At 37.4% G+C, this 144,179-nt stretch overlaps 1 protein-coding gene and 1 long non-coding RNA gene across 6 annotated transcripts; one reads left to right on the forward strand and one right to left on the reverse strand.

Annotated features, from left to right (window-relative positions):
- Positions 1-12,595: 12,595 nt before the first annotated feature.
- Positions 12,596-34,299, reverse strand: GORAB (golgin, RAB6 interacting). Of its 4 annotated transcripts, none has more exons than XR_008676741.2 (5): positions 34,138-34,299; positions 26,846-27,203; positions 23,813-23,914; positions 21,490-21,697; positions 12,596-14,478 (listed from the first exon to the last, which is right to left on the reverse strand). XR_008676741.2 is itself a non-coding variant. In XM_031005509.3 (5 exons), exons 1-5 carry the CDS (start codon positions 34,196-34,198, stop codon positions 13,966-13,968), a joined length of 1,110 nt encoding a protein of 369 aa, XP_030861369.3. In that variant the 5' UTR covers positions 34,199-34,299; the 3' UTR covers positions 12,596-13,965. The 4 variants fall into 4 exon arrangements, 3 of the variants coding, with proteins under 3 accessions (XP_030861369.3, XP_030861378.3, XP_030861375.3); XM_031005509.3 differs by having other exon boundaries at positions 12,596-14,413; positions 21,557-21,697; XM_031005518.3 differs by lacking the exon at positions 34,138-34,299 and adding an exon at positions 30,000-30,200 and having other exon boundaries at positions 12,596-14,413; positions 21,557-21,697.
- Positions 34,300-34,396: 97 nt separating this feature from the next.
- On the forward strand, positions 34,397-106,328 carry LOC129531525 (uncharacterized). Of its 2 annotated transcripts, none has more exons than XR_010135436.1 (4): positions 34,397-34,538; positions 48,713-48,822; positions 54,879-55,084; positions 104,372-106,328. It is a non-coding gene; the product is annotated as an uncharacterized lncRNA (long non-coding RNA). The 2 variants fall into 2 exon arrangements; XR_008676745.2 differs by lacking the exon at positions 104,372-106,328 and adding an exon at positions 56,050-57,374.
- Positions 106,329-144,179: the final 37,851 nt, after the last annotated feature.

The following is a 144,179-nucleotide window of genomic DNA, read 5'->3' on the forward strand; positions in this document are numbered from 1 at the left end:
TTATTATTATTCTCAGTTTAAACATGAGAAAACAAAACTGCAGATAGGTTAAATTACCAGTTTGTTAGGGAGAGAGCCTGGATTTCAAGCTAAATCTGCCTGACTTTAAAGCCTACATGCTTTCTATTATACCACATGGTCGTTAGAGATTAATGAAATCCTAAGAGATACCTATAGGGCAAGACAGAGTAGGGTAATTGCCAGTTGAGAAGAATCCAGATAAGTGATGCCTGGCAAAGGGCTGAGGTAGCCCAGGAGAATTTCTTGGAGGCCCTGAGTCTGAAGGATAGATGGAGCTTTGGCAAGAGAAGAGATAAAACAGGGCATACAAAGGTGCACAGACAGGTATGTCCATGGCTCATTTAGGAACAATGAGTAGAAATAGCTTAAATGAAAAGACATGGTCTCACAGGGGAGAATAGGGAGACAGAGAGAAGGGTCTGGGACAAATTGTGGTGTGTCTTAAACACTAGGGTTTGTACGGCATCCTGGGGCAGTAGATAAGGTGGAAGATGGGACTTAGACATTACGACAGTAAATGTCCTACTGCTTTATTACTACTAAAAGATGTTCCTCTTTCAAAGTTATCATTTACTTATTTGTGAAAGAGGATAATCTTGGACATATTTTTAGATGACTTCAAAAATAACTAATAAAAACATTTGTAAATTTATGGACAAAGGACCAGCATATTATTAAATTTTCATGCTGGATATATTCTTTAATATCGATCAGATTCTTTTTTGGGCTGGCTTACTGTTCATACAACTGGATACATGAGTATGAAGCCAATAAAACGGGTTGAAGAATGTGAGAAATTTATCTACTACATGAAGTCATTGTTTCATATTTTTCTAAGGCTCCCAGTGGACTCTGAACACCAGATTTTTGTTACTCTCTGCTTTCCACATTGTACTTTCCCATGAGGAGATTCTTTTGATATCAGCATGGGGTGTATGGAATTCTTTGGGGGTGAAAGGTGTACTTTCTATTATAGTAACTTTCAATTTAACTAGTGCATTTCCATGCAAAAAGAACTGCTATCAATGCAATAAAATTTGAAGGGACACACCGGATCTGTGTTTTAATTTTCTTCTGGTGGGGTAAAGTTGCTGAGTAAATTTGTTGAGCAGCTGGAATTATTAAAGTCACACTAACATTGAAAAAAGAAGGTCCTGACATCAACATACTCGAAGATCTGAATAATTTTGGTCAGACTCCAGTTTTGAAATCCTTTGCTCTGACTTGTTCCTTCCTTCCTTTCCTTCTTTCTCTACCTTTTCTTTTTCTCTCTTTCTTCCTTTCTTACATTTTCTTTCTTTCTCTCTTTTCTTTTTCTTTTTCTTTCTCTCTCTCTTTCTTCCTCTTTCTTTCTTTCTTCTCCTTCTTTCTTTTCTTTCTCTCTCTTCTTTCCTTCCTTCCTTCCTTATTCTCTTCTCTTTCTTTCTTTCTATCTCTCTCCCACACTGATTTGGTTTCTGGCTTTTCTCCTTTTTCTAATGAACCCAGTTCTATGTGGATTTTTAAATTTTGCCTGCTATAGTGCAAACAGTTCCTGTGGTATAACCTTTAGGTCAACTCTTCAAGTATTATTTGCTTGGTCTGTTCAGGAAAAATAAAATCGCTTTCTTCTGCCCAGATCCTATGTAATTGCATGAATGCTCTGATTTAGTTGGCTCTGCAAATTTATCCCAAGGTGCTTTGACTGCAAAGATGGAAGAGAATTCATTATACATTCCTTGCTGAAATAGTGACCTGCAAATAATGATGGGGAATCAACCTTGATCGCTACACTTTTCCTTTAGTCTAATTTCTTCTGAACTTTAGACTGTAACTTTTTTTGACTGGATAGCCTAAGGACATACTGGAGTCTGACCAAGGGGGTGCACAGACCTGGATTTTCACACCATGAAGCTGGTAACAGTTTTGACTTCAATACCTTGAAAAGTAGGTGATTTCAATTGCCCTGTTTCCTTTCAGGGGAAAACGCTCTCTTTGCACCTAAACAGTCTTCCGGTGCTTTTGACTGACAAGCATATTGTTATGATTATGACTGGACTTCTTGACTCCTGCAGGGATAGCATTTAAAACTGCCTGAGACTGGCACAAATCAAAATATTCATCAACTTAAACTATGTCAGCTAAAATGGGAAAGCCAAAATTGTAGTGTTTTATATCATGTCAGAAGTCCATGAACACAGTGCAAAACCTCTTAACTGTTTCCTTGCCAAGAGAAAAGCCTTAGTACGCTGCATAATCGAACTTATTTGGATTTTTTTTTTTCAAAATTACACCTGTCATGAAAATGCCTTGTGTTTCCCCTTTCATAGTGCCCATCAGTTGTTTGGGTTTGTTAACTCTTCCTTCCCATTCATTGATTCATTTGATCATTCAATGCACGCTTTTGAATGTCTATTGTGTGCAGGGCACTGTGTTTGCCTTTGTGGAGAAAGGGAACTAAGTCCTTGCACACTATTTACTGGTGGTCTGCTACAAGGTAGAGATATATCCATAAATGGCTACAAAATAAGCAGTATAAAAAGCAGTATAAAATGTGGTATGTATAGATAAGCTGCCAGGATAGTTCAATAAATATGAAATCACTTCTACCCAGGCAATGGAAAGCTGAATATTGAAGGGATTGTCTGCCCAGCCTCCACTTTTTCTTTCCTCCATCAGTGGTGGGTACTTCATAGCCATTTTATAAAATGAGATCCTATCCTTCCCTTCAAGGGGTCTCTCAGCTACAGTTAATTGATTATTGACCCTGTTGGCCCAATCAGAAGATCCATTAGAATCCAAATATCAGAACAAGAGATTTCAGTCTCAGCATGGCAGGAGGAGGAGCATAAATTTAGGCCCTGTCTGCAGAGGGGAAGAGAAAAGCCATGAAGAGAATGAACAAAGCCAACACGCAAAGAACAGAAACCAGAGGAAGCATGGTTCTGATAGAAATCCACAGCTTTGGTGCTTTCATGAAGCATGATCACATTTCTGTCTTAGACTCCAGTCCTTCCCGCTCCTTCTAGCACCTGCATTATATTTTCTCTGAGGGAAGCGGTGGGCAAAAATGAGTTGATTTCTATTACTCACATCCCAAAGAACCCTATCTAATGTGGAAGGCTTTGTAAGAAAGGAGGAAGACGAGTTCATCTCAATTTTACAGAGAATAAAAAAGAGAATAGAAATCCTAGTGTAATAGGATAATATTTTGATGTATTAACCAATGTGTTTTCCCCGTGATTTCCTGTTACCCCTGACCCTCCCCCATCCCGGCAGCTAGACCATGAGTCATTCCTTGCCTCAAGGGAGGGTGGTCACAGCAGAACCAGAGAACAAAAGAGACAAATTCTTGGCTTTCAAGTTTAAAAAGCTGAGCTTCAGGCTTCAGACAGAAAAGATTTGAAAGAAGAAGATTTGATTAATTTGAGCCAATTTTTTTTCCCCTGCCCTCGTATGATAAAAATTCCCCTGGCTGGGATACAAGAGGCGATTCTAAGGCAAAGCAAGATGGTTAGATGCCGCTGAGTTCCTGGGAAGGGGCTCCTGCACTCTTCTGCTGCCCCTCCCCTTGCTGAGCCCTGGCCTGTGTGTGGGTTTTTCAGGTTCTGAGAATCAGGAGACCTGTGGCTTATTTCCTTGTTGGAATCTAGGAGATGGCAAACCTCAGAGAAATCCTCTATACTCAGCATTGGATCAGAGGAGCTGCCTGGTACATCTAGAGCAGAAGCGTCTAGGGTTTCCTCAGAGAGTTTTCTGTAATCTCAGAGTGGTAAGGGAGGTGAGCCTATTATTTTCTGGGACCTTGAGATGAGTGTAGAAGTGGCTGAGAGAGACCCAGACCTAGAAGAATCCTGCAGTCTGGTCTAAGGGATAATGAAGATGTAATCCACATGGGAATGTACTGAGTACTGGGTACCAGTGGTACCATCTACAGCTTAAAGGATGCAAGCCTGGAAAGATAACAACCAACAACCAAACCTGAGACACACCAAGGACCTTGAGTCATTCTGGGAAAGCAGCTTGGATACCCTCCGGGTAGCAATCTGAGCATGTTAGACCACAGCTCTCTACTCTTTGCACTGAATACTTCCCCAAATGGAGACTCTGATTAGATAGTTTAGACATCATTTAGATATGGCACACACCTCTACGGGGCAGAGTTCCTGCTAATCACTCTAAGGATGGCTGGCCTCCCTTTTGGGTCAGCCTATATTTCACTGCCTGAAAGAACTTGCTGGAGTTCCTGATTCAACCCACATATCAGTTTTTTTTTTTCTTTTAATTTTTTTTTTGAGTCAGAGTCTCTCTCTGTCACCCAGGCTGGAGTGCAGTGGCACAATCTGGGTTTACTGCAACCTCCGCCTCTAGGGCTTAAGAAATTCTTGTGTCTCAGCCTTCTGAGTAGCTGGGATTACAGAGGCACACCACCACACTTGGCTAAATTTTTTGTGTTTTTAGTAGAGACAGGGTTTCACCATGTTGGCCAGGCTGGTCTCGAACTCCTGACCTCAGGTGATCTGCCTGCCTCGGCCTCCCAAAGTGCTGGGACTATAGGCATGAACAACTGTGACCGCCCAGCATGTCAGTTATTTATTGCTGCATTGAAAAACACCCAAGACTTAATGTCTTTAAACAACAACCATTTTATTTGCTTCTGATCGTGGGGATAGAACAAAAGAACTGCCCATTTGATCCTAGCCCAATTCGCTGACGCACAGAATGGTGAGAAAATAAGATGGTTGTTGTTTTAAGCAACTCTTTTTCCTCAAAGTCATGCTGAGACATGGTTTTTATAGAGTGAAGTCATGCTTTTTAGGTGTATAGTTTTATGTAAGCCATTGAGTTTTGGGGAAGAAGTGGTACCTAGAACTGAGATGCTGTTGTAATAAAAATCTAAAACATATGTCTTTGGCTTTGGGACCAGGTAGCAGATAGAGGCTGCAAAAGCTGTGGGGAAACTGCTTACGGAAAGATGGAAAGTGGGCAGCCCATATTATCCAATGGTGGAACAACTGGCAAAAAATAACGCCCATGATAACTCAGAAAATAGAAAATGTGCCTAATGAATTTCTGGCAAAGGAGATTTCTAGACGGAATATTGATCATTTGAGTGCTTCTAGATGCATATAAGGTACCATGAGAGAGATACTACAAAAACAGACAAAAATATTTCAGTTTGCAAGCAGAATTTAAAGAAAATAGAGAGGGCTAAGACTTACTGGGTTGGAAAATAAAACTGTTTCTCATCCTTAGCCTTGCCAGCTGCCAGAAGATTGTGAAAGTAAGAAATAGGCTCAGGGTAAATTATACCAAGGGTGTGACTATAAGATCTTTTGTTAAGACCTCAAAAATATTTAAGGTGGTGATGCCTTGAACTTCTCAGCCAGACAAAAGGGCTTCTAAGAAGCTTAGTGGCTATATTAGTCAGCTTAGGCTACCATAATAAAATACCATAGGCTGGGTGGCTTAAACAACACAGCCACCCAGTGCTGGAGGCTAGAAAAATCTAAGATCAAGGTTCTGGCCAATTTGATTTCTGTTGAGGGCCCTCTTCCTGGCTTGCAGATGGCCACCCTTTCACTGTGTCCTCATGTGGGGAGGTGTGTGTGAGCTCTCTGGTGTCTCTTTTTATAAGGATACTAATCCTATAGATCAACACCCAGCCCTTATGACTGCATTTAAACTTAGTTACCTCCTTACAGGCCCTATCTCCAAATACAGTCACACTGGGGATTAGGGATTCAACATGTGAATTTTGGTGGAACACAGCTCAGTCCACAGTGGAGGTATTGTTTCACAGCTGCCTAAAATAAATATGTCTTTGGGGTTATGAATGTACCCCACCAAGACTCTGTATTAGTCCATTTTCTTTTCTTTTCTTTTCTTTTCTTTTTTATTTAAGATGAAGTCTCACTCTGTCGGCCAGGTTGGAGTGCAGTGGCGCAATCTCGGTTCACTGCAAACTCCGTCTCCTGGGTTCAAGTGATTCCCTTGCCTCAGCCTCCTGAGTAGCTGGGATTACAGGCATGTGCCACCACGCCCAACTAATTTTTGTATTTTTAGTAGAGATGGGGTTTCATCATGGTGGTCAGGCTAGTCTCGAACTCCTGACCTCGTGATCCGCCTGCCTTGGCCTCCCAAAGTGCTGGGATTACAGGTGTGAGACACCGTACCCAGCCATAATCTGTTCACATACTACTATAAAGAACTGACCAAGACTGGGTAATTTATAAAGGAAAGAGGTTTAATTGACTCACAATTCAGCATGGTTGGGGAGGCCTCAGGAAACTGACAATCATGGCAGAAGGTAAAGGGGAAGCAAGGCACCTTCTTCACAAGGCAGCAGGAAGGAGATGTGCCAAGTGAAAGGGGAAGAGCCCCTTATAAAACCATCAGATCTCATGAGAACTCACTCACTGTCACAAGAATGGTATGGGAGGAACTGCCCCCATGATCCAATTACCGCCAACTGGTCTCTCCCTTGACACATGGGAAAATAAGGATTATAATTCAAGATGAGATTTGGATGGAGACATAATGCCTAACCATATCAGATTCAAAGACAATCTACCAAATTTTAAAATAGTTGTATTGACAAAGCACCACCTGCTTGAACTAAAAGAGGAGACTTTACAAAATGAAAAGAGGCCTCAGGACCATCAGAAGTTTTTATGGTCAGGAAGCTGGCTGAGAAAGCTACTAAGTTGCAAACACGGATCATTCCTCGAGGAAAAAACAAAAACAAAAACAAAAAATAGATATCTCAGAGTGCAGAGCCAAGAATTGTGGAAAACATAGAACTAGATAACCACTCCCAGAAAGCAGAATTAAACCCAAATTGCACACTCACTGTCTCCAGAAAAGAGAGTCCTGACAATATGTCCCAGGCTAGATTTCAGGATGCTTCCCATTTGCTTCCTGTTCCTCTTCTTCTTTTTGTTGTTGCTATTTTATTTTTTCAGACTGCATCTTAGTCTGTTGCCCAGGCTGGAGTGCAGTGGTGCAATCATAGCTCACTGCAACCTTAAATTATGGGCTCAAGCAATACTCTTGCTTCAGCCTCTTGAATATCTAGGACTACGTGTGTGCCACTATGCACGGATAGTTTTATTATTTTAAAAACTTTCTGTAGAGATGAGTTCTCACTATGTTGCCCAGGCAAATTCATGGCCCCAAGTAATTCTTCTGCCTCAGCCTCCCAAAGTGCAAGTAATACAAGTGTGAGCCACCATGCCCAACTACCTTTCCTTTTAAAAAGGGACTGTCTCCTGAAGCTATCCTATTCCCCTCACCCCTGTATATTGAAGTGTGGTGAGGACAGGTAAATTTTCATTTTAGTTCACAAGTTTTTAGACTAAGAGGAGTCATGTTGGCAGTTCAAAACCTGAGGTGCCTCATTCACATCTGGACTTGCTTAGATGATGAAATCCTGGACTCCACATCTGAAACCAGAATGGGATGGATGAGACTTTTTGGGCAGGCGGTGAATACATTTTTGTATTTGTAATAGATGTAAATGATTGTAACAAGGCAGCCGACTGTGGTAAATTGTTTGCAAAGATCACAACAATCCCTCTCATTCCTGTATGAAAGCCCCTTTGCAATGTGACTTTCCTACTCCTCCCATCAAGTTGTCAAGACTGTTTGTTCACCACTTGAATCTTGGCCAGTCCTATGACTTGCTTTCATCAGTGGACTGCAGCAAGTAATGTGATATGACTTCAAGAAGCCCTGCATCTCCTACTGTTGCCATCTTGGAACCCTGGGACCTCCATGAATAGAAGCCTGAGCTAGCTCCTTGAGACTGAGAGACTAAATGGAAAAAAAGATCTAGGTGACAGGCATCACCAACAGCCAGAATGTGAATGAGGCTGCCTTGGATCATCCAGCCCTAGGAAAGCCACCTGACTACTGCAATCACATGAGTGATCCCCAGCAAGATCAGCAGAACTTTCCAGCTGAATCTAGACCAAATTGCTGACCCACAGAACCATGAGCAAATAAAAGTGGTTATTGTGTCAAGACACTAAGTTATGCAGTGGTTTGTTATGCAGCCATAAACAACAGATATATGTGGCTAGAATGGCATAGTTGGTTTCCCTTCTCTAACAGCATGTTGCACCAGCAATAGGAACAGGACAGGTTGGGATAATTTTCCTCAAATAGAGAATATCATGGTATAGGCAAAGGCTTCAGGAACTCATTTCTCAGCTCATGCACTAGGATATGATTTCAGGATGTCCTCAAGTCCTCTCCAGGCACACCATTCCCCAGTTCTCACCTGCTCTCTGATGCTTGGCATTTCTTTAGCTAGGGGCTAAAAGTTATACTACACAAATTAAAATACATTACTTTAAAATATTCCATTACATTAAAATGCAAACACTCTTGGGAGAAGTGATCTACTAACTTAAAATTTCCCCAAGATTCAAGTAACTGTCTTCAGATCTTCTCCAAAGAGCATATTTTGAAAGAAAGAGCACTGGCGCCCTGAAAGAGGACTTAGGCTAAGAGAAGCCATTGTTTGCCTAGACTTTTGTCTAGAATACAGACCTGTCTTGTGCCATGGGAGACTAGTAGGACCACAGGAGACCCTGCCCTCTTCATTTCGTATCTTCTGAAGTGGTCAGACAGAAACATGGAGAGGAATACAGCAATAAGACACCTGCTTCTATCTGCAGGGCTTTCCAGTGTCTCTGTCAGAGGTGGGTACTTCTTGCTCCATCTTATGGCTACTGGGCATCTCATTTTTCATCCTGTTGAAACACCTGGCACCACCATAGTGTGCAGTTTAGTTGATCACTAGTTCTAGGGTCCTCCCTCTCTTCCACCAACAGCATAGTGGTAGGGAAGGAAAAGCTCAGACTAAAAAGTTCGAGATGCTTCTGGCTGTGACACTGGAGCCATGCCTACTGGTAATTTCTGAGGGAAATGCACATGAGGTGAATGAACCACAGTATGGGAAATGACCCAACATGCTTCAGGGCTAGGCAACTGTAATCATAATTCTACCAGACTGTACTTCCATATTTATGGCTACTGATTTTTCAAGTTTGTGTCTCAACTGCCTGGTTTTTGCTTGGTTACAGATATGAGATAGTTAATTCTGCAGTTTTAAATTTAGTGAAAGCTCTGGCATAAATACACAGCTTCAGAATGCTGGATACAACTAATGGCCACATGTACTATACACATGGTAATATTACCCAACAACTGAAATAATGGCTCATGAAATGACTCTTCTAACTCCAATTGTTCATTTCCTTCTCATTCTCCCTCTAACAGCAGTGACACTATACATTGCAGGGTTATTTCACTCCTCAGCTGAACCTTTGGCCTAGTGACTTATCCCTTGAGGCATGCTATAATCACTAAGAAATGTTATCCCTGTCATATCTTATTGCTTAATTATGGTTCTATTTTAGGCTCATGGAATCATTTGGCTTGGAAAGACCTCCCTTGTATGTGATCTTTGAACAAGCCTCCATGTTGAGTTATCCTTGAGCTCACATTGTCTGTTCCATTTACATCTTGTTCTGACTTAAGCAATACTTACTGCCCCTTGGTTCCACAACATCCTGAAAAATTGTAATGAGTGCTAATATTTATGCTGTTTTTCATCTAAAGAGATACCATCAACCCTCAGTCAGAAAGGTCTGTTCTTAAAGTAATTTTTCCCAATACTTGATGGAGTTTTGCACTGATGAATCCCAATGGGTCCCCTATTTTAAATCAGTGACAGTCAAAAACCTTCCCTCTTTCCAATTCACTCTTGTCCTGGGGACTGCACTTTTCAAACTCAAAATCTGCACATATTGTCTTTTTTTTTCTTTTTTTGACAGGGTCTCACTGTGTTGCCCAGGCTGGAGTGCAGTGGCATGATTTTGGCTCACTGCAAGCTCTGCCTCCCAGGCTCAATTGATCCTCTACCCCAGCCTCCCAAGTAGCCGGGACCACAAGTACACACCATCATGTTTGGCTAATTTTTTGTATTTTTGGTAGAGATGGGGTTTTGCCACATTGTCCAGGCTGGTCTTGACCTCCTGAGCTCAAGTCATTCACCCACTTCAGCCTCCCAAAGCGCTGGGATTACATACACTGTGTTAACATAGATATTTTTGTTTTTTCTTTTGGTTGTATATGTGTTGCTCCATAGTACTAAAGGCGAACTGAAAGATATGGTAGGTCCTAGGCACATGCATAGATTGCAAAACTGGATAGAATAAAATTATGAGTGTTTTACAAATTTGGGACTTCTGGAGGATACATCCATGTTCAATGTTCTAATCACTTAGTTTGCTTTCCATTAAGACATTGTTTCATATCAACCTGTTTTATGAGTGTAAATCCTATTGCTTCAATTAAAGTATAAGCTTCTGAAGAACAAAAGGCAGAGATCATATGCCTCTTACATAGCTCTGTCCCTATAGCTAGCTATACTCAGTTGTTTGATCAATTGCATAAATAAATGATATTGTATTTTCAAGACAGCTGTTTGGCTTTAGAAGCTTGCACAAATAGCCTGACATTAAGATAAAGCCAGATTGGAGAACAGTGTCCTGCTTCATCCCACCAGAGAATAGTTCAAATCAGGCCTAGGATAGATCTATGTTGAGAAAGGGTATAATTACCCTGATCCAGAGTGGCCCCAGGTCTTGCCTGGCAGACTGAGTTACATCTATCAGGGCCTTTTAAAAGGCTGACTTGGTTCCTTAGAAATATAAAACTCAAAACATCATTTATAAAGGTCACTGGGAATGGCCTGGGTCAGAATAACTTGAGTTCATTTTGTGCCAATGCCATGAAGAGGAAGTTGCTGAATATTTAGATAAGTTCCTTGAGAGTACTATGTTGCTAAATGCAAACAAAGAACGATAAGTTTATAGCTGAATTTTTACTCTATAATTCAAATGCCAATCCAGCAATGAAATATGCTGTAGGAATTCCAGTAAGAGATTATCATCTGACTTGGAAACCAGCTGTCCTCAGTGAGTACAAAGATTTACCACCTGCAAGTGCTGTAATTCAGCAGAACTATGCGGAGGTGAAAAACTCAAGTTTTTATTTAAGTGCAATGAGGACTGTGCTTTAAGAAATTTTGCTTCTCTGAAACCCCCCAAAAATGGCCCTAAAAAAAGGAATAGAAAATCAAAGTATAAAAACCCTTCTATTCAGGAATTTAAGTTTACCCAAGTAAGTGTATACTTTAAGTGAGAATTACTACAATTTGGTAAAGATTATCTTTTAAATAGAACAAGTGAGATAACACAAAGGAGGTGGCCCCTAGGTTACTTTTCACATCATTAGGAATCCTGATACACCTTTGCTCTAACAATTTGAGAAGTGGAAGCAAGGAGAGTAGTTTAACCCGAGGAGGGACAGCTCTATAAAATGCTGCAATAAACTCATGGCAGTAATTTTGAACCAGTAATTTCCTTCACAGAAATTAACAATTATTGTGTATTTGTGAATTTATATATCAAAGCCCTTCAAATGTACTGTATTTTATTTTAAATATGTCTGTGTCAGGGCGATCCTGGAAAAGCCAGTGCATATGGTCTTCATACCAATGAACCCTCACTTCTCATTCATTTGCTCTTGTTCCTCCCACAGATGGGATACAGCTGCCTTTGTATAAAACTGATGCAATATGATTTTGTCACTTATATCATCACCTGAGCACTCTGATACCACCCTAGGAAAGCCAAGCAAGATAACATTTTCTCAAAATAATGCGTTCAGTGGACCTTTTACAGCCACATTTGAAAGCACTTTTCTCTCCCTCTCCCTCTCTCACACACACACACACACACACTCTTCCTCAACGGGTTATAGAGCAAAGTTTGCAAGTGGAGGGATGCAGTGCAGTGAACTTCACAGCCTGAAATATGTAAGTGACACATCTGGAATATGGAACTGCAACTTTACTAGCACTTTAAATTTCAAATGAGCCAGCTGGCCAAGCTGCTACTGAAATCTTTGGCTCTCAAATTCTTCACTATAAAATAAAACGAGGCTGGGCGAGGGGGCTCACGCCTGTAATCCCAGCATTTTGGGATGCTGAGGAGGATCACCTGAGGTCAGGAGTTTGAGACCAGCCTCGCCAACACAGTGAAGCCTCGTCTCTACTAAAAATAGAAAAATTAGCCAGGTGTGGTGGCAGGCACATGTAATCCCAGTTACTTGGGAGGCTGAGGCAGAAGAATTGCTTGAACCTGGGAGGCGGAAGTTGCGGTGAGCCGAGATCGTGCCACTGCACTCCAACCTGGGCGGCAGAGTGAGACTCCATCTCAAAAAAATAAAAGATTAAATTAGATTATCTCTGAGGTCTCATCTAACTTATATTTTTTTCATGGTTCTCATTTCTTCATATATCTTTGAAGGGTTTAGACTGAGAATTAAGATTGCACATGCCTGCATTTAACCAATATTATAAAACCTCACTGATAATGAATTTTCCTTAACAGAGGCTTAATAAAAGTAAATAACTGTATGTACCACAAGGAGATCCAAGATGCATTATTGTCACACAATGCTTAATACATACTAAACTGTTTGAAATTTTTTTAAGGTAAATGAAAGACACTATAAGTACATCAAACTTGTTTATTCCTTAGAAAAAGAAGTGTGTTAGACAATGAAACTTTTGGCTTTTATTTATTTCATAAATAAAAGCACAACTATCTATAGAAATGCTCCTGTTTAGAGAAGTCAGTAGTAAAATGTTATACTTTCAACTCAAATTACATAATATAAAAATATAAAGCTCATCTATATTAACAGAAGATAATACCCTCAAACAAACCCATTTAAAAACACGATGTCCCTAAGTTTTTCAGAAACTTTTATGGATACAATCTTATACTTGTGCTTATGTTCTCTGATAATAATTCTTTTTTTTTAAAAAAAAAGTCCTCAAAGGTAATATTTTTACTTTTTGGAATTTCTGATAAATAAATCATAGTGTGATATTCACAGACTTTGTGAGAAAATTACAATATTTATTTACACATTTACATATAGCACAATGTATTTGTCAAGTACTAGTAACAGGCAATTAACAAACTAATAAGAAAATCAGCATTTTAACAATTTAAATGCTTCATAACAGGGTAATTCATGTCCAACATATCAAACACATATTTATAGATAACTTTAGAAAGAAAATACATATTTTTTGATAATCACAAGTAGCAATGAGATTTTCTATATTATTTTCAGCCTCACTTTAGAAATGTTTTAATTGTCTAAATTTAATCAATTCATCGATTAAAGGAAAGACAATAAAATAGTAAAATTACATGTGTTTATATATACTTGTGTGTGTGTTTCAAATAACAAAACGCAGGTTGTAAACTAAAATCATTGGAAGGCAAATTGAAGACAAAAGTGATGCTGGTTTAAGTTGTCTGGTTCTTCACATAAATTCCAATTTCCAAGTTGTGTTTTACAACTCTAGTAATATCCAGATAGATAATTCAACCTGCAACTTTTTTCTTCTATTCCTGTTTTTCTCTTGTTCACACTGTAATTTTTGTCTTTTTACTGATACTGATTAAATAAAATAGGACTTCCAGTCTTAATACGTCTCCCAGAAGTGAAATGAGTTTAACTAGGTATTGAGTATCATTTTCCATTTTACTTTTCTATATTTATCTGATCTAAAAACACTCCAACCATGTAGTTTTTCTTCCATCCTTTTGAGTCACTTAGTTTCAGTAAAAAGGGTAAACGGAACACTGAAAGAACTGGGCCAAAATCAAGGTGAAACATACCCCTAGAAATATAGTTATCATAATTTTGGATTTTAGAATGGCCAAACATATTAATTTACTAAAACTAATCATGAATTCAAAAATCAGCATTGTTTTAAAGAGGTTTTTATTGGAGGTCAGGGCATGATCTAACCGCAAAAAGTATACTTTACTCAATACCATATTAGCTCAAAAGAATACCAGAACTTCATGTGGCCAAAGCAGCTGAAATGTCATTACCTTCTTGATTTGGGCAGTGTGGACTAAGAAAGGGGATGCTACTGGAATTTCCACACTGTTCATCTACCTTTGGGGAAACAGCTTGTTCTTGACACTTTTTGTTCTCTTTAGCACATTCTAATGTCACACTCTCCTCCGCAGGCTGAAATGGCCTCTCTAAACGAACCACTGGTCTCCTTGATTCTACTTCTTGTTCGTGTAGCAATCTCTCGACCTCCACCTCAAGCTCCAAAGTCTCTTCATCGGCTTCCACATCTAGTTGTTGCATCAACTCCTCCAACTTCTTGGCCTTTCGGAGCTCATTTTGCTGTATGATCGTACAAAGGTGTTCAGTGAGTTGCTCTTTTATCTCAGTCTTGCGCTGTATATCTAGCTTTGCTGCAATGTACTCTGCTTCAGCCCTGTCAAACCGCTTCCTGTAAGGATGTGTATAAAGATAGGTCCATCAGTTTTCCATTGAAGAAGATATTCAAAAGAGGATCTAGAAACAATAACTCAACTCCAAAATTGGGAAAAAATATATAATGAAGATACGGATATTACTACTTTACAAACACTTGTCTACATGTTGGCCAGACTAGGCTATGGCTGCTGAAACTTTCACAGTATCCTTACTTGAATTCACCTAATGAAAACATGTTATTCTGCACAAATGTTTTCTTTACAAAGCTGTTTTTGAGTGAAGTCAGGCTAAAAGGTTAATTCAGTGGTATGCTAGTTCTGGGGCGGGAGGATGGGGAGCCCTGATTTGTAGCGTTTACATTTCCATGGGATAATTACTACCACCCTGTCCAATTTCAAGCCACCAACGTGATATTACTGAATGCAGAACTGGGAAGAGATACACAAAATCCACATGAACCAGGGTAAGCTAGCTTCAGCACACAGCTGGTTAAATTTATGAGAAGACAGACAAGAGATGGAGAAAGTGGAAAATTGTTCTCTTGATTAATAAATCAGAAAAAAAGAAAAATTCTGATGGAGAAAGATACGGACAGTGGTCGGGAGATGAATATAAATGGAACAGAGCACACTCAGCAAAATGATACTGGGTGAGGGCAAGAAGTAAACATCAAGTAGAAAACCTCAGGACAGCTACATGCAGGATTTCTCAACCTTGGTGCTACTGACAATTTGGGCCATATAATTATTTGTTGTGAGAAGCTGTCCTGCACTGCAAGACGCTAAACAGCATCACTGGCTTCTACCCATTAGTTGCCAGTAATTCCCAAAAGTTATGACAACCAAAAGTGTCCCCAGGCATTGCCAAATGTCCCTTATTGGACAAAAATGCTCCCAGTTGAGAATCCTTGGGTTAAGTTGTTCTCACTCTCTCCACTACTCCTCTTACACTCTTACTAGGAAATTTTACATAGTTACACATGTATAAACTCTGTTGACAGGTAATCTTATGTGAAGTCTTATGTGAAGTAGGGCAATTCTACTGGAGAAGTCACCTTGCAGTCTCACTTTTTTTCTTCTGCATTAGGTCAGTACAAAAAGAAGAGTTATCGTGTCTTAATTTATTGTCTTTTGCCTTTTCTATAAAATTTGCTGCTTTTCTTTTTGCAACAAGAGGGTCCTTCCTCTCTTGCAAGAAAAAAGATTGATTTCCAACTAGTTCTTTAATTTCATTACCATTAGCAGTTGTGAAGGCCATGCTGCTTTACCTGTTATGAGTGCCCACATCAACTTAGTGTAATAAGTAGCTTCTAGTACAAGAGTTATAGCAAAAAAGAAACAGGTATATCTCCTAATTTAGGATTCTCTGTCTTGGAAGAAAATACAGTGAAAATAATAAATGGCTTTCATTTTAGAAAACCCAGGGTTCAAAACCTTCCTGACATTTACCATGTGCACCCGTTTCGGTCAAGGCTTCTTGTGGATACAAATAACAGATATCCAGTCAAACTAGCTCAGGTAAAAATTGGGTTTTATTGTAGGATACACGAGGCAATTTCATAGTCATGTCATCAGAATCAAAGGCTATTCTTTTCAATGCTTAGAAGCGACACATTTTCTCTCATTTCAGCTTTCCTATCATACTCACAGGCCAATATGGTCACCACCTGCACTCTGTATCAAATTCACTCCACCCAATCTCTCAGTGATCCAATTCCACACTCTCAGAGGAGAACATAGGTTTGCCCGGCTCATCTCAGTTTAAACAGAACTCTTAGTGTCAGGCCATGCCATGAACCACTATTTAGCCTATGGATTAAATGTACTGGAGTTGGTAGCCCATCACTATTCTAATTAGGTATGCCCCAGGTCAGCATCCAGAGTCCAAAACACAGCCAGGTTCCTCTGGAAGGGGTTGGGGAAGAGGCACGCAATAACTGAAAATTCCAGTACAGTGACTCTGAGCAGTTACTTAAGCTGAGTCTTGGTCTACCTGTAAAACAATGATGATAATAATACCTCATAGGAGTTTTGAGGATTAAACAGTATAAATGGGGCAAGCTTCCAGTTTTGTGCCTGGTAGGTGCTCAAGAAACAGAACTTCTCATTTAGAACACCAGAATCAAAAAGTACTGTTAATATATTAGTAAGCATGAATCTAAAATTAAGATTATGGAAAATTTAGGGACCTGGTATTTATACTTGAAAACTCATTTACATAATGTTAATTTATCCTATTTCCTTTTTTTAACTGTAAATATAGTAAATGTAAAAATGAGAGCACCCATTATCTTTCAATAACCCTCTATGTTAAAAGAATTGTTCTAAAGGAACTCTACTGGATACCTAGTTCCCTTATCTCCATACTTTATAACATACCCTGTTCATGTAATGTTCTTGCAACAAGACAAGAGTTCTGACATTCTCTATAGGTGTATGAATACCCTGCCCTGACCCTGCCTCAAACCTCCCTTTTCTGCAAGTCTGTGGTCTCCTTCAGCCAGTCAAAGTCAATCAGTAGAGATTTACAGTCTGGATTCATGAATACTGAATTGAAATTAACATTTGCAAACAGGTCCCTTGGTTTCCATTGATCTATCACCCTGGATACATCACTGAAGATTTTGTATTTTGTTTATTTATTTAAAGTCCTTCTGGCCAGAAATACGAATATATATTCTCCTACAGAGTGATTTAATGTTTAAAATATTGATTAGTTTCACAAACTGCACTACCAGCCTATGGTCAGGTGGGTAATACCAAATTAGTGTATGATGACATTCTGGAACAAAATAATAAGAGCATTATACATAACACAGTAAGACAGAGTGAACTGGAAATGTAATTATAGAACTGTTTTGTTATTTTAAAGGGGGATGGAATGAATTAATGAATGTTATTTTTAAAGGATTCTAGAAATTGTCTCTTTGTTTTGGTATCCCCTGAAATGTTTAAAAACTCAACCATTAACCCTCAGTATACCACTGGGTTCCACGGGTCCACTTTTAGTTTTTCAGTTCCTTTTCTGAGCAGTTCTCACTATTTGTATAAATTAGCATTTCATAATTTTTATCTTTTCTTAAGTCTTTCAAATAATGAGAAAATTTACTTATTTAAAAAAACAGAATAAAATAAATTATATTTTGCAATTACCAGAGGTCCAAAGAACCCTTTCATAAATCTAAGATATATTATAGGATTATTGCAGTATTTTTATATTTCCTGTATCTTGAAACATTTTGCCATTTCATCATCCTAGGAATTATTTCATCATTGCTTATCAATTACTCCCTTTTGTAATAAAAAGAAATTAAAATAAGAAAACGATCTAAAAGGATGATGCAATAACTTATCATTGTTGAGCTTCTTTACTGTGCTGTACAAAGTATCATGTCACCTCCAGAAAGTATAAAAGAAGACTGAAAACACCATTTTTGTAACCTGTTTTTAGTTTTCATTTTCTGCCTATCCAGTATTTGCAAAGTAGAGACAACTGACAGAGGAAGACATTTTGCCACTGTTACAGAAATCAAAAGATGAATAGTGTGGTAGGCTAAAAAATGGCCTCCCAAAGATATTCACTTCCTAATTCCTGGGACCTGTGTATATTACTTTCTATGACAAATAAGTGAAAATTACCTTATATGGAAAAAGATCTGATTAAGATAAAGGTTTTGAGAGGAGTTTATTCCAGATTATCCAGTTGGACCCTAAGTGTAATCACATGCATCTTTTTAAGAGAAAGGCAGAGGAAGTTTAGAGAGAGAAGAAAAAGCAATATAACTATGGAGGCACAGAATGGAGTGGCGTGGCCACAAGCCAAGGGATGCCCACAGCCACCAGAAGCTGGAAGAAGCAAGAAATGGATACCTAGAGTCTCTGAAGAAATCAGAAATCTGACACCTTGATTTTGGATATGTGGCCTCCAGAAATGAAAGAGAAGTAATTTCTGTTGTTTTAAGTCACCCAGTTTGGATTACTTGTTATGGTAGTCCTAGGAAACTAATACAAATGCAGAGACACATTCTAGAGTCTAGATGATAAAATCGATCATATGTGAAATCTCAGATGAGTCTTCAGCAAAACATATCCTAGGTGAATTTTCTCAAACTTAAGAATCAGTGAGTAAAAAATATATTTCTAAGCATAGAAAGGAAAAATGATTTTATCATAGAGTTAATCATTTCAGGAAGGAGAACATACACCCAATATTTTACAAGTATCTAGACTATACTACATTGCTACAAGGATGTAACTATACTCTCTCAGCTTTTCATGTTTGTGAGTCAAACATTACTTGATACAAAGATGGTTACACCATGCTTACATTCTTATTAAAATTTTAAAACAAAGTTGTTTTACACAATCCCTTTTAATCTTACTTTTAAAAATTACTCATGAAGTGATTTAAAAATATTTGTCTGTGGGTGTATGTTTGCATGTATGAGGGTGTTTATGAAACCTAGATGGTCAATAGTGATTTAAAAAAATGTTCTACGTGCAGCCACTCTGGATTTTATAAACTGGTCTGCACAGCATACGGCAACATTGTAATCCCAGTGGTGAACAGTAGCAGTAGCAGCAGTAGCAGCAGCAGCAGCAGCAGCAGCAACTCTCTCAAATTGGCTCAAAGTGCTAGTCTTCTCAGAGGTGTCTATCCAAACACTGCTCTACAGAAGCCAATTTTAAAGCAAGTTCTGGCCTATTCACTATCCAAGAACCTTTTGTGGACATAGCACTGTACCAAATACTATAGAACTAAGATATCATTTTTATTTAAAAAAAGAAAAAACAAGGAAATCTCCCATAAAAACTGACTGTCCTAGGGATTATCTTTCACTTCAAATCTGGACCATAATATTATTTTACCAATCTGTAATTTCTCAATAACCACAAATGCAAGTTTAGAAAATAATACCTTAATCTTACGCATGAACAAGACACACTACGGTTCTAGTCACCAAAGTTTTTGTTTCCCTTTGACTCAACGCAAGAGCTTCGGCTTTTGAAAATAGCAGCACATGGCCAGGCGTGGTGGCTCACACCTGTAATCCCAGAACTTTGGGAGGCGGAGGCAGGCGGATCACCTGAGGTCAAGAGTTCGAGACCAGCCTGGCCAACATGGTGAAACCCCGTCTCTATTAAAAATACAAAAAATTAGCCAGGTGTGGTGGCGGGCACCTATAGTTGGGCTACTCAGGAGGCTGAGGCAGGAGGATCGCTTGAATCTGGGAGGCGGAGGTTGCAGTGAGCCAAAATCGCACCACTGCACTCCAGCCTGGGCAATAAGAGTGATACTCCGTCTCAAAAACCTAAAAATAAAAACAAAAATAGTGGCACACAACATCTACTTACATTCAACTACATCAATATTAGTACCATGAGAAACTGTCATCTGTAACTTACTAAAGATTTAAAAATTTACTAAAATTTCATTTAGGATACTTATAGACTATAGGATGTTTTTTCCTTTAGTAATCCCACCTTCTTTGTTGTGGTTCTTAGAAGGCTAAAACTATGACATTTCTTATATAATACTGAATATGAAAAGGCGTCTTTCTCCAGTTTCCACTAGGACAAAATTAAAATCAAATTACTTTTTTTTTTTTTTTGAGACGGGAGTCTCGCTCTGTTGCCCAGGCTGAAGTGCAGTGGCGCAATCTCGGCTCACTGCAAGATCCGCCTCCCAGGTTCACGCCATTCTCCTGCCTCAGCCTCCTGAGTAGCTGGGACTATATGCGCCCACCACCATGCCCAGCTAATTTTTTGTATTTTTAGTAGAGATGAAGTTTCACCGTGTTAGCCAGGATGGTCTTGAACTCCTGACCTCGTGATCCGCCTGCCTTGGCCTCCCAAAATGCTGAGATTACAGGTGTGAGCCACCGTGCCCGGCCTCAAATTTCAACTGAGGTACCTAGTACTTCTCCCTTATAATATGAATTATTCATATAAAAGGCTACAAAGGCATAAAAATGTTCCTCTGGCAAACTTATGTTACAGAGAATAAAATGTGCTACAAATCAAGGCTTAGTTTAATCTTAAATAAAATCTCTGTTACCTCCCTTAATGACCTTATTAATGGAAACCCGGAACCTCTGGTTATCAGCTACTGACAGCATTCTTTTAAGTAGTTAATTAATAAAGACAACTCTAAGTCTAATAGCATATGGTCCAGCAACAATTACAAAAGTCACAAGGACAACCACAAGACTCTTTCTTAAACACTCAACAGTTTATTAAAAACCACAATCAAGCATTTCCGCTTTAATAAATTGTTATATAAACATTCTGATGTTGTGGTTTACCCTGGCCTAATGAGGCATTCTGATTGATTTCTAGTGTAACAGAGAAAGATAGAAAACTGAGTCATTAACACAGCATTCCCTTGTGAAAAAAGACAAACCAGGATGATTAAAGCAATGTTGAAAGGGCTGAAAACCCTGAAATTGGACATATTTTTTTGCCCTTTTATCTGTCTGCAAAGTCCATGTAATTCATTACATGTGTTAGTTCATTTTAAAAATACTCCATGGTATTTTTTCTCTTTTAAAAAATGCCAGTGGTTGAAACCAAGGAAACATATATTAAACCATTTCATACAGAGTATAATTGAAAAGAAAAAAAAAGAGAAAATATTTCAAATTTCCAAGACAGAGGATATGCTTAAAATATTCATAAGCTTTTAAAAACTAAACTAGATCCTCTTACTCTGATGAAAGCTAAAGTGAGGACTAGACTTCAATCCTATAGGACCATATCAGATATCAAAAATTTTAATGGAAAGAACACAGACTTGGTGTCAGAGTAACAGTTTTGGGCAAATCACTCAGATATTTACTTTGCTAGATGCTGAAAGAGGAGCAAAAACACTTCCAAACATTAAATAGCTGAGGGTTTCGCAGCAAAGACTAAAACGTAAATAAATAATGCAAGAACTGCTCTAATGGCACACGAACAAGGTTAACTAGTAGGGCAGAGTTAAGGAAGACTTCACTGAAGAGGAGACACTTGAATTAGCACAAAAGAGGAATAAATACAGCACTGAATGGGGTTGTTTTGAGGCTTCAATGATGATATACATAAAAGCCACTGGAACAGCTGGCAATAAACATTAATTAAATCATACTCCTTGTTCAGATTCAATTTCCCCAACTCACCGAGCGTATGAATAGTCTAAGCTGGCCTGATCAATCCGGTTCCTGAGAATTCCAATGTCAGCTGACACCATGTCATCTAAAGCCTGCAACTCCTTCTGGATCCGCTTTAGTTTCATGGTCTCTGCCTGAGTTCTTTTGGATCTAGAAAATCAGGTATGTGAGTGGGAAAATAAGAACATTTTAAAACCATGTGTCCATATACAATGTAAGTGAAAAAGCAAGATACTGCATATACATTTATAATTTATATTTTAAAAGTTAGAAAAAAATCAGAAAAATTGAAATAAAGTAAAAGCTGGTTAACATTTGAGTTTTTGAAATTTTATATTTGCATGTTTCATAAAGTAACAAATAAGTCTAAAAAAACTCAGCAAATAGTTCATTTTAGATTGATATTCATTCTGTAAAGAGAACAAACACTAAAAGAATATTATCTGTATTCCCTTTACATTGAAACATTCAACAGAGCTTTCCAAATTTCTAGTCTTTAATTTTTCTTCTTGCTAAGCCCATTTTCATTTGTCTGATACTTACCTGACGTTAAGAACAGATAGATGTCTATACTAAACCACACCTCTTTATATATCTGAGAACATCCACTTAGTTTTAACTTTCTTGGGACCCATTTCCCCAAACTTTTATTGCTTTGATTCTTGTTCTCTAGGAAAACTACTAGTTACCAAAATTCTTTATGGAGCTGAACATCAAAACACTCATTTTCCTTATTTAAAAGCACATCCAACCTCATCATTTCTCAATCCCCTCTCCCAAGTACAATATATACTTAAGAAAGGGAACAAGCAAATAAAAAAGCAACCCTTTAATCATGATTTCACTCATTTCAAATTTTCACACACATTGTGAAGGAAGAAGAAAAATCCCCACATAAATCCACCATGTTACATAGCATATTCTCTTGATTTCTACTCCTAGGCATTTACCCTTCCTGCCTACAAAACTTCACTTAACAGTATGATTCTTTTATGTCAAGTACTTCATTGTCCATTTATTAATAGTTCAAACATGTTGTATTTCCTTACACTTCTGTTTATACTGGTGCTGTCTAAAATCAAAAGCACTTATGAGAAGAACTGCTGAGCCTGTACATCTTTTTGTAAAACCACAGAAAACAGCCTTCCCATCTCTTAGAAATTGAAGACTACTAAAATGCTTTAATTATTTTTAAATAATCACTTACCAAAAAAAAAAAAAAGAGGGAACTACTCTTTTATCTGCTGGTTTTTTCCTTTGAAACATAGTAACTCAGTGAGTTGCATTATTTCCTATGCTTCAAGAAAGATCAAGGTGTACCAGTAGTAGAAAAAGAAAAATCACCATTTCTCAACTACACTCACTCCTCTGGCAGACAAAATTCTGAACTACTCTTATACCCATCACCTTCTTCCCTCTTCTCCTGCCCCTACACATACTCTAGCTTCAAGCAGTAACAGTTTGACAGACTTTTCTGGAAGTCTAAAAAGAAAATGTACTTCCTTGCATTTAGTTTTCACTATTCACAACCATTGATTTATTGACTAAGTTTAGTTTCCTAAGGCCACAGGAGATTAGACAGAAACTACAAACTCAGCAAGAGTGGTGGGGGATGGGAAGAATGATTCCAGCGGGAATGTTGTTGTGTGGGGCTGGTACAATGCAGTAAATGTGAAGGGGCTGCTGATAGACACTGGAAGGTGAAAGAAAAATTGAATCTCACACAGTGCTCATAATAATGACCCTGAGTCATCAATAAAAAGTTAAACTATATCATGTGTCTTCTACTTGTGGAGGCGGGGCAAATTATTTAAGAAAAATGCCCATAGGAAATACAATTAAGATTCATGGGAGTATGTCACTTATGTAGAAAACCTTATTCCTCTACACATCAAATGATTAAGGCCTCCCCACATAAAAATTAAAACTTGCATTTGTTGCTAATTTACATATACTGATAGCTATTTACTGCTTCCCTTATGAATGTGTAGATGGTTAAAACTGGGAGCACTAACGAAGGTCTTTAAGTTTTAACTGCAACTATATTTACAAATTTAATATGCTCTATGCTTAAAAAGTTCTCTTTAATAAATTATAACTAGTATTTCAGTATCACTTATAAAACATAATTTGTTTAGTTAGTCTTAAAAGTAATGGTTGAAGAAAAAATATCAGTTTATTAAAAGAGACATGGGAAAATAAATATAACACATGACACAACTGGTTACAGGTTACAAACAGCCTCTCCTGGTTCAGGTGCCTCACCTTTCTGCAATAGCTTTAGCCAAAAGAGCTTTTTTACGTTTATTTTTCTCTTCCATTAGCCGTTGTTCTTGTTGGAGGACTTCCCAACGAGATTTTTCTTGCCTAGGGGGCAAAAAAAAGCATAAAAATGAGTTTATGAAAGAAAAAGAAATTGCTACCCTATCCAACACCTTACCAGTCTCAGTCCTCTAAGTATAAAGTTTAATCAAGAAGATTTATGTATATGTTCTTTCAAAAGTCCTCTTAAAAGAAACCCATCTGCAGTTCATTATTTTGCTCTAATGGGAACAAAGACTACGATCTAAAGGAAAGAGGCTTACATAAATTGGACCTCTGAAATCCATTATATATATAATCTAGGAAGCCACAAACTGGAAGCCAGAATACTGTGGCATGTGTTTAGGAGTACAAAGAAATTTGTGTAAGTTAATTATGTATTATATGCAGAATGGAGATTAATAAAAATTGGTCTGTAGCTGATGTCATATTATTTATATCTTTTAGAGTTTTCTATAAAGTCTCCACCACCTTAACATGTTTCAGACAATAACCAATGTTTATTTCATATATTAATATTTTCTTTCAATTTGCTCACTTTTTCCCAACTCTTAAGACTTTTTTTTTTGTCTTTCTTTTTTCCTTTTTTGTGGAGAACAGGGTGTTGCTATATTACCCAGTCAGGTCTCAAACTCCTAGGCTCAAGCTATCCTCCCACCTCTGCCTCCCTAAGTGCTGGGATTACAGGTGTGAGCCACTGTGCCCAGCCCAACTTAGACATTTTTAAACAAAGTAAAACACTAAGAGCTAAGACTGGAATGCTGGGCTAAAGAAAAAAATTCAAAGATGTGAAAACATGTATTGTCTTACAATCTGTCCAATTCTAAAATAAATACATTAAAATTTCCCATAAAGTCATGAGCTTGATGACAACTCAAATTAAGGTATTGGCAAAGCTATTTATTCCTATTACTGTCACTTCTTACAGCCATTATATCACATACCTCTATTCCCAAATCTAGTAGCCACTTCCAAAATTGTCCTTCTCTCTCCATTTCTACACCTTCCACCTTAGTGCTGGGACTGGTCATTTCTCACTTTTACTATTGCAGGCATCTCCTCACCAGGCGCCTTAGTTCCACAGCTCACCCTGTACTCTCTCGCATATGATCTACAATATTGACACCTGGGATTTCTCTAACCTTTATTTTGATTGCGGCCTTTAGCCCTCAGAGAGCTTCATGGTAACTTGCTGCATTAGTGAACTTGCTAGGAAGGAAGGCATCCCCTGCTTCCGATCCTTTCTCATTTCTTTAATTCTCTACTTATTCATCCCCTGCTTCTGCTTCTGATCCTTCCTCAGTTCTGCTTTTTTTTTTTTTTTTTTTTTTTTTTTTTGGGACAGAATCTTGCTCTGTTGCCCAGGCTGGAATGCAGTGGCATGATCTTGGCTCACTGCAACGTCCACCTCCCAGGTTCAAGCAATTCTTGTGCCTCAGTCTCCCAAGTAGCTGGGGCTACAGGCATGCACCACCACACCCAGCTAATTTTTTTGTATTTTTGGTAGAGACAGGGTTTCCCCATGTTGGCCAAGCTGGTTTCAACTCTTGGCCTCAAGTGATGTGCCTGCCTCAGCCTCCCAAAGTGCTGGGATTATAGGTGTGGGCCACCGCGCCTGTCCTCCTTCCTCATTTCTTTAATTCTCTACTGTTCTCTGGCTTATCCTTTGCCACCTCTCCCAGAGAAATGAGGTATCATCTCTGAACATTCTCTAGGACACAGCTTTCCTTTCTCCTCCTTAAAACCTCAAAATTTCTCCTTTACGTGAATGGTTTGAGGTTACAGGTCTTTTATGAAAATTCTTCCAAGTATCCAAAAAAAGAATAAGTTTCCCTATAACATCCAATCCAAATTGTCCAGCTCAATGTAAACTTACCTCCTATTTGTCTCAGGCCTTTGTTAGTAAACTACACTTAGAGACACTTTAATGTATGCACTTGTTCAATATAGGTTTCATAATTCATGTGGTTTTATAACTCTTGTCAAAATGATTTCTTAGTTGTAAACCCCTAGTGGACAGGAAACATTTTAAATTCACAGGATAGAATCTGGATCAGCAGAGATTAAAAAGATGTCAGAGATTAGAAAAAAAAAAAAGGATACTTTGAAAAGAACTCAGAAAAGAGAAAACAGAGACAAATGTCATTCCTTCTCTGTGAGTGATAAATCAGGAGCAAACAAAGAAATAAGAGTATATATTAAAACACAAGCTATCAAATAAAAAATTCTAAGAATTTGCAAATCAAAAAATGGCATCTTCCACAAGAACAGTGTAGCTAAATTGTGAAGGTTGTTTCTAATACAAAGACAGTAAAGAATAAATAAAAAGAAATCTAATGATGAACTGAGTTATATCATTAGTCCCCTAAATTTCCTACACTCTCTCCTTTGACCATCCCTTCACGTCTCTCCACAAGTTCCAATTTCTGGGCCAATGGAAGTAGTCTGGAAGTTGAAAAAAGGGGTCAATTTGGGGAGAGGCACTATGCATATAAGAACTGCTTCTGAGCTGTGACTGCGCCACTGCACTCCAGCCTGGGCAACAGAGCGAGACTCCATCTCAAAAAAAAAAAAAAAAAAAAAGAACTGCTTCTGCTCAGTGTAAAAGGCATAAACTTTGGATCCAGACAGACTTATATGTAAATCTCAACTCTACTATTTACTAGCAGTGTATTAGCTTTAGGAAGGTATCATCTTTTCTGAGTCCCAGATACCTCATGTATAAAGTTTAAATAATAAACATGCATTGTAAGGCTGTTTTGAAGACTAAAGAACATAAAACATACAGAATGCCTGTGTCCAGCTTATATTTAGGCGGTAGCTATTTTTCAATAGTTTATACATCACATTCCTATGATTGAATGAATATAAAAGAGAGAAAATGTTAAAATAAACAAATTATATTTCCTTAAAGCCCATCAGGAAAAAACGGGTTAAATGAAAAGTCTCATGGACTTTTCATATAGACTTACTAACAATTCCACTTTCTTTTTCTCCAATTTGCAATCTGGCTTTGGAGGTAGAATCTCAACATTGTTGTGACCATCATGGGAATTCTCAAGTCCCAGTTCCTTTGGCTGACTTTCAATGCCCTGTGGTTGTCCATCACCAACAGGGGAGGTGAGAGTGAAATGACTTGGAAGAGGAGGGGAAGAAAAAGGTGGTTTTTGAATGTTAACTCTCTGTTTTGGTGCTGAAAGCAGCTGCTCTGGAAGTAATGAGGTTGATCCATCTTGAAGCCCAAGTTTTTGGCTTTGCTCTACAAGGGCTTTTTCTCGCTGAAGTTGTTGTCGACTTTTCTTCACGGGGAGACGTCGCTGTGGTTCAAATGGATCTATGTAAAAGAAAATAGAGGAAAATTCCTTTGTGTGGGCAGCAAATAATTATAATTGCTCTAGGAAAATAAAAAATTAACATTAAACTTTGATAATTCTAGTGGTTCTCCTACCCCATTCTCTATCTTGAAAGTCTAGGGGAAAAACAGCCATCTTCCTGTAGAGTTTCAATAGTTTTCAGATCATAATGTTAATATTTAACAGAAACTGCCCCATCTCTTAATTTATCTTCAGAGAAAGTCCATCAGTGAGTTAGGCCTTAGGTCACAAAGTGAAGTTTCTTTTTCAACTTGATTTCATAGTTGTCAAAAGAAAGCAACTAATTTTGACCAAATCAGGGAGATGACTGAATTATCTGGTTTTAAATTTGATTTATGGTTCTGTCTGCTCTCCTGAAACAAAATGGTGGTTGCATTTTCAAATGGGATTACCCTCTCTTAAATTTTAACAGCTTTTAGGGCAATTTGGTACATATGTGATACATATTCAGATGCTATAACAGGCATGTAATTGAGTGAAGTCTCTTATTTCTAGGAATGCTAGTTAACCTTAAATTGTTGTCTTTCATCCTACAGAACAATCCAAGGTTGTACTCCCCGAAGCCTAGTCAAGCTCTAATCAGTGCATTCAAACTGATTTTAATAGTAGCCTCAGTAAAGCAATAGAAGATAAAACAACTGAGGGGAAATATCTTTAAAGTTATAAATAATAACACTTCTATTATACTTTTTGGACTGTCCACGCCAGTGTTAACATCTTAGGGCAGACAATTGGAGAATCTGACTCACATTCATGCTATATTTAATAAGATCTATAAATAGCATTCTCTCTTAAATGCCTGGGAAGTGAAGTTATGAGTTCTTGTAAACGAACAACTCAAATGGGACTTTCAAATTTGGCATATTGACTTTTGAAGCAAAACAAGTTTATTATTTGAATTTCCCAAAGTATAGTTAAAAGCTCTAGAGTCACAATTCCAGCTTTGCTTCTGCCCAGCTCAGTGACCTCAGGTAAGTCAATTATTTATTCAATACCTTAGTTTCCTCATCTATCAAGCTGGTTGAAAATTAACCTGCTCTACTTAATGCATGAAGTTGGTGTAAGAATTAAATGAGATATGTACAGAAAATATTTTTTAAAAGACTGAAGTACTATCAAAAGCAAATGTTATTGTTGACTTTAGCCAGAAACACAAAGTATCCTGTATCTTGCAACAGGAACACATTCTTGGCTCTGATCTTTATTCACACCATCAAAAAATGTCACTTAGCCTGCTTATCTCCCTGTTGAACTCATTAGCTGAATTATTAATAGTTCCTCTGAAATTCAGGTAGTAACTTCTATTTTATTTTGCATTTTTACAGAACCTACCTATAAGACTGAAAATGCTAATTTTAAACAATAAACAATAAGCAAATCAGGCCACTTAAACACAGAACATACTGCTTCCCACACTCTGTATTAGGGGCTGCAAATATCAAGGAGACCGTGGTGAACTGAGAAGCGTAAGTCTAGTGTAAAGGGGGCAAATTCCGAGTCACCTTTAGTCAGTTGCTATCATTAAAAAATTTAGGTCACCATACATAGCCAGATATTTTGATTTTTATGATTACAATTTAGACTTCTATGTAAAATATCTTGATTTTTAAATGTAGGGAACTGTATCAATCAGGAAAATCTAGATTACGCTGTAGGGGCAAATCTTAGTGGTTTTAAACCACAAAGGTTTATTTTTCATTAATGTCATGTGCCAACTAAAGGCTAACAGGGAGGTTCTGCTGATTAGTCTCTCAAGGCTCTAGGCTGACTGTACAGTCAGTATTCAGTGTTGCTGGCCACCACAACACAGGGAGAAGAGAGAGGTCAGGAAGGTCTTGCTACAGCAATTAACTGCTGACCCAGTAGTGACATAACACTTCTGCTCACAATGCAATGGCTCACCTAGTACATGGACCTACCCCCAAACAAAGGCAACAGGTATAGCTGGCTTAGCAAATAACACAATGATTATCACCATTATTAACTAAAAGAAATGTAAAGATTGGATAAAAGAAAGAGAGACAAAGAAGAAAGAAAGGAATGAAAGAGGGAGGGAGGGAAGAAGGGAAAGAAAGGAAGGCAGGCAGGAAGAAAGGAGGGAAAAAAGAAAGAAGGGGAAAGGAAGGAGGCAAAGCTGAAAAGCCACATACATTTTTGGGTTAAATTAAGCTAATGGGCTACCAGTTTGTGATATATACTCCATATCCTTTATTTAAGCCCTGCTCCCTCGACCTCAGAAAACTATCATTTGAATCATATGTTGATTATTCTCTTCCTTCTCTAATAGTCATATTGCATCTACAAATATTTTTAAAAAGTATTTACTTAGTTGTTTAACTTTATAAAAAGGGTTTTGTGCTGTACGTCTGTTTTACTTAATATTACACTGTCAATAGTCACTCATATAGTCCATGTTGCAGTAGTCATTCATTTTGTTGTATAACATTTCATTGTGTGAATAAACCGGAGTCTATTGATCTTCTTCCACTGATAGACATTTAGGTTGGTTACATTTAGGTTTTTGCTTTTGTAAATTTCAATACTGTGTCTCTTATTTTACATGTACAAGAATTTGCTTTGGATATTATCTAAGAACTACTGAGTCACTAAATATAACTTTAGAAGACATGTGAAAATGCTTTCCAAAGTGTGCTCCCTCTAGTAATGTATAAGATCCTGTGGATGCACTTTCTCTTCAATATACGATACTGTCAGATGTTTTAATTTTTGTCAATCAAATGGGTGTAAAATAGTACCTCACTGTATTCTTGATTTGTAATTCTCTGCTCCTTGGTGGTGATGAGCATCTCTTCATATTTCCTTTTCTAGGAAATATCTATTCATGTCTTTTGTTGACTTTTCTTTTGGCTTGTATTTTTTATATATCAGCAGAAAACAATTAGAAAATACAATTAAAGAGAATATATTTCAATACCAGAAATTATTACTTATCTAGGAACAAATCTAACAAAAAGATGTTTAGTACTTCTATAAGGAAAACTCTAAAATTTTATTGAGAATTTAAACAAGTACTAAATAAATGGAGACATATACCATGTTAGTGGCAATGTTAATAATATGAAGATGAAATTGATCTAAAGATTCAATGCAATTACAATCAAAATTCCTAATGGGTTTTCCATTAAATTTGGTAAAATTATTAAAATTTTTATATGAAAAGATAGAAGGTCAAGAATACTGGCTGGGTGCAGTGGCTCACACCTGTAACTACTATACTAAATATAGTAAGAAACTAATTTCTTAAGACGTGGAAATGTTGGCTATTAAAAAAAGGTTGACATATTTGAATAAATTAAAATTAAGGCCTGGAGTGGTGGCTCATGCCTGTAATCTCAGCACTTTGGGAGGCTGAGGGACAATTTCTTGAACCCAGGAGTTTGAGACCAACCTAGGCAAAATAGCAAGATCCTATCCCTACAGAAAAAAAAAGAAGAAAGAAAGAAAGAAAACTAGCGTCGTGTAATGGCACACAGCTGTAATCCCAGCTACTTGGGAGGCTGAGGCAGGAGGATCGCTTGAGCCCAGGAGTTCAAGGTTATAGTGAGCTATGATCGTGCTACTGCACTTCAGCCTGGGCAACAGAGTGAAAGCCAGTCTCAAAAAATAAAATCCTTTGTTCATCAAAAAGATAAAAGTGAAAAGATAACTTAAAAACTGGGAGAAGATATTCATAATGTAACTGGCAAAGAATCAGTATGAAGAATAACTCTTCTGAATAAATAATTTAATTAAAAATTGACAGCATGTGGCTGTACTGTTTTCTTCCAATTTTTCATTATGAAATAGACCATACATCAAAGATATGCATGTGTTACACTCATAAACACACACACTCAGTCTTCCAACCTATATGATTAAAAAAAAAGTTTAAGAAATAAAATATGACCGTAGTAGAAGTAACTACTCTTTAGGGATAGACATAATCCTCCTTTTAGAAGAGAGAAATTTATTTCCTGTCTCCCAAGTTATATGACTTGCTTTTGGTAAATAAAAGCAGGAGTGTCACATGTCATTTACTGGTGAAAGGATTTAATTGCCAATGTTCAATTTTCAATCTTCTTTTCTTCCTACCATGGTAAACTCCTACAAGACAGCACCAAAAGACGGAGTGACTGTGCAACACAGTCACCTGCCAAACCCACGTTAAACATGAAACTAGAGTGAAAACCAAATCTTTATTTTAAACAATTGACTTATTAGGGCTATTTGTTACTTTAGCTTAACTTGCCTTAATCTGATTTCATAAATACCAATACCTCTGAAATTCCCTCTCCTTGATCACATTCCCACGCCTCCCCACTATATACAATCATACGTCACTTAACAAAGGGATACATTCTAAGAAATGTGTTGTAAGGCAATTTTGTCCTTGTGCAAACATCAGAGAGTGTATTTACACAAACCTAGATGGTACAGCCTACTATATACTTAGGCTATATGGTACAGCCTTTTGCTCCTAAGCTCCAAACCTGTACAGTATGTCACTATACTGAAGACTGTAGGCAACTGTAACAATGGTATTTGTGTATCTAAACATAGAAAAAGCATAGTAAAAACAGGGTATTATAATATTACCAGACCATCACCATATATGTGGTCCACTGCTAACTGAAATACTGTTACTGAGTGCGTGACTGTATATATTATATATACAGCTAGCTGATCCTTGGTATATGAGGATAATTGGTTCCGGGATCCCCATGTATACCAAAATCTGTGCATACTCAAGTCCCACAGTTGGCGCTGTGAAGACCACATACACCAAAAGTTGGCCCTCCATATACTCAGGTTTCGCATCCCCCAAATACTGTATTTTTTAAATGCACATTTGTGTATAAGTGAACCATCACAGTTCAAACTTGTGTTGTTCAAGGGCCAAGTGTAATTACATATATTGTATTAACAAACATTTTAATGCATGTGGCTACAGTTAATACTAATATATTCCCACCAGCTGTACAGTAGCCCGCTAGATGAGTATACCACAATTCATTTATCCATTCCCTTGTTAATGGACACTTTGGTTGTTTCCAACTTCTTAATATTATAAACAAGACTATTAACAACGTTCTTGACCATGTTCCTCAATGCCCATACAGGGGTCTCCAGAGTACTACTGTCCTTATTTTTCCTGGCAAGCAACTCCATCTTCCTAAATTATTCAATAAATTTTTAAGGATAGAGAACAGCTAGAAATGGCTTTAAAATTAAAGGGCCAAATCCTCTAATTTTACAAATAAGGAATCCAAGGAGAAAAGATTTAGAGGAAGAGCTGGAAGTTCTATATGCCAATCACTGTGTTTAGCTACGGGTATACAAGGAGGTTAAGATATTTTCCGTTCTCGAGGTGGTCACGGACTAGCAATTTGGTTTCCACACTACAGTGGGCCTTGAAGTTCAGGTCCTTACCATCCTCTATCTACCCCCAGTTGCAAAGATATTTCAAAATATACTTCTACATAATGAATATGTTGTTTAATTTAGATTTTTATATTAAGTCGTCTTTACCCTGGAAAATGCGCCTCTGCTAACACACAACCTTTGTGAAATCTTCCCAAGCTCCATCCAATCCCCGGCAGAGTGAGGTTCCTCTTGTCTCTGAAGCAAGTTCTTGCAATATCTACTATCACATAACTTTGTGGTTTGTCTCCTCATGAGTCTACTGGAGTCAGACCAGAGGCCAGGGCACTTGTACCCTGTATATCAAAGTATGTGAATGGATGTTGAAAACACAGAGCAAAAGAATTTGAGTATATCAAATAACACAGAGGCAGTTAACCACACAGCGTAGCATAACCTTTATTATAGAGTTCTTAAAGTCCCCTGGACCAGTCAAAATGTCCCCAATCGATATAATCTACATTGGCCTTATCTTACTAATTTACTTCTTTTCCCACTTGTCTGCCCTAGATTATTCTCATATTTATGCTAAAAATGCACAAGCTACCAGAGCAACATCCAATTTCCCCACAAACGCTAATAAAAGGTTTACTTCATTTGCTACCAAAATAAAGTATTTGAATTAAGGTACCAAGAGTGATGTACACTTCTTACAGAAATTGTGTGTACTACCACGATAACCATACAGATCACTGCGAAATTTCAACCACAAGCAAAGTGCAATTAATATTACTAAGTTTTCCACCAACAATCAGCAAACTTAATTCCTTCAACAAAAAAAAAATTGTACAAGCCCATTCAATGATTACTCTATAAAGCCAGAGAGAGAAGCACAAGGTTAGCTTACTCCAAAGTCAGTAAGACTGTATGTATATAAACATATAAAGTCTTCACATCTACCCTCTCAAAGACCCTTTTGGTTTGCTGATTCTCAAAAATTGGGAAATACTGCAAAAAATCATCTGGCAACCAGAAGTGAATGCAACGCTCCAGATGAATTGTGAAAAGTACCGAATTTTTGCCTTTATTCAGACGCCTGTGCTCCTTTTTTCCAACCATCTGCTTCTATAAATTCATCACAATTCTAATACGGTGTGCGCCCCTCCTCCTTCCCTTACCCTGACCCTAACCTTCCAACCGTTGATTCCTGCAGCAATCTTCCCTAAGGGAGACACCCCGGCTGTAGGCTCACTTCCTCTCCCAAGTCCCATTCCTTTCACAACAGTCAAATCCCTACAGTGGATTCCTGGACCGTTTTTTCTAAAAGAAGATCCCAGTCCTCTGGCTTGCCCCTCCCATCGTGACTCCCAATAAGTCCTCCTCTGAAACCCCCTAATCCAGTCCACGTACTTACAGCGCCTTCAGCTAACACAAACGTAGCCGCTTCCACGCCCCCTTCCCCCGCCAAAGCTGCATCCCCGCCTCTTCCCCTTAAGACCCAAGAATTAAACCACTGTAAACCCATCTTGTTACCTTTAGTCTGCTTTAGTCTCCTCAGTTCCTCCTCAGAGAAGCCTGCCCAACCTTGCGCCATCGGCCCGGGCCACCGGCACCCCCAAAAGTGCCCAAATCTCGCAGCCGCGACTGCCAACTCTGCTGCCCAGCGTATCCGGGTTTTTCCCCGGCCGCGGCCAATCAGTGCATCGGGCTGCAAACACAAGGCCCTCTCTCCCCGGCCTCAGGGTCCGGCTTCCTTCCAGGCTGCCTTCAGCAGTGCCTGACAAACTGCCTAAGGAAACCTTGCCACGCAGACATTCGTTTCGTCTGGCTTGCCTCTACTCTCTCTCCCTCTCATTGTTTCTCACTGTTGCTGGTTAATCGCTTCAGGATCTAAGGGGGGAAATGGCGATGGGGATAAGGGTGGAGATAAACAGGTATTTGGGAAGGAGCTACAAGTCGGTGGCGGAAACGGGAGATCTAAGTGCCTTTGGGGTCCTGTACCTGTGGGGCGGGAGCGGTGCTCTCTGTGGCTCTTAGTGTGCCCTAAAATCCTTGTGTTTTGCTGGGAGTGTGCACAGCGCTGGAGGCCTCCTTCAGATTAACTCAGGAAATGATCAGATTTAGGATTTTGATGATGAAGAAACATTTAAAAGGGGTGGGGTATAATTGATGAAAAGGGAACAGGCAAAACCAGGTCTCTCGCAGGCCGGAGCGGCTCTCAGATTTCTTTTGCTTTGGGTTGTTTCCTTTGTGAATAATTACAATATGTAACTTTCCTCCTAAGGGATTTCTTTTTCTTTTTTTCTTACTTTTTTTTTTTTTTTGAGACATAGTTTCGCTCTTGTTGCACAAGCTGGAGTGCAATAGCACGATCTCGGCTCACTGCAACCTCCGCCTCCCGGGTTCAAGCGATTCTCCCGCCTCAGCCTCCCGAGTAGCTGGGATTACAGGCGCCGGCCACCACACCCGGCTAATTTTCTGTATTTTTAGTAGACACGGGGTTTCACTATGTTAGCCAGGCTGGTCTCGAACTCCTGACCTTAGGGGATCCGCCCGCCTCAGCCTTCCAAAGTGTTGGGATTACAAGCGTGAGCCACTGCGCCCGGCTGGGATTTCTTAAGTCTCCCCTTTAAATCTGTTTTTCAGAGAAGACATTGTAAAACGTCGGTGCTGGGCGATGGGAAAGCATTTCTTAGGATCCTGCCTGGAATCCTAATACCGTAATTCGGGTTCTGCCTTGAACACTAACCTGAGATCCCATTTCCTCATTTGAAATATGGTTGCAAAGATTAAAAGATGCAAGCGTTGTCAAAATACACATAGATAAGGATGATTCAAGAGAGACCTAGTTATACTGTTTTTCATGGTTCTCTTTCACTATTTTTGCAGTAAGAACAACAAAACACCTCATCTTGGCTTACATTTTAAAATACTTTGGCTTTAGTGTGTTGATATTTTTAAACAAAATGAAAGAAAGGAGTAAAGTACAAAATAAAACACGTCAAGAAAAGTTGAAATGAGTACTTCAGATTTAGTAAGTGATAAAAAGTGAAGGATGTTTGGAATTTCCCATGTAAATCCGAGCTTTTAAAACTTAAAGTGGTTTCTGAAATTTGGGGATGCTGCAGACGCGTCATTTTAAATATGTACTAATTTTTTATAATATTAAACAAAATGCCTGGAGGAGACAGTTACCACCAGTTTCTGAATATAGACTGAATATAGACTACGTATATTCAAGTTATAGATTATCTAGCTCCAAAGTAGTAGACGGGGATCAGTGGCAATCTGGTAGTTAATTCAGTTTCCTAGTTGCAGGCAACCGCCATCTAGTTCATCTAATAACAGTAAACCACCTTGTGTGCCCCATGTTGAATTTTATACATAAATGTTCTTTAGTTCGCTCTGGGGGAATTTCAAAAATTATCCGTAATCTTAATAAAGATGTAAATTAGGATATTTTAAAAGGTTTTGCGTTGGCCCTTAATGAGAACCAAAGCGAAAGTGACACGTAGTAAAAGATAATAAAATCCGTCTGTATAAAAGTTATAATTTCCAGTTTGCTAGGTTCTAAATCTCCTGTTTGTTGTTTCTGTTGGCTCTCCCTCATGGTGGCTAGTTTCTTCAAATGTTGTGTAATATTTAAGTGGGAATTTATCTTCAAAGTTCTTTGTTCTGCAGAAGTCTTCTCTTCCTTGAGTTAAAGTGTCTCTACAGATTGGTTTTATTGTTCCTAAAGTTTCAGTTGTTTTAATCCAGATTTAAGGTAATTTTTTCAGCTTCTACTGTAAATTTGGTTCTTGGGTCCCACCCCCATGTATGATATAGGACTCAGGTCTCAGTATTTTTTAATTGCCTTTATATGTATACAAATTATACACAACTTTATTTCAACAGTCTTGTCTTCAAATATGTGAAGGAATCCCAATCCCTAGGATCTATATTTACATAGAATCCCCCTTTCTATATCTCTTTAGCTTTCTTTTAAGTTCTATGATGTATTTTTTGATTATGTAAATAAAAACATGTTATGTTTTTATGTAAACAAAAAACATAATAATAGTAATATTACTCACAGATAGCAAGCCTCCTTACTGCTTTTCCAAAGCAACAGTCTTAAGTTTTTGTGTGTTTTTTTTTTTTTTAAAGACAGGGTCTCACCCTGTCACCTAGGCTGGAGTGCAGTGGCATGATCTTGGCTCACTGCAACCTCTGTCTCCAGGACTCAAGCGATCCTTCCATTTCTTTGTCTCCAGAGTAGCTGGGGCTATGGGTGCCCACTACCATGCATGGATAATTTTTATACTTTTTTGTGGAGACGAGGTTTGCCATGTTGCTCAGGCTGCTCTCCAACTCCTGAGCTCAAGCGGTCTGCCCAACTGGGCCTCCCACTTGCTGGGATCACAGGCATGATCCACTGTGCCTGGAGTTTTTCTAACCCTCTGTGATCACATGGTCTGTCTTTTCTAGACTCAGCTTTATTTCAGCAATCTTGTCTTCAAATTATGTGTAGGAATCCCAATCCCCAGGACCTATATCTAGGTAGAGGCCCCCCCTTTCAACATCTTCTTTGCTTTCTTTTAGGCTCTGATATATATTTTTTGTTTACATAAATAAGAACATATTATACAGTATTTAGCATCTTTACGTGTTTATAGAAGGGGACTACCTATGACAATTTAGACAATATCTCCAGTTGATTCTCCATCAGAGCGACTAGAATATAAAAATGAAGACTAATTGTGTCTGTAGCCTGGTCAAAACAGTAAAATGCTTTCCCAGCACACTTTGAATAAAATCCCAGTTCCTGCATGATCCTACATGATCTCACTGCTGTCTACCTCTCTTATGTGATCATTAGGCTGTCTTTCCCTTTACTGTGCACTCACTATAATCCAGCCAAATTGGCATTCGTTGGGGTTTTGGAATACACCAGACTCTCTTTTCTACTATCCTCTACTACCTACCCAGGGCTTTCCCAAATGCTGTCCTTTAATTATTATCTTTCCCTTGTCTGGCTGGTTCTTCCTGCTTCTTTACGCTTTGGCCTTAAATATTCACATAGACGTTCTATGACCACCCTATCTAAGTAGCACCCGCCCACTTCTATGTTTTTATTACTTTTTACGGCACTAATTAAAATTTCTCATCTCTTCTGTCTACAGACTGAGCTCCTTGCTTTACCAGCATTTATCCTCGAATGTAAAGTGACCCATCCAATTCCCTTTTTTATACTTCTAGTTGCCTCTCTTCCTTTCCTGTCCCTGCTCCTTTGCCTGACTCTTCATTTCTACCTACGACTTGGGGATATAAGACTGCCTTTCTAACCCTTATGCCTTCTTTACTCAGGATCTGTAAGTAAAAATCTTTGAACTTATTTCCTATTGTGGTTGTGTATTGAATTTGTGCCTTCCATCTGGAGAACATGGGGCTACCCCAGACCAAGTTTTGTCCTGGAGAAACACAGGTTGGACTCCCAGTGCCAGAGCAGTGGTCAGAAAGGCACAGAGTGGATGTGGGTCAGACAAGAGCCACAAGGGTGTCTGCCAGTATAAAAGAGATCCCCCTGTGAGGGACCCCCTGGTTGTGGGTCAGACAACTAGGATGTCTACCAGGTAAAAGAAGTATCCCATGAAAGGCACTCTGTAAACACCCATATCTAGTTCCCCTTCATTTCCTGTAAGGTCAGGGTTGCTATGGTACTACAACCCCAGTTTAGCTCTGGGCTCTCAAAACAGTAAGTCTTGCACACCTGTCAGATTTACTTTAAAATACGATGCTATTATAAGTAGTGTTATTTTTAATTTCAATTTTTAATTAGTTTGTTATTTATACCTGCTACAGTCTTAATTTTGGTATACCTCACAAAATTCATATTCTGGAACTTAATCTTCATGTGACAGTATTAAGAGGTGGGGCCTTTAGGAGGTAATTTGATCACGAGGTCAGGGCCCTCATGTATGGGATTAGTGTCCTTATAAAAGAAGCTTGAGGGAGTCGGATTGCCTCTTCCATGTGAATATGGAGCAACAAGATTCCATCTATGAAGCAGAGAGCAAGCCGTTACCAGACACCAAATCTGCCAACACCCTGTCTTGGACTCCCCAGCCTCTAGAACTGAACAATAAATTTCTGTTGTTTGTAAATTATCTAGTCTAAGGTTTTTTTATAGTAGCCAAATGAGCTAAGACAATATAGAAATAAAATGGACTCATTGTTGATCTTGTATCCTCTGACCACAATAAACACATATATTAGTTGTAATAGCATTTTTTGGTAGATTTCATTGGATTGTCTACAAAGACAATCATGTCTGCAAATAAACAGTTTTACATCTTTTTTTTTCTAATCTAGTTGCTTTTTATTTCCTTTTTTGCCTTATTGCACTGGCTAGACCCACCAGTACAATGTTGAATAGAAAAAGCAAGATTGTATACCCTGACTTGATTCTGATCATGAGGGAAAAACATAAAGCCTTTCACCATTAAGCATGATGTTAACTTTAGGTTTTTCATTAATGCCCTTTAACAGCTTATGAAATTCCTTTCTGTTTCTAGTCTTCTGAGAACCTTTCTCAGAATGGATAGTGGATTTTGATGCATGCTTTTTCTGAGTCTATTGAGATGATCATATGATTTTTCTCTTTCATATTGTTAATATAGTCAATTGCATTCAGTGGCCAGTGTTACACTAATCTTGTATTTCTGGGATAAACTCCATTTAGATATGATATATTATCCTTTTTATATGTTGGGTTTGTTAATATATTTTATTTAGAAATTTTACATATGTTCATGAGGGATATCTGTCTGTAGTTCTGTTTCTTGTAATGTCTTTGTCTGATTTGGGATCAGGGTAATATTCTGACACAATGAGTTGAGAAATAGTCTCTCAAATTTTTTGGCTGACTGTGCTACTGATATTCATTATATACTTGATAGAATTTACCAGTGAAGTCATTTGGAGTTTCCTTTGTGGGAAAGTTTTTAACTTCAAATTTAATAACTTTAATAGATACAGGGCTATTCACGTAATCTTCTTGAGTGACTTTGGTGTTTTTTCTCTCAAGATATTTGTCCATTTTATCCAAGTTTTTCAACGTATTGGCATAAAGTTGTTTATAATACTCTTTCATTGCGCAGTAAAGAGTTAACTTAGTGGACTTGGGATGCTCAAACCCTGCACTTGCCCAAGAAAAGACTAGCCTTTGACTGGCTCCTAGGAGATAAGCTCCAAGCTTTTAGAATATCCCACCTAATAAGATCATCTTTATATACATGGGGCTTTTGGCCTTACCAGATAGTTTATGCTAACAACGTGATTCAGTAAATGGCTGTTTTTGTTTGTTTGTCTTCCTGCGCCATGCTGTATCAGTTTGATGCCTGGAGGGGCTGGAGATTGGGTAGCTAAAGTCAGTTATATGAGTGCTCTCTGCCTATGTGATTGACCCCCAATAAGAATCCTACACGTCAAAGTGAGCTTCCTGGTTAGCAATCAATACTTTGTATGCATTGTCACACATAACTGCTGGGAGAATTAAGTGCCGTCCACACAAATATACTAGGAAAGGACAGCTGTAATCTCACACCTGATTTCTCCTGGACTCTTCCCTACGTGTCTTTTAATTTGGCTGATTTTAATCTGAATCCTTTCATTGTGATAAACTGTAACTGTTGAGTACGACTGCTTTTCTCAGTTCTATGAGTCTTCCTGGCAAATCATCAAACCTAAGGGTGGCATGGAGACCTCTCATATACTTATCATTCTTTTAATATCTGTAGACTTTGTAGTGATTTCGCTTCTCTACTGATATTGGTAATTTCTGTCTTCTCTCTTTAAAATTTTTTTTGTCACTGTCATTAGAGGTTTATCAGTTTTATTAATTTTTCTCCAATAAGTTTTTGGTTTTGTTGAACTTTTCTATTGTTTATTGGTTTTCTATTTTATTGATTTCTGTTCTAATCTTTACTGTTGTATTTCTTCTGCTTTCTTTGGATTTCATTTGCTCTTCTTTTCCTAGTTTCTTAGGGTGGAAACTGAGTTCATTAATTTAAAACTTTTCTTCCTTTCTAAATAAGTGCTTAATACAATAAAATTTTCCCTAAGTATCACTGTAGCAGCATCCCATGAATTTTGATATACTGTGTTTTTATTTTCATTTAATTCAAAATTCCTTTTTATTTCCTCTTGATTTTTTGATTCATGGATTATTTGAGATTTTGTTATTTGGTTTCCAAATATTTTGGAGATTTTCTGGAGAACTTTCTCTTATTGATTCCTATTTTTAGTTCCATGTCATCAAAATTTAATTTGTATAATTTAAATCCTTTTAAATTTATTAAGACTTCTTAAATGTCTCATAATATAGTTTCCCTTTAATTTTTTTTTTTTTTTTTTTTGGAGTTTCGCTCTTGTTGCCCAGGCTAGAGTGCAATGGCATGATCTCAGCTCACCGCAACCTCTGCCTCCCAGGTTCAAGTGATTCTCCTGCCTCAGCCTCCTGAGTAGCTGGGATTACAGGCATGCACCACCATGCCCAGCTAATTTTTGTATTTTTAGTAGAGACAGGGTTTCTCCATGTTGGTCGGGCTGGTCTTGAACTCCCGACCTCAGGTGATCCGCCTGCCTCAGCCTCCCAAGATTAGGTTTTTAAGTCCTCTATAGCCTTACTCATTTTCTGACTCCTTGTACTATTATTTATTGAGAGATGAGAAATATCCTATTATAACTGTAGATTTGTTCATTAATCCTTGCAGTTATCTCAGTTTTGTTTCATGTATCTTGAAACTCTGTTATAATAATAACAGGTGAATAAATGTTTGTGTTTGTATGTCTTCTTGATTCTTAGACTCATTTATCATAATGAAATGATCTTTTTCTTCCCCCTAATTTTGGTCTGAAATCTACTTTATCTGATATTAATATAGCCACTGTAACTTTCTTTTGCTAAATATTAGCCTTGGTGTATCTTTTTCCTCTTTCCTTTTTCTAATGACTGTATCTATTTCCTTTATAAACTTATTAGCTATATTCTTTGTTTTGTTATTTTAGTAATTGCTCTAGGGTTTGGTATGTATTTTTAACTTATCATAGTCTATCTTCAGGTAGTATCATACCACATGTACTATAAGAACCTTATAAATATACACCTCTACTTTTTCTCTCCTGGCCTTTATGCTATTGTTTCATACCTTTCATTTATACATATGTCTTAAAATCCACACTGCAATGTTATCATTTTTGCTAAAATAGTAAGTTAACTTTTAAACAGATTTAAATAAAAATATATATTTACACATGTAGATAAAATTTCCTGTGTTCTTCACTTCTTTGTGTAGATTCATATTTCCACCAGGCATCATTTTCGTTCTATCTGATGGGCTTTTTTTTTTTTTTTTTTTTAAGTATTTCTTACAGTGTAGGTCTGCTGCTGATTAATTCTTTCAGCTTTCATCTGTAGGAAAAGTCTTTATTTTGCCTTAGTTTTCGAAAGACATTTCACTAGATATAAAATTCTAGTTTAACTTTTTTAAAAAAATTACTTTATACTCTTCCACTCTTCTAGTTTGCATTGTTTCTGATGAGAAATTTGTATCATCATCACTTTGCTCCTTCTTACATAATGGGTGTTTTTTCTCTGTCTTTTAAGATTTTTACTTTATCACTGTTTTTGATCAATTTGAATATGATGTACCATGGTATAGTGTGTAGCTTGCTTGCTTTCTCTTTTTTTTCTTCTTTTTCTTTCTCTTTCTTTCTGTCTTCCTTTTTTTCTCTCTTTGTCTTTCCTTCCTTTTTTCTTTCTTTCTTTTTCTCTTCTTTCTTTCATTCTTTCTTTTTGTACTTTGGGTTCTTTGAGATACTTGAATGTCTGGGTTTATAGTTTTCATCAAATTTGAAAGTTTTCTGACCATTATTTCCTTAAATATATTATTGTTCTCCCTTCCTTTTTCCTCTTCTTTTGGGGCTTCCATTACATGTTAGCTACTTGAAGTTTTCCTGTAGCTCACTGATGGTCATTTCATTTTTAACATCTTTTTCTCTCTCTTTACTTCATTTTGTATGGTTTCTATTGCTACATCTTTAAGTTCACTAATATTTTTAATAATTTTTTCTCTAATGTCTAATCTTTTATTAATTGCATCTAGTATTTTTTATTACAGACGTTGTAGTTCTCATCTCAAGATATTCAATTTAGATAGTTTTTATATCTTTGATTATTTAAAGTATTTTTATATCTTTTCAACATATGGAATACAGGAATGACAAATATTAATATCCATGTCTGCTGATTCTAATAACTATGTTAGTTCTAGGTAAGTTTCAATTGATTAATCTTTTTACTCATTATTTTTATTTTCCTACTTCTTTGCATGACTGGTAATCTTTTGTTTGGTTCAAGACATTGTCAGTTTTACCTTGTTGGGTGCTAGCTATTTTTGTTTTCCTATAAATATTTTTGAGCTTTGTTCTGAGATACACTTAAGTTACTTGAAAATAGGCTTATCTTTCTGAGCCTTGATTTTGGAATTTGTGACATAACCAAAACAATGGTTAGTCAAGGACTAATTATTCAATGATTAGTCAGGGACTAATTATTTCCTGCTACTAATGCAAGAATCTTCTGAATACTCTACCAAATGCTCTGGGAATTGTGAAGGTTTCCAGTCTGATTGATGGGAACAGGCACTATGCCTGGTCTGGTGTTTTTGCATAGTTCTTTCCCTGGTGTTTTATCCCATTTTGTGCTGCCATATCAGAATACTACAGACTGGGTAATTTATAAATAATAGAAATTTATTTCACAGTTCTGGAGGCTGGGAAGTATAAGGTCAAGGTGCCAACAGGTTTGGTGTTGGTAATGGCCTGGTGTTCACTTCCAAGATGGCTGTTAAACATGACGTCCTTTGAAGGGGAGGAACACTGTTCCTCACATGATAGAAGAGTGGAAGGGCCAAGCAAGGGAGAACCCACTCCTGGAAGCCGTTTTATAAAGGCATTAAACCCGCCCATGCAGATGGAGCCCTTGTGACATAATCACCTCTTAAAGGCTGTACCTTCCAAAACCATTTTGTTGGCAATTAAATTTTAACATGTGTTTTGGAAGGGACAAACAGTCAAATCATAGCCTCTGGCTCATGTAGTTTCCTCACTTATATGTGCTGATCACCTTGAGGGAGACTGTCTACTGGTCTCCATGATTCTTCTTCTATGCAGCTCACTCCTTTCTGATACCTCGTCATACAAATTCTAGTTTCCTTGTTCTTCTTGCAGTCTGAGCTTCACCTCCTCAAGTAGGAGTCCTCTAGGATTTGTCCAGTCCCTCCCCTGCCACATGCTGTGGCCTGAGGACTCTCAAGGCAGTCAACTGGGGAAATCATAGGTCTTGCCTCATTTTTTTTCTCATCTCTTAGAGATCACTGTCCTTGGTTGCCTGATATCCTGTGTCTTGAAAACTATTGTTATTCTATTTGTTTGTTTATTTGGGGTTTAGAAGGAAACATAAATCAAGTCCCTGTTACTTACTCCGTTTTTGTCCAAATGCAAGTCCCAGCAAAGTTTCAACTATTATTCCATTTTGTAGATGAGGAAACTGAGGCACCAAGAGATTAAGTTAGTTGTCCAAGCTTTCACAGCTTGTTAGTCATAGAGCTAGAATTCAAATATTAGCTCTTGAATACTTGAGCAGTGTAACTTCAGAATTTACAATTTTAACTACTACTATCTACTTTCATATTACTTCTAAGCTTGCTAAGAACTGTGGCAAACATTTCATTAAATGTTTATATAGCTCATATGAGCAGAATGTGGATGACTAATGGTCCTTAACTCCACATCCCCATGATATTTGCATTTTCAAAAGAATATGCTTATTTATTCAGTATGCTTATTTATCTATCACATACTATTAAATATATGATAGAAATATATATTCTAACAAAGAAAAATGAGAAATATTTATGAAACATAGCAGAAGCTGTTTTTAGTTATTAACTCTCCCAGCTTCCCTCTACCTTGGAATTTTCTGGCTTGGTTTTCCTAAGTTATTCTTAATTTTTGCCAATTTCTCTTAATCCATTCTCAGACTATTACCAATGGATTAAAAGTTTCCCTTTTTTAAACCTTTGTATCCATTCATCAAAGACTGGGAAAATGGTGGTTATTTGTATGTAAATCACTTAAAAATGAAGAGCTACAAGTAATTTAACAGCTTGCATTTTCCTTTGGGAAGCATTCAGAGATCTTTTCCATTAGCTTTCGGATTCCAATTTGTTCTTTTTTGTTAGAACTTTTGTCTGTCCCTGAGTGCATAACAATTAGGTAGCCAGAAGAGATATGTGGGAAAGTACTTTTTTTTTTTTTTTTTTTTTTAACTGCTGCATTACAGGTAACTAGAAACAGTGCTGGAGATGGTGGCTGAATATTGTTGAATGAATGAGTGGATGGATGGATGAATCAAGCTGGTGGCCAGCTAGAGGAGCCTAAGGGAGTCTAGACTAGACTGGGCAAACATACGCTATAGACAGCATATTCAGACTGAAGTGAATACCCAGCACCCAGGCAATTGAGTCTTGACTATATTGTGTTCTGGCTTTGGGATATGGTTATCTTCTACTTACATTTGAATACAGTTGCATTTTGATTTCATCTAAAATAAGGAAATCATACTGACGACTCAGAAGATACGAGAAAATTGAGTTTCTCCTGTCTTTTACTTATGCTGTCTTCACTGGAACATTTTAAATATGTATTTCAATGAAGAGGCAATTCCATTTAAGTGAACTAGTATTTCAAGCATTTTTAAAAAACAAAAACACATAAAAAGCATTAACTAGAACTGCCAGGCAAAATAGCCCTCCTGTTTAACAGTTTCCATCAGTCCTCAGTTTAATTACCACATTATTCTGCCAGCTTTCTCCAGAAATAATTGACTGAATGAAGTCATTTCATTTGATATTTACAAACACTAGACTTGTAAAGGGGGTATCTGTCAATTCCCCCTTGGCTTGGAAATGACTAAGGCTGACCTGGCAGTACACAACTGCTATTTTGGGCTCAGCATATTTTCATAGTCACCAACTCAGTAAGATGATGGGAAGGAAAGAGAGGCAGGTAAAACTTTTGGCATTTGTGCTCAGTTTTCTAATTTTGTAATTTTTGCTGTGAAAAAATGAGGGAGTAAAACCCTGATTTGCTCTAAGACACAAACAGGTTGGAAGTGATGTTTTTGTATGTGGTTGTTAGAATATCCTGTTAAATTCTGAATAGTCTAGAAGGAATCTGCAAAGCTTTGGGTAGCTATAGTGAAAGCTTAAACTGGCTTATCAATCATGATAAAAATGAATTACAAAGGTCAGTCTGTTAATGTTATTGATTTAATGTTCTGGAATCAAGTGTTCTTCATTTAGATTAAATAATAAAATATTATTTTGAAGGCACAATGTCAAATGGATAGGAGATAAGATGAAGATTAGGCTGGAAATTATTTTATCTCAGGCAGCCAACAGGAAATTTCAAAAGACAAGGCTAATATAAGTGAAGTTTTTAAAGAATTGAAGTAGAACACCAAATTGCGGCACTATAGATTCAGGTTTATAAGTGTCAGTCACTACTACATAGAAAAAAATGATTCAGAAGCTTCTGGTGGTCTTCAGAAGGAATTGTAGTAATATTTACAATGTGATGTTTTCATAGTGACTATTTATAGTCTTAAAATATTGAAGGGTGGGGAGATTGGAAGAAAGACTATTTTGGGTAAGGTGCTAATTTAAGAAAACAACAGAATAGTAGAAGTGATAAACATCTTAAGAGGCATATAAGAAGTGAGATGGGCCAGGTGCGGTGGCTTTTGACTGTAATCCCAGTACTTTGGGAGGCCAAGGCAGGCAATCAACTGAGGTGAGGAGTTCGATACCAGCCTGGCCAACACGGCAAAACCCCATCTCTACTAAAATTAGCCGGGCATGGCAGCGCATGCCTGTAGTACCAGCTAATTGGGAGGCTGAGGCAGGAGAATCGCTTGAACTGGGAGGTGGATGTTGCAGTGAGCCGAGATTGTGCCACTGCATTCTAGCCTGGGCGGCAGAGTGAGACCCTGTCTCAAAAAAAAAAAAAAAAAAGAGATGGTTGAAGCTAATATAATTATGAAGAGTATGGAAAGAATGAACTGAGATTTATTTCTTATTCGAATCTACATTTCAGCTACACAGGAGTATGAAATCTCTTAAAGATGAGCCTGAGTAATCCAGAGTATATTTTCATCCATAATATCATCAATAATTTCAGTTCAGTCATCTCAGTGACAACTTAGACATTTGCTGAAAACTCATTTTCATTTTATATGGTAGCAGCAGGTTGTGCAGGACATGAAGGCTATACAGTTTTGTGAGGCCTCCTTAAGTAAAAAGCAAATCCAGCACTGTAAATATACACTGAGTTATTGGGACTAGGAAGCCTGATGAGAGGCCCACAAGCTTGAGCTTTAGTAGCTTCAGGTCAGTCTGCTTCTGGTTAACAAATTTAATTTCATTTATATAGAGTGAAAAGATTCATTGTAAGTAAAGTGTAACTAGAATATGAATGTGGTGGAAAGAGGAGTAGATTGGGATTTAAGACCTGTGTTCTAGCCTAGGTTGACTCATTCATTTTCATTGCTCATTTACTGAATGCAGCATTGTAAAAGGTATTATGGAAGTGGCTGTGAATACAGTGAATACAAAGGTCCGTGCTTCTGGAATAAAGCACTCCATGCCCAATCTGAATTTAGGAAATAGTGTACACTCTACCCTTCTTAGTGACACACTATAGGCTTCGGCATATTAATGGCTCTGAGGGGTTTTACTGTTAATAAAAACAAACACATCATAAACACACAAGGTTTAATTTCATTTATTCCAGTTTTTAGGTTCTTTTCTTTTTTAATTTGTATAACACATACTGACATCACCTAGAAGACATTTTGGAAAATGCTGTTATAAGAAATTTTCTCACTCTGCTTTCTTGACGATTATACCTGTTCTTAGGTTTTCCTCTTTGGTCAAGTAGAAACTCTTGTCAGGTAATGGAATCCATATTCCCAGCAGTGTATTTGAGACAGACCTGTATACTTTGGACTCAGCCAGCAGTTCTTATTAAATGATACCACCCATCAAGCAGATATTGGCTGTGTGGGGTGTGATAGGTGCTTAACTGGGATGTAGGGACTGGCTTTTCACAACCCAGGCTTATTCTTCCTGATTCCTGGGAAGACTTTCCTTTAAGCATTCTTCAGTCATCTTAAATGAGCTTTCTGCGTTAGTGGTGTTGCCTTCTGTGCTTGTTTATAGAGGTTACTACACTTGGCATGTGGATACCACCCAAGCAGCCTGTGCAGGGGTTGGAGGCTCAAGCAAAAGTAAGATTCTACTCCTTCTTCAGACTATTTCTGAATGTGGAGGCTGCCTGAAAGAAGGCCTCTTGCCAAGTATGGCTTGGAATTTAAACTTAATGCCAGTCACCACACCTTTTTTAGGGTAATTACCACTTAATCAAACATTTCTGAGTTCCTTATAAATTGGCCCCCTCAGTCATTTAACCATTTTAGTAGCTCTTCTCTGAACTCGGTCCAAGTTTTCCACAATTCTGGTAACAAGGGACTCTGCAGGGAATTCCATGTCCAGGTGCGGCAACCTTGCCAGGGCATTTGGTGGAGGAGGGCGAGGGAACAAGAGAAAGATGACAATCATCTAATATCCCTTAGGCTCTCATAAATGTATGGCAGCTTTCCAAATAACAGAGTTGAGCTCACAGTAAATGAGTAGGCGAGTAGACTGGAAATGGCTCCTTCTTTCGTTTAGGTGAAAGAAAAGCCAATGGCCACTGGCCTGCAAACAAGTAGTGATGGTGTGTGTGTGAATTTGAAGAAATCCTTCACTTTTAGGATTAAATTATAGCCGTACTTAATGGTAGGAAATCATTCTAAAGCAAAGGTTGAGAGGTTCTTAACAGGGATATTCCAAGGAAAGGCAATGGCCTAATCCAATGTTACCATTGCCCTTTATTCATCATTGGCGCTGTTTTTATGTAAATAAGGTCAGGAAAGTCTTGTCTATTATTTTTGTTTTTTCAGTATTTGATGGGTCTGAATGAAAATCTGATGAAACAGATGTTACTTGAAGCTGAGTGACTTTCTCAGGGTCAAGCAAATAAGTAAATGGAGGAGCCAGAATTATACCCCAGGTATGTATAGTTTCAAGCCCTGTACTTTTTACTTGACTGTAAACAAACAAAGCAAACAAAACAAAAATATTCCTGCTCGTACATCCTGTGTCTAACACTGGTTCAAAAAGTGAAATGTTAACATTTATTGGCAAGTCTTTGTTTTTTTTTTCTTAACTTAGTTACTGTCTTACTGTGTCCACATTTAAAAAAAAATTGTGGTCATTAGCTTACCTTTTTTTTTTTTTGATAACTCACTTTTATACCAAAAAATAAGATTCCAAAGACATCAGCATCTGGTACTCAGGTGAAAGTACATTATGTCAGTTTGTTGGGGTTCTGGGTGACCCTAACAAGGATACTGGTAAAAGATTAAGATTTAAGTTCAAAATCAATAATAAATTCTTGAAAAATATAGGGTACTTTTATTTGTTGATGTTTGGGACATTAAAACAAATATTTAACATCTGATTCCAAAGCTAATTAAATATATGTATAATGGACCACCCTACAAAATACATTAATAAGTTACTTATGCATGGAGCTATGTATCTTTGTGGCCACTAATGTTTAAACCATATTTAAAATGCATAAATATTGTTATAAAACAAAACTAGGCAAGGAGAACCATACCAGAAGGAGTATAATAGTTAACAACAAATATGCATATGGTTGTAGTATTTTAAAGATACTTTTTGTAATTATGAGAGTTTAAGATTTCAACTGAAACGCAATTATTTCCCACAACCTAGAAAATTACTTGATACTAAGATTCTCAATTCACCATTGCTGGCATGGGATCACATGGCTAGTACTACTGGAATTGGGCTTTTGTTCTAAGCTCCTTGCTCTATCATAGATTTCTCCCTGATCATCACGGGATGATTGTTTCCTTAACAATAATCCTGTAATCAAGCGAGGCTTTTCAGGGAGTCGGATGCTAATATCGAACTCAGAATTCTTCTTTTCTTCTCTGGTCTAACAATTGTTTGTGCCAGCCCTATCCCACTGTAGAGGTTGAGTTCTGTAGATCCGTATCTAATTTGAACACAGCTGGACTCTCAGGTAGTTTGGTCTTTGGGGGCTGATATACCTAAAATAACTTTGAATAGTTAAATCTGACCACGTGTGATATGGCAGTTGCCTTTTAATTTTAATGGAATATTTTAGAGCATTTTTATGGAAAAGCTCTTAAAGTTCTTTTTTTCACTACCTTAATGAAAGGGGAAAATGTGTTGCTGTAGCTGTTATTTTTTATAATAAATTTAAAGGAGTTCCTACAAATCTTAACAAGTAAAATCAAATATTTAATGCTTTTGGCAAAATGCCTTTATAAAATTTCCAGAACAAAATAAAATGTTCTGTAGTTAAACTTCTTTGAATAAATTAGACTGAATTTCTAAGGGTACTTACATCATGTATCAATATTTTCAAGTTAATTTGATATAAGGAATCATCAAACAGCATCATTACAGTAGTTACTGTTGCAACTGAAAAGACTTATGCTCACATTTTAAACCAGAACAAAAAGCTAGATTCACAAATATGAACATTCCAGATAGAAACCCAATTGTTTTGCTGTTTTTCTAAACACCACATTTCTTTGATATATGCAAATCAGGATAGCCTCTAATACTAGCTGTTGATACGGGCTACGATTATAAAAGATATTGTGGGCATTCTAACTCTGAGACTTTGTGAAGGCTGGTTCTTTTAGACTAGGGGCAGTGATGTGCTGGTAATGTTTAATAAAAGCCTCTCCAGAAAGAAAACAAACAATTTGATTGTTGGTTTCCATAGTGTAAACGTGAATTGTGGAGTTAAGAAGAGATATGTACAATCACCCCTTACCATCTGATGCCAATGGCATCAACCAGCTCCAGGAGACTACTGAAGAGGAATGACTTTATATTTGTTAAATATGCAATATGGGAGCAATCAGTTATAAAGGCCCAAGTTTAACAGGAAAAAATGTTTAACTGAGTAAGATGGACTAATACCATTACTTTGGGCATAGACCTCCTGAGACAGTTTTGACAAGATTTAGTCACCTTATCAAATGGAGCATTTTGAAAAAATGCGTAGTCATAAACTTAAGTAGCTGTAGAATCAGTGGCTTGACAAAATGAATAGAAATAGAAAAAATTAAAGTATTCATAAATACTTATGAATACATTCTTGTTATTCATAAATAATTTTTACCATTGCTTTGCTCTGAATGAGGTTTGAGTTGGATCCTTGAAAATCATCATCATTTGTATGATAGTTCTGGGAAAGATGTTTTCCAGGAAAAGTATTTTATTAAAATAATTGTAAATAATATTTATTTTGACAGTTTCTGTTCTTCTGTATTATCTCATTGAATCTGCACAACTTTCTTATTATCTGTCCCATTTTTCAGATGAGGAAACTGAGGAACAAATAATTTAAGTAACTTAAATTCCACATCTAGTAATTGGGTTAACCCAGACAGTCCGACTCAAGGGTTTGTGCTGTTAGTCAATACACTCTTTTTTTTTTTTTTTTTTTTTTTTTTTTTTTGAGATGGAGTCTCGCTCTGTCACCCAAGCTGGAGTGCAGTGGCATGATCTCTGCTCACTGCAAGCTCCGCCGCCTCCCGGGTTCACGCCATTCTGCCTCAGCCTCCCGAGTAGCTGGGACTACAGGCGCCTGCCACCATGCCTGGCTAATTTTTTTGTATTTTTTGTAGAGATGGGGTTTCACTGTGTTAGCCAGGATGGTCTCGATCTCCTGACCTTGTGATCCATCCACCTCGGCCTCCCAAAGTGCTGGGATTACAGGCGTGAGCCACGGCACCTGGCCAGTCAATACACTCTTATGCCTCAAATATATTTTTTTAAAGAAACCTAGTCATTACTATAGTTAGCCAATGATTTCATATATTTTAATGTTCCTTACAGTAATTGAAATTATGTAAGATTCTGTCAACATATGTGGATAAGAGACATATTCAGAGGGGTAGACAGTTTGTAAAGGGCACACATTTTAAGGTTAGAATAGTTCTGGGCCAGATAATCTTTAGATTACATTAACAAAATGGAGATTAAATAGTAATGTGGCTAAACTATACTCTTGTCTTTAGTTAATAGAAATCATCTGTCAAGAAACTATAAATTTGTACTCTTTATATTGCTGCTTAGGCCAGAAATAATTTAAGGTGCCTTAAAAATACACAGGCACAAATATATATATATATATATATATGTATATATACACACGTAAATATATATGTATATGTGTGCAACTATATTATATATATGAAAATAAAGAAATGTAATTTAAGGGAAACTAAGACTAGGAAAAAGAAAACATGGCAGAGAATGAGGGTAGTACACAAACACTATGTTTCTAGGTCTCATATACTTTCTAGAGCTGGATCATAATTTTGCTGTGAATCTTTTCAGAACCAAAATAGAGGGGGGAAATGATATGCAGTGTCTCATATATATATATATATATATATATATATATATATATACACACACACACATATGTGTATATATATACACACATATGTATATATGTATATATACACACACATATATGTATATATGTATATATACACACATATATGTATATATATGTATATATATGTGTATATATATATATTAAAAGTACTTAAAAGAAGCATAGAAGTTTCTCCCATAAGTGATAATAAAGGTTATATTATGAAATTTAGTAAGCAATGCCCTCAACATATTTAGAGTACAATGCATGTTTTGCCATTTAAAAAATATATATATAGACTGATTGATTAGCATAATTCTATGGCCAAACAGAATGGTCAAATACTGCAGTCCAGGTATGTAAGTAGCAATGGCTTTGTCTGGCTACCTAATGCTAAAATGGATGGGTAGACAGATAATTATGTGCTACACTTGATGGCATATACTTTTAGTCTGGGAATTAATTTCTACTTTTTAATCTGACAGGCTTTTGTTAAAGATTCCAAAAGAAAGATCTTTTTGATTAAAATTGTGGAGCACCTAGAGTTAGCGAGGTATTAGCATGTAACGTAAAAAGAAACAAACTCAAATTGGATAATTTGAGAAAAATTTAATGAAGGGACCATTTACAAAGGTGTGAGCTATGTTAAAGGAAATTAACAAGGAATGATAGCAACTGCTAGGAACCATGACCACCAAGGCCACAGGAACAAGGAAAGGAAGTGGTAACCAGAATCCAAGAACTTGGTGGCTGTTGCTTGCTAAAGTTGTAGTTGTAGAAGGTACCTTGACAGGAGCTGTGGCCCTCTGTAGAGAAAGTCAGCCACTGCCATCCTGTGGCCTGCCAGGGAGGGAGCTGGAGGAATAAATACTCCATCCTTTTTCTCTTCCTACCTACTTACTCCTGCTGGTGCCTCCCACTAGCCTAACCCAACAGGAAGTCAGAGGGCAAAGCGCCTGATTGACGTAGCTCATAGAAGTCAGCCTTGCAGGGCACAAAACAGAAAAAAGAAAGATTGTGAATTTATCTGGATGGGCAAATGGAGATTACCTAGCACAATGTATACATTTCTTCATTTTCTTAAAAAAATTTATTTGGAGGAAATTTTAAAAAATAAACAGAAGTACAGGAAATAAAACATAAACCTGTATTGCCAGCACACAGAATATAAACAACTATTAACATTTTTCCCCAATCCCAGCCTCTGGCAACCACTAATTTGATTATTGTTGCTGTAGTTTTGAACTCCCACCAGGAATATATGAGAGTTCTAGTTGCTCCACATCTTTGTCAGCACCTGGTATTATCATTAAAAAGAAATTTAGGCATTTAATAGGTGTATAGTTGTATCTCATTGTGATTTTAATTTGCATTTCCCTAATGGCATCTAATGTTGAGCATCTTTTCATGTGTTTATTTGCCATCTGTATCATTTCTTTGGTATCTATTCAAATCTTTTTGCCCATTTTTATGCTGGATTGTATATTTTCTTATTATTGAGTTTTGAGGGTTCACTTTTACTTCACAAAAAAGTTACTGACCATCCTTCTTTGAACAAAGTTCAAAGCATGGGCAGGGGCAAGACATATGGGGTACCTACCTCAAGCATTATAACTTTGTAAGCAACATATGGAGTTTTAGCTATGGAGAAACCTTCAGAGGCCTGAGAGGTCAATAACACCTAAGCAATTTGTTTCCAGAGTGAGCCCATTAGGACAGAGTTAAAAACAAATAATTCTTTAAGGATAGTATCTTATTCTCTTTGGGCTACTGAAACAAAATACTATAGCCTGGGTGGCTTAAATAACTAACATTTATTCTCACAGTTCTGAAGGTTGGAAGACTGAGATCAGGGTGCCTGTATGGTTGGGATCTTAATAAGGGCCCTCTTCCTGGTTTACAGATGGCTGTCTTCTCCTAGTGTGCTCACATGGCAGAGAGAAAGAGAGAGAATCTCCTGTCTCCTGTCTCTTCTTATAAGGGCACTAATCTCATGATTTATTACTCCCAAAGGCCCCCTCTCCAAATCCTATCACACTGAGGACTGGAGTTACAACATATGAGTTTTGGTGGTGGGGGGGGGGGGTGGGGGGCACTGAAACATTCAGCCCATAGCAGGTGGCCTTACATTATCTTTTAGATGGCTTCTAGCCAGGCCCTCAAACAACTGTCACAATGGAAGTGAGACGAATAAGTCTCTCCTGGAAAAACATGTCATCCACCCTTTTCCTTTTCTCTCCAAATACATACCACTTTCCCACCTCCATCTAAAATATTCTAATTTACATTTTATTGAAATTTGTACCAAGGCTTTTGTTAATGAACCATTTTCTATTATGAAGGGGCCTTAAAAGGGATGTGATGTACAAAGTACCAAAGCATAGGTCAAATTATCTTTTGACTACGTACCAAACCAGGAAAATTGTATATTTTTAAACAGTAGAAAAAAGAAGAGGAGGAGAAGAGAGGATGAGTTAAGAGGAGAAAATAAACATTTCAAAATCTTATTACAGTGGTACTTAAAGGATCTCTGTTGCTTTCAGAAACTTTTGAGACAGCTTAGGTATTATTTATTTATTTATTTATTTATTTATTTATTTATTTTGTAGCCTGAAGCAACTTTCCTGTCAATGACCTATCTAACCTCTGTCACTAGAAAGCTATGTGCTGGCAAACTGGCCTCTACAGTTCAAGGTTGGAGAACCCCAGCCAATGCCCCGAGGGTGGGACAGAACCTAGGCGCCAAGCAGTATCCTCAGGCTGCAATTTGCTGGACACACAGAGTCCTGTTCTGCAACCTCCCCCTACGTTGTGGGTGAGTGGAACCCATTAACATTTAAAAATATTTGCAGAAATCAGAGGGGGGAAAAGGTATTTCTGGAGGGCCAGTACTCAGTGCACTTTCATGCGTGCCAAAGTTTGCTGGCATGGCTCAGGCTTTGATAGAGAACATCTGGGCGACTGCTGCTGCAGCATGTAGATGGGGCGGAGGGCAGGGAACAAAGGGGGCCTGTGAGAGAATGTTCAAGTGGGGGAAATGCTCTCCACGAAGGAGGCCTTACTTAATGTCTATTCCATGCTCAGCTGGGGGAGGGGAATGAGGAGAGGAATGGAAGGTTTTGCCCTCATGTGGCCTCAATAATGAACACTGGAGACTGAGTGGCAGCATAGAACTGGCTGGTTGGGCTACAGAGACCCTTATTTCCACCACTAGACAGACATGCATCTTAGGGTGAAGATGCAGCCAACAGCAGTCACCACCACCAGTGGCATCCTAATGCTGCTTCTTCTCCTAGAGCCTCTTTGTTGGAACCCAAGGGAACAGAAGACGGATTGGGGAGGATGGAGGATTCTATTTTCAGTGGACACAGATTTGTCATTGTTTCCCCTACTGCCAATTCCATTCATATAAACAAGATTGCATATTTTGAATAGGTATATTTCAAACACAAAAGTGCTTTTATTAACTGAAAGTTAAAGTCAGACTGTTGGAAATTTATCATTTATGAGTAGGATTTTGTATTGGATTCTTATTTATGTATGTCTTACCTTACTCAGTATCCATGTATATGTAAGAAAAATCCATCTTTTGACATTTATCAAATCATACCAGTGCTGATGTATGATGGGAACCACTGTAGTTCTTTATAAGAATGAATAAACTAGTACCCCCTTTACTCAGATAATGATTGTGTTATAAGCTAGCCTATGTGTTCTCACAAACATGATGTATATATTTCATTTATAATATCTTTCCTTACCTCTTCCCTTTCCTCCCAGCTCATTGCTTACCTTCTGACTCAGCTCTGAAAAACTAGCTCCACATTTTTAATGCTGCCAAGACCTCCCTTCTCTGTGGATTCATCTAAGACAACAGATATTAACACTAGGATTGTGATGGCAGTGGAGTCAGTACCAACTAACCCAAGTATTCCTAGCCTGTGGAATCTTTAGACTCACTTAATTCATTCAACATATACTTATTAAGTGCCTACTGTGTCATGAACTTCAGGGATATGAAATCCTGCAAGATAGTCTCTGCTTTTCAGTACCAGGAGCCCCAGATATTATACGTAATGTTTCAAATAGTGGATTCTGGGTTGCTTGAAAATCAGTAGGCAGCCTTTTTGTCATTAAATTTCCTTTATTGCTCTGATGCATTTTGTTTTATAGTGACTCTGACTACTTCAGATTGTTCACAATATTTTAAAACTTACGTTATTAAGATTGCTCAATTCTGCTGTTCAAAAACTGTTAGTAAAATGATAAGGTTACCTTATGGCTTTGAATTTTAGGTGCTTTGGTATCCATGATACATACGTGTATATATAGTCATGCACCGTGCCACGACGTTGCAGTCAACTACAGACCACATGTATGATAGTGCTCTCATGAGATTATAATGCCATATTTTTACGGTCCTTTTTCTATGTTTAGATATATTTAGATATACAAATAATTACCATTGTGTTACAGTTGCCTACAGTATTCAGTACAGTCACATGTTGTACAGATTTATAGCCTAAAAGCAATAGGCTATACCATATAGCCTAGGTGTGTAGTAGGCTATACCACTGTTTAAGTCCACTCTATGATGTTCACAAAACAACAAAGCCATCTAATGACATATTTCTCAGAATGTATCCCCATTGCTAAGCAACTCCTGATTGTGTGTGTGTATATATACGTGTGTGTGTGTGTATATGTGTTCCAAAATCAATTTTATAATTAATATTGGTCCTAAGTTCAGAATTCATTTCAACTGTTTATGTTAAGAATTACATTTTGCTAGATCATATGGTAGTTTTATTTTTACTTTTTAATTTTACTTTCTCATAATGGCTATACTAAGTTAAATTCCTGCCAACTGTGTGTAACAGTTCTCCTTTCTCTGTATCCTTACCAGTGTTTGTTCTTTTTGTCTCTTTGATAATAGCCATTCTAACTGGGATAAGTTGATATTTCCCAATGGTTTTGATATGCATTTCCCTGATGATTAGTGATGCTGAACATTTTTTCATATACCTGTTGGTCATTTATATGTCTTCTGATCCAATAATCCCACTACCAGGTATATATCCAAAGGAAAATAAATCTGAATGTTTAAAAAAGATCTGCTTTCCCATATTTATTGCAGCACTATTCACGATAGCCAAAATATGAAATGAACTTATGTGTCCATCAGTAGATCAATGGATAAAGAAAATGTGGCATATGTACAATGGAATCCCATTTAGCCATAAAAATGAACAAAATTGTGCCATTTGCAGCAATGTGAATGAGCTTGGAGGACATTATGTTAAGTGAAATAAGCCAGGCATGGAAAGATAAATACTGTACATTCTCACTTATATCTAGAGGCTTAAAAATTTGATAAGAAGTATGGAGTAGAATAGTCATCACTTAGAGGGGGAGAAGGGTAAGGGGTGGGAAGATAGAAAGAGGTTGGTTAACATACAAAAACTAGATAGGAGCAATATGGTTCACAGCGCTATAGGGTGACATAACAACAACTTATTCTATACTTTCAAATAGTAAGAGAGAAGATTTTGGATGTTCCCAACACAAATGATACATGTTTGAGATGATGGATATGCTAATTACCTCAATTTGGTCATTATACATTGTATACATATGTTGAAGTATCACACTGTACCCCATAAATGTATACAATTATCTGTCAATTAAAATAATAATAATTTTTTAAAAGAAAAAAATTACATTTTCCCGCTAGTACTTTCACATTCCTAATTATTATTTTTTAATATATTAAGACATTACTTTTAAATTGTTCAAAGACTTTCCCTTTTCCTTTCCCTCCTTTCCACAAGCAGTAAACCAGATCTATCTGAATGACAAATTTATGGTCAGTTACTCCAAGAAAAGCAGTTTTTCAAACTAAAATAGTTGAATATTTCTTAAGATCTATCAAGTATTCTCTCTATACAGTTTGTAATTATAACAAACTATCAGCCTCCTCATTTCAGAAGTAATAGACATCTGGTACTATATATAAATAGAGTCTACAACTCAAACACCAAAATAATGATCCTGACCAATTTTTAGGCTGATAAAAGCGATGATTCCTTTTCTGCAGAAAAGAAATACACATTAAAGCCAACTTTTACCTTCATCCTCAAACAACTATGTATGTGTTAGTCTCTCAGACCACAGTGCAATCAAATGAAAACTCAGGATTGAGAAACTCACTCAAAACCACACAACTACATGGAAACTGAACAACCTGCTCCTGAATGACTACTGGGCAAGTAACAAAATGAAGGCAGAAATAAAGACGTTCTTTGAAACCAATGAGAACAAAGACACAATGTACCAGAATCTCTGGGACATATTTAAAGCAGTGTGTAGAGGGAAATTTATAGCACTAAATGCCCACAGAGAAAGCAGGAAAGATCTCAAATTGACACCTAACATCACGATTAAAAGAACTAGAGAAGCAAGAGCAAACAAATTCTAAAGCTAGCAGAAGACAAGAAATAACTAAGATTAGAGCAGAACTGAAAGGGATAGAGACACGAAACACCCTTCAAAAAATCAATGAATCCAGGAGCTGGTATTTTGAAAAGATCAACAAAATAGATAGACCACTAGCCAGACTAATAAAGAAGAAAAGAGAGAAGAATGAAATAGATGCAATAAAAAATGATAAAGAGGATATCACCACCGATCCCACAGATATACAAACTACCATCAGAGAATACTATAAACACCTCTACGCAAATAAACTAGAAAATCTAGAAGAAATGGATAAATTCCTGTAAACATACATCCTCCCAAGACAAAACCAGGAAGAATTCGAATCCCTGAATAGACCAATAACAAGTTCTGAAATTGAGGCAGTAATTAATAGCCTACCAACAAAAAAACGCCCAGGACCAGATGGATTCACATTGAATTCTACGAGAGGTACAAAGAGGAGCTTGTACCATTCCTTCTGAAACTATTCCAAACAATAGAAAAAGAGGGACACCTCCCTAACTCATTTTATGAGGCCAACATCATGCTGATACCAAAACCTGGCAGAGACACAACAAAAAAAGAAAATTTCAGGCCAACCTCCTAGATGAACGTTGATGTGAAAATCCCCAATAAAATACTGGCAAATTGAATCCAGCAGCACATCAAAAAGCTTATCCACGATGATCAAGTTGGCTTCATCCCTGGGATGCAAGGCTAGTTCAACATATGCAAATCAATAAACGTAATCTGTTACATAAACAGAACCAATGACAAAATCACATAATTATCTCAATAGATGCAGAAAAGGCCTTTGACAAAATTCAACAGCCCTCATGCTAAAAACTCTCAATAAACAAGTTATTGATGGAATGTATCTCAAAATAATAAGAGCTATTTATGATAAACCCACAGTCAATATCACACTGAATGGGCAGAAACTGGAAGCATTCCCTTTGAAAACTGGCACAAGACAAGGATGCCCTCTCTCACTACTCCTATTCAACATAGTATTGGAAGTTCTGGCCAGGGCAATCAGGCAAGAGAAAGAAATAAAGGGTATTCAAATAGGAAAAGAGGAAGTCAAACTGTCTCTGTTTGCAGATGACATGATTGTATATTTAGAAAACCCCATCGTCTCAGCCCAAAATCTCCTTAAGCTGATAAGCAACTTCAGCAAAGTCTCAGGATACAAGATTAATATGCAAAATTCACAAGCATTCCTACACACCAATAACAGACTAACAGCCAAATCATGAGTGAACTCCCATTCACAACTGCTACAAAGAGAATAAAATATCTAGGAATACAACTTACAAGGGATGTTAAGGACCTCTTCAAGGAGAATTACAAACCACTGCTCAATGAAATAAGAGAGGACACAAACAAATGGAAAAACATTCCATGCTCACGGATAGGAAGAATCAATATCATGAAAATGGCCATACTGCCCAAAGTAATTTATTGATTCAATGCTGTTCCCATCAAGCTACCATTGATTCTCTTTACAGAATTGGAAAAAAAATACTTTAAATTTCATGTGGAACTGAAAAAGGGCCTGCATAGCCAAGACAATCCTAAGCAAAAAGAACAAAGCTGGAGGCATCACGCTACCTGACTTCAAACTCTACTACAATGCTACAGTAACAAAAACAGCATGGTACTAAAACCAAACAGATATACAGACCAATGGAACAGAATAGAGGCATCAGAAATAATGCCACACATTTTCAATCATCTGATCTTTGAGAAACCTGATAAAAACAAGAAATAGGGAAAGGATTCCTTATTTAATAAATGGTGTTGGGAAAGCTGGCTAGCCATACGCAGAAAGGTGAAACTGGATCCCTTCCTCACACTGTATACAAAAATTAGCTCAAGATGGATTAAAGACTTAAATGTAAGACCTAAAACCATAAAAACCCTAGAAGAAAACCTAGGCAATACCATTCAGGACGTAGGCATGGGCGAAGACTTCATGACTAAAATACCAAAAGCAATGACAACAAAAGCCAAAATTGACAAATGGGATCTAATTAAACTAAAGAGCTTTTGCACAGCAAAAGAAACTATCTTCAGAGTGAACAGGCAACCTACAAAATGGGAGAAATTTTTGCAATCTACCCATCTGACAAAGGGCTAATATCCAGAATTTACAAACAACTTGAACAAATTTAGAAGAAAAAACCTCATCAAAAAGTGTGCAAAGGATATGAACAGACACTTCTCAAAAGAAAACATTTATGCGGCCAAAAAACATATGAATAAAAGCTCGTCATCACTGGTCATTAGAGAAATGCAAATCAAAACCACAATGAGATACGGTCTCATGCCAGTTAGAATGGCGATCATTAAAAAGTCAGAAACAACAAATGCTGGAGAGGATGTGGAGAAATAGGAATGCTTTTACATTGTTGGCGGGAGTGTAAATTAGTTCAACCATTGTGGAAGACAGTGTGACAATTCCTTAAGGATCTAGAACTAGAAATACCATTTGACCCAGCCATCCCTTTACTGGGTATATACCCAAAGGATTATAAATCATTCTGCTATAAAGACACATGCACACATATTATACCCAAAGGATTATAAATCATTCTGCTATAAAGATACATGCACACGTATGTTTATTGCGGCACTATTCACAATAGCAAAGACTTGGAACCAACCCAAATGCCCATCAATGATATACTGGATAAAGAAAATATGACACGTATACACCATGGAATACTATGCAGCCATAAAAAGGATGAGCTCATGTCCTTTGCAGGGACATGGATGAAGCTGCAAACCATCATTCTCTGCAAGCGAACACAAGAACAGAAAACCAAACACTGCATATTTCTCACTCATAAGTGGGAGCTGAACAATGAGAACACATGGACACAAGGAGGGGAACATCACACATAGGGGCTTGTCAGGAGGTGGTGGGCTAGGGGAGGGATAGCATTAGGAGAAATACCTAATGTATATGACGGGTTGATGCGTGCAGCAAACCACCATGGTATGTGTATACCTATGTAACAAAACTGCACATTCTGCACTTATATCCCAGAAATTAAAATATTAAAAAAAACCATAAAAAAAAAAAAGGAAACTGTACCCTGGGTGACAAGCTCAATTTCTTTTTGAGGTTAAGTTACATTTTTATGAGATGCCTGTCTTTTGGACAAAGACCATTCCTAATATATCTAAATATCAGTATTTTGAGTATTGTAGATACTTAAATGTTAAATAGAACTTGGATTCCTGAAATCAAAACATCATACAAAATGAGAAAATGGGATATTAGTCTTTTATGCCAATAGGTACAGAAATTGACGTCAAAATCCTGAAAATAGTCTCACAGTTTTCTAGCCTATATTGATTGAGGACAAACCTATATGTAGAATGTTTGTTTCACCCGTCTCAAAAAGTGTTGGGTCCCTTTTATGTTATGTAAAGACTTAAATGCCAGATATAATTCATTAGATTCAAAAGAAAATCTAGAAATTATCATTAAATTCAAGAGTGATTCTCTGAATTCACTCTCCTGAAGCAAATAATTAAGTCTGGACTAAAGCCTTAGAAGATGCTACTCCTATTATATTTTCTTCACCAAGCTAACCATATGAGTCCTTTCAAATTATTTCTCCATTTAAGAGTAGTTCTAGTGGTATGGATCCATATTATAATTTCTTCCTTAATCTGTATGCAATCTCTAATGACATCTAATATTTGATGTTTTTTTTCCTTCCTTCATTTACTAGAAAAGCACATGGGAACCTGTCCTGGCTTGCAAGGCAAATGAAATGACAAAAACTTCCAGTGGTCAGTCTTACAAATGCAATGACTTATTTAAATAGCCAACAGTTACACAGTTGATTTTTAAAGAGGTCTTCTGAGTTTGATGTAGGGACCTGGTGCCAAAGAAGCATCTCAAGAGTTAAGTACACCTCATGCAGTTGTTGTCTAGTCATGAGCTGTTCACGGGATAAAACATCTGCATACAGAAAAGGAGTTTAAAGTTGCCCAGCTGGACATGAGGGGAAGACTGTCCTAGCTGCTATAGATGATCCAAAAGCTCTCTGTTTTCCATGACAGATTTTATAGTCTTATTTTAGCCTATCTCTGGATGAGCTCAGCTGTCTCGTTCAATACTTTATCTGCAGAGCAGCCTTGCTCCGCAGTTTCAGCCAGTCAGTCCTAGCTTTGGCACATATACATTGAGGCTTTATCAATGGCAGTAAACACTGTCTTTATATATCCCTCATGCAAGGTGATGTAACATGTTTACTGAGCTGGGCTGCATAAGCATTTCTGCTACACAACTCCACAAACAACCTCCACTGCTGTTTGAGATTCTGAACTGATTATTTGCCACCTACTTGGCCTCGAGGTCACCCTTATTTGAACTATTTTATCAACCAGGACCCAAGAATAGCAAAACCCCAAATTTTTGTCACAACCCACTCAACAATAACCCAGAGCCTAACATCGATGCCATTCAGTTGTTTCATTTGAATCATTCTGCATTCCCATTATATTAATAGTATAGGCTGGGCACGGTGGCTTACACCTGTAATCCCAGCACTTTGGGAGGCCGAGGTGGGCGGATCACAAGGTCAGGAGATCGACACCATCCTGGCCAACATGGTGAAACCCCGTCTCTACTAAAAATACAAAAATAAGCTGGGCGTGGTGGTGCGTCCCTGTAGTCCCAGATACTCGGGAGGCTGAGGCAGGAGAATCACTTGAACCCAGGAGGCAGAGGTTGCAGTGAGCTGAGATCATGCCACTGCACTCCAGCCTGGTGACAGAGTGAGACTCCGTCTCAAAAAATAGAATAAAATAAAAAAAAATAATATAAACACCGCAGTGGTTCTATTGATGTAAGCTCGAGTATCAGCTGATAATTTTGACAATTTGAATTTGCACTTATAACCATGATCTATCTAAAAACTTTCTGGAGTCATTCAGAAATTTCGTAGCAGATGAGATATCCAGACTTGCTATTATATAGTTGTTGAGATCTGTACAAATGATCTTGGACTAGTCATTTTGCCCAAAGAAAGGTGACTTTTTCTTTTCTGTAAAGTATTATTTTAATTTAAAAATCTAACATTGATGAAGAAACACATCTAAGAAATGAGATTGAAAACACTTGAGCAGATGTCACAATGATGCAAAGAAATAAAAATCTAATAGAAGGTGCTGAAGTCATATACTTCATAACACAAGGCAACCATACGTTTAATATAATAAAAAACCTCTGCTTTTATAGTAAAATTGGGCATATCAATACCAGTCTCATTTAAGTGAAAGGTCATTTTAAAAATAGTAATATGTATTAAGTTTACATAAAATTGACAGTAATCAGGGCAACATTTATTTTTCCTTTTAAAATGAATGTAGGATTAGCAGTTCTGTAAAGCAGTGAATCCCCTTTCAGGGATCTCGTTCATCCAAACTAAAGCTATTGCTCCTAATAGAACCAATAACAACAAAGGTCTAATACAGTTACTGCAATAAAGTCTTTGGTGGAACCACTCAAGCTAGTATTCCAATGTTTACAATCTGATTTTTGGGGCTCCATTGACCACAGAGGAGATTAAAGACTACAATTCATCTCCTTCCTGCAACATGCCTCATGGGGAGAATATGTTGTCCCTAGTGATGTTTAAATAGTTCTCCAGCTGATATGTTTCTATAGGTGTTTTTCAACCTTTTTATAACCTCTGCCCTTTTTGGAAAAAGAAAAATCTCCTATTTCTCTGGAAATTATTTTATGCTCTGCCTGCAAAAAGAGAAAACCAAAAAGAGATAAGGAGTGATCATTGCTCTATTTGTTTTCTGGGTTCTTTTACCAGTCGAGAAAATTAACTGAGCCTTTTTCTTTCTGTACCTTTGGGAAAATCCTTTATCATTCTTTTGTTTCTAAATATTAAAAAAATAGAATGTTGAACATGTTTTATTCAAACTGTATACATTCCCTTCTTAGGTTCTATTGCCTCCCTCTGGACATGCAGCTTGTCCTGAAAAATGGAAATAGCAGTTTCTCAAATGTTTAGGAATAACTAAATTTTGGGAGGCCAGGATATGTTTTTAGCCCTTTCAGGGATAAAAATATGGATTTGGCTTATGTATATGTGAAAATTATAACCTAGTTTCTTATCTATTGAACAAATAGTTTTCAGATAAGATGGGCAACAACTGACTTCAGAAGACAATGAAAAGACTATTGTATCATTCTCCACTTACACAGCCAAGTACACATGAAGGAATTCCTAAGGGGTATATTGAAACTATTAGTTAGAAATATTCTGAAGGCTATTGTACTTTCACCTTTATTGCCAAAAGACAGACTTTGGGCAGTAACAACTGGTTTGAGATGATTTGCACAGCAACTATATAAATGGAAAGTCGTGGTATCTCATTTGCTACCAAATTTCTGAATGCTTCAGGAAAGTTTATTAATGGAAGATCATGATTACAAGTAACAATTCATATATTAAAAATTATCAGCGATACTTGAGCTTACATCAGTGGAATCACTTGAGTGTTTATGTTGTGCATTGTTCTTTTTGTCTTCTTTAGCTGATAAACTTCTTCATTGTCAGGTGATAATACAGTTTGATATTCTTTACCCATATTGTTCTTAAAATCATCCCCAGTTATTACTTAAATCTGTTTTTTAAATTCTAGTCCTAACTCCATTTACATGGTTACTAATAATCAATCATTTACTTAGAAAAACAGAAGATTTAAATGGAGTTTCTGGACTTGTCATGCCCTCTCACTTATAACGATAGCACACTACTCCTCTGTGCTTAGTACATATAACCTTTTGTAAAACCTTTTGGTCACATCTCCAATCCCCTGGATTAGACGTTTTCTCAACTCTTGCTGTGTGCCAGGCACTGGGTTAAGCATTCACATTCGCCTGCCACTTAATTCCCATAGTAGCCCACTGTCCCACGTACAGAATGTTATCCCCACGTACAGTCAATGTTATCCCCACTTCCCACGTACAGAAACAGGTTCAGAAAGGTTGAGTGACTTGTCCAAGGTCACTCAATTAGTGAGTGATGGAGCCAGAATTCAAACTCAGATCTGTCTGACTAGAAAGTGTCTGGTCTGCAATGTGACTCCATATAGCCTTCAGCAGTAATATCAGACCCTTTATCTTACAGGATCCTGAGGATCCTCACTGAACTACTTCTAGAGCCAATCAATTTATTTCGCCTATCTGGTCTGACTTTTGATAAAGAAATAGTTCACACCCCCTTGAACAATACACAGGTCACATGTTGATGCTCTCATTCATCTCGTTTCCTCTTATCACCCTGATGTAGAGACTACTGATAAGAAAATCCCTGTTATAGTTTGCTCAGGCCAAACTATGTGGGATGTTGGGATGTCTTCTTTGATCCTGTAGAAGCAGTTTCTCTCCTCTGGAACTTCTGTGAGTAAAATAAGAATAAGATTTCCCTAAACTTAAATATTCAGGGAGCTGCTAATAGACATTAAAATATTGCTATCTGTTATGTGTAAACAAAGTTTACCCATGACCATAATTAACACATCAAAATTCTTGGGTGAGAACAACCTAGAGAGAGCATTGCTGTCACAAGATATGGGGATGATGACCATGTCTCTGGGAGCATTTTTCCACCTTTGAGAATTGAAAAATGTCAGTTGACAGAAATGTAAGACCCCAAGAAAGTTTTGATCATGGCAGGGGAAGCTGTGTATATTAAAATGCACTATCAGGAATTTCTTCAGTGAGGGAAATCAAATTTGAAGATCATCTGGTTTCTCTCAGGTATCTTATTTCCTTTGCACTAGTACCATTTTATCTGGTAGAATTTGGTTCTGGAACTTTCTAATGATGAAATTAACTAATGTTGCTATGCTCCAGAGCTGAGCAGTAAAATCAAGTTTGTTAATTTGGACCAGTTTCTTTCCTGACAGTACGGGTGGCAAGTTGGTTGAATTTCACAAAATATTAATATATTGAGATTCAGCCAATTTCACAATGAAGGGAGGTATCATTCTTATGTACCGAATGATAAATGTTCTCTGAGAAGATGCAACAGAATAGAGATTAGCATAAGACATTTGATGTCCTGGTTTACAGGAAAGACATTTGAAAATGTACAGAGACAAATAGAAACCAAAAGCCAACATTTTATGAATTTAAAATAACTTGTATGTTCTCCCACTTAAAACTAGGTAGCAAATTAAATATTGTCAGTTTGTATCAACAGAGTAGATTTTATTTTTAGAAAGTTCAAATGCTTAGCTTAAACTGAATTATTATTTGAGATATTTAATGAATGAGTTGGTTCATAAAGACTGATAGTATTTTTAAGTAGATGTCAATTATATTGAATCATTACCCGATTGAGTGGTCCTATATTTTTAAATTTATTTGGTTTGCTAATATAGGTAAGATTAGTTTCAGTAGAAGTCTCCTCTACTGAAATAGAGAAATAAGGAAAAGAAGTTGCATAATAATTAGAAATTATGTGTTGGGTTCCAAAGTCTGGAAATGTAATAAATTTTTTTTTCCCACCCAGCTCTATATCACTGAATTCTTACTAGATGTGATCACCAGATCTAAGACTACATTGCAGATGGGTATTGCTTTTCCCCAAAGAGTACATTTATTGTTTTGAGTATTCAATATAGCCTTCTTGGAAGTCGTTCTGCTGGACTGTTTCCCTGTTGTACACAATTGGGTTATTTTGAGTTCATAAAAATTGAAGATAGTTCAGTTCATTTCACTGATATTTATGTAATGTCTGTGCTAGAACCTGGGAAAGATACAAAGTTAATATCCATCCTTAAACTTCAAGAAGATACCATCTGGTAAAAATATTTTATTTTTGAATGGTACTATTTGTCTTTTATAATGAATGCTACATGCCGCATCTTCATTTTACTCTAACCATGAAACAGAGCAGATGAGAAAACTGGGCATAGAGAGATTATAGAGTCTTTTTAATGTATCATAGCTCGTTGGTTTAGGAACCAGGGCTAGATCCAGTCTTCTAATTTCTAAACCAGAGAACACAAAAAGTCTGAAAGATGGGCTCTAGTTCTGGGTGTCCTGTTACTAGCTGTGCAACCTTGAATTAATCACTACCTGTTGTGCCTCAGTTTCCCCAGGTATATTATAAGGGGTTGGCATAGATTATTTCTAATATTCATTATGGTTCTAATGTTCCAAGACTGTTTTCCCTAAGAGAGGAAGTGTGACAACCTGAAAGAGAGACCATGCTGTTAAGGCATAGTCTTCTCAACTTTCTCATCCTGGGCTAATCCCCTTCTGTGTCTTTCTGTGAATCAAGAAATAATGATTTTTTTCTAAAAGCATCTGCTTTATCCTCTTTCCTGACATCACTTAATTATGTAGGTCAGTGCTTTTGGCATCTTCTTTAAGACTTCACTGCTATGGTTCCCATTTTTAGGGTCTCTTTTTCAAAACTATATTTGGCCCCTTTGTACATGTTAGAGTTCTATGTATTAGCAAACCCTTTGGACTCTCCTCAGTAGCAGCAACACTTGCTCTCTAAGGACTCATTGTAAAGATTTAATGCCACTTCCACATCATCTTCCATGACCTCATTAAGACTATCCAGTTGTATAAGCCATGGAGTGTTGGGAATTTGAGGCCTATCAAGTTCAAGACTAAGGAAATCATGTCCTTTCTCAAATTAGACTCCTTTCCACACACTGTCCATATCACTTCCCACCATCATTTTTCAATATTTTTCTTAACCTGGTGGCAGGGGATTGTACCAAAATCCCTGACACATTCCACCCTCAGCCTCAGTATCCTTGATGAGCTATAAAAGTGGGTGTTACATCCAGTGCATCCTGGATACACATTTACTTTCTGCTTTATCAGCTGCTGTATCATTTTGTGTTGCATGGAAGAAATTTAAAATGTAATGTTTTCTTCCAAGGACATGTAGTATTTGAATACCATATTCAAATACTATATTCAAATTTGAATACTATAATACAGCAACTTTGATTTATTTTTAGCTTGTTTGTATTGTATGGTTATCTGTGTGATGAACAAGCTGGAGTTTTAATTTTAAATTCTCTGTTGAGTTTCTGCTAAGGAAGAGAGTAAGATGGTCCATGACTGCCTTAAAGCCAGACACAGTTTTTTCACATGCAATAAATGTGAAGGAAGGTATCTGTTTCCATGAGAGACTGATTCCATCTGCATTAAGAGCAAATTGTCAAAGACATTCACCAATTTCCATCATGAACTTGAGAAGTCCAGGAAATTTCTCTACTGTTGCCTAGTCTGTATTTACTCCCTATTCTAAAAGTTTGGTGCAGGCTAGTCACTGCAGCATTTAAGGCAGCTAAATTGACCATGTCTGGAATTTAAAATTCCTTTAGCTACACTCTTATATTTACATAAACTGAGTACCTTATCTATTAATGGTCAGAGACAGCAAGTGTAGCAGAAAAGGCACTGAGGCAATTTATTTAGTCATGGCAATGGGACGTATATGGTGGTGATAGTTGCTCTCTCTCTCTTTCTATATGTGTGTGTGTGTGTGTGCATGTAGGATGAGGGGGTGGAGTTGAAGGGGTACTCACATAGCAAGCAAGCAAAATCTGATAAAAATCCCACTGAAATTATTGCATATCAACTTAGGTGTGTCCCCAGCCTAATTGGGACATATTATGCCCCAATGAGAAAATCTGGCAGCATTGAGTTCTTGGACTCCTTCTTCTGAGAAACTCTTTTGGTTGAGTCTGGTTGATTCCACCTGACAATCACCTTCACAACTCATGTCAGGAGGCACCTCTTTGGTAAAACCTTTCATGACATTTCCAAACTCCAGGAAGAACTAACAGCTTGCATCTGTGTGCTTAGTGTGTTTTACATACCAGTGATAAATACTATAAAGGATGTTTCCAAATCTATCTCTCCAGCTAGATTGTGTGTCATTTGAGGGTAGCAATTCTGTTTATATTTTTTAATAGAGGCAGTGTAGCCAGTTAGGAAGAACCTGATCTCCAAAGCCAAACCCAATTTCAAATTAATTTCACTGTAGTGTGTTGTGTTGCCTTGAATAAAGTACTTAAAGCTTAGCCTCAGTTACCTCATATGTGAAATGTGTCTAGTAATGCCTTTTTTTTTTTTTTTTAAATGGAATCTTGCTCTGTCACCCAGGCTAGAGTGCAGTGGCACAATCTCGGCTCACTGTAACCTCCGCCTCCTGGGTTCAAGCGATTCTCCTGCCTCAGCCTCCCAGGTAGCTTGGATTACAGGCATGTGCCACCATACCCGGCTATTTTTGTATTTTTAGTAGAGGCGGGGTTTCACTGTGTTGGGCAGTCTGGTCTCGAACTCCTGACCTCAGGTTATCCGCCCACCTTGGCCTCCCGAAGTACTGGAATTACAGGTCTGAGCCACTGCGCCTGGCCAGTAATGCCTAATTCTATAGAGCTTTTTGAATAAGTACAAAAAGGTCCTCACATATTTCATTTCCTTGTATCTTAATTAAACACTAGTGCCTACCAGAAACATAGAAACATTCAATATTCTGATGTTCTTGGACCTAGACTGTCCGGGTAACTTAAAGTCTGTTCTCCCTCTTCCAAAAGAAGTTACCACCTTCTCAGTAAGGATGGCCTGACAGGGGCCTTGGTGATAGCCAGACTTCATCACTGAGTATTTTCAGAGAGACCACAGAGAGTCAACTGTTCAGGAAACTATACAAAAGGATGCCATCTCTATGTAGAAAGCTAACTCAGATGATCTCATTCTTTCAACAGACAGTTTTGGAGTACTTACTGTATGCCTGTTAACTGTGCCAGATGCTATGAAGATTACAAACTAGTGAATGACAAAGATTTTAAAGTTAAATTAATACAAAATTACAACTAAATAAAGTATTATGAAGGAAAGAAATAAGAGCTGAGATCCTGAGTTCTTTTCCAAATCTAACCTATATGATTCAATGTCTACATTTTCATGAAAGTAGAACATTGACCCACAAATTGCAAATGGAAATTCCAACGTCCTTTGTAAATGTGTTCAACTCTACTTATTTAATCTTTTGTTCTATTCTTCCTGATAGCCCATCTAGTCAAAGTCTTCCTCTGGTGGCACAATGAGCATCCCTGTGTCTATGCAGATGTTTCTTTTACCTGGAACTTACTCCATTCCACAACCTAAAATGTTGTTCATCACCCAGAGCCTAGTTCCCCCACTTGTAAAATGAGCTGGTGAGACTAAATGGTCTTTAAAATTTCTTAGTTCTAGAATACTTTGGTTCATTTAACCTTGCCAGTGAAGGAAGAGGGAAGATTTTGTTCCCTTCATTTTTACTTCTAAATTGCATTTTCTGTGCTTGGTCATCATGATGTATTGTTTTTAGCTTTTCCTCGTATCAGAACTCCAAACAAAAGAAGCTGGAATGTAGGGCATGCATTACATGAAAAGTGAAATGTTTTGAAAGGGCTTTGAAGTGTTGAATAGGAATATTGTATTAAGAACATTCCACTAAATGGAAGAAACCTGGAAACTGGACAAGCTGTGGATGTGCAGATGGTATTACTAACCATCAGTCAAATAGAGAACACAGGCTATTTGTATAGATCGATATGTCATGTGTCTCTATACATTGGGAGGTACCAAGAAGTTGTCAGCAGTTGTTATTTCTGTATGTATTGCCTCCAAGGAGAATAATCAAATTGCCTGTGTTATACAGCCTAGAAATTTCAGTTTAGTCTGTACCAATATGAATGAATCTATTTAAGATGTCTTGTATGAGAAAGGATGCTTTTATAAATGCAAACGGACATAAATGGGTTTGTTTGTGGATGGGTCAGTGAGGGGAGGTGGGAGCAGAGAGGAAGATCCCCTAGCTTAATAGTTCTTTAAAAAATCTTCTTTATTCTAATATTAGACAGTCTACGAACTATAATTATCCAGTGTGCTCCATATCACCCCATGACATTTTACGATTAGAATGTGGGTGAATTGCTCTGCCTCGGCCAACACTAATATTAAAGAACAGCAGAGAGTCCTTTAGGTAAGTCTGAGCATGAATCAGTCAGCTATTGGAGTATTTCAGAGGGGTGTTATTTCTCAGAGATAAGGGAACAAAGAGGTCTTAATATCCGGCTCAGCCAAGGCAGGAAATTGCCTACTTCCTGAGCCAGTGTGGTAGAGGCTGTGGGATGGGAGCCAGATATATTGGAGGGAGCAGGCAAGTAAGTGCTGGAGACCTCAGGATTTTATTGTAGGGCACATGGACTTTGTATGAGAATGTCAAAAACTCATTTTGTCTTTAGCACAGGAAGATGCTTGGCAAAGAGTTAATGACACTAAAGAATTCTTACAAATGTTATGGATGGGTGTTAATTTTCACAGATAGGCATTCATTGTCAGATGTTTATGCTCTCCATTCCTGAAACTCCTCCTGTCTGTGGTATGTGCCAATTTTTTAATTTTAAAGACTATCAATTATCCTGTTAATCTTAAATTCTATTATGAAAGTGTAAAGTACCGGGTTGACCTTACATCCTAGTCCTAATTACATACATATGTTTTTATAGACCCCTATCCAACCCCATTGACACTAACAAACTAGTTTGCAAAGCTCTTAACCTCTCCTGCTTTCTTTCCCTCATTTGTCAATCAAGAGTGTCAAACTAGGTGATCTCAAAGGTTCGGATTCTAAAGAAATGTGGCAGAAATTCCATCAAGTACAAGGCTGTATAGTCAGAAAAGGATTTAGAATCCTAGATACTTGAGTTTAAACCTCTGTACCTCCTATTATCAGATGTGTGACATTGTGAACATTCTCTAATCTTCTCAAACTGGTAACAACATTTGTTACTGGAATAATACCTGAATTAAAAAGTTGTCTAGAATTAAATGTCATAGGACATTAAACTGTCTGGCAGACATGTATTTAGTAGTTGTTCCTTTTCCCTTCCTTCTCTTCCTTTAGTGTTATTGGAATTAATGGATTTTACTAGTTTTTATTAGAAAAAGAACCTAGATTCAGATAGTTGTATTAAAAGAACAGAAGAGAAAGGTTAATTTACAGGATCCAAAGATGAGTTGAATTTTAGCAAGCAAAAATCAAGATGAAAGTCTATCTATGTAGGGAATAATGTAATCAAAAGTATAATAGCACTAACAAAAAGGTGTATATGGGGAATACACCATGGTGTCTGTTGATATTGAAATGTAGTGGCTGGAGTTAAAATACGTATTTTATCTATCTTTCTATCAATTAATTTTTACTCAAATGTTTGTATATTATACACAATGGTCTACATCATTTTCTCTTTTAAAAACATTTTGGTGATCATCTCATATCTATATATGAAAATCTTTTTTATTTCTTATTTACTATTCATAATATACCATTATATGTATACATTATAATTTCTATAAGCACTATTCTATTGATGGATATTTAGAAGACTACTATATTTTGCTTTTATAAACAAAGTTGCAATAAATAATCTTGTATACATTTCATTTTTTATATGCATGAGTAAATCTGTAGAGTATATTCTAAATGTGGAATTGCTGGTTAAAGGGTATATGCACTTATAATTTTGATAGGCATGGTCAGAATGCCCTGCAAACAGATTTTATTTGTTTAAATGTTCACAATCTATGTATAAAAGTGTTTCCTTCAAATCTGAATTTATTTTAGTATATTTAAGAGCTGTTTATATTTTCTTTCCTATGATCAGTTTGCTCACATTCTCTGCTCATTAATTTACTGAATGGTTGGGTTTTTTCTTATTGATAAATAGGAGTTCTTTATGTATTAGAGAAATTATATCTTTATTTCTTGTGCAAATATTTTCTCGCCATTTTTTCTTGATTTCAATTTTATTGTGAGTGTTGCCATGTAGAATGTTTTCTTTAAATTTTTTGTACCAAGTTTATTAATTTTTCAGTGACCTCTGGATTTTGTTTCTACTTAAATTTTCTCACTTGAAAGAATAAAATATTTTTCATGGCTTTTTTTCTACTACTTTTATGATTGTATTTCTTAAATATTTGATCAATTTCAGATTTATTCTGGTAAACAATATAAATCTAAATTTATTTTTTTTCAGGTAGTTACCCAGATTTCCCATAATGTTAGTATATAATCCATATTTTCAATGCTATTTTGAAATGTTCCTGTATCTTTTACTATGTAACTATATGTATTTGAATCTATTTCTGGAATTTCTTTTCTCTCTCATAAGCTTATCTGTCTATTCATGTACAAGTATCTTTTTTTAAAAAAATCTGTTAAATTTTTAATATATTTATAATATGTATTAAAATGTGATGGAATAGCTTCCTTTTCTTGATTTAGTTTTTCAGAAATTTTCTGGCTATTTTTACTTGCTTATTTTTCTGATGATCTTTAGAGATTAGCTTAGTCTTATCAACCCTCTCAAACAAATATATCAAATTTATAAATTAAGTGAAATTGACACTTTCATATTTTGGGGGTATTTCTTTGCAAATACATGGTATTCCTTCCCAGTTGTTTAAATGTGTGTGTGTTCATGTGTGTTTGTGCTATGTGTATATGTGAATATATGTGTATATTTTGTGACTCTTAGGAGCATTTAAAAATTTTCTTCACTTCTTATTTATTTCTGGTTAAGTGTCTTCCTAAGTTTTTGTTGTTTTCAGATTTGATCTAATAAGAAGAACACAGCTTCATGCCCAGGAATTACATATAAAACAGGTGTCTTAGTAGAGTTGAAATGAATAGTTTGTAATAAAGGAAGGAAACAAATCTAGTTTAAACAGGTAGAAAGATACTTAAACAGACCCATACAAGACAAACACAAAAATTACGTTTGATACTCATAAAATACCCCTGGTCACCCACTAGATTGGCAAAGATCATAAAATTTAATAGCATACTGTGCCGATGAGGGTAAGTGACAGGCATTCTTATACATAATTAGTAGGTGGGTACGTTGTTAAACCTCACTGGAGGGCAATATTGTGATAGCTACTGCAGGAGACCAGAATATGCCACCTAAAAAAATGTTTCTTAAGAATTAGATGGTATCTCACTCTGTTCCCCAGGCTAAACTGCAGTGGCATGGCAGTTCACTGCGGCCTTGAACTCCTGGGCTCAAGGGATCCTTCCACCTCAGCCTCCCAAGTAGCAGGGACTATAGGGGTAAACCACCACACCTCGCTTTTTAAAGAAATCTTACACACAGGAGGAGCTCTGTAAACAGAGTAGAAATTTACCTGTATGCTTTTGTTAGGGAAATTGACATGTATAAAGGAAATGCCCATTGGTAAAAGCATCTCCTCTCTGTACCAGGAAGAGAAAGATGAAATCACTAGAAACCTTCATCAGTGGAGAAGGCACTAACTTAAATCTGCACAGTAACGTTACCCTTGTTTTACCAAGTTTTTTTTCTGTGCATCTCCCCATAATAGGCCTTCCCCCATACCCTTCTTTCTTTGTTTCAGTTGAAGATGATGCCTGAACTTAAAGCTACTTCTTAGGAAAATTATTCCTTCACTGAGTGGCTCCCATTTATACATGAGGTATACATGTTAATAAACTTCAGTTTATTTTTCTCTTGTAAATCTGTCTTTTGTTAAGGGGTCTGTTTCAACTAAGAACCTTAGAGGGGTGAAGAAAAAAGCTATTTTTCTTCCCTACAACTCTTTGAGTTTAAATGGCCTGATGTTCAGAGGCTTAAATCAAGTCTCAAGTCCTCCCTCCCTGTCTTACACTTGTTTAATAAAAAGAAAGCTACTGTTGCATTAAGGGCCAAATACTTTAGGCTATTATTTTTATTAATGTTTTAAAAATTTCTTCTCATGCAGTCATCCTGCAGTAAGCTATTGAGTTTCTGTCGAATAAACAGCAGTAGGAAAAAACTGTAAAGAAAACTGAAATGAGAATAGTCTGTGTTGGTGTTGCTGGTTTTTAACTTTATTTTCTAAAATGTAACCTGTAGCAAAATGGGAATATTGGGCTTTTACCACTACTTTCTCTTTGCTGATTAAATGCAAGAATGACTGGATGCTGCATAAAAATATGCTTACGTTTATGTAAGCTGTTTATGTTTACATTTAGGAAATCCTGGAAGAAGGCTTTTTAGGAAAGGTGGAGGATGCAAATAGTGGGTTAAGAGTAGCTTTAGGTACCTGGGAATATTAACACAAAATTCCATTAAAAAATAAATATTGGTAGGGGTAAAGGGTGAGCTGCTTTTAATATTTTGAATTAATACAAAGGATACATTATTATTGATGACAAATAACAATTACAAAGCATTTTTTTTCAACTTTTACCTTAGGTTCGGGGGTACACATACTGGTTTGTTATACAGGTAAATTGAGTGTTGTGGGGGTTTGGTATACAGGTTATTTAGTCACTCAGATAATAAGCATAGTACCTGGTAAGTAGTTTTTGGATCCTCACCCACCTCCCACCCTCCACACTCAGGTAGGTTCCAGTGTCTATTGTTCCTTTCTTTACACCCATGTCTACTCAGTGTTTACCTCCCACTTACAAGTGATAACATGCAGTATTTGGTTTTCTGTTCCTGTATTAATTTGCTTATGATAATGGCCTCTAGCTCCATCCATGTTGCTGCAAAGGACATGATCTCTTTCTTTTTTTATGGTTGTATAGTATTTGATAGTGTATAGGTACCACATTTTCTTTATCCAGTTCTCTGTTGATGGGCATCTAGGTTGATTCCATGTCTTTGCTATTGTGAATAGCGCAGTGTTGAACGTATATGTGCATGTGTCTTTATGGTAGAATGATTTATATTCCTTTGGGCATATACCCAGTAATGGGATGGCTGGGTCAAATGGTTGTTCTGTTTTTAGTTCTTTGAGAAATCTCCAGACTGCTTTCCACAGTGGCTGAGCTAATTTACATTCCCACCAACAGTGTATAAATTTTCCCTTTTCTCTGCAACCTCGCCTGCATCTATTATTTGTTGTTTTTTTAATAATAGCCATAATTCTGACTGGTATGAGATGGCATCTCATTTGTTTTTGATATTTATTTCTCTACTGATTAGTGATGTTGAACATTTTTTCATATACTTGTTGGACATGTGTATGTCTTCTTTTTTTGTTGTTTGTTTGTTTCTTTGAGATGGAGTTTCACTGTTGCCCAGGCTGGAGTGCAATGGTGCAATCTCAGCTCACTGCAACCTCTGCCTCCTGGGTTCAAGTGATTCTCCTGTCTCAGCCTCCCGAGTAGCTGGGATTACAGGTGCCTGCCACCATGCCCAGGTCATTTTTTCTATTTTTATTAGGGAAGGGGTTTCACTATGTTGGCCAGGCTGGTTTCACGTTCCTGACCTCAGGTGATCCACCTGCCTCGGCCTCCCAAAGTGCTGGGATTATAGGCGTGAGCCACCGCGCTCAGTCTTATGTCTTCTTTTTAGAAGTTTAGAAGTGTCTCTTCATGTTCTTCACTCCTTTATTCCCCCCGTCTTTTTTCTTTCTTTCTTTTTTGAGACAGAGTCTCCCTCTGTCACTGAGGCTGGAGTGCAGTGGCATGATCTCGGCTCACCACAACCTTCACCTCCCGGGTTCAAGCAATTCTTCTCCCTCACCCTCCCGAGTAGCTGGAATTAGAGGCACACACCACCACGTCCAGCTAATTTTTTTTTTTTTTTTTTTTTTGAGACAGAGTCTCGCTCTTTCACCCAGGCCGGACTGCAGTGGCGCTATCTTGGCTCACTGCAAGCTCTGCCTCCAGGGTTCACGCCATTCTCCTGCCTCAGCCTCCTGAGTAGCTGGGACTACAGGCGCCCGACACTGCACCCAGCTTTTTTTTTTTTTTTTTTATTTTTAGTAGAGATGGTTTCACCAGCTATTTTTTTTTTTTAATTTTTTGTAGAGATGGGGTTTCACCATGTTGGCCAGGCTGGTCTTGAACTCCTGACCTCAAGTGATCTGCCTGCCTCGGCCTTCCAAAGTGCTGTGATTACTGGCATGAGGCACCACACAAAGGAACTATAGTGGCAGCCACCAGGAAGCACCCTAGTTGGGCATCTGAGACTGTGCTGAAAGTAGGCATGGCCAGGCAGGGACTCTGCGAGAGGGTGACAGACAGGAGGGTGCTCAGATCAGACTGGCTCCATCCCACAGGCAAGAAAGCCTTTTTCTGTCGAAGTCTGACAGTCAACAAAGACCAAAGCCACCTAGAGGAGTATGATGAGCCTTAGGGGATAGGCCTCCCTGGCCATGTCCCACTGCAGCTATTCCCACACCAAACCCTCTGGGCTCCCTGTAGGCTGGAGTTCTGTCCCTGCCATCTCTCCAACCAGTTCTCCCTGTCAGCTCAAATGTCCATGGGGGTCTCAGGGTCTCTGCAGCTAGGATTCCAGAGGTCTGTGGCAAGAGTGGGTCACTCCTCATCTGTTCAACTCACTTCTGCCCCAGAAGCTGCTGGGGGCCAGAAAGGAGTCATGGTGCTCAGCGGCCTGATGCAGGGTTCCCAGCTTCCTCCCACTTCAACCCAGGGTCTGAGTCCTCCCTCTGTCCACTCCAAATGCCTTCCCTCCAAAGATCTGCTTGGAGTGTGCCAGTCTTCTTGATGGTCTTGTCATTCTATGGTAGATGCTCTTCCTGGCAGCATCTAGTTAGCCATCTTGGCTAGTATCCCTACAAAGCTATTTTATTAGGTGAGTTGGGTGAGAACCTATTTAAAGATATTGTTGAAAGATACCAGAATATGCCACCTCAAAATATGACTCTGTTACATAGAATATTCTGAGCTAAAGACAGTTGAGAACCTGCAGGTACAGGAAGAGCTCTTACCTTCCCCTAAATGCCTAACAATAGAATATAAATCTCCCCTTTTGTGAAGGATGTTTACATTTATAAAAGAAGTTTCCATTTGTAAAGATGTCTCCCTACCAGGAAGAAAGCTAATCCTGGAGACAACTGTTATCACCAGAGAGATCTTATCTGCATAACAAGACAAACCTTATTTACCATAATATCCTCCTCTCACCTTCCCTGCACAGAGCCCCAAACACCTTTTGTTTTGGTTAGCCTAAGATGGTACATAAGCCTCAATCATCTGGTTGTGTAGCAACCTGATGGGTTCTTGCCTACTGCCCAGAAAAGCCAATTCACTGAGAACAGCAGTATTGCAGCAAGGAAAGAGTTTAATAATCACAGGGCCAGCCAAGTCAGAGGAGGAGAGGTATTTCTTAAATCCATCTCCCTAAAACTTCAGAGGCTAGGGTTTTTAAGGATATTTTAGCAAGCAGGGGGCTGGGGGAATTGAAACAATGATTGGCTAGGGATGAAATCACAGCGGTGTCTAAACTGTCTTTGTGTGGCTGAGTCACTTCCAAAAAGGGGCCTCAGGACCAAGTTTTGTCTCTTGGTCTGTCAAAATGCTAAATCTGAAAAATGTCTCAAAGACCAGTTTTTTAGTTTTCACAATAATGACGTTATTTATAGAGTAGTTGGAGAAGTTATAATTTCTTTTTTCTTTTTTTTTTTTTGAGATGAAGTCTCACTCTGTCGCCAGGCTGGAGTGCAGTGGCATGATCTCGGCACACTGCAACCTCCGCCTCCCAGCCTCCTGAGTAGCTAGGACTATAGGCGCATGCCACCATGCCCAGCTAATTTTTGTATTTTTGGTAGAGACGGGGTTTCACCATGTTGGCCAGGATGGTCTCAATCTCTTGACCTCATGATCCACCTGCTTCGGCCTCCCAAAGTGCTGGGATTACAGGCATAAGCCACCACGCCCGGCCATTATAAATTTTTTGACTTCCAGTTATGTGACTCTGGGGTCATAAGCAACTTATAGAAAAGTAAACTAAGGAATGGCAGGTTATTGTTTAACAACATATATATATATATATATAATAATGATATATATATAATAATGATATATATATAATAATGATATATACATATATACAGTGTCTTGCTGGAGTGTAGTGGCACAGTCAGCTCACTGCAGCCTCAAACTCCCAGGCTCAAGTGATCCTTCTGCCTCAGCCTCCTAAGTAGCTGAGACTACAGATGTGTGCCATCATGCCTGGCTAATTGTGTTTTTAATCTTTATTTTTGTAGAGATAGGGACTTAAGCAAAGTTTAAGTGCCTACAATAATTCTAACCTAGTCTTATGAAGTCAGCTTTAATCTCCAAACAAGGAGGGTGTACAGATTATTCAGGACTTTGTGTTCTTGTGAATATATGGTTCTTTTAATATTATGAAATATCACTCTTTATTGCTCTATATTTTTCTCATCTTAAACTCTACTTTGATATCACCTTAGTCACACCAGCTCTCTTTTGGCTAATGTTCACTTAGCATGTCTTTTTTACATTCTTTAAAATACTATATATTTTTATATTTATGGTGTGTTTTTTATAAGCAGCCATAATTGTATTTTTTTAAAAATGTGAACTGGAAGTCTTGTTAACTGAAGTGTTTCATCCATTTACGTAAAATGCAATTACTGATGTAGTTGGGTTTAGTCTCCCATATTGCTATTTGTTTTCTATTTTTCCCTTGTTTTTGTTCTTTTATTATACTTGTTTTGTAATAATAAAATACTTTTTATATTTCATTTTTTCTCCTCTGGTAGGCTTTTGTTATGCTTTTTAATATAATTGCTTTAGTGGATACGCTAAAAATTATAAGACACATGCTAACTTATTATGGTCTATCTTAATACCTTTTTGGCTTTTCCAACAATGTAAAACATCTAGAACAGTATACATCTATTACCCTCTACTCCACCTTTGCCATTTTTGCTATTGTCATATGCTTCTACATGTGATAATCCCCATAAAATACTGCAATTGTTCTTGCTTTAAACAGTCAATACTTTATATTTATCTACATATTTACCTTTCACAAAGATGTTCATTGCTTCTTGCACTTTCAACTTTTATTATTTTCTTTCAGTCTAGAACATGTTCTTTTATATTTCTTGCAGTGAAGATCTGTTGGTTGTGAATTGTGTCAGCCTTGGGTGTGTGTGTGTTTCAGCACTTCATTAGTTTTATCTTCTATTAGTTATTTTTTCTTCATACTAGAACTAAATATGTCTTCTTCAATCTAAGCTCTTTTCCATAATAAGTCTTTATAAGCTAGAAAACTTCCTACTGGAAAACTGATATAACTTATGTGGCTATTTTCAGATTGAGGTATCCATTCTTTGCTTTTCCTTCCACCCTAAGCATGGTCTTGCCCATTATTCCACAGGTAGGCAGGGAAGAGAAACAAATCAAAGACATATGAAAGTGCTGAGGAATATACAAGCATTCTCCAAAAACAAAGTGAAGTTATTAGAATCATATTAGTACTAGAAATCAGTCTCTTTGAGACATTAATACCTTTTTCAATCTTACTTTTGTACTCTGCATTTTTTCTTCCAATGTTCCTGTCTTATAATTTTATTCTATATGATTCATTTGGTGCTGTGGCAGTTTTCAAGTCTAAATTGGAAAATAGCCTCTTCTGGGTTTCTAGTTACAGTTACAAAAGCCAAATTTAAAACATGTGATTAGTGGAACCATGTCATATGCATATTTAACTCAGTCAACCATACATGCTGTACCAACTTAAAATGAAGAACACTTTGAACAGGGTGGAAGATTTTACCCACCATTTTCCTCAATGAACACATGAACCAGACAGTGTGAATTAGGACACATGAATCTGTCCTTGGTTCAGATGATCTTGGTTCCTATATGCCTCTGCTGATGTGAGTATCTTACCTCTCTGATTTCAGAGCCTGATCCCCGACAGAGCACAACACCATCATAAAAACACATTTACAGTTAGGTAGGTACTCTTTTAAATCCTACTATAAAATCCCCCAATTACCCAGTAGCATTTGCTGCCATATCATTTGGCCATCACAAATAATTTTCTCATAGAAGTGTGATTTAATTGGAGGCTATCTGCAACAACATGAAATGTATCCTTAAGACTTTATTATTAAATGGGCTGGGCGTGGTGGCTCATGCTTGTAATCCGAGCACTTCTGGAGGCTGAGGCGGGTGGATCACTTGAGGCCTGGAGTTCGAGACCAGCTTGGCCAACATGGTGAACCCTCATCTCTACTTAAAAACAAATAAATAAATTAGCCAAGCATTGTGGCACACACCTGTAATCCCAACTATTCAGGAGGCTGAGACAGGAGAATCGCTTGAACGTGGGAGGGGGAGGTTGCAGTGAGCTGAGATGATGCCACTGCGCTCCAGCCTGGGTGACAAAGCGAGACACTAGCTCAAAAAAATAAGACTTTATTATTAAGTGCCCCTAATGGTTACCACCTTTTCTTTCACAGATATCATGAAGTAGGGTCACCGTTTAGCCAAGGAGAAAGACACAGAAAACAATGGGCAATATATAATACTCCATAAAAAGTACTACGCTAGAGACATGCACAAGTGCTTTATAAAGAAGGAATCTTAGTGCAAAGTGCCCAGAAATTAATAAGTAGGCAAATGGATTGAAGAAAACATTATAACCAATAGGAATAACAAGGACAAAGACTGTAAAACATCAAATTATGTGGCAGGTTTTTAAGGTGCAAGATATTTGTTATAGTTTAAAACCCAGAATATGCTGATGATAACAAAGGTTGGGAAGGAAGGTTATATTACAAAGTGAATTAAAATACTATTCCAGGAAATTTGGACCTGATCCTCTTGTTACAAAAAGTCATCTTCTGGTTTTGTTCTTGTACATCCCTTGTGAGAAAATATGACCCAGTTAATTTTGGACTTCTGCACACGTACCAGAGGTAGGGCTTGAGTTTAGATGTCCCAACTGAAATTCTGCACTCTTTCTACTTCATTCTATTGCTTTTCATGGATAGGATACCAAGTCACTTTTTATATCTACGGATAAGGCTAGTCTTGTTATTATTTGCTCACTACTGCTCTGGTAGTGATCATCTGTCCTCCCCCATTTTATGGGATAGTCTGAACTCTGACAGTGAATCTGGGCCTTTCTTTCATTTGGAGCTTAAGATGGTGGCAAGTCTACAAAGTTGTCAAAAGCAGACACTTGGAATGTAGAATTACAGGGCTGCGAAACTGATGTGGAAAATTCAAAACACCCTGCACTTAACACAATGCCAGAGCTGATTAGTGCAGTTTATTGCTAAACCCCAAGGGACACCTGAAGGCTTTTACCTTCAGTCTAGAACCCCTGGCCTGAGTGAAGGTGTAATGCTGCGTTAGTTCCACACTCTTTCTATTAGAGCTTCCTCAAAGCTGCCGACACCAGATGTGTTACAAACAAACGTTAATTCTCCTCCGGCATCTGGATCGTATGTACAATAAGGGGCAAGATTTATGCCCTGCTGAAGCATTCCCCGGTTTTTAGCACAGAAGTGATTGAACTCCAGATGTTAACAAGATGCAGCGACCTTTTAGTATTATTAAAAACATGATTTCTTGTTTTGCTCATGACAAAAACCATTGGATTAACTTATTAGAAGTGGAGCTGCTGTCCTGCTCATTGGAAGCTGTGTCTACTTTAGCTATTGGAGCTTGTCGTCAAAGATTTTATGAAGAAAGAATGACTCATCAACTCCTAAAATCATCAACTTTTAAAGTTTCTTTCAAAATCATGGGTTACAAAGATAGAAATTCTCTGAGAACTGCAAATAGATTCAGAAAAGAATGTAAGTTAAAACAAGTGTTTGTATGAATTAATCAAATGAGCATCTGTTCCCTTTCAATAATTTTATTGTTATTGAGAAACATGGAACTGTAACCTAAAAGCCTTAGAGCTAGAATTGTTCTTCAAATATTATCTCTTCTGCCCTGTCCTCCTTTAGCCCTTCTCTTTCTCTACTTTCAGAAAGGCAGAGAATAATCTCATTTTAAAGTCAAGCAGGCCGGGCGCGGTGGCTCACGCCTGTAATCCCAGCACTTTGGGAGGCCGAGGTGGGCGGATCACGAGGTCAGGAGATCGAGACCACGGTGAAACCCCATCTCTACTAAAAATACAAAAAATTAGCCGGGCGCAGTGGCGGGCGCCTGTAGTCCCAGCTACTCGGGAGGCTGAGGCGGGAGAATGGCGTGAACCCGGGAGGCGGAGCTTGCAGTGAGCCGAGATTGCACCACTGCACTCCAGCCTGGGCGACAGAGCGAGACTCCGTCTCAAAAAAAAAAAAAAATAAATAAATAAAAAAAATAAAGTCAAGCAAATGGGAGCAAAAAAGATCCAATACTTTGATATTTACTGTCTCAAAATTACTAGTGAACTCACTGAATTCAGATCAGCTATTTTAAAAGTACGGTATCCTCAATGATAAAATGTACTTTGCCCATAGTTTATTCTTCCATAGTTGGAATGAGTCTTAAATTCAATGTGAATGTTTAATGTTTGCTTATTTATTGTGCCTAAAGTTGTTATTTATAGTGCATATGACAGTCAATGGCATCTTAGAATAAGAAAGTATGTTAACTTTTGATTTCATTAAACAAAAAATAATAAACAATCATCTAGAATTTTTACTACTATCATAATCAGGGAATCTATGAAAAGTGTTATCCTGATCAGAAAATGCCTTCTTTTGGAGATACTCATGTTATGGTGTTCTCAGCCTTACCTATTCAGGATGAAGGAGGCACTAAGATGATTTTAATATAAAACTTTAGCATAGAAAATATAATCATGTTAAATAGTTTTTATTAATCATAAATTTAGCCTACTATTTACAATATAGCTTTCAAGAATTTGTGGACTTAATATCTAAATGGTTTATGAATTGTAAGACCTTAAGTTTTCACTCTGCTTCAATTTCTTTGGTTATTTATTCTGTTCTATTGTTTGCCATGATACACTTCATTATTTCCTTATGTCTCTCGGGGTGACTTTGGAGAGTATAATAAATATACCTGTAACATATGTAAATAAAAGATAGTGAGCACCAGTATTTGTTCCTGCTTCCAAGTGGCTCCTGAGGGAGGATAAGCTAAATAGGTATGCAGCGGACCACTCTCTCCATGGACCTCCAGAATCCTGGCTGCAGGAGACCTGCCAGCAAGCCCCATGGACATTTAAGCCAGCAGAGAGAATGGCTTGGAGAGTTAGCAGGGACAGGATTACAGTCTGCATGGAACCCACAGGGTTTGGCATGGGAATGGCTGCAGTGGAGCATGGCCAGAGATGCCTACGCCTCAAGGCTTGCCATGTTCCTCTAGGAGGCTTTGGTCTTTGTTAACTGCTGTACCTGGACAGAGCAGGGATATTTTGCCTGTGGGACAGGGCCAATCTGATCTGACGACTCTCCTGTCTGCCACCAGCTTCTCCCGGAGTTCCTGTCTGGCTGAACTTGTTTGCAGTGCAGCTTCAGATTCCCAAACAGGGTGCTTCTTGGTGGCCACTAACATAGTGAGATGACCCTGCCTAATCATCAGAGAGCTTTTGAAGATGTGCCCCTGCCAGCATGCACCTGCCTGCAGCTGCACTCCACTGATTTGCCATAACACACTTGTCTGTAGCCTCCCATGACTGCTTTGCTGGCACGCACCCTGGTGCCACTGCCCTAAGTGCTTTGTCTGACACTCCCCATCGGAGTGCTATTGCCAGTAGACAGGGAGTACCTCAGTCCCTCCAGCAGAGCAGGTGCTTAACTTTGAGGAGTCTGAGAAAAAAAGCTGTGGGCCTGATCCCAGGCCCCCAGGTATACATCATGCAGCTCAGAAGTGCTGAGCTGAGGCTTGGCCCCCTGAAATCATTCAGAAATGAAGCCAGTTGACTAAACCCAGCTTAAAACCACAGTCAAACCCTCAAGGGCATCAGAGAATATAAAAGCAAAAAGCCCTATTGAAAAGAAAGCAATGCAAAGATTAAAGGAATATCAGCCCACAGAGATGAAAAAGAATCAACATAAAAGCTCTGGTAACTGTAAAAGCCAGAATGTCTTCTTACCTCCACATGACTGCACTAGCTCCCCAGCAATGGTTCTTAACCTGATTTAAATGGCTGAATAGACTGACATAGAATTCAGAATCTGGATGGCATTGAAGCTTGTTGAGATTCAGGAGAAAGTTGAAACCCAATCCAAGGAATCTAAGGAATCCAGTAAAACTATTCAAGAACTGAAAGACAAAATAGCCATTTTAAGAAAGAACCAAACTAATTGAATAGAGCTGAAAAACTCACACAAGAATTTTATAATACAATTGGAAGTATTAACAGTAGAATACAGCAAGCTGAGGAAAGAATCTCAGAGCTTGAAGATTGGGTCCTCCAATCAACTCAGTCATATAAAAATAAAGAAAAAATAATTAAAAAATGAACAAAACCTCAGAGAAATATGGGATTATATAAAGAGACCAAACCTATGATTCATTGGTATCCCTGAAAGAGAGGGATACAGAGGAAGCAACTTGGAAAGCATGTTTGAGGATATTTTCCATGAAAATTTTCCCAGCCTTGCTAGAGAGAATGATATTAAAATTCAAGAAAAAGATCCAAAGAAACACAATCAGAAATGACAAAGGGGACAATCCTACTGATCCTACAGAAATAAAAAAAAAAACCCTCAGAGAGTACTATGAACATCTCTGTGCACACAAACTAGAAAACCTAGAAGAAATGGATGAATTCCTGGACACATACAACCTCCCAAGATTGAACCAGGAAGAAATTGAAACCCTGAACAGACCAATAGAGTTCAGAAATTAAATCAGTAATAAAAAACCTATCAACCAAAAAGAGTCCCTAACCAGATAGATTCATAGATGAATTCTGTTAGATGTATAAAGAGCTGATACCAATCCCACTGAAACTATTTCAAAAATTGGAGTAGGACACACTCCTCCCTAACTCATTCTATGAAGCCAGCATCATTCTGATACCAAAACCTGGCAGAGACACAACAAAAAAAGAAAACTTCAGGCCAATATCCCTGATGAATGCAGATGCAAAAATTCTCAACAAAATACTAGCAAACCACATCCAGCAGCATATCAAAAAGCTAATCCACCATGATCAAGTAGACTTTATTCCTGGGATGCAAGGTTGGGTCAACATATGTAAATCAATAAATCTGATATATCACATAAACAGCTAAAAACAAAAACCACATGATCATCTCAATAGAATGTTGAATTTCAATAAAATTCAACATCCCTTTATGTTAAAAACCCTCAACAAACTAGGCATTGAAGATACATATCTCAAAATAATAAGAGCCATCTATGACAAACCTACAAGCAATATCATACTGATAGGGCAAAAGCTGGAAGCATTCCCTTTGAGAACCTGAAGAAGACAAAGATGCCCACTCTCATCACTCTTGCTTGACATAGTTCTGGAAATCCTAACCAGAGTGATCAGGCAAGAGATGAATAAAAGGCATCCAAATAGGAAGAGAAGTCAAACTGTCTTTGCAGATGATATGATTTTATACCTAGGAAACTTGATAGTTTCTGCCCAAAAGCTTCTATATCTGATAAACAACTTTGGCAATGTTTCAGAATACAAAATCAATGTACAAAAATCAGTAGCATTTCTATACATCAACAATGTCCAAGCTGAGAACCAAATCAAGAATGCAATCCCATTCACAATGGCCACGAAAGTAATAAAATACCTTGGAATACAGTTAACAAGGGAAATGAAAGATCTCCATAATGAGAATTTAAAAACTGCTGAAAGAAATCAGAGATGACACAAACAAATGGAGAAACATTCTATGCTCACAGATAGGAAGAGTCACTATTGTTAAAATGGGCATACTGCCCAAAGCAATCTACACATTTAATGCTATTCTTATCAAACTACCAAAAACATTTCCTCGAATTAGAAAAAACTATTCAAAAATTCATGTGGAATCAAAATAAAGCCTGAATAGCCAAAGCAACCCTAAGTGAAAAGAATAAAGCTGGAGGCATCACATTGCCTGACTTCAAACTAAACTACAAGACTATGGTAAGAAAAACAGCATGGTACTGGTACAAAAACAGACACACAGACAAGTGGAACAGCTTAGAGAACCCAGAAATAAAGCTGCACATCTGTAATACAGCCATCTGATCTTTGACAAAGGTTACAATAACAAGAAATGGGGAAAGGACTCCTTATTTAATAATGGGTGTTGGGATAACTGGCTAGCCATGTCAGGAGATTGAAACTAGACCCTGTCCTTTTACTATGTACAGAAATCACTCAAGATGGATTAAAGATTTAAATGTAAAACCTAAAACCACAAACCCTGGAAGAAAATGTAGGAAATACTATTCTGGACATAGGCCCTGGCAGAGATTTCATGATGAAAACTACAAAAACTATTGTAACAAAAACAAAAATTGACAATGGGACCTAACTAAACTAAAGAGTTTCTGTACAGCAAAAGACACTATCAACAGACTAAACAGACAGCCTACAGAATAGGAGAAAATATTTGCAAACTTTGCATCTGACAATGATGCAAAGTGCTTGGATTACAGGCATGAGCCACTGTGCCCAGACATCTTGCCCCAATTTCTAATGGGCTAATTAATTAAAATATGACTTCCAAGCAAATCATCTTGAAATAAGAATCATAGTATTAGTTTGTCCTTGTGGCTCATCTTTTAAGCAGAATTTTTATAAGTAAAATTCTAGAAAAGTAGGGGCCGCATATAAATAACTTCTTCCTGTATCCTGTAACCTAAGCCAATATTGCTTTCTAGAAATCTTTCACAAGGAACTGATACAAGTGTGGACAAAGCTTTATGTGTAGAGGTGATGACTGGAATGTTATTTCTAAAAATGATAAACTGAAAATCTAAATACCAAACTATAAGACAAATTTTTATTAAAATAATAAAGGATCATAGGGATCATTAAGCTAGTAAATTTCTGCAAATAATTACTGATGGTATGCATCAAGTGCTTATAAATGGTACAGGTAGAGAAACAGGCATCAAATAATACATAGAATAGAATCTTGAATATGAATTAGAAATTTGATAAAATTAGGAGTAATTATAACAAAATTGGATGACAGATTTATAGACTTTTAAATAGATTTTTCTTTAAAATCAGCATTATTGGAATATAAATTACATACAATAAAATGCACATATATTAGGTAAACAATAAGTATTGGCAAACATATAAACTCATATAACAATCACTTGAATTGATAAAGAATATTTTCATCACCCCCAAAAGTTCCCTTATGCCCATTTGCTGTCAGCATCCCTTCCTTTACTCAGTAAAGTATCTACTGACCTTCTTTCTGTCACTATGTATGTCTTGCCTATTCTAGATGTCATATAATGCAATGTGTAACAGTATAATGGAATGCACATACAGTATAACAGTATGTACTGTTTTGTTTTCAACTTTCTTCAGTCAACATAATATTGTTGAACTTTAGCCTTGCTGTTGCATATGTCAGCAGTTCATTTCTTTCTTTCTTCTTTTTTTTTTTTTTCCTTTGGCTAAGTAGCATTCGTAGTTTGTTTAGCCTTTTATCTGTTAATGGAACTTTAGGTTTTTTCCAGGTTGGAACCATCATGAATAAAACCGTTATGAGCATTTGTATACAGATTTTTTTTTGTGAATATATGTTTTCCGTTTTCATGGGTAAATACCAAGAAATGAAATCACTGGGCCAAACGGTAAGCATACTTTAATTTGACACAAATTGCTAAACTCTTTTCCAAAATGATGTATCTTTTACACGTCCATCATCAATGTATAAAAATTTCCCTTACTTTTTATTCATAGCAACAATGAATACTGACAGTTTAAATACCTTTAGCCATTCTAAATGCCTGCCTAGTAATATCTCATTGTGGGCTTGATTTTTGTATTTCCTTGATTACAGATTATATGGACCATCTTTCCCCCTATTTATTTACCATTTATACATTTTCTTTTGTAAGAAATTGGTCAAATCTTTTGCCCATTTTCAAAAAATTGGGTTGCTTCTTTTCTTATTATAGAGTTGCAAAAATTTTATATGTATATATTTTGGATACAAGCCTTTTATCAAATATATGTATTACAGATATCCCCCCACATCCCTGTCTATGGCTTGCATTTTAATTTCCTAATTTTCTCTTTTGGAGAGTTAAAAAATTTTTTTTGATAAAGTCAAATGTATTGTTTTTTTCCCTGTTATGTTTTAAAAAGTTTGTCTTCTTGGTCAATCTAGCCAGATGTCTATATTTTATTGATCTTTTAAAAATAAGTATCTTTTAGATATTTGGTTTTTCTCTGATTTTTTTCTTCTCTATTCCATTGAGTTTTGCTCTTGCCTTTATTATTTTCTTTTTTCTATTTTATGCTTAATAGTATAATTGATTTCTAGCTTCTTAGAATGAAAACTCAGATCACTGATATTACATATTCTTTTCTAATACAAGCATTAAAACTATAAATTTATCTTCAGGCAATCACTTAGCTGTATCCCATAAATTTTGATATGTTGTGTTTTCGTTTTCATACAATTTGAAATATTATCTTATTTGCCTTTAGATTTTTTTCTTTCATTCATGGGTTATTGAGAAGTATATTGTTTAATTTCTAAGAATATGGAGATTTTTCATATATCTTTGTGTTATTAGTTTCTTATTTAAATTTGTTGAGGTCAGAGGGCATACTACATATGATTTGAATCCATTCAACTTATTTAGACTTGTTTTATGTCTCAGCATATGGTCTATCTTGGTAAATGTCCAATTTGCATGTGAAAAAAGTCTATCCTGCCATTGTTGGTATATGTCAATTAGGTGTCACATTGGTTGATAGTGTTCAAGTTTTCTAGACTGATTTTCTGTCAACCTGTTTTATTACTAGGAGAGATGTGTTATTACATCCAACTATAATTGTGGGCTTTTCCATTTCTCCTGTCATTTTTATTAGTTTTTATTTTATGTATTTTTGAAGCTGTATTATAAAGTGCATACACATTTAGGATTGTTACATCTTTTCGATGAATTGGCTCTTTTGTCATTATGAAATGGCCTTGTAATTCCTGATAGTATTTCTTGTTCTGAACTACATTTTGCCTGATATTAATATAGCCATATAAGCTTTCTCTTTAGTGTTTCTGTGGTATCTTTTTCTATTCTTTCACTCTTAACCTCTGTATATTCTTATATTTAAAGTGTTTTTTTTTTAGACAACATAGAGTTGTGTTTTGCTTTTTCATCCAATGTGACAATCTCTGCCTTTTAATTGAGATGTTTAGGTCATCTAAACAGTGTAATTATCAATTGATAATTGATCATTATTGAGTGTAATTATCAATATAGCTAAGTTTAATCCTTTCGTCTTATATGTTTACTATCCTAAATATTTCTTCATTTTTCCTGTTTATATATCTTTACAATTTTCATGGCTTTTTTGGTCTTGAGTATATTTAAATATTCTATTTCCTTTCTTTTTTTGCTTATTATCAATGTGGTCTTTTTTTGTAGTGATTACTCAAGTTTTATAATAAGCATCTTTAACTTCTTTAAGTCTGCCTTCAAATAATATACTACTTCATGTATAATGTAAGACTCTTACTACCATACAACTTTATTTGCATAAAATTATGTCATAATTGTGCTAATATTGTCATAGATTATATTTTTACACACATTAGCTTTCAATACATTGTTGTTACTGTTCTAAACAGATTTTAAAAAGTAAAGTAAATTACAGTTAAATAAAGATTTCTCATATTTATCCACATATACTGTTTTCAGGGCTTTTCATTTTTGTTATAAATCCAAGTTTCCATCTGATATTCCTTTGGTCCTAAAGAACTTCCAAAGACATTTCTTTTAATTCATGTTTTCTAGTGACAAATTCTCTCAGCTTTTGTTTGTATTTAAATGCTTTTAGGTCATGCCCATGTTTGAAGGATATTTTTTCTGTGTATTAGCGTCTAGGTTGACACTTTTTATATCCAGCACTTTAAAGGCGCTGTTTCATTGTATTCTTGCTTTTTTATTTCTGAGAAGTCATTAATCATTCTTACATTTGTTTCTCTGAATTTAATGTGTCTCTTTATTTCCGGCTGCTTTTAATATTTTCTTTTTATTACAGATTTTCAGTAATTTGATAATGATAGGACTTCCTGTGGTTCTTTTTGTTTTTATTTTGCTTCTTGAATGCATGGGCATTTTCGATATATGGGTTATAGTTTTCATCAAATTGGGAAACTTCTGATTTCACGTATTCAAATAGTTTTTCTCCTGGGAATCCATTTACATGTATGTTAAACTATGTGATATTGTTCCACAGTCACTGAGTCTCATCTTTTTCTTTAGCTTTTTTTCTCTGTGTGCTATAGTTTGGATAGTTTCTCTTGCTATGTCTTCAAATTCATTGATCTTTTCTTCTGTAATGTCTAATTGGCTGCTATTCCAGTCTAGTGAAGTTCTGGACATGAACTTCAGTTTTAGAAGTTCAGTTTCACTCTTCTTTAGTTTAGATTTCTCTTGTTCTTATGTTCGTGCTTTACTAACTTCATGATCCTATTTATTATAGCTGCTTGAATATCCTTGTATACTAATTCTACCATCTCTATCATTGCTGCATCTGTTTCTATCAATTCATTTTTATTTTGGTTATGGTCATAATTCCTGGCCTATTGCATATTTAGTATTTTTTGATTGGCTGCTGAACAATGTGAATATTACATTGAAGAGTCTGTGTATTTTGTTTACTTCCTTTTGAAGAGTGTTAACTCTTGTTTTGAGTGCCAGCTAGATAAATTGAGGTTTCATTTAATTTTTTCAGGCTTATTTTTAAACTTTCTCAGTGCAGGTCTAGAGTTGCCTGTCTTCTGGAGCTAGTTTAGTCCTACAACTAAGGTGCAATATTTCTTGAGTCTCTGTTGTATGGTACAGATGTTCTAAAAAGTCTCTTCCCTCTGGATGACTGGAATTTCAAAGGTGGTCTCAAAAGCGTTTTCACGGAGACAGCTGGGGAATTGTAGAGCGCACTTCATTTTCCTACTCTCTTGTAGAGAATATAGTCATGTATCTGAAAAGAGTTGTTTCTTATATTTTGTCGAGTTTCTGGTTGTTTATAAGAAGACAAATCAGGTACATGTTATTCTGTCACTGCCAGAAAAGTAAATTTGGTCATAATATTATTAAAAAGATACTTTTTTATAGACTTTTAATTTTCAACAATTAACATGTATTATTCAACAAATATACACAATATTATTGTGTGAATTTCCTATTTTTTCTGTAACAAATGAGGCTTTGAATAATACAAATTTATTACCTTAGAATTCTGTAGGTCAGAAGTCCAGCAAATTCCTACTGGACTAAAATTAAGGTGTTGAATGGGCTGCATATCTTTTAGGGGTTCTAGGGGAGAATCTCTTTATTTGCTTTTACAGGTTGCCTGCATTCCTTGGCTCATAGCCACTTTTTAAATCTTCAGATTAAGAGGCATAGCATCTTCAAATCTTTAACTCTGACTTTCTTGTCTTCTTTCACTTAAAAGGACCTGAGATTATAGTAAGCTCAACTGGATAATCCAGTGTCATCTTCCATTGCAAGATCCTTAAATTTATCATCTTTGCAGACCCTTTTACAATGTAAAGTAGCATATTCAAGGTCCCAGGGGCTAGGAAATAGACATCTTTGGGGAACCATTATTCTGCTGACCACAATTATTAAAGTTTTTGTTGTGAATTATTGGGAGAATACATCATCATTCTTAGAATGTACTATAAGAAGAGATAATCTATTGATATACACCCCACATGATCTGAAAGACACTACAACACTTAGGCTTTGATAACACCTAAGCAAATTTAACTATTCACTTTTCTAAGGCCATGTAAACTTGATATGCCTGCTTACGTCACAGTGGATAATGCTTAGTCCACAAGGTAGATAGCATATTTGCAGACTGTTGGAATTTGCTAAATATAGCCCTAACTTTTGTTTCCAGGTCTCTGAATTTCTCTAACCTACCCTTGATTTATTGAGACATCTCTAAGTATATCTGACAGTAGTAATTTTTAGAGCTATTACTACTCCCCAAGTACTGTGCTGAAAATTTTATTCTTAAAAGTTATAATAGCAAAATATTCTTCTTGTGACATTCTATATCTGTAGGTAGGACCATGTTTTTCTGAACTGAGGCTTAAAACCATAGTCTCTTTTGTCTGATTTTTATCCTGATTTTTACTTTATCCACTGAATCAATTGTCAGATCTTGTAGACTTTTTCCCTAAGAAATCTCCCTAAAAATTTCTCATACGCTTGTTTCATTTTAATTCCCACAGCCATAACTGTATTTCAGGCTCTTGTTCCTGTATTTGAATGATCAAAAATGTCTCCTAATGAGCCTCCTTGCTTTTATTCTTTTTCCAAACCACCACTGCTAGATGAGTCTTCCAAAAGATGCATTCTTACTAAAATATGTTTTAGATTTTCCTCAATTTCTATTGGATGAAAATTTAACTTTTCATTATGATATAAAAAAACCACACTTTCATTTTAACAATTTAATTCCTCCATGTCTTATCACAAACTCAACTTCCTTTTATTTTGCTCCCTTTAACCATTCTAGTTTTCATCAACATTAATAAATTTTTATGGTGGTCTTTTGTGGAAATCTTTTAGCAATTTATTAAACTATGATTTATCTTTATCAAATGGTTTATCTTTCTGTAATTATATACCTTGTATGTTTTATACTCCAACTAAATTTTTGAAGGGCAGAATTCATGTTTTGTAGGTCTTTGAATCCTTTACAATATCTGGAACTAGTATTTAATACACGTCTACTTGTGGGTAAAGGAGAATGGGATTCAAGTCTACATTTTTTTCCAGGGTTTCTTCTGGTGGAGACAGGGGTGGTCATATGAAATAATCAATGTTTCCTAATAAGTAAGTTTCAATAATACCTAGTGTGCATATTGTTTTTAATTTTTTAAAAAACTAGCATTTTGTTTTTGTATCTTCATAATCATTCTTTAGGGTTAGGATAGATATCCCCATTTTAGCAACTATGTGATCTCCATAAAGCAGTTCAATTCATGATGAACAGAGCCAGGTCTCCCTACTCCCACTTCTATGTTCTTCTATTCTACTCTCTGACCTCTCAGAATTCCTTATTTTATTTAAATATTTTAAGTCTCCATGCAACAACCTTAGTAACGACACAGACTATGTTGATCATTTTTCTCTAAAACTTACCTCATTCTTTTGGTTCTCTTTTGGCAGAATAATCTTCCTGTAGATTATGAATCAAATCTACTTTGTTTTTACAGTAGAATCTAAAAGACTCCTTACTATTTTTACTACACAGCCTTGTATTCTCCATTCCTCTGTTTCAGTTTACTTTTTTTTTTTTTTGTATAATACAAACTAAGAAATGCAAAGTACATTTGGATTGTCTTAAAATTCTCCCAGATACCTCTGTGGTTGACTCATTGTTAAACCCCATGGTAACTCCAGTTTGTTTGGCTAAACTCAGGACTGGGATTTGGGGAATTATGATAATTATGGCTCATCTTATGATCCCAGGCCAAGTATTTCATTTTTCTTTGCTTTAGTTGCTTCATCAGCAAAAGGTAAAATCTATTGTGTGTAACCAGAAGGTCGAATACAAAGGATAGAAAAAGTTGCATGCAGTTTGTGAGCATAGGATACATATAAAAGCTAAGTATAGTCATCTCAACTGCCACAGGGGAATAGCGTTTTAGATCTTTCTCCCAGGAGCTCCAGCAGTAAATACATATCACAGCCCCATTTTCCACACCAACTCACATAATACATTTTTAAATAATAAAACTGAGAGATTTCAGGATCTCAGATATTGAGATATTTCAAGATGTCAATAATATTAGTGATGATGATGATGATGATGATGATGATGATGATGAAAATGGTAGTTACAAATTGTTGGGCCTTGTGTACCATGTTTTGGGATTTATTATCAAAACTGTCTTTATACAAATCTGTGAGGTATATATTCTTATATCCCTTCTACAAAAAAACAAAAACAACTGAGGCTCAGTCAGCATAAGTGGCTTCTTTGAAGTCACAGAACTAGTGAGAGGCAGAGCCAATCTTCATCTCTATGACCCCAAGTTTGAGCTCATAACCAGCATGCTGTACCACTTCTACTACCAAGGCACTAGGTACACAGCAGTGAGCTGTGAAGAAGGAACTACTCTTGTTCTTGTGACAGTTTGACTCATTTAATAGTGACTAATTTAACTCATTAAGGTAATGATATGTTAAGAGACTATACGTTAGAAAATAACGGTAAGTTTTAGCTTACTTATATTCTGGTTTAAGTATATGATCCTATACTCTCTTTGCTGGTCTTCCTTCCTTCCTTTTTCCTTCTTTCATTCCTTTCTTCTTTCTCCTTACCTTCCCCTTCTTCCCTCCTCACTTTTTTCTGCCAATTTAATGGCTTTGGACTTCATCTGTAATACAAGAAGTATTTATTAAATAATGGTTTACTTCCAACACCTTTTCACCAAGTCTCCATTATATTGTAGCAATGTTTTGGAAATGTTCAGGACAAACTCATGACTTTCTTGACATGGCATCTGATTTGAGATAATCTCAAGTATTAGGCAATTGGTTACTAATATTAGAACTTTTATCTAAGCAGGTGTTCCTCAAGTTCATTGGTATTGAAGCAGAGTTTAAGACATTTTAGCAACACAACAGGGAATCTGCTTTGCTCTTACAACAGAACCTAACCTTCATCTCTTGGCTGTAGGGCAGAGACTTGGCACACACAACTGCACACAGGATATGCAGTCACCCAGATGGCTCAGAGATATTTATATATTCATTACATATTAATTGGCCTCCTCTCTTGTTGAGGTATCAAGACTTTTGGCTCTTTTTAGATCCTACCAACCTATTCATTCATTCCATAACTAAGCAGAAGGCATGGGAGTGAACAAACATATAAAACTCCCTAATTTCATGGGGCTTATACAATATGTGTATGTTATCCATATTTGACAATCTTCTTTTTCTTCTTCTTTTTAATCTTATTTTTATTGCCCTTTTCCTTTCCCCAAATTTTTTCTTTTTTTTTAAATTATACTTTAAGTTTTAGGGTACATGTGCACAATGTGCAGGTTTGTTACATATGTATACATGTGCCATGTTGGTGTGCTGCACCCATTAACTCATCATTTAACATTAGGTATATCTCCTAATACTATCCCTCCCCCCTCCCCCCACTCCACAACAGGCCCGGGTGTGTGATGTTCCCCTTCCTGTGTCCATGTGTTCTCATTGTTCAATTCCCACCTATGAGTGAGAATATGCGGTGTTTGGTTTTTTGTCCTTGCCATAGTTTGCTGAGAATGATAGTTTCCAGCTTCATCCATGTCCCTACAAAGGACAGGAACTTATCATTTTTTATGGTTGCATAGTATTCCATGGTGTATATGTGCCACATTTTCTTAATCCAGTCTATCATTGTTGGACATTTGGGTTGGTTCCAAGTCTGCTATTGTGAATAGTGCCGCAATATACATACATGTGCATGTGTCTTTATAGCAGCACGATTTATAATCCTTTGGTTATATACCAAGTAATGGGATGGCTGGGTCAAATGGTATTTCTAGTTCTAGATCTCTAAGGAATCGCCACACTGACTTCCACAATGGTTGAACTAGTTTACAGTCCCACCAACAGTGTAAAAGTGTTCCTATTTCTCCACATCCTCTCCAGCATCTGTTGTTTCCTGACTTTTTAATGATTGCCATTCTAACTGGTGTGAGATGGTATCTCATTGTGGCTTTGATTTGCATTTCTCTGATGGCCAGTGATGATGAGCATTTTTTCATGTGTCTTTTGGCTGCATAAATGTCTTCTTTTGAGAAGTGTCTGTTCATATGCTTCACCCACTTTTTGATGGGGTTGTTTTTTTTTCTTGTAAATTTGTTTGAGTTCCTTGTAGATTCTGGATATTAGCCCTTTGTCAGATGAGTTGATTGCAAATATTTTCTCCCGTTCTGTAGGTTGCCTGTTCACTCTGATGGTAGTTTCTTTTGCTGTGCAGAAGCTCTTTAGTTTAACTAGATCCCATTTGTCAATTTTGGCTGTTGTTGCCATTGCTTTTGGTGTTTTAGACATGAAGTCCTTGCCTATGCCTATGTCCTGAATGGTATTGCCTAGGTTTTCTTCTAGGGTTTTTATGGTTTTAGGTCTAACATTTAAGTCTTTAATCCATCTTGAATTAATTTTGTATAAGGTGTAAGGACGGGATCCAGTTTCAACTTCCTACATATAGCTAGCTAGTTTTCCCAGCACCATTTATTAAATAGGGAATCATTTCCCCATTTCCTGTTTTTGTCAGGTTTGTCAAAGATCAGATGGTTGTAGATATGTGGCATTATTTCTGAGGGCTCTGTTCTGTTCCATCGGTCTATATCTCTGTTTTGGTACCAGTACCATGCTGTTTTGGTTACTGTAGCCTTGTAGTATAGTTTGAAGTCAGGTAGCATGATGCCTCCAGCTTTGTTCTTTTGGCTTAGGATTGACTTGGCAATGCGGGCTCTTTTTTGGTTCCATATGAACTTTAAAGTAGTTTTTTCCAATTCTGTGAAGAAAGTCATTGGTAGCTTGATGGGGATGGCATTGAATCTATAAATTACCTTGGGCAGTATGGCCATTTTCACAATATTCATTCTTCCTACCCATGAGCATGGAATGTTCTTCCATTTGTTTGTATCCTCTTTTATTTCACTGAGCAGTGGTTTGTAGTTCTCCTTGAAGAGGTCCTTCACATCCCTTGTAAGTCAGATTCCAAGGTATTTTATTCTCTTTGAAGAAATTGTGAATGGGAGTTCACTCATGATTTGGCTTTCTGTTTGTCTGTTATTGGTGTATAAGAATGTTTGTGATTTTTGCACATTGATTTTATATCCTGAGACTTTGCTGAAGTTGCTTATCAGCTTAAGGAGATTTTGGGCTGAGACAATGGGGTTTTCTAGATATACAATCATGTCATCTGCAAACAGGGACAATTTGACTTCCTCTTTTCCTACTTGAATACCCTTTATTTCCTTCTCCTGCCTAATTGCCCTGGCCAGAACTTCCAACACTATGTTGAATAGGAGTGGTGAGAGAGGGCATCCCTGTCTTGTGCCAGTTTTCAAAGGGAATGCTTCCAGTTTTTGCCCATTCAGTATCATATTAGCTGTGGGTTTGTCATAGATAGCTCTTATTATTTTGAGATACGTCCCATCAATACCTAATTTATTGAGAGTCTTTAGCATGAAGCGTTGTTGAATTTTGTCAAAGGCCTTTTCTGCATCTATTGAGATAATCATGTGGTTTTTGTCTTTGGTTCTGTTTATATGCTGGATTATGTTTATTGATTTGAGTATGTTGAACCAGCCTTGCATCCCAGGGATGAAGTCCACTTGATCGTGGTGGATAAGCTTTTTGATGTGCTGCTGGATTCGGTTTGCCAGTATTTTATTGAACATTTTTGCATCGATGTTCATTGGTCTAAAATTCTCTTTTTTTGTTGTGTCTCTGCCAGGCTTTGGTATCAGGATGATGCTGGCCTCATAAAATGAGTTAGGGAGGAGTCCCTCTTTTTCTGTTGATTGGAATAGTTTCAGAAGGAATGGTACCAGCTCCTCCTTGTACCTCTGGTAGAATTTCGCTGTCAATCCATCTGGTCCTGGACTTTTTTTGGTTGGTAAGCTATTACTTATTGCCTCAATTTCAGAGCCTGTTATTGTTCTATTCAGAGATTCAACTTCTACCTGGTTTAGTCTTGGGAGGATGGATGTGTCAAGGAATTTATCCATTTCTTCTAGATTTTCTAGTTTATTCGTGTAGAGGTGTTTATAGTATTCTCTGATGGTAGTTTGTATTTCTGTGGGATCAGTGGTGATATCCCCTTTTTCAATTTTTATTGTGTCTATTTGATTCTTCTCTCTCTCTTTTCTTCTTTATTAGTCTTGCTAGCGGTCTATCAGTTTTGTTGATCTTTTCAAAATACCAGCTCCTGGATTCATTGATTTTTTGAAGGGTTTTTTGTGTCTCTATTTCCTTCAGTTCTGCTCCGATCTTAGTTATTTCTTGCCTTCTGCTAGCTTTTGAATGTGTTTGCTCTTGCTTCTCTAGTTCTTTTAATCGTGATGTTAGGATATCAATTTTAGATCTTTCCTGCTTTCTTTTGTGGGCATTTAGTGCTATAAATTTCCCTCTACAAACTGCTTTGAATGTGTCCCAGAGATTCTGGTATGTTGTGTCTTTGTTCTCATTGGTTTCAAAGAACATCTTTATTTCTGCCTTCATTTCGTTATGTACCCAGTAGTCATTCAGGAGCAGGTTGTTCAGTTTCCATGTACTTGAGCTGTTTTGAGTGAGTTTCTTAATCCTCCGTTCTAGTTTGATTGCACTGTGGTCCAAGAGATAGTTGGTTATCATTTCTGTTCTTTTACATTTGCTGAGGAGTGCTTTATTTCCAACTATGTGGTCAATTTTGGAATAAGTGCAATGTGGTGCTGAGAAGAATGTATATTCTGTTGATATGGGGTGGAGAGTTCTGTAGATGTCTATTAGGTCTGCTTGGTGCAGAGCTAAGTTCAATTCCTGGATATCCTTGTTAACTTTATGTCTTGTTGACCTGTCTAATGTTGGCAGTGGGGTGTTAAAGTCTCCCATTATTTTTGTGTGGGAGTCTAAGTCTCTTTGTAGGTCTCTAAGGACTTGCTTTATGAATCTGGGTGCTCCTGTATTGGGTGCATATATATTTAGGACAGTTAGCTCTTCTTGTTGAATTGATCCCTTTACCATTATGTAATGGCCTTCTTTGTCTCTTTTGATCTTTGTTTGTTTAAAGTCTGTTTTATCAGAGTCTAGGATTGCAACCCCTGCCTTTTTTTGTTTTCCATTTGCTTGCTTGATCTTCCTCCATCCCTTTGTTTTGAGTCTATGTGTGTCTCTGCATGTGAGATGGGTTTCCTGAATACAGCACACTGATGGGTCTTGACTCTTTATCCAACTTGCCAGTCTGTGTCTTTTAATTGGAGCATTTAGCCCATTTACATTTAAGGTTAATATTGTTATGTGTGAATTTGATCATGTCATTATGATGTTAGCTGGTTATTTTGCTCATTAGTTGATGCAGTTTCTTCCTAGCCTCGATGGTCTTTACAATTTGGCATGTTTTTGCAGTGGCTGGTACTGGTTGTTCCTTTCCATGTTTAGTGCTTCCTTCAGGAGCTCTTTTAGGGCAGGCCTGGTGGTGACAAAAATCTCTCAGCATTTGCTTGTCTGTAAAGTATTTTATTTCTCCTTCACTTATGAAGCTTAGTTTGGCTGGATATGAAATTCTGAGTTGAAAATTCTTTTCTTTAAGAATGTTGAATATTGGCCCCCACGCTCTTCTGGCTTGTAGAGTTTCTGCTGAGAGATCAGCTGTTAGTCTGATGGGCTTCCCTTTGTGGGTAACCTGACCTTTCTCTCTGGCTGCCCTTAACACTTTTTCCTTCGTTTCAACTTTGGTGAATCTGACAGTTATGTGTCTTGGAGTTGCTCTTGTCGAGGAGTATCTTTGTGGCATTCTCTGTATTTCCTGAATTTGAATGTTGGCCTGCCTTGCTAGATTGGGGAAGTTCTCCTGGATAATATTCTGCAGAGTGTTTTCCAATTTGGTTCCATTCTCCCTGTCACTTTCAGGTACACCAATCAGACATAGATTTGGTCTTTTCACATAGTCCCATATTTCTTGGAGGCTTTGTTCATTTCTTTTTATTCTTTTTTCTCTAAACTTCTCTTCTCACTTCATTTCATTCATTTGATCTTCCATCACTGATACCGTTTCTTCCAGTTGATTGAATTGGCTACTGAGGCTTGTGCATTCATCATGTAGATCTCGTGCTGTGGTTTTCAGCTCCATCAGGTCCTTTAAGGACTTCTCTGCATTGGTTATTCTAGTTAGTCATTCGTCTAATCTTTTTTCAACGTTTTTAACTTCTTTGCCACGGGTTCGAACTTCCTCCTTTAGCTCAGAGAAGTTTGATCGTCTGAAGTGTTCTTCTTGCAACTTGTCAAAGTCATTCTCCGTCCATCTTTGTTCCACTGCTGGTGAGGAGCTGCATTCCTTTGGAGGAGGAGAGGCACTCTGATTTTTAGAATTTTCAGTTTTTCTGCTCTGCTTTTTCCCCATCTTTGCAGTTTTATCTACCTTTGGTCTTTGATGATGGTGACGTACAGATGGGGTTTTGTCATGGATGTCCTTTCTGTTTGTTAGTTTTCCTTCTAACAGTCAGGACCCTCAGCTGCAGGTCTGTTGGAGTTTGCCGGAGGTCCACTCCAGACGCTGTTTGCCTGGGTATCAGCAGCAGTGGCTGCAGAACAGCAAATATTGGTGAACAGCAAATGTTGCTGCTTGATTGTTCCTCTAGAACTTTTGTCTCAGAGGAGTACCTGGCTATGTGAGGTGTCAGTCTGCCCCTACTAGGGGATGCCTCCCAGTTAGGCTACTCAGGGATCAGGGACCCACTTGAGGAGGCAGTCTGTCCATTCTCAGATGTCAAGCTGCATGCTGGGAGAACCACTCCTCTCTTCAATGCTGTCAGACAGGGACATTTAAGTCTGCAGAGGTTTCTGCTGCCTTTTGTTTGGCTATGCCCTGTCCCCAGAGGTGGAATCTACAGAGGCAGGCAGGCCTACTTGAGATGTGGTGGGTTCCACCCAGTTCAAGCTTCCTTGCTGCTTTGTTTACCTGCTCAAGCCTCAGCAATGGTGGGCGCCCCTCCCCCAGCCTCACTGCCACCTTGCAGTTTGAGCTCAGATTGCTGTGCTAGCAATGAGCGAGGCTCCGTGAGTGTAGGACCCTCTGAACCAGGCGTGGGATCTCATCTCCTGGTGTGCCATTTCTAAGACTGTTGGAAAAGTGCAGTATTAGGGTGGGAGTGACCTGATTTTCCAGGTGCCATCTGTCATCCCTTTCTTTGGCTAGGAAAGGGAATTCCCTGACCCCTTGCACTTCCTGGGTGAGACGATGCCTCACCTTGCTTCAGCTCACACTCAGTGTGCTGCACCCACTGTCCTGAATCCACTGTCCAACAATCCCCCATGAGATGAACCCTGTACCTCAGTTGGAAATGCAGAAATCATTCATCTTCTGTGTCGCTCATGCTGGGAGCTGTATACTGGAGCTGTTCCTAATTGGCCATGTTGGCTAGACCCTGACAATCTTTACATATGCTAATGTAGGCACAGGACTCATGGGATTTGGTGACAAAACTCACATTGATATTTTAGGTTAATTATCATACAAATATTTTTAGTTTGTTACTCTTTGGATAACTTTGTATTTCTCCTTGGATAACTTTGGTTTACCTATGTTTCTCACTTTTACTGTTGTTTTCTTCAAAAACCCAGCACCCCCTCCCCAGTTCATTCTTCCCACTCTCATGATTTAATATTCTTGAGAACCCTCTCAGGTTTCATTTTATAGATGAGGAAATTAAGACTTAAAGAAATTAAATAACTTCCTCAAGTCTACACAGCTGGTAAGTAGTAGATCTGGGATTTTGATTCAGATCTATCTGACTCCAAAAACTGCACTTCAACCACAATTTTATTCTTGCATTATTTTAAAAGTTTCCTCTATGCATATACCATTAAGTACTTAATTACATGGTATTATGACTTCTTTGAGCTAGTCTGTGACTCCTGGCACAGTTCATACTCTGGTCTATAAGCATGGGAATGATGAAGCATATATCATCCTTAGTGCTCCTTTCAGTTTATGATGGTTCTGATCCATTGCAAAATTTACAGTTTCTAATACCATTAAGTTTCTAGAGAAAAATAAGCCACTTTCACTGGAGAATCTTTTGGTCTTCTGCTTAACCGTTTCTACTTTGTAGCATACACAAGCCATCCTGCAGAAACTTTGTTCTGTAAATAACCCTGAAAACTTTGAATGACTGTATATAATTATCACTTGCTAAAGTGTCTGAAGAATTCCTTTTTTTTGGTGGGGTGGGGAGGGCATATGTGAGCTATCCAAACTGCCAGTGTCCCTGGTCACATCATATATACCTTCTCGCCAGGAACAGATGAATACGAATATTACCATTTCTAATAGCTGTTCTGAACTTACACATTTGCTTAATAATGCCTGAGTTGAGGGTAGTGGGATTTGAAAGTGACCTTATATAAACAGACTGAGTTATTTTCAGAGAAATACATGGGGTCAAAGCACACAGGAAGAGTGCATGGTTAGGAAGCATGAGACCCAAGCCTGATTACAGAATCACAAGAAAGAAGAGTGAAGAACAATGTGGTACAATAGAAAGAGCACAATGTGAGATTTAGGCCACCTGTTTTACCTTGACAAAGTTAATTAATGTTTCTGTGCCTAGGTTTCCTAATTTATAAAATTTGGTAAATTATACTGTACAGTGACTACGTAAGAATTGCCAAGGAGATTCTTGAAAACACAGATTCCCAGTTTCTACTTAAAGATTCTCATTTAGAATATCTGAGTTTGGACTAGGAATCTCTGTATTTTAACCAGTTGCCCAGGTGACTCTATTGCATACTATATTGGGAAAGAGATTGTATGCTAACCACTCATTGAGTCTAAAATTCTCTGCTTCTATGGACTTTTGGTTTTACCCTTATTTTTTTCCTTTTAGGATCCCCATCACAAGAAGGGGAGTGCTACCATCCCAGCTGCAAACTCTCATTCAAGGTTTATGCTGCAGCCAGCAGTGTCCTTGGAGTCTAGTTCAAAGCTGAAGAGAGTGAACCATGGAACTGGGAGCCATTGGCGGAGAGGCTGGCCTGAAGGAAGGGAAGTGTTTCAGCCAGAATGTACTGACGCACAACCAGGAAACCACAAGACTGGTGAGAACCTTTCCAAAACTGAGCTTTATGATCAAAAGAGGTACAGGAAACAGCTCTGCCAAGAGTCCTTTCTGCTCCTGGCTGGAACCCTGAGCTTCTGAGGCTCTCTGAGTCAACTCTCTGAACAGATGCTGTCACCCAAGGAACCATCACTAAAGCATTTTTTTGCTTTGCTCTGAGGTGGCCTCACTGGTGGGTGCAAGTGAGTTACTGTCTCTTCTTCTCTTTCTTGTTTCTTTCTTTTGACAGAAGTTGCCATATGATTACTCAATTCTGAATTTTAGAGGCCATAGGTTACTGGATTTATGCCCTTTGCCAACTGACTATTGTTTGGTGCTGGGCCTGTATACAAACACGACATCCCCAAACTCTTATCAATACCTAGATCACCTGATGTGAATCTATCAATACCCTGGACTTAACAGGGTATTGAAGGAAAGAGAACCGGCAATTCCTTCATTTATTACATCCCAGCCAGTAGTCCTTCTCCCAGGCTAGTCTTCCCCTAAGAATGACTCAACTAGGAATTGCATTCTGATCCGTGTCACAGATATAAATCTTGTCTGGATACAAAGTCAAAATAATTGTGTTCCTGTGGATTCTTTTTCTTTTTTCAACCAGAGTAACTACCAGTTGCCATGAAATAAATCACATCATCATATGGCAGATCCAGCTAATAGCTGAGACTGGCAGGATAACTGAACCGTGTCCTCAGAGCTAAATGATGGAGAAATTGGACTGGCCATGGAGCACTTCAAATTGATTGCTTAGTAATGGGATATTTTTCCTGGAAAGACAACAGAATACTTCTGAATTGTTGGTTCTGTCATGGGTACAGGCTCCCATGTACAGGAAAATAAAGAAAGTGTGATGAATTTTTCATCTGGCCTTCTGCCTACTTTCTTGCTTTCTGCATGTCTCCATTTTTAGTCTGTAAGCCCTGCCTAGATGACCAATCACTATTGCCCATGTGGCATAAAACCTACAATTTAACTATACTTCTTACCAAACTCTCAGCAAGTATGAGGTAGCCAACAGCTTTTTCAAGATAATGACTGAGTCTTAGCTTAGGTTTCAGTCATTTTAGGAAACATAAAAAATTCAGTGGTGGGAGATCATATACACTCTGCAAAGATGTCAGAAGTCAAGTTTTGGGAGAGTCCACACACAAACTGAGCAGTGATGGTAAAATGTATTTTTGAAATATTTCTCCTCTGTGACTGTTATGTGAAGTAGAGCAAACACATTGTGCTGCAGTGCTCTTTGGGACATGCCTTTTTTGGGAAGTGCTAACTTTATACTCTGCTGACACCAAACATTTGAATATAAAACCTTATTTTTTTCTCTCACTCTGCTCCACTTTTGGCTCAGCTTATTCTACCAAAACACACTTCAAAAGACTTCTTTATAGAAAGAATGTTTCAAAAATATAATATTTCCATCTGTTATTTCAATAATACATGCTCTGGGACTCTCTTTATGAACCATTTTCCTTTCTTTGCTCCCATTTAGATGTATAAATATTTGATTGTAAAGCTCTAAGGAATAGTCAGCCAATCGGGTCACTGAATTGTGAACATTCCTAACCCTATAATTTTGTCTGTAGCAGGCACCTCCTGCTGTGGAACTAACTGCTAAGGGATTATAGCAATGTAATCCTCAGACTGTTCCATCTCAAGGTTACTCTGAAGTGGAGGGAAGGAAGCCGTTTTAATTTTGATAAAATAAACTTTATTTTGTAACTTTATTATTTGTTTTTCTTTTTCCTTTCAACACTTCATAATAGATGTGTCTGGTAATTTGAAGTTAGCCTCTCTGGTTGAGGTGCCCTAAACCACCTCGTATTCTTGTAGCTTTCTTAAGAGGCCACACAGCATTTGTTTCTGTCATTACAAAGTGTAGAACTTGAGTTTTTCTACCTCTCATGAGCTGAACCAAGCCACATATGGACCCTTATTAACATGGTCAATTAGGTGCATTCCTAATGGGTGGCAACAGAAGATGCATGGAAAGTGTCATGCCACCCATGTATGTTTGAAATGTCGGACCATGTGCAAAACTTTAAGTTACTTTTCTGCTTCCTAGGCTTTGCCCACCAGACCTTTATTTCAGCAATTATTGAAGCAATTGCATTTAAGGTTACAACATGAATTTCATGGGAACTCCCTGTTCGATATAAATGGAAACATGTTCCTTGGAATAAAATATCTTTATGAGTGAAGTTTAATATATTTTGAATCAGGCCCAAAGAGATCTTTTGCTGTGAGTGAAGAATAAAGTAAAAATTCCATTAATAAAATTTTATGGCTGGATAGGTGGAGAAAAATCTTTTCCACATAAAAATATTTTCATGTTTTTCTCAAATTAAAAAAATGTAAAGTTATTGATAGTCACTTAAAACTAAGCCTAATTATTAGAATATAGATAGCCAAATATTTCTGGAGACAATAGGGCAAAAATATTTTAGAGTTTTAAAATGTCTGTAACTTTAACCAAGAAATTATGCTTTTAGAAGTCTACTCAGGAAATACAACTTGAAATGCTGGATACATTTTAAAAATCATTTTGATGACATTGGAGAGGTATAAGCCAGTCAAAAATTGAGAGTTCAAGATTGTCAAGATGATAAAAGAACCAGGAGAGGAGTCTGAAAATTGGTGCTACCTTTCCTATCCAGGTCAACAAAATTGAGAAACTGAGGGCTGCTTTTGGCAGTTCCATGGGACCGAGGGGACAAAAATTAGATATTAGAATTGGTGAATGTGTCAGGGACCTGGTAAACAACCAGGTTTTCAGTTGGGATCCCTAAAGGGATACAAATTGGAATTAATAATGAACAGAATAAGTCCTTCCAGTGACTGAAACAAACTGTCATATCAGTTTAATCCCTTGTTATATTAAAGCAATCTTCCTAGGCTAATAATACACTGAAAACAAAATAAATACTCTATGGAGGGAGATAACATCATCAAAAGCATAAAGGTATTGCTAAAATATTTCATATACAATGTTAGCATTTAATAAAATATTACCACACCTTCTAGGAGGCAATGGCAAATGATAAAAACTTAAGAGAAAAAAAAAACAGGAAAAAATAAAATAAAACAGACCTATAGGAGAGACATTTATTAGAGTTAGCAGACATGGACCTTTAAATAACTTTGATAAATATTCTAACTAAAAGGACAACATGAAGAGAATTGTATAGAACTGGAATCTAGAAAAACAATGAAATTGGAATTCTAGAGTAGAAATGCAATAACTGAATTTAAAAGTCAATTTAAAAATCAGTGTGTGGGTTTAAGAGCCAATTAGACATGGCCAAAAATAGAATTAGTAAATTAGAAGATAAGTCAGTGAAAATATTCAGAAAAAAGTATAGAGAAACAAAGTAAAGGAAAGCACAGAGGATAAGAGACATATAGGAAATAATGAAAATATCTATCAAATGTGTAATCACAATCTTAGAAGAAGAAAAAGAGAGAGAATGGGGAAGGAGCAATATTGGAAGAGACAATGGCTGATAATTTTCCAAAACTGCTGAAAAACATCAACACATAGATTCAAGAAGAGTTATGAATTCCACATAGAAAACTATGAAGTAAACCACACCATAATAAAGGAACATCATAATAAAGCTCCTAAAAAACAAAGAGAGAGGGTGGCTGGCAAGATGGCTGAATAGGCACAGCTCCAGTCTGCAGCTCCCAGCAAGATCAATGCAGAAGGCGGGTGATTTCTGCATTTCCAACTGAGGCACCCAGCTTATCTCATTGGGACTGATTAGACAGTGGGTGCAGCCCATGGAGGGTTAGATGAAGCAGGGTGGGGTGTCACCTCACCCAGGAAGTGCAAGGGGTTGGAGAACTCCCTCCCCTAGCCAAGGGAGCCATGAGGGACTGTGTCATGAGGAACGATGCACTCTGGCCCAGATACTGTGCTTTTCCCATGCTCTTTGTTACCAGCAGACCAGGAGATTCCCTTAGGTGCCTATGCCACCAGGGCTCTGGGTTTCAAGCACAAAACTGTGCAGCCGTTTGGGCAGACACTGAGCCAGCTGCAGGAGTTTTTTTTTTTTTTTTTTTTTAATGCCCCAGTGGCACCTGGAATAGCAGCTAGACAGAACTGTTCACTCTCCTGGAAAGGGGGCTGAAGCCAGGGAGATGGGTGGTCTAGCTCAGCATATCCCACCCCCATGGAGCCCAGCAAGCTAAGATCCACTGGCTTGAAATTCTTGCTGCCAGCACAGCAGTCTGAAGTAGACCTGGGATGCTCAAGCTTGGTGGGGGGAGGGGCGTCGAACATTACTGAGGCTTGAGTAGGCGGTTTACCCCTCACAGTGTAAACAAAGCTGCCTGGAAGTTAGAACTGCAAACAACTTGAAATGCTGAGTAAATTTCAGCAGCTCGTCAAAGCTGCTGTAGCCAGACTGCCTCTCTAGATTCCTCCTCTCTGGGCAGAGCACCTCTGAAAGAAAGGCAGTAGCCCCACTCAGGGGCTTATAGTTAAACTCCCATCTCCCTGGGACAGAGCACCTGGGGGAAGGGGTGGCTATGGGCACAGCTTCAGCAGACTTAAACATTCCTGCCTGCAAGCTCTAGAGAGAGAAGTGGATGTCTTAGCACAGTGCTCAAGCTCTGCTAAGAGATAGACTGCCTCCTTAAGTGGGTCCCTGATCCCCATGCTTCCTGACTGGGAGACACCTACCAGCAGGGGTCAGCGGACACCTTATACAGGAGAGCTCTGGCTGGCATCTGGAAGGTACCCCTCTAGGATGAAGTTTCCAGAGGAAGGAACAGACAGCAGTCTTTGCTGTTCTGCAGCCTCTGCTGGTGATACCCAGGCAAACAGGGTATGGAGTGGACCTCCAGCAAACTCCAGCAGACCTGCAGCAGAGAGGCCTGACTGTTAGAAGGAAAACTAACACACAGAAAGGAATAGCATGAACATCAACAAAAAGGACATCCAAAGAAAAACCCCATCCGAAGGTCACCAACATCAAAGACCAAAGCTAGATAAATCCACAAAGATGAAGAAAAACCAGTGTAAAAAGGTTGAAAATTCCAAAAACCAGAATGCCTCTTCTCCTCCAAAGGATCACAACTCCTCGCCAGCAAGAGAGCAAAGCTGGATGGAGAATGAGTTTGACGAACTGACAGAAGTAGGCTTCAGAAGGTGAGTAATAAGAAATTCCTCCAAGCTAAAGAAGCATGTTCTAACCAAATGCAAGGAAGCTAAGAACCTTGAAAAAAGGTTAGAGGAATTGTTAACCAGAATAACCAGTTTAGAGAAGAACATAAATGACTTGATGGAGCTGAAAACCTTAGCATGAGAACTTTGTGAAGTATACGCAAGTATCAATAGCCAAATTGATCATGCAAAAGAAAGAATATCAGAGATTGAAGATCAACTTAATGAAATAAAGCATGAAGACAAGATTAGAGAAAAAAGAATGAAAAGGAATGAACAAAGCCTCCAAGAAATATGGCATTATGTAAAAAGACCAAATCTACGTATTATTGTTGTACCTGAAAGTGACTGGGAGAATGGAACCAAGTTGGAAAACACTCTTCAGGATATTATTCGGGAGAACTTCTTCAACCTAGCAAGACAGGCCAACATCCAAATTCAGGAAATACAAACAACACCACTAAGATACTCCTTGAGAAGAGCAACCACAGGACACATCATCAGATTCACCAAGGTTGAAATGAAGGAAAAAAATGAGTGAGTTTTTTAATCCTGAGTTCTGATTTGATTGCATTGTGGTCTAACAGCAGATCTCTCAGGAGAAACCCTACAAGCCAGAAGAGAGTGGGGGCCAACATTCAACATTTTTCTTTCTTCCTTTTTTTTTTTTTTTTTTTTGAGATGGAGTCTCTCTCTGTCACCCAGGCTGGAGTGCAGTGGTGCAATCTCGGCTCACTGCAAGCTCCACCTCCCGGGTTCATGCCATTCTCCTGCCTCAGCCTCCTGAGTAGCTGGGACTACAGGCACCCACCACCAAGCCTGGCTAATTTTTTTTTGTATTTTTTAGTAGAGACGGGGTTTCACCATGTTAGCCAGGATGGTCTCGATCTCCTGACCTCGTGATCCTCCTGCCTGGGCCTCCCAAAGTGCTGGAATTACAGGCGTGAGCCACTGCACCTGGCCAATATTCAACATTCTTAAAGAAAAGAATTTTCAACCTAGAATTTCATGTCCAGACAAACTAAGCTTCATAAGTGAAGGAGAAATAAAATCCTTTACAGACAAGCAAATGCTGAGAGATTTTGTAACAATCACGCCTACCTTACAAGAGCTCCTGCAGGAAGCACGAAATATGGAAAGGAAAATCTGGTACCAGCCACTGCAAAAACATACCAAATTAGAAAGACCATCGACACTATGAAGAAACTGCATCAACTAATAGGCAAAACAACCAGCTAGCATCACAATGACAGGATCAAATTCACACATAATAATATTAACCTTAAATGTAAACGGGCTAAATGCCCCCCAGTTAAAAGACCCAGAATGGCAAATTGGATAGAATCAAGACCCGTCACTGTGCTGTATTCAGGAGACCCATCTCATGTGCAAAGACACAAATAGGCTCAAAATAAAGGGATGAAGGAATATTTACCAAGCAAATGGAAAGCAAAAAAAAAAAAAAAAAAAAAAAAAAGCAGGGGTTGCAATCATAGTCTCTGATAAAACAGACATTAAACCAGCAAAGATCCAAAAAGACAAAAAAGGGCACTACATAATGGTAAAGGGGCCAATGAAACAAGAAGAGCTAACTACCCTAAATATATATGCACCCAATACAGGAGCACCCAGATTCATAAAGCAAGTTCTTAGAGACCTACAAAGAGACTTAGACTCCCATACAATAATAATGGGAGATTTTAACACCCCACTGTCAATATTAGACAGATCAATGAGAGAAAACTAACAAGGATATTCAGGAGTTGAACTCAGCTCTCGACCAGGTGGACCTAATAGACATCTGCAGAACTCTCTACCCCAAATCAACAGAATACACATTCTTCTCAGCAACACATAGCACTTATTCCAAAATCAACCACATAACTGGAAGTAAAACACTCCTCAGCAAATGCAAAAGAACAGAAATCATAACAAACAGTCTCTCAGACCACAGTGCAATCAAATTAGAACTCAGGATTAAGAAACTCACTCAAAACCACAGAACAACATGGAAACTGAACAACTTGCTCCTAAATGACTACTGGGTAAATAACGAAATTAAGACAGAAAAAAATGAGTTCTTTGAAATCAATGAAAACAAAGACACAACGTACCAGAATCTCTGGGACCCAGCTAAAGCAGTGTTGAGAGGTAAATTTATAGCACCAAATGCCCACAGGAGAAAGTGGGAAAGATCTAAAATCGACTTCCTAACATTAAAATTAAAAGAACTAGAGAAGCAAGAGCAAACACATTCAAAAGCTAGCAGAAGACAAGAAATAACTCAGATCAGAGCAGAACTGAAGGAGATAGAGACACGAAAAACTCTTCAAAAATCATTGAATCCAGGAGCTGTATTTTTGAAAAGATTAACAAAATAGACTGCTAGCCAGAATAATAAATAAGAAAGAGAAGAATCACATAGACACAATAAAAAATGATAAATGGGATATCACCGCTGATCCCACAGAAATACAAACTACCATCAGAGAATACTATAAACACTTCTATGCAAATAAACTAGACAATCTAGAAGAAATGGATACATTACCGGACACACATACCCTCCCAAGACTAAACCAGGAAGAAGTTGAATGCCTGAATAGACTAATAACACTTTCTGAATTTGAGGCAATAATTAACAGCTTACCAACCAAAAAAAGCCCAGGCCCAGACGGATTCACAGCCAAATTCTACCAGAGGCACAAAGAGGAGCTGGTACCATTCCTTCTGAAACTATTCCAAACAATAGAAAAAGAGGGACACCTCCCTAACTCATTTTATGAGGCCAGCATCATCATGGCAGAGACACAACAATAAAAGAAAATTTCAGGCCAATACGCCTGATGAACATCGATGCAAAAATACTCAATATAAAACTGGCAAACTGAACCCAGCAGCACATCAAAAAGCTTATCCACCACAATCAAGTTGGCTTCATCTCTGGGATGCAAGGCTGGTTCAACATATGCAAATCAATAAATGTAATTCATCACATAAGCAGAACCAATGACAAAAACCATATAATTATCTCAATAGATGCAGAAAAGGCCTTTGACAAAATTCAACATCTCTTCATGCTAAAAAATCTCAATAAACTAGGTATTGATAGAATGTATCTCAAAATAATAAGAGCTATTTATGATAAACCCACAGCCAACATCATACTGAATGGGCAAAAGCTGGAAGCATTCCCTTTGAAAACCGGCACAAGACAAGGATGGCCTCTCTCACCACTCCTATTCAACATAGTATTGGAAGTTTTGGCCTGGACAATCAGGAAAGAGAAAGAAATAAAGGGTATTCATATAGGAAGAGAGAAAGTCAAATTGTCTCTGTTTGCAGATGACATGATTGTGTATTTAGAAAACCCCATCATCTCAGCCAAAAATCTCCTTAAGTTGATAAGCAACTTTGACAAAGTCTCAAGATACAAAGTCAATGTGCAAAAACCACAGGCATTCCTATACACCAATAATAGAGAGCCAAATCACGAGTGAACTCCCATTCACAACTGATACAAAGAGAATAAAATATCTAGGAATACAACTTACAAAGGATGTGAAGGACCTCTTCAAGGAGAACTACAAACCACTGCTCAAGGAAATAAGAGAAGACACAAACAAATGGAAAAGCATTCCATGCTCACGGATAAGAAGAATCAGTTTCGTGAAAATGGCCATACGCAGCCCAATGTAATTGATAGATTCAATGCTATTCCCATGAAGCTACCATTGACTTTCTTCACAGAATTAGAAAAAACTACCTTAAATTTCATATGGAACCAAAAAAGAGCTCATATAGCCAAGACAATCCTAAACAAAAAGAACAAAGCTGGAGGCATCACACCACCTGACTTCAAACTATACTACAAGGCTACCGTAACCAAAACAGCATGGTACTGGTACTAAAACAGAGATATAGACCAATGGAACAGAACAGAGGCCTCAGAAATAACACTACACATCTACAACCATCTGATATTTGAAAAACCTGAACAAAACAAGCAATAGGGAAAGGATTCCCTATTTAATAAATGGTATTGGGAAAACTGGCTAGCCATATGCAGAAAACTGAATCTGGACCCCTTCCTTACACCTTATACAAAAATTAACTCAAGATGGATGAAATACTTAAACGTAAGACCTAAAACCATAAAAACCCTAGAAGAAAACCTTGGCAACACCATTCAGGACAAAGGCATGGGCAAGGACTTCATGACTAAAACACTTAAAGCAATGGCAACAAAAGCCAAAATTGACAAATGGGATCTAATTAAATTAAAGGGCTTCTGCATAGCAAAAAAAAAAACTATCATCAGAGTGAACAGGCAACCTACAGAATGGGAGAAAATTTTTGCGATCTATCCATCTGACAAAGGGCTAACATCCAGAATCTACAAGGAACTTAAACAAATTTACAAGAAAAAAGCAATCCCATGAAAAAATGTGCGAAGGATATGAACAGAAACTTCTCAAAAGAAGACATTTATGCAGCCAACAAACATATGAATAAAAGCTCATCATCACTGGTCATTAGAGAAATGCAAATCAAAATTGCAATGAGATACCATCTCACACCAGTTAGAATGGTGATTATTAAAAAGTCAGGAAACAACAGATGCTGAAGAGGATGTGGTGAAATAGGAAGAGTTTTACACTGTTGGTGGGAGTGCAAATTATTTCAACCATTGTAGAAGACAGTGTGGCAATTCCTCAAGGATTTAGATCTAGAAATTTCATTTGACCCAGCAATCCCTTTACTGGGTATATACCCAAAGGATTATAAATCATTCTACTATAAAGACACACACACACACGTATATTTATTGCAGCACTGTTCACAATAGCAAAGACTTAGAACCAACCCAAATGCCCATCAATGATAGACTGGATAAAGAAAATGTGACACATATACACCATGGAATACTATGCAGCCATAAAAAAGAATGAGTTCATGTCCTTTGCAGGGACATGGATGAAGCTGGAAACCATCATTCTCAGCAAACTAACACAGGAAGAGAGAACCAAACACCGCATGTTCTCACTCATAAGTGGGAGTTGAACAATGAGAACATATGGACACAGGGAGGGGAGCATCACACACTGCGGCCTGTTGGGGGGCGGGGGGCTAGGGGAGGGATAGCATTAGAAGAAATACCTAATGTATATGATGGGTTGATGGGTGTAGCAAACCACCATGGCACGTGTATACCTATGTAACAAACCCGCACATTCCGCGCATGTATCCCAGAACTTAAAGTGTAAAAAGAAAAAAAAAAAAAAGAAAAGAAAAGAAAAAGAAAAAGATGGTTACAATATTCATCAAGGTCATAATGCCCACTTTTGTTGTTGTTGTTGTTGTTGTTTTGAGATGGAGTTTCACTCTTTTTGCCCATGTTGGAGTGCAATGGCACGATCTCGGCTCACTGCAACCTCCACCTCCTGGGTTCAAGCGATTGTCCTTCCTCAGCCTCCCACTAATGCCCACCTTTTAAAGAAATACAATCAAACCCCATATTTAAATACAAGTTATTTACCAAGCAATATAGATCTTTCTAAAATACACGTAATTCCATTAAAAAAAGAAAAACAACAACAACAAAAAATAAAAAGTATGTATTAGTTTGCTAGTACCGTTATGCCAAAGTATCACAGACCTGGAAGCTTGAACAACAGAAATTTATTTTCTCAGATTTCTGGAGGCTAGAAGTTCCAGATCAAGGTTTCAGCAAGGTTTGTCTTTTTTTTGAAGCTTCTGTCTTTTGTTTGTAGTGGCTATCTGCTCCTCCCTGTATCTCCATGTCCTTATCCTTCTATGTGTGTCTATATTCTACTATCTGATAAGAACACTAGTTATATTGAATTAAGACCCACCATCACGGCCTCCTTTTAACACAATTACTTCTCAAAGACTTGTGCCTCTAAATAGTCATACTCTGAGGTACTGGGGATCAGGATTTCAACATGTGAATTTGGGGGTGGGAGGAGGCAGAGCACAATTCTGCCTATAACCACGTATAAGTGTGATTTTTATGATTCCATGCTTTTATGAATTTTATAAGTGGGATCTAAGTTATGTGTACACATGGGTGTCGAGTAGAATGATAGACCCTGCAGACCTGGAAGGGTAGGGAATGGAAGCGGGTTGGATGATGAGAAATTACTTAATGGGTACAGTGTGCATTAACCAGGTGATAGACACACAAAAGCTCTGACTTTACCACTATACAATATATATCCATGTAAAAGAAATGTGCTTTTCCCCTACATATTTATACAAATAAAATTTTTAAAATAGAGGAATTAAAAAATATGTGTCTCAAATGTTTTAACAGTAAGCATTTTGAAAGATTCTGCTAATAGCGTGGCAGGGTTCCCTGGTGAGAGCAAACCGAGATTCTTAGTCTAGTGTCTTGTGATGGACCTGTGATCTCTGCAAGTATCTGTTTGCATGAACTGATGTGAGTATAGTCGTCCCTCAGTATTTGTGGGGAATTGGCTCCAGGACCCCTTATAGATACCAAAATCATAGATGCTCAAGTCCCTTATATAAAATGGAATAGTATTTACATATAACCTATGCACATCCTCTTCTATACTTTAAATCATGTCTAGATTACTTATACCCAATAAAAGGTAACTGCTATATAAAAGTTGTCATACTGTATTTTAAAATTTGTATTATTTTTATTATCATAGTTATTTTTTATTGTTTTTCCTCAATATATTTTATCTGTGGTTATTTGAATCCAGGTATGCAGAACCCATGAATATGGAGGGCCCATATGTATAGGCTTTTGTGTAGGAGGCAGAGAGAGGAGTTAGGAGTGAGAGCAAAAGTCAGGGTGAACAACAATGGCCAGGACAATGGCATGATGTTTTCTTTTCCTTCTGGGCTAATTAAGTTTTTAGCCTTTTTGTAGAGATACTATAGACCAAACTTCAGGATCTATTTCCCAGAAAGGCTTTTGGGGACTCTGCACACAAGCAGAGCTGCTGTGGGGCCCAGTGACAAAAGGCAACATAGAATAGGAAAGAAGACCTCTCTCTGTGCTTCATATTACAATGTAGGTCTAGCAGTCTGAGGGACAAAATGTTCATCAGCACAGACTGGTTTGCCTGGTAGGACAGGGCACTGTCAGAACACGCGAATGTGGAGTGCCTTGACAAAGATACTGTCAAAGAAATGTATGAACCTACTGATGTCTCACACACAGAAAAACCTCTGTTGGGATCTTACAGAAATAACAGAGAAATTGTGAGGCTTAAAGTACCCAGGAGCAGAAAAAGAAAAGTTCTTTAAAAATTGAGGGTTTTTTTTTTTTTTTTTTTTTTTTTTGGAGACGGAGTTTCACTCTTGTTGCCCAGGCTGGAGTGCAACGGTGTGATCTCGGCTCATTGAAGCCTCCACCTCCCAGCTTCAAGTGATTCTCCGGTCTCAGCCTCCTGAGTAGCTGGGATTGCAGACACCCGCCACCACACCCAGCTAATTTTTGTGTTTTTAGTAGAGACGAGGTCTCGCCATGTAGGCCAGGCTGGTCTCAAAATGCTGACTTCAGGTGATCCGCCTGCCTCGGCCTCGCAAAGGCATGAGGGATTGGGATTACAGGCATGAGCCACCATGCCCAAAGGTGTTGGGATTACAGGCATGAGCCACCACCCCCAGTCAAAAACTGAGTTTTTAAATATCGATGACTTCATTTATGCCTACTATCATTTGGGTTACAATTAGAAACTTATTCTATAAAGGTTTCTAGTTGTCCCTTTGGTAAGTTTTTTTTTCACCATAATATGATGGAGACATGTGACTTCATAATTTTGGCAAATGTTGACTTAAGAATTTTCTTGGAAATCTTTGTGTGTTTGGAAAGGATTTTTAGTGCATTCTGTGCTACATGGCCAGACTTCACTTTCATACCCCGCTTTGAGGTGGAAAGGCTAATTATTTCTCTAGCTGCTAGGAGTGCTGCTAGATAAAAGCATTTATTTGTCTGTCTTCTCTTGGAATTCCTTCATTGATGTCACACCACCTTTCCAAGGAAGCCTTTCTCTAATGAATGGAGGTTATAAAAGCCCTGCTCTTAGCTCCAACTTGTAAAACTCTGAAGGAACATTCAGTTTCAGAGATGCCACTGAGTTCAGATAAACCCTTTGTTGTGACAGCACTTACAGTTCAACAAAAAATAAGCCAAATGTACATAATAACAGAATGAATAAATAAATAGTCTTTCAGTATATAATGGAGTACTAAATAACAATGACAGTAATCAAACTGCAGTTAGATGAATCACCATGGATAAAAATCATTCAATGTAATGTTGAGTAAAAGAAGCAAGACACAAAATGGTATATATTGAATAGGGATGTACTTTTTAAAAACAGATATATATCAACAGATACATAATTAGTTATACATCTGTTGATATATAAGAGTAGAATTGCTAGGTCATAGAGAATATATATGTTCATCTTTAATACATCGTATCAGTTTTCTAAATTTGCTGTACCAATGAAGTACTAAAATGAAGTAGTAAATAGCAATGACGATCAAACTACAGTTGCATGCATCAACATAGATGCATCTCACTCAACGAAATGTTGAGCGAAAGACGCAAGTCACAAAAGGGTATATGTTGAACAGGAGTATACATTTCAAAAACAAGCCTAAATTATCTTTGGTCAGAATTGTTGTTACCCTTTGTTGGGAGTTGGGGTATAGCATAATAACTAGAAAGACATGCAAGGGAGCTTCTGGGAGTTGTGATGAGTTCTCATTGTTTATCTGTTTCCCCATTGACATGGATGCATTTACTTTGAGAACATTTAAGTTGTACAATCATACTTCATGTATACTTCTTTCTTTTTTATGAGACGATCTATGAATGCACATGTATACTTCAGTAAAGGAAGGGGGAAAATACTCTGAAGGGACTTTTGTTCACATTATGGGAAAACTACTTTTTTTCCTGTGAAGGGATGAGAAAGGAGTTTGGAAATAGCTCATTTGAGCTTGACTCCCTTAAAAGGAATTTTTAATAATCTGGAGGCTACTCCATGGAAATTGGAGATTTTTAAAAATCAATGTCTACTAGTTATTTCCCTTTTCAATCTTTCTAGATCTAGTTTCCAATCATGACTTCTGATTCTTGAGGCTTTTATAAGGCTTGAATACTTTTCTTAAATGAGACATTCATTTTATTCATGTTGACTAATGAAGAAAAATGTGGCCATTTACATGTTGCTCAGTGTAGTCTGTGATTTAGAGCACTGGAGAGTCCCAAGGATGGATCATTGTTTGATATATGGAGTAGTTATTTAACACCGCATCTGTCTCCTGGTGCAAAGACCCAGAGGGAAAAGATGCAAGTGGTGGGTAGGCATTAAACTTTCTTAGAAACTAACAAAGTTGAAAGCTCTGAATAGAAAACTTCGAAAACTCTGGGTTACTGAGATAATAAAGGGAGCCAGATTGAGAAACCTCTGAAAGTAGACCCCAAAGAGGAATGCTAAACACCCAAGTAATCCATTTGTGGGAGACCCATTCAGGTAAGAGTAAACCCATAACAGATAATTCCCCCCAGCCTGTTTTTACTTTGAACATGTGTCTAGAGGCTGGAAAACTATCTCAACTGACAACTTGATGTTTATAGCACAGTTAAAAATGTAATAATTTAGCGTGAGCTAGAGATTCTATCCAGGAAACCAAGAAGCAGAGTAACAGACAATACAGGGGCTCTATAGTATAGCTAAGATGCTTCTTCAAAGCAGAGTGGGTCCCCAGTGAAGTGCAAGACAGAATTTCCTAGTTGCTTTTTTCTTGTATATACTTATAAACAAACATAATCAGATGCCCATTTTTCAGATACAAATTACAGAGATGAACTTATAGATGTATTAATGTTCTCAGCAATGATATTCAATCAGTTTGGAATGATTTTTATCTTTGCAAAAAGAAATTTGAAAAGCAGAACTATCTTAGTATTTTGTGAAGAAATTTATACTTTCTCTAGAATTTCTGCCATCTTTTAATGTGATGGTGGCAACAAGTTTTTCAGGAAATGAGAACAAAAAATAAGACTGTTCCCTGGATTTACCTTTATATTTTCTCCAGCAGATGTGAAATCAGTGTGACAAATCAAAGGGAATGGTGCCCCTATGATGCTTGTTTCCTTAGTGCTCTTCATGTGACCTGCATGTCGGTTCTGTAGGACTTATAGCACCTTCAAGGTAGTGACATATATTTCTTTCTGGAATCATCCTGATAACCTGTTGTCAGGCATCGCTGACAAAATTACTTCACCTTGTTCCTTAATAGGTTTGGATTCTAGGGGTTTCAGGATAACTTAGAGACTCACCTGGCTCACAGAATCTTGGGAAATTTTATTGTCTTCAACATGGAGGTGACATCCAGGAAGAGAGCAGTGCAATGTCCCCAGCCTGGCTCAAAGGAGAACATTTTGATAAAGGCTTATATAAGTAAAAGTGCTTCCTTCACTTCAACGATTTCACAAATCCCTCTCAATTTGAACTCTCTTACCTATCATCCAACAACACATGCCACATTCACAGCGAACTGTGAAAATTATTATTTTTCTTGGAATAATAAACTTTCTGTTCCTCCTTTCCTGTTACAAATATTGTTCCCTGGCTAAAGGGTGGAAAGGTGGGTAGCTCAAGTCTACCTACAGTATTCCATTTCATTAGTTACAGTGAATGGATCCAGGATGGGTACATGACCTAAGAAAAATCACTCGTAATCCTTCCTTGGAACTAAACATATTCTCTAAGATTTCCAAGACAGGAGGATAGGAACCTGGGGCTGCTAGCAGAAGTGTGGAGAGAATTTGCTTGCAGAGTGAAGCCAAGTGGAGACAATTGTTAGACAGAGACAGAAGAAATCTTGTGGCTTTGAGTGTCTGGCTAAAAGTCCTGAGGCTCTGATTCTTGTATCTCTCATTTCAGTTGTGTGAATTGCTCATGTATGCTCCAGAGCTTTGTGAATGAAGGAATTTTCTTTTTCCACAAGCCAGTTAGAGGTTCTGTTGCTACCAACTAAAGAAAGTCCTAATGAATAAAAGAACATTATCAAGAATAATAGGAAGGCCAAAGTCAGTGGCTTCTAGTTTGGAGATACTTTAGTCCCTTCTAATCTGTGGAGGATATTCCAAGACCTCCAATGAGTGTCTGAAGCCAGGGATGGTACCAAACCCTATACAGTCGCCCCTCAGTATCCGCAAGGGATTGCTTTCCGGACCCCTATGGATAACAAAATCCACAGATGCTCAAGTTTCTTATGTAAAGTTGTGTAGTATTTGCATATAGCCTATGCTCATCCTCCCATATACTTTAAATCCTCTCTAGATTACTTATAATACCTGATACAATATAAATGCTGTATAAATAGTTGTCATACTGTATTTTAGCATTAGGAGATATACCTAATGTAAATGATGGGTTAATGGGTGCAGCACACCAACATGGCACATGTATACATATGTAACAAACCTGCACATTGTGCACATGTACCCTAGAACTTAAAGTATGATAAAAATATATATATTTTCAATCTGCTGTTGGTTAAATCCATGGATGCAGAACCTGTGGATATGCAGGGCTAATTGTATATACTGTTTCTTCCATCTGCTGACCGAGATGGTTATTAAGTGACTAATGGGTGGGTAGGTGTGGATTTGCTGAGCAAAAGGATGATTCACATCTGGAGTGGGACAAAGTGGAACAATGTGAAATTTCATCATGTTACACAGCATGACATGTGATTTAAACCTCATGAATTGTTTATTTCCGGAATTTTCCCTTTACTATTTTCAGACCTCAGTTGACCATGGGTCCTGAAACTGTGAAAAGGGCCACAGTAGATAAGGGGGTACTGCTGTATTTATTTCCACCATCGAATCCAAATGGCCTCTTTCTGTATGCCTTTGGTAATTGGATATTAAATACCTGGCATGAATCTTGTGATAATTTCCAAATAGCTGAGGCATACCATAAAGCTTTTCTCTGAGAGCTGTGCTTTTCAAACTTCAGTGCGTTCTCTGGGGCTAAGGATTTGCTATTTTTTTTAAAGTCTCACATATGACAAGATATCTACATTATGCCCTTAATTGGCATAAAGAAGACAGTCACACATCTGCTGTATTCTACCTACTGTGTGAGGCAAGAGAAGTTTAGTGTGTTTAGTAAAGATAGCTCAGACCTCAAGTTACTGATTGCTAGAATTATATAAAAATAATATCATTTACTGCATTTATTATTAGTTAAAAAACAATGGTTGATACAAACTATGAGCAAATTGGGAATAAAGAAGAAACAATTATTATGGGCTGAGAAAACTAAAGAAATATGGAATTTGAGCAGAGTCCTGAAGGACAGGTAAGCTCAGATTGTGCAGAAGAAGTAGGGACAGGCTTTCAGAGAATAGAAATTGTAGGGACAAAGGCTCTAAAAAGAGAGAATGTAGGTCTGTGTGCCAAGGAAGGAAACCTGATGAAGAGGACATTCACTCCATCCATTAACCATTGTTTATTTGTCTTTTTACTGACCACTCATTCCAATTGCAATGTCTTGATGAATTTTGATCTAAGGGTGAGAAGAAGGAACTAACCATCTCATCTCATCTGGAGCTCTTCTTGACACATGGTACCCTAAAAACATTTTGTATTTTCCTGTTTTCTATGGCATCCATGGACTTCCTTTCTGATCATTCATCAAAGGGCCATCTGCTCTGTGCTCAGTCTGTTCCATGAATGAAATTAAGGCATATATTATGTGGCTCCAGTCCAGCTTCCCCTTCTTCATAGCTGCTGTGTCCCTTTGAACAGCCCATGGGGCAAAACTGATGTCTCACCTTACTGCAAGGTGCATGACCCCTTTGCTTCCAATCTTATTTTACTTTGAAAAATACCTGCACCTCATGCTGTTCAGGTGTTATGTTAGTGTATAGTGTTATTTACCATACACTAAACCACTAGTTGTTTAGACCCTTTGGCAGTAACCCATTTTACCAATGAAAGGTTTTAATGAAAATTCAACATTTCAGTCCAATTCTTCTATTACAGGAAGAATAACAACTTTCAATTTCCTTTTATATCCCAATTCCTTTTAAGTGCATTACTGACATTTGCTAACCAGGCTCCTTTATATTTTTGGGACCTTCACTTCACAGGGGAAGGCTGGAAGCTAGACACAACCTTAAAACTACAGAGTCTCAAATGAATGAAAATAGTCCTGGTGAATGGGAATAAAGTAACAAAACTAAAAATATTTCAAACGCCTTACAAAAACTGAGTGTGAGTGTGTGTGTGTGTTTGTGTGTGTGTGTGTGTGTGTGTGTGAATATGTAATTGACAAATACTCATCTCTACCAAACCAGAGAACCAGAGAAATACCTGTGGATGACTAGGAGGAAGAGATTTTTTAATTATATATTTTTTGTTAAAAAAGTCACTGTTCCAAGATTTCCAGTGTCCTAGGTAGTATAAAATTTGGCATGTTTTTAACCTCTGTGATTCTCCCTTTGCTAATCAATAAATTGGTAATAATAAATACCTACATGCAAGAGTTTTAAGGACTAAATATTGAGCATAGTACCTATCTAGTATGTAGTAGGCACTCAACAATACCACAGTGTCTAGCATGTAGTAGGCATTCAATAATTATCCCTTGTTTGAATTTATGAATAATGGGTGAATGGAAATAATATACAGAAAGTTTTTGTCTTCCAGGAAAAATTAGTGTAATTTAGTGCCTTTTATGCCCAAGGAAGATATATATCTACCATAATTTCTGTAATAATCAACTTATAGTTCTTTGCTTAGCTTGATATGAAAAGTCAGTGAAACATAAAACTGAGAGTTGGAAATACTCTTAATCAACAGCTAAGTGGCACTGGTAACATCCCCAAGATCTTTGTGAGCTGGAGTCATTCTTTTTTTTAGAATTTTAAACAAAAGGTAAGTTTCTGGGAGAAATAGGGGACAGAAAGCAAATATTTAATTAAGGTTCAATTTTCAGCAGTGAAAAAGGCAGGTAAACAATTGAGAAAAATGGATCATTTTTAAAGCTGTATTGAAGTTTAATTGACACACAATAAACATAAGGTATTTAAAGTACACAGTTTAATAGACTTTGATAAATGTATATATGTTTGAAACCACCAACATAATCAAGAGAGTGGAGTATGTCAGTCACCCACAAGTGTTCTCTCACCCATGCAGTCTCTCCTCCCTCTTCCTTTTCCCCTCGCAACCACTGATCTTTTACTATAGATTAGTTTGGATTTTCTTGAGTTTTATATAAATATAATTATACAGTACATGTTCTCTTATTGTTGGCTTCTTTCATTCATTATAATTATTTTGAGATACATCCTTATTTTTGCATTTATCAAGACTTCATTTCTTTTTATTCCTGAGTAGTAGCCCATTGTATGGCTATAACGCACATTGCTTGTCCATTCTCCTGTTGATGGATGTTTGGATTGTTTCCGGTTTTTTGGTTATTACAAATAAACCTGCTATGAATATTTGTGTACAAGTCTCTGTATGCATATATGCTTTCATTTCTATGAAGGAGTAGAAATAACATGGTAGGTGTATATTTAACTTTTTAAGGAACTGCCAGACTGTCTTCTAAAATGGTTGCGTCATTTTGCACTTCCATCAGCTATTCCAGTTCCTCCACATCCTCACCAATCCTGGGTATGGTCAGTCTATTTAATGTTATACATTCTAATAGGTGTCTAGTGATGTGGTTTTAATTTGGATTTCCTTAATGACTAATGATATTGAGTATCTTTTTGTGTTCTTATTTGCCACACAGATATCTTTGATGAAGTGTGTGTTCAAATCTTTCCTCATTTTTAAAATTAGGTTGTTTGTTTTCTTACTACCGAGTTTTACATGTTCTTTATAGATACTGGATACTAATTCTTTTTTAGATGTATGATTTGCAAATATTTTCTCCCATTCCGTGGCTTGTCTTTTCATGTTCTTAACAGTGTCTTTCAAAGAGCAGAAATATTTAATTCTCATGAAGTACAATCTATCACTTTTGGGGGCCTGTTTTGTGGATCATGATTTTGGTTTCCTACCTAAGAAATCTTAGCATAATCCAAGGTCACAAAGATTTTCACCTACTTTTTTCTTCAGAAAGTTCTACAGTTTTAGTATTTACATTTAGGTCTCTGATCATTTTTTAGTTTATACATATGATAAAAAGTGTGATAATAGTCATACTTTGCATTTGAATATTCTACTGCTCCTGAACCAGTCGTTGAACAGTATCCCTTCTCTGCAGAATTGCCTTGGAAATCTTTGTAGAAAATCAGTTGTCTATATATGTGTGTATCTATTTTTGAACTCTATTATTTTTCATTCATTTATTTTTATATCTTTATGAGAATACCACACTGTCATGATTTATGTAGCTGTAAATAAGTCCTGACTTTAAAACTTTATTCTCTTCCAAAGATGTTTTATTTTATGTTCTTTGCAATTTCATATGAATTTTATACTCAGCTTGTCTATTTTTTTAAAAGGGCCTGCTGGCAGTTTGAATCTATTGAATCTATAGATCAATTTGGGGAGATTTGATGTCTTAACTATATTGATTTTCTCTACTCACAAATACAATATCTCTCTCCATTTCCTCAGGTCTTCTTTAATTTCAGCAATATTTTATAGCTTTTAGTGTATAGGTTTTGTAAATCTTTTGTCAGCTTTATCCTCCAATAGTTCATATTTTCTGATGTGATTGTAAATGATATTTTTATTTCAATTTATTTTTTGTTTCTAGTGTATAGAAATACCATTTATTTTTGTTTATTAATCTTGTATACTATAATCTTGCTAAACTCACTTATTAGTTCTAGTAGGATTTTCATAAATTCTATATGACTTCTTTATAGACTGCCATATTATCTGTGAACAAATACAGTTTTATTTTTTCCTTTCCAATCTGGATAACTTTCATTTATTTTTCTTACCAGATTTAATGGACTAGGTAGAGCCTCCAGTATAATAATAGAGAGAAGTGGTAGAGTGGGCATTTTTATTATCTTCTGTTACTTGAGGGGAAGACATTTAATTTTTCACCATTAAGGATGATATTAGCAATATATCTTTCATAGATTCCCTTTTTCAAGTAAAGAAAGTTTCCTTCTGTTCCTAGTTTATTGAGAGTTTTGATTATTAATGGATGTGGATATTGTCATGTGCTTTTCCTGAATCTATTCAGGTGATATATGGTTTAGTTTTTATAGTTTAATATGGTGAACTAAATAAATTGATTTTTTATGTTAAACCAACCTTGCATTCATGGAGCAAACCTCACTTGTTCATGATATATTATTTCTCGTGTTGTATTGTTGCATTTGTTTGGATAAAGCATTGTTTAGAATTTTTGCATCTTTGTTTATAAATATTAGATTTATCATTATCTTTATGTATTTTTTTCTGGATTGGAATCCTAATAATACTAAAACCAAATAATAAATTGGGAAATATTCTTTCCTCTTCAATTTTTCTAAAAGTGTTTGTACAGAATTGGTATTACTTCTTCCTTTCATGTTTGGTAGAATCCAACAGATCAACAACTTAAATAAAATGGACCAATTTTTTGATTGATAGACACAAATTACTAAAACTCCCTCCAGAAGAAACAATTTAGATAGTTCTAGTCTTTATATCTATATGATCTTATATCACTGAATTAGTAGTTAAAAATCTTCACAAAGATTATGATTTGCCTTTGTAGGTACAGTTTTTTTCCTCATATTTGTTGTACTTGGAATTAATTGAGCTTCTTGGATATTTGGGTTTACATTTTTCATCAGTTTTTTAAATGACCATTATTTCTTCAAGTATCTCTTTTGCATTTTCTTTTCTCTCTTTCAGATACATCTACATTAGGCTGATTGAAGTTGCTCCATAGCTCACTGATGTGTATTCAAATTCACTTGTATTTCTTTCTGTAAGGTCCTATCTGCTGCTAATTTCATCCAGTGTATTTATTATCAGACATTTTTGTTTTCACCACTAGAAGTTTGATTAGGTTTTTAAAAATTTCTTTTATGTTTTTACATAATTCTCTGAACATATGGAATGCAGTTACAGTAAATGTTTTCATATCCTTGTCTGCTAACTCAAACATGTGTGTCAGTTCTGTGTCAATTTCAATATACTGCTTTTTCTCCTTACCATGGATTGAATTTTCCTGCTTCTTTGCATTCCTGATAATTTTTGATTGGGTGCCAGACATTGTGAATTTTACTTTTCTGGGTACTGGATATTTTTTGAATTCTTCTAAGTATATTTGAGCTTTCTTTTGGTACGCAGTTATGTTACTTAGAAACAGTTTATCTTCTTGCATACGACTTTTAAGATTTGTTACATGGGACCAGAGTATTATTTGATCTATTACTAATTATTCCACAGAGGCAAGACTATCCTGTGTACTCTTCTTAATTCATTGTGAATTTTCACATTTTCCTATGGTGATAAGGGCAGATACTCTTCCAGGTCCTGTGTAATTGCCACGTACTATTATAATTAAACTTTTCCAGTAGTTGTTTCCCTAGCTTGGTTGGTTTCTTTACATGCATGCACTGATCAGTACTCTAATGAATACTCAAGGGGGACACTTTGCTAGTCCTTGGACTTCTTCCTTTGTGCAGCTGTGTACTTCCTGGTTCTCTGTCTTGTGAACTGTAGCTACGTTGGTCTCCCTGGACTCTTAGCTTTGTCTCTTCAACTCAGGGAGTCCCCTGAACTCTACCTGGATTTTCTCTTCATGTGCTATGGACTGGCAATTCTCACAAGGCAGAAATCTGAGGTAATTGTAGGGCTCACCTTACTCATTTTCTGTATCTGCGGGACCCTTTTTCTCTGTTCCTTAATATCCAGTATCTTAAAAAATATTGTTTCATATATTTTGACTGGTTATATTGGTTTTTCCATAGAAAATGGTAAATATTGTCCTTATTATTCTGCCTAGGTAGGAAGTGCAAGTGTTGTTACACATTATATTTAAAAGCAATATAGCAGATGCTGAGAGGGTTTGAACAACTTATAATGACTCCAAATATTTGTCCTACTCTAGCGTATACACCAGATTAGACATCATCCCTTAAACACAGGCTTACTAGAGCAATGAAGCAAATGATTCTTATTCACCAGCCTCACCCATGAAACAGATTGAATAGAGAAGGAAAATTTCTTAAAGAGGTGCTAAGAAGAATTAAAGAAACACCGCTCCCCACCAAAAAAGTTCAGGTCAATATTCCTTCAGTTTTTGTAGTTTCTACAGAATTACAGAATGTTCATGACTTGATACCATGGAGTTGACCTGCATCTAAATTATTATAAAAGGAGTAACTTTCACTTTATCATTTCAAGGAACAGATAGCAAAAATTCTGCATGTTGTCTTTTTTACTTTCTATTGAGGCTTGTGGGTCCTTAATGTATTTGAAAGAGCTTATTTAAACCTCTCTGGTTGTCTCCTTGTGAGGGGTAACTAGTCCTGACTGTATCCTAACCAGCATAAGTGTTTACCACAGTAAGCAGGGGTTTTCAAAGCTACTTCACCATCCCAATCCATTTCCCAGTATAAGTGAGTTCTAGAGGGAAGCTCATACACTAGATGATGTCCTTGCTCTGGGATCCGTAGAGTGATTTGTGGTTCCTTACAGGAGAAGTTTCAGTGAAGAGTTCTGTCACCCTTAGGCATACATTTTAGGGGTTGGACTTCCTATTTAAGAGCAATTAAATAAGGGGCCTTACTGTTTTAATTGGATTTTAGGTAAGCTATTCCTGTGGACAGTTTGTCAGTGTTTGCTATGGCCAAAGCTTTTCATTTACACTTGATATTCTTGTAATCTTGTGCTAGTCCCTCACCCCTAAAATAATTATCTTTTAAGTTCTCTGCCTTCCCAGATGGCAAAGTCATTAGCAAAGCTCTTGAGACTAGCTCGGTCATTTTGAGCAACAACAATTTTGAATCACATACTTTAAATTGGGTCTATAGAGAGGACCTTGATTTTTTAGGCCTGGGGTGCTCTTTGATCACTTTTTCTGCTTCGGTTGGTTCATCATGTTTTCTTTCATTTATCTTCCACCAACTCAAGGATTTGTCTAGTGTTCAGTACAGAGGGGTAGGATTAAAAATGGCATAGTCCAGCAGAGTGGAACTGAATTAGAGGGGGCTGGGAGAACCTGATTAGTATGCTAAGTTGTGAAATGCTGTCTACTTACAAAGGTATAATTTGTATAACAAAATGGTCATTAATGTCCTTGCCACCTAAACAGTTTTGAGATGGCCTGTTAGAGAATAAGAGAATGTGTGAAGGATAAAGGAAAAGGGTTGTTGTCCCAAAGTGCACTGTAGGAGAGAATCACCTGATACCATGAGGAGGTAGTGAAAAAAGGCAAGAAACTTTCTATTTGAGTGTGCCCTGGCGAGTTTTATCCATTACCTAATTATGTTTCCTCTACCCTAAAATATGAATAATAATTTTTATTCCACTTCCAAAGTGTCTTCTCTCTCAAAATTATCCTCAGTCAAATAACTGCATTTGCTAAAACCAACTGGCATTTGTAGTACGCTGGCAAGAGAGTCACATATATTTATCTTTATTTTTAATGAAATTTTCATGATTTCTCTTTTAAATTCTATGTGAAAACATGCACGTTAGTTTCCTATTGCCATTATAACAAATTACCACAAACACAATGAAGATTTATTATCGTTCTGGAAGCCAGAAGTTTGAAATAAATTTTAATTGGGTTAAAGTCAAGGTGCCAGCAGGATTGGTTCTTTCTGGAGACTCTAGGGGAGAATTCATTTCTTGGTCTCTTCCACCTTCTAGAGGCCATTTACATCCTTGGGTTCATGGCCATGTTCCTGTGTCTTCAAAGCCAGCTGCATAGTATCTTCAAATCCCTTTCTCCCTATCCTTCTTCATCTGTTATCATATCACCTTTGGTCTCCCTCATCTCCTGCCTCCCTCTTAAAAGAATCCCTATGATTACACTGGGCCCACTTGGATAATCCAGCATAACATCTTTATCTCAAGATATTTAATTTAATCACACCTGCAAAGTCTCTTTTGCCATATAAGATAATATTCACAGGCACCAGAGATTAGGATGAAGGCATCTTGGGGGGCCATGGTTCAGCTTACCACACATGGTATTTGGAGAAATGGGAAATATACTCAGGAGTGTGCTGGCTCAATATGTACCTTCAGGTAGCACTCTAGCCTTTTCCCACATGACCTCATTCTTTTACCTTATAGTAAATGCCTCACAGAATCAATTGTATTCCCTCTCTAAAAATAGAGCTTGGAGTACCATTTGTTGCTTGACATTGTTTACTGTTTACTTCATTTGCACGTAGTTTTGCTACTTATTAAAATGCTTACATTTTTTCTGAGATTCTCATTCATTTAGTGACTTTTTTACAGTATTGAACATCTTTTATAATCCAAATACTACATTAGGCAAGAGATATGCAAAAATATATAAAACATGGCCCTAACCTTTAGTAGGCTTATGGTCTAGAGGAAGAAGTAGTTTTAGGAAACTTCATTTTGCAAATGAGAAAACTGAGGCTCAGAGGGTAGTTAGGTGGCTTACCCAAGGTTTTTCATTCAGCAAATAGAAAACCTGGATCCAACTACAGATTTGATTTCAGAGAAATGACTCATTTAGTAAAGTAACTATTCGGAATATTGCTACATAAAAGATAGGAAGCATCTCAGCTCCGAGTGACTTCTGATGAGAAATTTGAATGTTTGTCAAACACTTTGTGAATCTGATTCCGACTTCTCAGAATCCTATTTACTCTTACACACAATTCTAATAATTCATTTTCTCATTCAATGGCCCACTGGAAGCAGAAAGTAAGACTAGGTATGTGTTGAGAGTTGGGGAAGGAGGTAGGTGGAGAGAAGAGGGGTAGACAAAGGGAGAGCAGTGGCAGAATAGAGAAACCTGAAAGCTTAACAGTGAGTGAGAAAAAATGCTGCTGAAAACCAATAGAAGCAAGGATAGCATTTTCAGAGTTTTTATAGGTAATACCTCACCTACTGCCAAAAAATTAGAAACAACTCTATTAACTCGGTATTCTCTAGTGACATTTCTGGCTTAAAGCATAGTAATCTGATACTCATTGATTCTACAGCTTTTTCATTCCCCCTAACCTCTTCTGTCTTTACTTCCCTCTTAAACCAGCTTTAGTTACATCATTAAATTTTAATAATTCCCTGGCAAACATCCTCAATGCCCTTGTCTATCAGCTACTTTCCTATATTTTCCTAGATTTAACTTAGAAAGTTGAACATAACTGTCTAGTCCCTGCCTGCCCCCCATACAACTGAATATGGCTGGAGAAAAACACACAGCCATATTGACTGGTCTCATTTCATATTTATATTCTTGTTCATTGACTTGCTTCCTATTTCACTGAGAAAACAGATGTAATCTGAATTGAAGCCCCAAAGTCTGGCAATTATATATTTATACACTATCTGCCGCTGTACTATAAATCCAACCTGCTCTCATATTGGTTTGGTTATATTGGTTTCTCTGGCTTTACCTTCTTGGTCTTTGTGGATTTTTCCTCATTTTTCCAATCTTTAAATATTGGAGTGCCCTAAGGGCTTGGTCCTTGTATTTCTTCTCCTCTCTACCTCTTCTCAGACTTTAGATAATGTAGTACAACAAAGGTCTTTAAATTATATTTACATCCTAATGACTTATAAATTAATATCTCTAGTCTAGACTTTTCCCCTGAGCTCCAGATCAATATTCTCTAGCTCCTGCTTGTATTTTAACTTGGACACCTAATATACATCTCAAACTTAATATGTCTAGAATGAACTCTTGGTATCTGCCCTTCCCCTACCAAACCTACTCTTCCCAACATAGCAGTGAGCACTCATTGAAAAAAAATGGGTTCAAGTATGTCCTACATACTCTATGTGAGGTCCAGAAGAATATAATACATTTTAGAAAGATTTTTATGCAGAATGGTTAAAATCATTTTTTGAGAAGTTAAAGACCTATCTTTAACTTTTGGAAACATTCATAGACCTCAAACGTTGTTGGGACCATGGGAGTCATGAGCACAGAGACTGGCTGAACAGAGTAATGTAGAATCAGCAAGCTCTGAGATGGGAGCAGAGAGCTTTTAGTTCTGCTTCATGGCCTCAAGCAATGTCACTTGGCTTCCTTAAACCATAGTGTCCAAATCTGCAAAATTACACTTGACTTCTGAGATCCATTCTGTGTCAAGAGAAACCAATGTGTCTATGATGTACAAGATCTCCCTAGTCCAGTGGTTCTCACGTGTGGTCTCTGGACCACCAGCAGCAGCAGAATCGCCTGGAAACAGATTAGAAATATAAATGCTTAGGTTCCAGCCAGGTATGCTGAATTAGGAACTCTGAAGGTTGGTCAGTCCCAGCAATCCATATATAATAAGTCCTCCCAGGCAATTCTGATGCATGCTAAAGTTTGAGAACTACTGCTGTGTTCTATCACAAGTATTTCACAGAGCAGGGATCTGGTTCCAAGTGCCTTAGTTACCTCTTGATGATCCTGTATAAATGAAATGGAATTGTTCAGTTTCAAGACATATGACAATTTCTATTCATGACTCTTAACCCTGAAATTTTACTAGAAAAGTTTTTTAAAGTATTGTTCAGACTTTTTTTAGGCTTTGAAAAATGGATTCAATTTTGTAAGTACATGAAAGAGGGTTTGGACCTATAAGGATGATGTAAAAAGTTGCAAAATGAGACATGAGGAAAGATGAAAGAGGATGGGACTTTCTAACCTAGAAAAATAATCAAAGGAGATTTAAGAGCATATAGACTTTATATTTTGATGTGAAACATCCAAACTGTTTTTCACCTTCCTTCAGGATGAAACAGAAGAAAAATCTTAAACTGTGACATACAGGATTCAAAATAGCTATAAGGAAGAATTTTCTATATTTAAAAGACGTAGTAGATTCTGTGTCCTTAATATCTAAACCAACCCAGAAAAAAATAGATTATAATCTCACCTGAAGGCAAGAGAATTATTCCTGTGAATCTCAGGAGATATTCTTCCTTAGTATAGCAAGTCTTCTAGATGGAGGATTCTCAAACTTGCCTGAGCATCAGAATCACCTGGATTATTATTATTGATAGTGATTCTTGGGCAACACTTTCAAAAAGAATCTGTGTTCTTTATTTTTTTTAAACTTATATTTTAGATTCAGGGGTACATGTGCAGGTTTGTTATATAGGTAAACTCATGTCACGAGGGTGTGATGTACAGATTATTCTGTCATGCAGGAAAGAAGCATAATACCTGATAGGTACTTTTTCAATCCTCACCCTCCTCTCACCCTCCATCCTCAAGTAGATTCTGGTGTCTGTTGTTCCCTTCTTTGTGACCATACACACTCAATGTTTAACTCCCACTTACAAATGCGAATACGTGGTATTTGGTTTTCTGTTCCTGTGTAAGTTTGGTTAGACGAATGCTCTCCAGCTCTATCCGTGTTGCTGCAAAAGACATGATCTCATTCATTTTTTATGGCTATGTAGTATTTCATGGTGTATATGCACTACATTTTCTTTGTCCAGTCCACCATTGATGGACCTTCAGGTTAACTCCATGTCTTTGCTATTGTGAATAGTGCCGCAATGAACATAGACATGCATGTGTCTTTAGAGCAGAATGATTTATATTCCTTTAGGTATATGCCCAGTAATAGGATTGCTGGATTGAATGGTAGCTCTGTTTTTAGCTCTTTGAGAAATTGCTACAGTGCCTTCCACAATGGTTGAATTAATTTACACTCCTACCAACAGTGTATAAATGTGCCCTTTTCTCCAAAAGCTTACCAGCATGTGTTATTTTTTGACTTGTTTTTTGTTTTTTTGTTTTTTTTTTAGACAGAGTCTGTCTCGGTTGGAGTGCAGTGGCGTGATCTTGGCTCACGGCAACCTCCGCATCCCAGGTTCAAGTGATTCTCCTGCCTCACCCTCCTGAGTAGCTGGGACTACAGGCATGCGCCACCATGCCCAGCTAATTTTTGTATTTTTAGTAGACCGTTTCACCATGTTGGCCAGGATGGTCTTGATCTTTTGACCTCATGATCCACCTGCCTTGGACTCCCAAAGTGCTTGGATTACAGGTGTGAGCCACCACACCCAGCCTTGACTTTTTAATAGCCATTCTGACTGGTGTGAGACGGTATCTCATTGTGGTTTTGATGTGCATTTCTCTAATAATCAGTAATATTGAGCTTTTTTTCATATGCCTGCTGGCTGCATATAAGTCTTCTTTTAAAAAGTGTCTTTTCATGTCTTTTGCCCACTTTTTAAAAATTTTACTTTAAGTTCTGGGATATGTGGGAACAAAGTGCAGGTGTGTTGCATAGGTATACATGTGCCATGGTGGTTTGCTGCACCCATCAACCCGTCATCTTCATTTTAAGCCCCACATGCATTAGGTATTTGTCTTAATGCTCTCCCTCCCCTTGTCCCCCACCCCCCAACAGGCCCCAGTGTGCCATGTTCCCTCTCTGTGTCCATGTGTTCTCATTGTTCAACTCCCACTTACGAGTGAGAACATGCAATGTTTGGTTCTTTGATCCTGTGTTAATTTGTTGAGAATGATGGCTTCCAGCTTCATCCATGTCCCTGCAAAGGACATGAACTTATTCTTTTTTATGGCTGCATAGTATTCCATGGTGTATATGTGTCACATTTTCTTTATCCAGTCTATCATTGATGGGCTTTTGGATTGGTTCCAAGTCTTTGCTATTGTAAATAGTGCTGCAATAAATATATGTGTACATGTGTCTTTACAGTAGAATGATTTATAATCCTTTGGGTATATACCCAGTAATGGGATTGCTGGGTCTAATGGTATTTCTGGTTCTAGATCCTTGAGGAATCACCACACTGTCTTCCACAATGGTTGAAATAATTTACACTCCCACCAACAGTGTAAAAGCTTTCCTATTTCACCACTTCCACTCCAGCAACTGTTTCCTGACTTTTAAATAATCGCCATTCTAACTGGTGTGAGATGGTACCTCATTGCAATTTTGATTTGCATTTCTCTAATGACCAGTGATGGTGAGATTTTTTTTTTCATGTTTGTTGGCCACATAAATATCTTCTTTTGAGAAGTTCTGTCCTTGGCCCACTTTTTGATGGGGTTATTTTTTCTTTTAAATTTGTTGAAGTTCCTTGTAGATTGTGGCAATTACACCTTTGTCAGATGGGTAGATTGCAGAAATTTTCCCCAATTTTGTCGGTTGCCTGTTCACTCTGATTTTAGTTTCTTTTGCTATGTAGGAGTTCTTTAGTTTGATTAGGTCCCATTTGTCAATTTTGGATTTCGTTGCCATTGCTTTTGGTGTTTTAGTCATGAAGTCTTTGACCATGCCTATATCCTGAATGGTATTGCCTAGGTGTTCTTCTAGAGTTTTCGTGGTTTGGGGTTTTACATTTAAGACTTTAATCCATCTTGAGTTAATTTTTGTATAAGGCACAAGGAAGGGATCCAGTTTCTGTTATCTGCATATGGCTAGCCAGTTTTCTCAGCACCATTTGTTAAATAGGGCATCCTTTCCCTATTGCTTGTTTTTGTCAGGTTTGTCAAAGATCAGATGGTTGTAGATGTGTGTGTGGTGTTATTTCTGAGGTCTCTGTTCTGTTCCATTGGTCTATATATTTGTTTTAGTATCAGTACCATGCTGTTTTGGTTACTGTAATCTTGTACTATAGTTTGAAGTCAGGTAGTATGTTGCCTCCATCTTTGTTCTTTTTGCTTAGGATTGTCTTGACTATATAGGCTCTTTTTTGGTTGCATATGAAATTTAAAACTTTTTTTTCAAATTCTCTGAAGAAAGTCAGTGGTAGCTTGATGGGAATAGCATTGAGTCTATAAATTACTTTGGGCAGTATGGCCATTTTCACAATATTGATTCTTCCTATCCATGAGCATGGAATATTTTTCCATTTGTTTGTGTCCTTTCTTATTTCCTTGAGCAGTGGTTTGTAGTGCTCCTTGAAGAGGTCTTTCACATCCCTTGTAAGTTGTATTTCTAGGTATTTTATTCTCTTTGTAGCAATTGTGAATGGGAGTTCACTCATGATTTGGCTCTGTTTGTCTATTATTGGTGTATAGGAATGCTTGTGCTTTTTGCACATTGGTTTTGTATCCTGAGACTTTGCTGAAGCTGCTTATCAGCTTAAGGAGTTTTTGGGCTGATACAATGAGGTTTTCTAAATATACAATCATGTCATCTGCAAACAGAGACAATTTGACTTCCTCTCTTCCTATTTGAATACGCTTTATTTCTTTCTCTTGCCTCATTGCCCTGGCCAGAACTTCCAATACTATGTTGAATAGGAGTGGTGAGAGATGGCATCTTTGTCTTGTGCCAGTTTTCAAGGGGGAATGCTTCCAGCTTATGCCCATTCAATATGATATTGGCTATGGTTTGTCATAAATAGCTCATATTATTTTGAGATATGTTCCATCAGTACCTAGTTAATAGAGAATTTTTAGCATGAAGGGATGTTGAATTTTATCCAAGACCTTTTCTGCATCTATTGAGATAATTATGTGGTTTTTGTCATTGGTTCTGTTTATGTGATGGATTCCGTTTATTGATTTGTGTATGTTGAACCTGTCTTGTATCCCAGGGATGAAGCTGACTTGATCATGGTGGGTAAGTTTTTGATGTGCTGCTGGGTTCAGTTTGCCAGTATTTTATTGCAGATTTTTGCATCAGTGTTCATCAGGGATATTGGCCTGAAATTTTCTTTTCTTGTTGTGTCTCTGCCATGTTTTAGTATCAAGATGATGCTGGCGTCATAAAATGAGTTAGGGAAGAGTCCTCTTTTTCTATTGTTTGGAATAGTTTCAGAAGGAATGGTATCAGCTCCTCTTTGTACCTCTGGTAGAATTTGGCTGTGAATCCATCTGGTCCTGGGCTTTTTTTGGTTGGTAGGCTATTAATTACTGCCTCAATTTCAATGCTTGTTATTGGTCTATTCAGGCATTTGACTTCTTCCTGGTTTAGTCATGGGAGGGTGTGTGTGTCCAGCAATTTATCCATTTCTCCTACATTTTCTAGTGTATTTGTTTGGCAGTGTTTATAGTATTCTCTGATGGTAGTTTGTGTTACTGTAGAATCAGTGCTGATATCCCCTTTATCATTTTTTATTGTGTCTATTTGATTCTTCTCTCTTTTCTTATCAGTCTAGCTAGCAGTCTATTTTGTTAATCTTTTAAAAAAAAAACCAGCTCCTGGATTAATTGATTTTTTGAAAGGGTTTTCATGTCTCTATCTCCTTCCTTTCTTCTCTGATCTTAGTTATTTCTTGTCTTCTGGTAGCTTTTGAATTTGTTTGCTCTTGTTTCTCTAGTTCTTTTAATTGTGATGTTAGGGTGTTGATTTTAGAGCTTTCCAGCTTTCTGATGTGGGCATTTAGTGCTATTAAGTTTACCTCTTAACACTGCTGTAGCTGTGTCCCAGATGTTCTGTTATGTTGCCTCCTTGTTATCATCGGTTTCAAAGAACTCCTTTGTTTCTGTCTTAATTTCATTATTTACCCAGTAGTCATTCAGGACCAGGTTGTTCAGTTTCCATGTAGTTGTGTGGTTTTGAGTAAGTTTCTTAATCTTGAGTTCTAATTTGATTGCAGTGTGGTCTGAGAGACTGTTTGTTATGATTTCCGTTATTTTGCATTTGCTGAGGAGTGTTTTACTTCCAATTATATGGTCAATTTTAGAATAAGTGCAATGTGGTGCTGAAAAGAATGTATATTCTGTTGATTTGAGGTGGAGAGTTCTGTAGATGTCTATTAGGTCCACTTGGTCCACAGCTGAGTTCAATTCCTGAATAGCCTTGTTAATTTTCTGTCTTGTTGAGCTGTCCAATATTGATAGTGGAGTGTTAAAGCCCCCATTATTATGGTTTGGAAGTCTAAGTCTCTTTGTAGGTCTCTAAGAACTTGCTTTTTAAATTAGGTGCTCCTGTATTTGGGAGGATATATATTTAGGATAGTTAGCTCTTCTTGTTAAATTCATCCCTTTACCATTACGTAATGCGCTTCTTTGTCTTTTTTGAACTTTGTTGGTTTAAAGTCTGTTTTATCAGAGACTAAGATTGCAATCCATGATTTTTTTTTTTTTTTTTTGCTTTCCATTTACTTGGTAAATATTCCCCCATCCCTTTATTTTGAGCCTATGTATGTCTTTGCATGTGAGATTGGTCTCCTGAATACAGAACACCAATGGGTCTTGACTCTATCCAACTTTCCAGTCTGTGTCTTTTAATTGGTGTAATTTAGCCCATTTATATTTAAGGTTAATATTGTTATGTGTGAATTTGATCCTTTCATCATGATACTAGCTGGTTATTTTGCACATTACTTGATGCAGTTTTTTCATAGTGTCACTGGTTTTTATATTTTTGTGTGTTTTTGCAGTGGCTGGTACCAGTTTTTCCTTTTCATATTTATTGCTTCCTTCAGGAGCTCTTGCAAGGCAGGCCTGGTGGTGACAAAATCCCTCAGCATTTGGTTGTCTATAAAGGATTTTATTTCTCCTTCACTTATGAAGCTTAGTTTGGCTGGATATAAAATTCTGGGTTGAAAATTCTTTTCTTTAAGAATGTTGAATATTGGCCCCCACTCTCTTCTGGCTCATTTCTGCAGAGATCTGCTGTCATTCTGATAGGCTTCCCTTTATGGGTAACCTGACCTTTCTCTCTGGCTGCCTTTAACATTTTTTCCTTCATTTCAGCCTTGGAGAATCTGATGATTAGGTGTCTTGGCATTGCTCTTCTCAAGGAGTATCTTAGTGGTGTTCTCTGTATTTCCTGAATTTGAATGTTGGTCTGTCTTGCTAGGTTGGGAAAGTACTCCTGCATAATATCCTGAAGTGTGTTTTCCAACTAGGTTCCATTCTCTCTGTCACTTTCAGGTATACCAACAAACGTAGTTTCAGTCTTTTTACATAGTCCCATGTTTCTTGGAGGCTTTGTTCATTCCTTTTCATTCTTTTTTCTCTAATCTTGTCTTCATTCCTTATTTCAGTAAGTTGATCTTCAATCTCTGATATCCTTTCTTCTGCTTGATCAATTCTGCTACTGATACTTGGGTAAGCTTCACAAAGTTTTCATGCTGTGTTTTTTAGCTCCATCAGGTCATTTTTGTTCCTCTCTAAACCAGTTATTCTAGTTAGCAGTCCTGTAATCTTTTACCAAGGTTCTTAGCTTCCTTGCATTGAGTTAGAACACAATCCTTTAGCTCAGACAAGTTTGTTATTACCCACCTTCTGAAGCCTACTTCTGTCAATTCATCAATCTCATTCTCTGTCCAGTTTAATGCCCATGCTGGAGAGGAGTTGTGATCATTTGGAAGACAATATGCATTCTTGTTTTTGGAATTTTCTGCATTTTTGCAGTGGTTTTTCCTCATCTTCATGGGTTTATCTACCTTTGATCTTTGAGGCTGATGATTTTTGAATGGGGTTTTTTTGTGGGGATCCTTTATGTTGATGTTGATGTTGTTGCTTTCTGTTAGTTAGTTTTTCTTCTAACAGTCAGGCCCCTTTTCTGCAGGTCTGCTGCAGTTTGCTGGAGGTCGACTCCAGACCCTCTTCACCTGGTTATCACCAGCGCAAGCTGCAGAACAGCAAATATTGCTGCCCACTCCTTCCTCTGGAAGCTTCAACCCAGAGGAGCACTGGCCTGATGCCAGCCAGAGCTCTCCTGTATGAGGTGTCTGTCAACCCCTGCCGGGAGGTCTCTCCCAGTCAGGAGGCACGGGGGTCAGGGACACACTTGAGGAGGCAATCTGTCCCTTAGCAGAGCTGGTACCCTGTGCTGGGAGAATCCCTTTTGTCAGGATCAGCTGCTCTCTTCAGAGCTGGCAGAACAGGAAAGATTAAATCACCCCCCAGGTGCTCTGTCCCAGGAAGGTGGGGCTTTTCTCTGTAAGCCCCTGACTGGTGCTATTACCATTACTTCAGATATGCCCTGCCCAGTGAGGAGGAATCTAGAGAAGCAGTCTGGCTACAGCCACTTTGCCGTGCTGTGATGAATTCCACCCAGTCCAGACCTTCCAGCCTCCTTAGCACTGTCAAACTTCCTACTAAAACCTCAGTAATGGTGGATGCCCCTCCCCCATCAAGCTTTATTGTCCCTGGTCGACTTCAGACTGCTGTGCTGGCAGTAAGAATTTCAAGCCAGTGGTTCTTAGCTTGCTGGGCTCCGTGGGAGTGGGACCTGCTGAGCGAGACCACTTGGCTCCCTTGCTTCAGCCCCTTTTCCAGGGGATTGAATGGTTCTGTCTCACTGGGGTTCCAGGCACCACTGGGTTATGGAAAAAACTCCTGCAGCTAGCTTGGTGTCTGCCCAAACAGCCACCTAGTTTTGTGCTTGAAACCCAGGGTCCTAGTAGTGTAGGCACACGAGGGAATCTCCTGATCTGCAGAATGTAAAATCCATGAGAAAATCATAGTAACACAGCTGGGTAGCACAGTCCCTCCATGCTTCCCTTGGCTGGAGGAGGGATGTCCCCCAGCTCCTTGCACTTCCTGGGTGAAGCGATGCCCCACCCTGCTTCTGCTCACCCATTGTGGATTGGACCCACTGCCTAACGAGTCTCAGTGAGATGAACTTGGTACCTCAGTTGGAAATGCAGAAATCACCTGCCTTCTGCGTTGGTCTCACTGGGAGCTGCAGACCAGAGCTGTTCCTATTCGGCCATCTTGGCCCAGCCTCTCCTTTTTTGCCCACTTTTTAATGGGATTTTTTTTTCTTGGAAATTTAAGTTCCTTATAGATGCTGGATATTAGATCTTTGTCAGATGCATAGTTTGCAAATAGTTTCTCCCATTCTGTTGTCTGTTTACTCTGTTGATAGTTTCTTTTGCTGTGCAGAAGCTCTTTAGTTTAATTAGAGCCCATTTGTCAATTTTTGGTTTTGTTGCAATTGCTTTTGGCATCTTGGTCATGAAATTTTTGCCCACTCCTATGTCTAGAATTGTATTTCCTAGGCTGTCTTCCAGGGTTTTTATAGTTTTAGGTTTTACATTTAGGTCTTTAATCTGTCTTGAGTTGATTTTTGTATATGCTGTAAGGAAGGGATCCAGTTTCAATCTTCTGCATGTAGCTAGACAGTTATCCCAGTATCATTTATTGAATAGGGAGTTCTTTTCCCATTGTTTGTTTTTGTTGGCTTTGTCGAAGATCAGACGGTTGTAGGTGTGCAGCCTTATATCTAGGCTTTCTATTCTGTTCCATGGGTCTATGTGTCTGGGTTTTTTTTTGTTCTTGCTTTTGGTTTTATTTTATTTTGAGACAGCATTTCCCTCTGTCACCCAGCCTGGAATGCAGTGGCATGATCTGGGTTTGCTGCAACCTCTGCCCCACCAGGTTCAAGTGATCCCCCCACCTCAGTCTCCCAAGTAGCTGGGACCACAGGCACGTGTCACCATGCCCTGCTATTTTTTTGTAGTACAGGTGGGGTCTTGCCAGATTGTTCAGGCTGGTCTCGAACTCCTGAACTCAAGCAATCCACCTGCCCTTGACCTCCCAAAATGTTGCGATTACAAGCATGAGCCACTGCACCCAGACTATGTTTCTGTTTTTGTACCAGTTCCATGCTGTTTTAGCTATTGTAGCCCTGTAGTATAAGTTATGTAGCATGATGCCTCCTGCTTTGCTCTTTTTGCTTAGGATTGCCTTGGCTATTTGGGCTCTTTTTCAGTTCCACATAAATTTTGAAATAGTTTTTTTCTAGTTCTGTGAAGAATGTCATTGGTAATTTGAAATAGCATTGAATCTGTAAATTGCTTTGGGAAGTATGGTGAAATCACCTTAGATCATTATAATGTGCACTCAGATTTGGAAAACACTGTCCTGAATATAGTTATCTGAAGTTTTAAATGGAGGCCTATTTTATATCTAAGTTATTGGAATACAAATGAATAGTGATAAACGCCAATGTCTTAGCTATAAGTTTTAGAATTTCTAACATTGTCTTTGAGAAAAATTTGTACTTCAAGTGTAATACAACTTTCAAAAACTGTCTTATTTTAGGCTATGTCCCCTCCAAAAGCAGAGTGTGTAAAAATTTCTGTAAAACATTTTATTTAGCATATAGTCTTAGGGAGCAAGGGTGAGAACCAAGAAAGTAAAACAAAAAAGACACAAAGCCAAAACAAAAGTGCACACCAAGCTGGTCACTCTATGGGTAAATAAGGCTTGATGTCACCAGGATCTTTTGAGAAGCACATAGAATGTCCCTCAGAATTGTTCACCCAAAGGCCAACTGAAGAAGTATTTACATATGGTTTCTCATCCACCATTGTTTAAAGATCAGCTGTCCGTGGATGCCTGCTGACTGTATCATGCTGGCATCCTACGCTGGGACATCAGAGAAGCCCCAAGGCAGAGAGAAAAAGGAGAGCACACTTGAGTTGAGACACTGTCAGCCCAAGGAAGTGGAAGCCTCCTGGGCTCAAATCTGGGGTAAGGCTGTAAAGATGTGAGGTGGAGAACAACAGACATCACAAGTTCTAATTTAATAAGATTACAATTGTAATACACATCAATTACTAAGTGGTATATCAAAATAATGTGTACATTAGAATTAACTGAGCAGAAAGTATTAGATAAATAATAATACCATCATGATTTTTAAATAACCACTTTAGCTGGAGATATATTTATAACAATGCCCTATAGCAATTTAGGTTATAGAGTTTAATGTTTTAAATTATTTTCCAAAAACTTTGTACTATGTTCAGATAAGTAATCATGCCTTGCTAGCCAGACCAATAAAGCAGAAAAGAGAGAAGAATCAAATAGACGCAATAAATATTGATAAAGGGGATATCATCACTGATCCCACAGTAATACAAGCTACCATCAGAGAACACTATAAACACCTCTACACAAATAAACTAGACAATCTAGACGAAATGGATACATTCCTGGACACATACACCCTCCCAAGTCTAAATCAGGAAGAAGTCGAATCCCTGAATAGACCAGTAACAAGTTCTGAAATTGAGGCAGTAATTAATAGCCTATCAACCAAAAAAAGTCCAGGTCCAGAGGGATTCACAGCTGAATTCTACCAGAGGTGCAAAGAGGAGCTTGTACCATTCCTTCTGAAACTATTCCAAACAATAGAAGAAGAGAGAATCCTCCCTAACTCATTTTATGAGGCCAGCATCATCCTGATACCAAAATCTGGCAGAGACACAACAAAAAAAGAAAATTTTAGGCCAATATCCCTGATGAACATTGATGCGAAAATCCTCAGTAAAATACTGGCAAACCAAATCCAGCAGCACATCAAAAAGCTTATCCACCATGATCAAGTCGGCTTCATCCTTGGGATGCAAGGCTGGTTCAACATACGCAAATCAATAAATGGAATCCATCACATAAACAGAACCAATGACAAAAACCAATTGATTATCTCAATAGATGCAGAAAAGGACTCCGACAAAATTCAACACCCCTTCATGCTAAAAATTCTCAATAAACTAGGTATTGATGGAACATATCTCAAAATAATAAGAGCTATTTGTGACAAACCAACAGCCAATATCATACTGAATGTGCAAAAACTGGAAGCATTCCCTTTGAAAACCAGCACAAGACAAGGATGCCCTCTCTCACCACTCCTATTCAACATAGTATTGGAAGTAATCACCCCTATAAGGATTGTGTTCCAAGACCCCTAATGGATGCCTGAACCCATGGATGTCATCAAACCCTATATATACTGTGTTCCTTCCTGTACATAGGAAATTATCATAAAGTATAATTTATAAATTAGGCACGGTAAGAAATTAATAACAATAATGGATAACAAAATACTAAATTAAAATAATATACTATAATAAAAGTTACATGAATGTGGTCTCTTTCAAAATATCTTATTGTACCATACTCATCTTTTTTCCTGTTATGAAGAAGGGTTGAAGTGGGATGCTACACTATTTCATCATGCTAGTCAGAATATCCGCTATTTAAAACTTGTGTATTGTTTATTCCTAGAATTTTTCATTTCATATTTTCTGACTATGGTTGACTGCAGGTAAATGAAACCACAGGAAGCGAAACCATGGATAAGGGAGATTTTCGTATGTTAAAAAACATTTTTAATGTTTTAGTATGAATAATTTTAACATGTACAAAAGTAGAGAGGCTAACACAATGAGCCTCCCCGCTCCTACCCCAGCTTCACTAATCATCAACTCAAGTTACTTTTGTTTCATCTGTATTCTTACCTCCTGTCATCCAATTATCATGAAGCAAACCAGACATCATGTCATCTCATTAA

Source organism: Gorilla gorilla, chromosome 1 (genome assembly GCF_029281585.2).
Source record: "Gorilla gorilla gorilla isolate KB3781 chromosome 1, NHGRI_mGorGor1-v2.1_pri, whole genome shotgun sequence".
In the NCBI taxonomy this organism is placed as follows: domain Eukaryota; kingdom Metazoa; phylum Chordata; class Mammalia; order Primates; family Hominidae; genus Gorilla; species Gorilla gorilla.

Coding starts and splice junctions, on each gene's coding strand:
- GORAB (XM_031005509.3), bottom strand. CDS start 34,198: ATGGCGCAAGGTTGGGCAGGCTTCTCTGAGGAGGAACTGAGGAGACTA. Junction 27,204..34,137: donor GAGACTAAAGCAGACTAAAG/GTAACAAGATGG, acceptor TCTTTTACATAG/ATCCATTTGAACCACAGCGA. Junction 23,915..26,845: donor GAGAAAAAGAAAGTGGAATT/GTTAGTAAGTCT, acceptor TTTGCCCCCTAG/GCAAGAAAAATCTCGTTGGG.